This window comes from Tachypleus tridentatus, chromosome 1, assembly GCF_004210375.1.
Source record: "Tachypleus tridentatus isolate NWPU-2018 chromosome 1, ASM421037v1, whole genome shotgun sequence".
NCBI classification, from domain to species: Eukaryota; Metazoa; Arthropoda; class Merostomata; order Xiphosura; family Limulidae; genus Tachypleus; species Tachypleus tridentatus.
Genome location: NC_134825.1, coordinates 180,214,063 through 180,358,241, shown reverse-complemented (window position 1 = coordinate 180,358,241; position 144,179 = coordinate 180,214,063). Strand labels below are relative to the sequence as shown.

At 33.1% G+C, this 144,179-nt stretch overlaps 2 protein-coding genes and 1 long non-coding RNA gene across 4 annotated transcripts; 1 reads left to right on the top strand and 2 right to left on the bottom strand.

Moving 5' to 3' along the window:
• Positions 1-24,821: 24,821 nt before the first annotated feature.
• On the bottom strand, positions 24,822-57,744 carry LOC143231769 (inaD-like protein). Of its 2 annotated transcripts, none has more exons than XM_076466414.1 (10): positions 57,634-57,744; positions 51,511-51,730; positions 44,609-44,712; positions 43,775-43,858; positions 42,182-42,308; positions 41,617-41,695; positions 33,422-33,452; positions 32,872-32,991; positions 31,982-32,136; positions 24,822-26,922 (listed from the first exon to the last, which is right to left on the bottom strand). In XM_076466414.1, exons 2-10 carry the CDS (start codon positions 51,656-51,658, stop codon positions 26,661-26,663), a joined length of 1,110 nt encoding a protein of 369 aa, XP_076322529.1. In that variant the 5' UTR covers positions 51,659-51,730; positions 57,634-57,744; the 3' UTR covers positions 24,822-26,660. The 2 variants fall into 2 exon arrangements, with proteins under 2 accessions (XP_076322529.1, XP_076322537.1); XM_076466422.1 differs by having other exon boundaries at positions 32,872-32,988; positions 57,634-57,743.
• LOC143231779 (uncharacterized) lies at positions 42,165-46,563 on the top strand. Its single transcript, XR_013017184.1, has 2 exons — positions 42,165-42,331; positions 45,982-46,563. It is a non-coding gene; the product is annotated as an uncharacterized LOC143231779 (long non-coding RNA).
• Positions 57,745-89,438: 31,694 nt separating the features above from the next.
• LOC143231762 (uncharacterized) lies at positions 89,439-128,044 on the bottom strand. The gene is made up of 5 exons (XM_076466406.1): positions 123,212-128,044; positions 119,003-119,128; positions 96,665-96,843; positions 90,448-90,546; positions 89,439-89,705 (listed from the first exon to the last, which is right to left on the bottom strand). Exons 1-5 carry the CDS (start codon positions 126,948-126,950, stop codon positions 89,562-89,564), a joined length of 4,287 nt encoding a protein of 1,428 aa, XP_076322521.1. The 5' UTR covers positions 126,951-128,044; the 3' UTR covers positions 89,439-89,561.
• Between the last annotated feature and the right edge of the window lie 16,135 nt (positions 128,045-144,179).

Here is a 144,179-nt window from a genome sequence, read left to right as displayed (position 1 = left end):
CTGCTATTTTTCATCTTGTAGTGTGCAATGCTACAGTACTGTAAATAAAAGGTACCTGCACCTACTACATCAATCTGCTATAGAACCTGGTGCTCATGGATCTGATATACCTGTACCTACTACATCAATCTGCTATAGGACCTGGTGATCATGGACCTGATGTACCTGTACCTACTATATCAATCTACTATAAAACCTGGTGCAAATAGACCTGATGTACCTGCACCTACTATATCAATCTGCTATAAGATCTGGTGCTTATAGACCTAATGTACCTGTACCTACTACATCAATCTGATATAAAATCTGGTGCTTATGTACCTACCACATCAATCTGCTATAAAATCTGGTGCTTATGTACCTACTACATAAATATGTTATAAGATCAGATGTTCATGGATGTGATGACCTGTACCTACTCCATCAATCTACTATAAGACCTGGTGCTTATAGACCTGATGTACCTGCACTTACTTCAACAATATGATATAATACTTGGTGCAAAATGACCTGAAGTACTTGTACCTACTGTATATATTCCAACATAGACTTCCGATACAGTTTCATCAGACTCTGATGAAATTAATACAAATGTGTATTGTGATGGCATTACTGAATCAATACCAACGTTTATTGTGATGGTGTTACTGAATCAATACAAATACTAGAAGTTGTAATCTATGAAACAAGTGAGTGGTGATTGTAAATTGGTTCTTCCAAAAGAAATCTGTAAGGTGTTCTCCTTCACAATGGTAATACATATCTGTTCCTACTGCTCATTAGGATCTCATGAAGGGAACTCACAACGGTAATACATATCTGTTCCTACTGCTCATTAGGATCTCATGAAGGGAACTCACAACGGTAATACATATCTGTTCCTACTGCTCATTAGGATCTCATGAAGGGAACTCACAATGGTAATACATATCTGTTCCTACTGCTCATTAGGATCTCATGAAGGGAACTCACAATGGTAATACATATCTGTTCCTACTGCTCATTAGGATCTCATGAAGGGAACTCACAATGGTAATACATATCTGTTCCTACTGCTCATTAGGATCTCATGAAGGGAACTCACAATGGTAATACATATCTGTTCCTACTGCTCATTAGGATCTCATGAAGGGAACATACAATGGTAATACATATCTGTTCCTACTGCTCATTAGGATCTCATGAAGGGAACATACAATGGTAATACATATCTGTTCCTACTGCTCATTAGGATCTCCTGAAGGGAACATACAATGGTAATACATATCTGTTCCTACTGCTCATTAGGATCTCCTGAAGGGAACATACAATGGTAATACATATCTGTTCCTACTGCTCATTAGGATCTCCTGAAGGGAACATACAATGGTAATACATATCTGTTCCTACTGCTCATTAGGATCTCCTGAAGGGAACATACAATGGTAATACATATCTGTTCCTACTGCTCATTAGGATCTCCTGAAGGGAACATACAATGGTAATACATATCTGTTCCTACTGCTCATTAGGATCTCCTGAAGGGAACATACAATGGTAATACATATCTGTTCCTACTGCTCATAAGGATCTCCTGAAGGGAACATACAATGGTGATACATCTCTGTTCCTACTGCTCATTAGGATCTCCTGAAGGGAACATACAATGGTGATACATCTCTGTTCCTACTGCTCATTAGGATCTCCTGAAGGGAACATACAATGGTAATACATATCTGTTCCTACTGCTCATTAGGATCTCCTGAAGGGAACATACAATGGTAATACATATCTATTCTTACTGCTCATTAGGATCTCATGAAGGGAACTCACAATGGTAATACATATCTGTTCCTACTGCTCATTAGGATCTCATGAAGGGAACTCACAGTGGTAATACATATCTGTTCCTACTGCTCATTAGGTTCTCATGAAGGAACTCACAGTGGTAATACATATCTGTTCCTACTGCTCATTAGGATCTCATGAAGGGAACTCACAATGGTAATACATACCTGTTCCTTCTGCTCATTAGGATCTCATGAAGGGAACTCACAATGGTAATACGTATCTGTTCCTACTGCTCATTAGGATCTCATGAAGGGAACATACAATGGTAATACATATCTGTTCCTACTGCTCATTAGGATCTCCTGAAGGGAACATACAATGGTAATACATATCTGTTCCTACTGCTCATTAGGATCTCCTGAAGGGAACATACAATGGTAATACATATCTGTTCCTACTGCTCATTAGGATCTCCTGAAGGGAACATGCAATGGTAATACATATCTGTTCCTACTGCTCATTAGGATCTCCTGAAGGGAACATGCAATGGTAATACATATCTGTTCCTACTGCTCATTAGGATCTCCTGAAGGGAACATACAATGGTGATACATATCTGTTCCTACTGCTCATTAGGATCTCCTGAAGGGAACATACAATGGTGATACATATCTGTTCCTACTGCTCATTAGGATCTCATGAAGGGAACTCACAATGGTAATACATATCTGTTCCTACTGCTCATTAGGATCTCCTGAAGGGAACTCACAATGGTAATACATATCTGTTCCTACTGCTCATTAGGATCTCATGAAGGGAACATACAATGATAATACATATCTGTTCCTACTGCCCATTAGGATCTCCTGAAGGGAACTCACAATGGTAATACATATCTGTTCCTACTGCTCATTAGGATCTCATGAAGGGAACATACAAGAATCTAGAACTTTTTAATAAAGTGAAATTTAAAGAACATTGTTGGCTACTTTGTGGAGACTAAAGTCCTTTGTATGTTAATTAAGTTAACAATCTGGTTATACACACTTTCCATGTTTTTGTGTGAATAGACCACCAGAACACTAAATCAACACTAGATAAGAAGCAGTGGCCATGCAAAGTCAGCCTGATTTGAGGATCAAACGACATTGAATTTGAGAGTTTGGTTGACACAAAGAAAGGCATATTACTTCCACTTCACATAAAACAGTTTGTTGAGGCCTTAGACAAAGATGGCAACTGTTTCAAGTATCTGTGAGTAATGTCTAGCTCTTTCAGAAGTGAAGCTTAAGAGATTTTTGTTGGGCATCATATTGGTAAAATTGACTTTGGATGAACAGTTCAAAAGGACAGGTTGAGAAAGAAGCATGTTATTGTCTTTAAAGATGTTATTGTTAGAAAACAACAAGGACCCAAATTATGATAATATTGTGAATAACATTCTTGATAAGTTTAGAGTTTGGTCATAATATGAGCTTCAAGGTTAATTTCTTGGACTCGCACATTGACTATTTCAGTGACATCAGTGAAGAACAAGGGGAAAGGTTTTATAAGACATCAGGAAGTGAAGAAGAGGTATTATAATGAAGGTGGAACATCAGCACGATGACAAGTTATTATAATGAAGGTGAAACATCAGCACGATGACAAGTTATTATAATGAAGGTGAAACATCAGCACGATGACAAGTTATTATAATGAAGGTGAAACATCAGCACGATGACAAGTTATTATAATGAAGGTGGAACATCAGCACGATGACAAGTTATTATAATGAAGGTGGAACATCAGCACGATGACAAGTTATTATAATGAAGGTGAAACATCAGCACGATGACAAGTTATTATAATGAAGGTGGAACATCAGCCCGATGACAAGTTATTATAATGAAGGTGGAACATCAGCCCGATGACAAGTTATTATAATGAAGGTGGAACATCAGCACGATGACAAGTTATTATAATGAAGGTGGAACATCAGCCCGATGACAAGTTATTATAATGAAGGTGGAACATCAGCACGATGACAAGTTATTATAATGAAGGTGGAACATCAGCACGATGACAAGTTATTATAATGAAGGTGAAACATCAGCACGATGACAAGTTATTATAATGAAGGTGGAACATCAGCACGATGACAAGTTATTATAATGAAGGTGGAACATCAGCACGATGACAAGTTACTGCTGGTCATTGAAACGAGATGGTCCAGAGACAATACACAAAAGAAAGATGACAACATGTAGTTTTGAAACTAAAAGTTGTAGACTTCACGAAAAAAAGCACAAAAAATGTGAATAAATATTTGTTAGACATTAATGTTCTTCAGTTTGTTTCTTAACAAATGTAATTATAAATAAATGTTAATTGTGGTAAACAAAATAATAATTTGATCCATATACGTTTTTCTTCACTATTTGTAAAAAAATTAATATTATTTATGAAATCTGTATAACTTAATTATGGAAAGTTTATTATGACAACTAAAACAACTTTTATGAAGTTTAGATTTGCAGGTCTTGGGATCTTCATATAATTACACTCAGCACAGAATTAAGTCAAATTATAAATATAAATAACAATATTGTTTTTACCTGTAAAGATAATGTGGTCTGTTAGTTGTGATGATTGAAATTGGCACATCAAACCCATTCCTGTTTTTAAGCCACAAACAATTAACTGTTAGTAAAGAAATCTTGCAAGTTCAGAAAATAATTACCACAATTTTAATGTATAACAAAACTATGTTAACATTTTTCAAATGTGAAAATAATTTTCGGTACATACTCAAAGTTATTACCTCACATTACTGCCATGAAGATGTCTGTGCATGCCACTATAACATAATCATTCTCGACCAAAAGAAAAGTAATACATCTTCCATCACATGGTAATTCCCATGACCACCAGCAAAGGCTCATTTATGATGAGACAAAATAAATACATCAGAATTGGGATGTTGTGCTGAATGTCATGTAACTATCTGTAATTCATTTTCAGTTAAGGAAAAGGCTAGCTTTAGGAATGTTTATTTACCTTGCTGCACAACCAAAAAAACTAGAATTTCAAATTAAAGGTGGACATGGGTCCCTTTCTGAAAACATTGCATGAGAAAGGGAAAACTCGTGAGGCATTTCATCTATTAGAAGAGAGGTTAGTGGTACATCAATTGGTGGGGGAGAACTGTTCACCACAGTGAATGTTGTTGGTGCTAAAGTATTGTACAGGTGCTCAACCAATAATTTTCATCAGCTAAGCAGGATAAGGTGATAGAAGAACATCTTGCTGGCTTAACTACTGGAAATGTTTTATTCATAATGAAGTTTGGTAGCCTATATTACACTTTCAGGTTACACCCAAGTGTCACTTCCCATCAAGGTGTGGGTACACCCCGTTTCACACCAGTGAGATTACACCAATTCAGTGCAGAATTCTTCATGCTGACTTCTTCAGCATTTTGGACTGAGAAAATAAGGATCCTCAACTACAATAAAACACCAGAGAATCAAACAGGAACTTTCTCAACATGAGGTCTTAAACTAATAGACTAAGGACAGCAAGCACAAGCCAGGTGAGAAGGCAGGATTACCTGAGGCTGTCATTTTCTCTTGTGAAGTGCTGCCTGGAAGAAAACAAAATGTATACACATACACTGCCAAAACGGTCATGCAGAAATCCCTACTGAGTAGTGTGGTAGGAGCAAGGACAGATGGGGATTGACACTTTCTATACTTCCCCTCCCCTTAAAAGTAGAAATACTTACTCCATGTGAGGCACCACCAGCCATTTGATGTGTAGCACTGTCTCTGGTTTGTAGCACTGCTGGATCCTACATACACATAGGATCTTTATAAAAGAAGCAACAACAACAATAATACTAGAGAATGTAAGTAATTGGATACAAATTGCCCACGTTCCTACAAGATCTCATTCAGATGTCAATGACAGGAGGCAAAAGAAGCCACTAATGTGACATTACCTAATAAAGTTCAGGGCTATATGAGAAGAGTTGGATAACATGAAGCTACCTTAAGAAGACACAGAAGATATGTACTGGAGAGATCAAATAAAGAAGGAAGAGAAACTGGAGAAAAACAACTGATCACCAAGGCAGCTCGTACTTTGGGGAGAAAGGAGTGGTCTGACAGTAAAAACAACTTATGTCTGTGATAAAGTGAGAATTACCTTACAATAAAACAAATTTACTGAAACACAAGATGTTAGAGATAATTCAGTGGGAAGGATGTGGTTCAAGTGAGAAAGTCAGTCCAACACCAGATTCAAAGCTCTCAGATCATGACAGGCATATAAACAGATGTAGTGGTTGTGGGCCCCAAAAAAAGGAAATTGATAGCTAGAAAGCAGTGGAGTTGTCCAAATTGATCAACACAAGATGACCAGGTAGATGAGGCTGAAAATGATGGCAAGTTAAATAAGTAGCCAACAGTTCTAAAACATTGATGTGAAAGGACTGCATCTCAGGAGATCATACCTTACAAGGGGCATAGTTGTCAAGAACTCTCCCATCCCACCTTAAAAGAGGCATTAGTGAACAAATGCAAGTCCAGTTGAGAGGTAGTAAGAGGATGCCAAGTGTTGTGTGGGAACAGCAAGCCAACCTGACAGTGAAGAACTGGAGGAAGAGATAATATGGAATATCTGTACATATTGAATTGATCAACCAGGTTCCACATATGGACAAATGTGAGAAGAACAAGGGAAATTAGTAATGTGAGTGTCTCCAAAAGTGATGGAACTTTTTGTGCAATAAGAGTAGGAGTTATTACAACTTTAGTAACCAGAAGCTTTATCTCACAAAGACCTAAAAAGAGATATCGGAGCCTACCTTACACAAAAGATGAAAAACGACTCCCAGATGAACCAGATACTGAGAATATGTAAAGACAGACTTGGGGGAAATTGAAAGACAAGCCAAAAAAAAGATATCTTCTAAAGGAAGATGGAGGTCACCACCATGCAAGCTCTTTGTAACAGAGCAAAAAGAAACCAGTTATCCATATATGAGTGTAAATGGATACCTAAGAAATGCATCTGTCATAAGAATTCTCTCAATACCTGACTGAAACATGCAGGACAATCAATGGTTTACAGGAAGGGAAGAGCCTAGAACTAAAAAAAAATTGAACTGTCATGGACAAACTGGAGAAAGATTCAAACAAACAGATAAATTGGGATATTCAGAAAATATATGAAACATCCACTTTAGTGATCCACAACTCACCTCATGTTGTGAAAACCATCTTTAATCAAGGAACAAGAAGAAATTGGTTGAAGGATCAGAGATCTCTGACCCAGCTTCAAGTTTCACTCTTCTTGAGAATAATGAAAGTAAAAACTCTGAAAATGGTTGATTACCTATTGAGTAAAGGTTCATATTCTGTGTAGAATACATAGCATCTTTTTTATGTGCCACACAGATGCATGGGATCTGGAAAGGGAGGAGATTGAGTGCAAAAAATCAGGGACATTCATAAGAAAACACCTTGTGACACAATGGTTGTCTGGAAAGAGAGTCTACAGGTTCACAAACAAGGAATGTCCATGAGAAAACATGTTGTGATACAATGGTTGTCTGAGAAGGGAGTCTCCAGGTTCACAAACAAGGAATGTTTATGAGAAAACACCTTGTGACACAATGATTGTCTGGGAAGGAAGTATACAGGTTCACAAACAAGGAGATTTAAGCTCACACTGGACCAAAGCTGAGAGTGAACTCAAAAAGCAAGTCATTTCTGTGATCCACAACAGCCGGCCTTCTGATAAGGATGAGAAATAGAATGGTGCAACTCTGTGATACTCTTGAAGGCAAAAAACATTGTTTGGGTTCCCTGAATTAAGAAAGTTTACGAGTGAAAGCAATCAGAGGAGAGTGTTGATTGGTAACCTCAGTTCAAGTTTCTAAAGACCTCATCATGAAGTATCTAGGCAGAGGTTCCAATGTAATATTTAGGCAGGTGAACACCCAAAACTAAAGCATTTCCCATTTATTACTGGAACTATCCAGAAAGAAGTTTAATACAAGTCATATCTCAGCCATGGTCGGCAGACTTCGGGGTTTTGTAACGTTCATTTTCCCAGGCAATACAATCAGGAAGACCAAAACGTTTCAAAGGGGAAACAAAACTCGGACCAGGCCGTCTATCATGCCCACCCATGATGACTTTAATTCCACCAACGTCATACAGTCATACACCACCGCATCCAACAAGAAAAATCTTCAACCAATTATGCTGGCCCTCCAGTCAACTGTACGACACTTAAACCAGTCACTCGCTCCTTCCTCCAAAGCCCTTCTTACAGCGATGACGTAGACATATCTAAGCTTGCCACAGACCAACAGCCTCTCTTCAGTAAACCTTATGAGTTCCACCGCACCAGTCGACTATCCCATGGCAATCCTATCCTATGTCAATATCATTCATGACTTTCTTTCCTTTTTATGTTAACATGATACAAAACATTTTCATTCTGTTCATTATTTCAACACTCGTCAGGTAGTCCTTTCAGCACATAATCAGCGAATGTGGATCTTCTCGGACACTGCCACTTCCACCACACCTGCCCCTAATGGTACAGCGTTATGTCTTTGGACTTGCAAAGCTAAAAACCGGGTTTAGATACTCGTAGTGGGCAGAGCACAGATAACCCATTGTGTAGCTTTGTGCCTAATTCAAAACAACAACAATCCACTACATCTAAATCTTGGCATTAGATAACCCATTGTGTAGCTTTGTGCCTAATTCAAAACAACAACAATCCATTACATCTAAATCTTGGCATTAGATAACCCATTGTGTAACTTTGTGCCTAATTCAAAACAACAACAATCCACTACATCTAAATCTTGGCATTAGATAACCCATTGTGTAGCTTTGTGCCTAATTCAAAACAACAACAATCCATTACATCTAAATCTTGGCATTAGATAACCCATTGTGTCGCTTTGTGCCTAATTCAAAACAACAACAATCCACTACATCTAAATCTTGGCATTAGATAACCCATTGTGTAGCTTTGTGCCTAATTCAAAACAACAACAATCCCCTACATCTAAATCTTGGCATTAGATAACCCATTGTGTAGCTTTGTGCCTAATTCAAAACAACAACAATCCACTACATCTAAATCTTGGCATTAGATAACCCATTGTGTAGCTTTGTGCCTAATTCAAAACAACAACAATCCACTACATCTAAATCTTGGCATTAGATAACCCATTGTGTAGCTTTGTGCCTAATTCAAAACAACAACAATCCATTGCATCTAAATCTGGCATTAGATAACCCATCGTGTGGCTTTATGCCTAATTCAAAACAACAACAATCCACTACATCTAAATCTTGGCATTAGATAACCCATTGTGTAGCTTTGTGCCTAATTCAAAACAACAACAATCCACTACATCTAAATCTTAGCATTAGATAACCCATTGTGTAGCTTTGTGCCTAATTCAAAACAACAACAATCCATTGCATCTAAATCTGGCATTAGATAACCCATCGTGTAGCTTTATGCCTAATTCAAAACAACAACAATCCACTACATCTAAATCTTGGCATTAGATAACCCATTGTGTAGCTTTGTGCCTAATTCAAAACAACAACAATCCACTACATCTAAATCTGGCATTAGATAACCCATTGTGTAGCTTTGTGCCTAATTTAAAACAACAACAAACACCACACCAACATTATTTATAAAATACAATGTGATAACTGCCACGACTTCTATATTGGAGAAATAAGTAGAAAAATGGAAACCAGATTCAAAGAACATAAAAAGTCACCTTCACACGTTTTCGAACACTGCAAGTCAAATAAACACAACATAACCATAGAAAACACTCAAATACTAAATAAAGAAACAAACATAAACAAACGCAAAATTAAAGAAGCCTTACATGTACAACAACTTAAATCCAAAATAAACCAATACAAAGGAACACCTTTATACCTATATTAATAAATATAATCAAACATCTAAGCACGCCCTCTACATTCCTACACTCAATTACACAACCGCCTTCAAACATGTGGTCATGTACCGGTCAGTAACCTTTTCTTTCTTTGTGAACCTGACGATGACCGAAGAAGGTCGAAACGTTGTTCGCTCCTCTATTAGTGCCTTCTCTACTCATACCAACCGTTTTTAAATATATAATTTTCTCTACAAGTGGGTTTTCTCGTCATTACGGCTGTATGCTTGATTTTATGTATCTGTTAGCAATGGGTGTGGCTGAAATAGCCGAACCCACTAATTAAAAGGGGTGTCCACATACTTTTGGCCATGTAATGTATATATATAGATATGTGTGTGTGGCTTAGCTTCTTTTGAATTTCGTGCAAAGTTACTCGAGGGCTATCTGTGTTAGCTGTCCCTAATTTAGCAGTGTAAGACAAGAGGGAAGGCAGCTAGTCATCACCACCCACCACCAACTCTTGGACTACTTTTTTACCCACAAATAGTGGGATTGACCGTCACATTATAATGCTCCCACTGCAGGTGAGCATGTTTGGTGTGACGGGGGTTCGAACTCCCGACCCATGGATTACGACTCGAACGCCTTATCCCACCTGGCCATGCCGGCCCAGGCTAGATCTGAAGGGGACGTGAAAAATGACAAAATATTCGAAGAAGTAGAAAATAATTTACTGAAGTAACGTTTATAACAATGTTTTCAACCTGCTTAAAATAGTGTAATGGTCACTGTGTTGAAACCTAGGTTAAATCAGGAACGAAAGTCGTGTAAGGTCAACATGGTTTACACGAAACTACATAGAGGTCATTACTTAGGTGAACAAAAACATTAACACTGTGCGTATATTTCGCTGTAAGAATTCAGCCAATGAGAAGACGGATGAATACCACATATGTGAAATCTTACAATTATAGTACCAGAAAGAAGGTGTCAGTATTATGTGTATGTGCAGTAATGCACAGATCGTTTATGTACTAGAGCAAAACGGTGTAGTACATAACGGAAGTTTAATTTTCACTTTTCATTATCACCACCAGGCGTCCTGTGAAAACACCATTCATAACAAGAGAGAAAAAGACTAATTTTTAATAAAGAAATATGCGATTGAAAAGTGACTTAGTTCTGATTGTGATGTCTAGAGAGAATGTTAATAAATATTACCAGAGATAAAGAAACTGAAAACATTGTACTGTAGTTGGTACAATTCTGATACGAAGATAAGAGTAATACATCACAAAACTGGTTCTTTTTAAATTTTAATGGATGAGAAAAATATTATCTAAATAAACCAGGATTATAATTAAATTAATAAATCATTGGTCACTGAAGGAACTGGTATGAATTGGTGGTGCAGCGGTAAGTCTACGGATTTACGACGCTAAAATCAGGGGCTCGATTCCCCTCGGTGGACTCAGCAGATAGCTCGATGTGGCTTTGCTATGAGAAAACACACACTCCCAACAAGTAACGCAATACTAGTGTTAAGAAAAGACAGCTCAGCACAATCGGATATTTGTTCCATGTTTTTCTCCTTAATGTGGAACCAATTTAAGTTATGTTTATAAGGGAGTTAAGAAATTAGAAAAAAAAAAATAATTGAAAGATGTAAGTCTACAGAATACTCCAGCGGGAAGTGCGTTGAACCATTCAGCTACGACCTTGTTTCTGAACTGAGTGATAGGAGGTCAGAGTTCATGACACTTAAAACATGGTTAATACCTAAACTTTACTGGAGAGTTCTTCAACTCTTTCAAGTTATTTATAGTTTTGTTTACTCAGCCATTAGTCAGTATAGAGACATATGTGTTATAAATATACACACCCTGGGTGAAACCTTGCACATGTTTCTACCAGCCAGGAGAAAGCGACGTTAACGCACGTTATCACATTGCATGAGTTTCATAAGAACAAAACCGTTTATAATATCGAAAACCAGCTACGAACTGTGCTTACTTGTTTGTAAGAAATCTACAGACATTCCTCTTTTGCTCTCTGTCTGTAAATAAACACTATTAAACAAAAAATATATTTTTTGGAGTAAAATACAAACGAACAATGAACAGTGATGTATGTTTCGTTAATAATACGAGTGTTACACGCACCCAGTTTACATATGTAACACCTAAACGAAAAATAGAGTGAGCACAGATCTTCGTAACTTTCACAAAGTCGGTAACACAAGCATTAAAGTTGTATTAATATGAGCTTCATATCTTACTGTACGTCCTCAGTACGGAAACTGTTGTATTAACGTGAGCTTCATATCTTACTGTACGTCCTAAGTACGGAAACTGTTGTATTAATATGAGCTTCATATCGTACTGTACGTCCTCAGTACGGAAACTGTTGTATTAATATGAACTTCATATCATACTGTACGTCCTAAGTACGGAAACTGTTGTATTAATATGAACTTCATATCGTACTGTACGTCCTCAGTACGAAAACTGTTGTATTAATATGAGCTTCATATCGTACTGTACGTCCTCAGTACGGAAACTGTTGTATTAATATGAACTTCATATCGTACTGTACGCCCCAAGTACGGAAACTGTGTATTAATATGAACTTCATATCGTACTGTACGTCCTCAGTACGGAAACTGTTGTATTAATATGAACTTCATATCATACTGTACGTCCTCAGTACGGAAACTGTTGTATTAACGTGAGCTTCATATCGTACTGTACGTCCTAAGTACGGAAACTGTTGTATTAATATGAACTTCATATCGTACTGTAGTTCTAAGTACGGAAATTGCTGTATTAATATGAGCTTCATATCGTACTGTAGTTCCAAGTACGGAAACTGTTGTATTAATATGAACTTCATATCGTACTGTACGTCCTCAGTACGGAAACTGTTGTATTAATATGAGCTTCATATCGTACTGTACGTCCTCAGTACGGAAACTGTTGTATTAATATGAACTTCATATCGTACTGTACGTACTAAGTACGGAAACTGTTGTATTAATATGAGCTTCATATCGTACTGTAGTCTTAAGTACGGAAACTGTTGTATTAATATGAGCTTCATATCGTACTGTATGTCCTAAGTACAGAAACTGTTGTATTAATATGAACTTCATATCATACTGTACGTCCTCAGTACGGAAACTGTTGTATTAATATGAGCTTCATATGGTACTGTAGTCCTAAGTACGGAAACTGTTGTATTAATATGAGCTTCATATCGTACTGTACGTCTTAAGTACGGAAACTGTTGTATTAATATGAGCTTCATATCGTACTGTACGTCCTCAACGGAAAGTTGTATTAATATGAGCTTCATATCGTACTGTAGTACTCAGTACGGAAACTGTTGTATTAGTATGAGCTTCATATCGTACTGTACGTCCTCAGTACGGAAACTGTTGTATTAATATGAGCTTTATATCATACTGTACGTCCTAAGTACGGAAACTGTTGTATTAATATGAGCTTCATATCATACTGTACGTCCTAAGTACGGAAACTGTTGTATTAATATGAGCTTCATATCGTACTGTACGCCCTAAGTACGGAAACTGTTGTATTAATATGAGTTTCATATCGTACTGTACGTCATCAGTACGGAAACTGTTGTATTAATATGAGCTTCATATCGTACTGTACGTCCTCAGTACGGAAACTGTTGTATTAATATGAGCTTTATATCATACTGTACGTCCTAAGTACGGAAACTGTTGTATTAATATGAGCTTCATATCATACTGTACGTCCTAAGTACGGAAACTGTTGTATTAATATGAGCTTCATATCGTACTGTACGCCCTAAGTACGGAAACTGTTGTATTAATATGAGTTTCATATCGTACTGTACGTCATCAGTACGGAAACTGTTGTATTAATATGAGCTTCATATCGTACTGTACGTTCTCAGTACGGAAACTGTTGTATTAATATGAACTTCATGTCGTACTGTAGTTTTAAGTACGGAAACTGTTGTATTAATATGAACTTCATATCATACTGTACGTCCTAAGTACGGAAACTGTTGTATTAATATGAGCTTCATATCGTACTGTACGTCTTAAGTACGGAAACTGTTGTATTAATATGAACTTCATATCGTACTGTACGTCCTAAGTACGGAAACTGTTGTATTAATATGAACTTTTGATCATATCCGGCCACCTACTTGGATTAAAAATAGAAAATAAACATGTAATATACACAACTAATTAAAATACTTTCTTATGTTCTTATTTACAAAGATTATAATGTGTTGCTTCATCAGATTAACACCTTTATTGCTAACAACATTTTTGGCTGTCATCCCAACAATATCTCACAATGTTCGGTCACGTTTGCAAATTTAGGTTAGTATTAAATCCATGTAATAAACTCTCAATGCATACAAGTAGTTACTAACTTCAACTTCAGGAATTACTTTAATGTTATTTAAACTTTCTAGGAAAGTGAAGAGAGTGTGCGAATGGAAGTTACTTTCCTCACATACAAAGTACTTTAGGATTGGCTATTCCGTAGTTGTTTCCATCGTGGAATAACAGCTTGCGATCAGTTATGAATAAATAAGAACAATGACCTTTGTCGAATGGAAACATAACAGAAGCCACAGTCAGAGAAGTCGAGAATTACAGGTTAAGCCCAAAGGGATAAACATGACCATCCAATGACAAAGGGCGTACTATGGAAATTAAGACACGGCAACAGATCTGTCCAATAGGAGCAGACGTTTTACGTGATTCTGTGTCATAGTTAAGAATCATGAAAAAACAAAAATTGCAAATGGTTCCATTTATCGGTATATATCTGTGGTAAAATTATGAATAAGGAAAAGTTAACAAAGTGCAATCTAAAGAGACAAGATAGATATTTAATTAATTACCACGTCTGGGAATTACATGAGTTTGTAATTACAATGAACAAATAACGTGACGTAGCGTATTAACACATAACCAGACGAAAATAATGAAAAGAAACAAATACGTAAATAAATAAACGAAAAATATACTTCGAAAATAAACAAGACCTTCACACTTGGAATGTGTAAAGTTAAACATAGAACAACGAGACCTTAACACTTGGAATGTGTAAAGTTAAACATAGAACAACGAGACCTTAACACTTGGAATGTGTAAAGTTAAACATTGAACCACAGGACCTTAGCACTTGGAATGTGTAAAGTTAAACATAGAACAACGAGACCTTAACAATTGGAATGTGTAAAGTTAAACATAGAACAACGAGTCCTTAACACTTGGAATGTGTAAAGTTAAAGATTCAACCACAAGACCTTAACACTTGGAATGTGTAAAGTTAAACATAGAACAACGAGACCTTAACACTTGGAATGTGTAAAGTTAAACATTGAACCACAGGACCTTAACACTTGGAATGTGGAAAGTTAAACATAGAACAACGAGACCTTAACACTTGGAATGTGTAAAGTTAAACATTCAACCACAAGACCTTAACACTTGGAATGTGTAAAGTTAAACATAGAACAACGAGACCTTAACACTTGGAATGTGTAAAATTAAATATAGAACAACAAGACCTTAACACTTGGAATGTGTAAAGTTAAACATAGAACAACGAGACCTTAACACTTGGAATGTGTAAAGTTAAACATTCAACCACAAGACCTTAACACTTGGAATGTGTAAAGTTAAACATTCAACCACAAGACCTTAACACTTGGAATGTGTAAAGTTAAACATAGAACAACGAGACCTTAACACTTGGAATGTGTAAAGTTAAACATAGAACAACGAGACCTTAACACTTGGAATGTGTAAAGTTAAACATAGAACAACGAGACCTTAACACTTGGAATGTGTAAAGTTAAACATAGAACAACAAGACCTTAACACTGGGAATGTGTAAAGTTAAACATTGAACCACAGGACCTTAGCACTTGGAATGTGTAAAGTTAAACATAGAACAACGAGACCTTAGCACTTGGAATGTGTAAAGTTAAACATAGAACCACAGGACCTTAACACTTGGAATGTGTAAAGTTAAACATAGAACAACGAGACCTTAACACTTGGAATGTGTAAAGTTAAACATTCAACCACAAGACCTTAACACTTGGAATGTGTAAAGTTAAACATTCAACCACAAGACCTTAACACTTGGAATGTGTAAAGTTAAACATAGAACAACGAGACCTTAACACTTGGAATGTGTAAAGTTAAACATAGAACAACGAGACTTTAACACTTGGAATGTGTAAAGTTAAACATAGAACAACGAGACCTTAACACTTGGAATGTGTAAAGTTAAACATAGAACAACGAGACCTTAACACTTGGAATGTGTAAAGTTAAACATAGAACAACGAGACCTTAATACTTGGAATGTGTAAAGTTAAACATTCAACCACGAGACCTTAACACTTGGAATGTGTAAAGTTAAACATAGAACAACGAGACCTTAACACTTGGAATGTGTAAAGTTAAACATAGAACAACGAGACCTTAACACTTGGAATGTGTAAAGTTAAACATAGAACAACAAGACCTTAACACTTGGAATTTGTAAAGTTAAACATATAACCACTGGACCTTAACACTTGGAATGTGTAAAGTTAAACATAGAACAACGAGACCTTAACACTTGGAATGTGTAAAGTTAAACATAGAACAACAAGACCTTAACACTTGAATGTGTAAAGTTAAACATAGAACAACGAGACCTTAACACTTGGAATGTGTAAAGTTAAATATAGAACAACGAGACCTTAACACTTGGAATGTGTAAAGTTAAACATTCAACCACAAGACCTTAACACTTGGAATGTGTAAAGTTAAACATTCAACCACAAGACCTTAACACTTGGAATGTGTAAAGTTAAACATAGAACAACGAGACCTTAACACTTGGAATGTGTAAAGTTAAACATTCAACCACAAGACCTTAACACTTGGAATGTGTAAACTTAAACATTCAACCACAAGACCTTAACACTTGGAATGTGTAAAGTTAAACATAGAACAACGAGACCTTAACACTTGGAATGTGTAAAGTTAAACATAGAACAACGAGACCTTAACACTTGGAATGTGTAAAGTTAAACATAGAACAACGAGACCTTAACACTTGGAATGTGTAAAGTTAAACATAGAACAACGAGACCTTAACACTTGGAATGTGTAAAGTTAAACATAGAACAACGAGACCTTAACACTTGGAATGTGTAAAGTTAAACATAGAACAACCAGACCTTAACACTTGGAATGTGTAAAGTTAAACATAGAACCACAGGACCTTAACACTTGGAATGTGTAAAGTTAAACATAGAACAACGAGACCTTAACACTTGGAATGTGTAAAGTTAAACATTCAACCACAAGACCTTAACACTTGGAATGTGTAAAGTTAAACATAGAACAACGAGACCTTAACACTTGGAATGTGTAAAGTTAAACATAGAACAACGAGACCTTAACACTTGGAATGTGTAAAGTTAAACATAGAACAACGAGACCTTAACACTTGGAATGTGTAAAGTTAAACATAGAACAACAAGACCTTAACACTGGGAATGTGTAAAGTTAAACATTGAACCACAGGACCTTAGCACTTGGAATGTGTAAAGTTAAACATAGAACAACGAGACCTTAGCACTTGGAATGTGTAAAGTTAAACATAGAACCACAGGACCTTAACACTTGGAATGTGTAAAGTTAAACATAGAACAACGAGACCTTAACACTTGGAATGTGTAAAGTTAAACATTCAACCACAAGACCTTAACACTTGGAATGTGTAAAGTTAAACATTCAACCACAAGACCTTAACACTTGGAATGTGTAAAGTTAACCATAGAACAACGAGACCTTAACACTTGGAATGTGTAAAGTTAAACATAGAACAACGAGACTTTAACACTTGGAATGTGTAAAGTTAAACATAGAACAACGAGACCTTAACACTTGGAATGTGTAAAGTTAAACATAGAACAACGAGACCTTAACACTTGGAATGTGTAAAGTTAAACATAGAACAACGAGACCTTAATACTTGGAATGTGTAAAGTTAAACATTCAACCACAAGACCTTAACACTTGGAATGTGTAAAGTTAAACATAGAACAACGAGACCTTAACACTTGGAATGTGTAAAGTTAAACATAGAACAACGAGACCTTAACACTTGAAATGTGTAAAGTTAAACATAGAACAACAAGACCTTAACACTTGGAATTTGTAAAGTTAAACATATAACCACTGGACCTTAACACTTGGAATGTGTAAAGTTAAACATAGAACAACGAGACCTTAACACTTGGAATGTGTAAAGTTAAACATAGAACAACAAGACCTTAACACTTGAATGTGTAAAGTTAAACATAGAACAACGAGACCTTAACACTTGGAATGTGTAAAGTTAAACATAGAACAACGAGACCTTAACACTTGGAATGTGTAAACTTAAACATTCAACCACAAGACCTTAACACTTGGAATGTGTAAAGTTAAACATTCAACCACAAGACCTTAACACTTGGAATGTGTAAAGTTAAACATAGAACAACGAGACCTTAACACTTGGAATGTGTAAAGTTAAACATTCAACCACAAGACCTTAACACTTGGAATGTGTAAAGTTAAACATAGAACAACGAGACCTTAACACTTGGAATGTGTAAAGTTAAACATAGAACAACGAGACCTTAACACTTGGAATGTGTAAAGTTAAACATAGAACAACGAGACCTTAACACTTGGAATGTGTAAAGTTAAACATAGAACAACGAGACCTTAACACTTGGAATGTGTAAAGTTAAACATTCAACCACAAGACCTAACACTTGGAATGTGTAAAGTTAAACATTCAACCACAAGACCTTAACACTTGGAATGTGTAAAGTTAAACATAGAACCACAGGACCTTAACACTTGGAATGTGTAAAGTTAAACATTCAACCACAAGACCTTAACACTTGGAATGTGTAAAGTTAAACATAGAACAACGAGACCTTAACACTTGGAATGTGTAAAGTTAAACATAGAACAACGAGACCTTAACACTTGGAATGTGTAAAGTTAAACATAGAACAACGAGACCTTAACACTTGGAATGTGTAAGTTAAACATAGAACAACGAGACCTTAACACTTGGAATGTGTAAAGTTAAACATTCAACCACAAGACCTTAACACTTGGAATGTGTAAAGTTAAACATTCAACCACAAGACCTTAACACTTGGAATGTGTAAAGTTAAACATAGAACCACAGGACCTTAACACTTGGAATGTGTAAAGTTAAACATAGAACAACGAGACCTTAACACTTGGAATGTGTAAAGTTAAACATAGAACAACAAGACCTTAACACTTGGAATGTGTAAAGTTAAACATAGAACAACGAGACCTTAACACTTGGAATGTGTAAAGTTAAACATAGAACAACGAGACCTTAACACTTGGAATGTGTAAAGTTAAACATAGAACAACGAGACCTTAACACTTGGAATGTGTAAAGTTAAACATTCAACCACAAGACCTTAACACTTGGAATGTGTAAAGTTAAACATTCAACCACAAGACCTTAACACTTGGAATGTGTAAAGTTAAACATAGAACCACAGGACCTTAACACTTGGAATGTGTAAAGTTAAACATAGAACAACGAGACCTTAACACTTGGAATGTGTAAAGTTAAACATAGAACAACAAGACCTTAACACTTGGAATGTGTAAAGTTAAACATTGAACCACAGGACCTTAGCACTTGGAATGTGTAAAGTTAAACATAGAACAACGAGACCTTAACACTTGGAATGTGTAAAGTTAAACATAGAACAACAAGACCTTAACACTTGAATGTGTAAAGTTAAACATAGAACAACGAGACCTTAACACTTGGAATGTGTAAAGTTAAACATAGAACAACGAGACCTTAACACTTGGAATGTGTAAACTTAAACATTCAACCACAAGACCTTAACACTTGGAATGTGTAAAGTTAAACATTCAACCACAAGACCTTAACACTTGGAATGTGTAAAGTTAAACATAGAACAACGAGACCTTAACACTTGGAATGTGTAAAGTTAAACATTCAACCACAAGACCTTAACACTTGGAATGTGTAAAGTTAAACATAGAACAACGAGACCTTAACACTTGGAATGTGTAAAGTTAAACATAGAACAACGAGACCTTAACACTTGGAATGTGTAAAGTTAAACATAGAACAACGAGACCTTAACACTTGGAATGTGTAAAGTTAAACATAGAACAACGAGACCTTAACACTTGGAATGTGTAAAGTTAAACATTCAACCACAAGACCTTAACACTTGGAATGTGTAAAGTTAAACATTCAACCACAAGACCTTAACACTTGGAATGTGTAAAGTTAAACATAGAACCACAGGACCTTAACACTTGGAATGTGTAAAGTTAAACATTCAACCACAAGACCTTAACACTTGGAATGTGTAAAGTTAAACATAGAACAACGAGACCTTAACACTTGGAATGTGTAAAGTTAAACATAGAACAACGAGACCTTAACACTTGGAATGTGTAAAGTTAAACATAGAACAACAAGACCTTAACACTTGGAATGTGTAAAGTTAAACATTGAACCACAGGACCTTAGCACTTGGAATGTGTAAAGTTAAACATAGAACAACGAGACCTTAACACTTGGAATGTGTAAAGTTAAACATAGAACAACGAGACCTTAACACTTGGAATGTGTAAAGTTAAACATAGAACAACGAGACCTTAACACTTGGAATGTGTAAAGTTAAACATAGAACAACGAGACCTTAACACTTGGAATGTGTAAAGTTAAACATAGAACAACGAGACCTTAACACTTGGAATGTGTAAAGTTAAACATAGAACCACAGGACCTTAACACTTGGAATGTGTAAAGTTAAACATTCAACCACAAGACCTTAACACTTGGAATGTGTAAGTTAAACATAGAACAACGAGACCTTAACACTTGGAATGTGTAAAGTTAAACATAGAACAACAAGACCTTAACACTTGGAATGTGTAAAGTTAAACATTGAACCACAGGACCTTAGCACTTGGAATGTGTAAAGTTAAACATAGAACAACGAGACCTTAACACTTGGAATGTGTAAAGTTAAACATAGAACAACGAGACCTTAACACTTGGAATGTGTAAAGTTAAACATAGAACAACGAGACCTTAACACTTGGAATGTGTAAAGTTAAACATAGAACAACGAGACCTTAACACTTGGAATGTGTAAAGTTAAACATAGAACAACGAGACCTTAACACTTGGAATGTGTAAAGTTAAACATAGAACAACGAGACCTTAACATTTGGAATGTGTACGTAGAACAATATAAACATCTTTACGTAAGTAGCCAATAAATACAGTCAAACTTATAAGTTTATAGTTATCAGCCACTGTAAGACTGTATAGCACTGTTCAGATTAAACGGTTTTATTCAAACTTGAATCCTTGTAATTGACAGAAATTCAACATTTAGTTGTAAATAAAAGCTATTATTGGAAATATTTGGCTACTTGTATAGTGAGTTATGTATCCATCCATATCTTGTTTCAGTATTTTTTATTGTTGCCATCCATATGTTATACTTACATTCAGTATTTTTTAGTGTTGCCATCCATATGTTATACTTACATTCAGTATTTTTAATGTTGCCATCCATATATTATACTTACATTCAGTATTTTTAATGTTGCCATCCATATGTTATACTTACATTCAGTATTATTTAGTGTTGCCATCCATATGTTATACTTACATTCAGTATTTTTTAGTGTTGCCATCCATATGTTATACTTACATTCAGTATTTTTAATGTTGCCATCCATATGTTATACTTACATTCAGTATTTTTTAGTGTTGCCATCCATATGTTATACTTACATTCAGTATTTTTAATGTTGCCATCCATATGTTATACTTACATTCAGTATTTTTTAGTGTTGCCATCCATATGTTATACTTACATTCAGTATTTTTAATGTAGCCATCCATAAGTTATACTTACATTCAGTATTTTTTTGTGTTGCCATCCTATGTTATACTTACATTTTTTATTACTTGTTTTTCCTCATTTTGTTAAACAATTTCATTTAAGTAGGTCGATAACTTGTGTGGTATAAATATTACCAAGTTCAGTCGACTTAACGATAACTTTTCTTCATTAATAACGTTATATAAATGGTACGTTTATTGGTAGGTATAACTTCCTTTAACTACAAAACTCCTAAACTAAGATATTTTAAAACTTGCTTGTAGAAAATCTTTGCTAATCTATTCAGTTGGTCAGGTAATTCACGGGTCGCGGGTTCGAATCCCCGTTAGACCAAACATGCCCGCCCTTTTAGTCGTGGAGGCGTTATTATGTGACTGTCAATCACACTATTCGTCAGTAAAAGAGTAGCCCAAGAGTTGGCGGTGGGTGATGATGACTAGCTGCCTTCCCTCTAGTCTTACACAGCTAAATGAGGGACGTCTAGCGCAGATAGCCCTCGTGCAGCTTTGCGCGAAATTCAATACAAACAAATAAACATTTGATCAGTAACATAATGAACGTATAACTCTCAGTAGTTAACTCACTAACCAACATTCACTGGGTTTGGCGTTTACTTGAAACCTAGTTTTGTATGTAAATATCTGAACCTTCAAAATTCTATGGAGGTCTTAACTTGCACAGAATATCTAGAATACGTCAGTATGACGTCATGATAGCTTCCCTTTTGCAGAAAAAAACATTTAAATGTAAATATTAAGAATATTGTTCACAAAACACCTTCTGGAAACTGAATCACAGCCGTGCGGACATATAAACAGTTAAGAAACAATTATTGTTATGGCGTACCTTGTGTTTTACACAATATTTACAAATATGTATATACATACATAACGAATGGTTTACTTAAAACAGGTATTACATAAGAAGTGTTCAGTTCTTAAACTGATCCTCTCGGTAGACTCAGCAGATAGCCTAATGTGGCTTTGGTATAAGAAAACACACACACACAGTTCTTAATACGATGAAGCTAGACCTCGAGATATACAATTTCACTGTCGTCACCCGGACTTCTTTCGCAAGAACATCTGATGAATATTTTTATTTTCGAGAAAAATTGTACCAGATTCGATGAAGCCTTTTATTTCTAAGAAATATTTTATGTACCAGCCGGTTCTACTTTTGAAGTAATAAAGAAAACAGCTAACCATCACCCCCACACTTCAAGTTACTCTTTTGTTGTGACATTATAACACTGGTACAGCGGTGTGTTTTCGGATTCACGACCCTAGAAACTGGCTTTCGATACCTGTGGAGGGCAGAGCACAGATAGCCTATTTATGCTTAAATCTAAAAATAGAAACAAACGTTATAACGTCTTCCCTCCCTCGCGGCTAAAAGAGCGAGCGTATTTCGTTGACGAGTGGAACGTCCTTACCATTAGCTCATTCTCTTGTCAAGTGAGTTTGAAATTGATTAAGGGTTTTAAACTCTGTAAGGTTTTCTTTATTACTAGTGATTAAAAGAAACTCGAGAAGAAAGAATTCGCAAAATATGTACACTGATACGATTAGAGGAGGCTATTTGTCTCCAAAGAGCGCTATTTACAGGCCTAAGTGGAACAGAGAGCCAATAAACGTCAAACATCTTTAGTCTAGGTGGCACAGAGAGCCAATAAACGTCAAACATCGTTAGCCTAAATGGCACAGAGAGCCAATGAACGCCAAACATCATTAGTCCAGGTGGCACAGAGAGCCAATAAACGTCCAACATCATTAGCCTAAGTGGCGCAGAGAGCCAATAAACGCCAAACATCATTAGTCTAAGTGACACAGAGAGCCAATAAACGTCAAACATCATTAGTCGGCCTGGCATGGCCGAGCGCGTAAGGCGTGCGACTCGTAATCCGAGGGTCGCGGGTTCGCGCCCGCGTCGCGCTAAACATGCTCGCCCTCCCAGCCGTGGAGGTGTATAATGTGTGATCAATCCCACTATTCGTTGGTAAAAGAGTAGCCCAAGAGTTGGCGGTGGGTGGTGATGACTAGTTACCTTCCCTCTAGTCTTACACTAGGGACGGCTAGCACAGATAGCCCTCGAGTAGCTTTGTGCGAAATTCCAAAACAAACAAACAAATCATTAGTCTAGGTGGCACAGAGAGCCAATAAACGTCCAACATCATTAGCCTAAGTGGCGCAGAGAGCCAATAAACGCCAAACATCATTAGTCTAGGTGGCACAGAGAGCCAATAAACGTCCAACATCATTAGCCTAAGTGGCGCAGAGAGCCAATAAACGCCAAACATCATTAGTCTAGGTGGCGCAGAGAGACAATAAACGTCAAACATCATTAGCCTAAGTGGCGCAGAGAGCCAATAAACGCCAAACATCATTAGTCTAGGTGGCACAGAGAGCCAATAAACGTCCAACATCATTAGCCTAAGTGGCGCAGAGAGCCAATAAACGCCAAACATCATTAGTCTAGGTGGCGCAGAGAGACAATAAACGTCAAACATCATTAGCCTAAGTGGAGCAGAGAGACAATAAACGTCAAACGTCATTAGCCTAAGTGGCACAGAGAGCCAATAAGTGCTAAACATCATTAGTCTAAGTGACACAGAGAGACAATAAACGTCAAACATCATTAGTCTAAGTGACACAGAGAGCCAATAAACGTCAAACATCATTAGTCTAAGTGGCACAGAGAGACAATAAACGTCAAACATCATTAGCTTAAGCTTTGAGATGTATGTATGTTTTCTTATAGTAAAACCACAAGAGGCTATCTACTATGTCTACCGAGGGGAATCGAACCTCTGATTTTAGCGTTATAAATCCGAAGATTTACCGTTGTTCCAGAGGTGGACGACCTGAAGATGACCTAAGAAGATCTAAACATTGTTCTGTACTTTATTTTTTATACAAGTGTTAATACCCATACCAACCGCGTTGAGGTACATTTTTACTTCAAGTGGGTTTCTCGCCATCACGAACTGTTAAGTTTGTTTGTTTGTCGTGTTGTTCCAGAAAAGGGTGGTTGTGGAATAAAATTTGTAGATGATAAAACCAAAGACAAGTTTTGGTTGAGAACCGTAAAGAACATTTATTCATTTTTGAATCTTGGTTTCTAAGAAAATGTTTCATTTGTGTCTCCTTTTTGGCAAAATGAATGAACGAGGGAACACTGCGCATGATCGACAGAGATGTTCACTGTTACGTCATCTTAGTTCCCATAGATCGTTATTGTAAGTAGTGGAACGAGAAAGAGATTTGCAGACATGAAGGCATGTTATCACAGTTATTATGTACCCTGGATTTTAACAATAAAACACAAAATTAACTGTTAACTATTTAACATTCATATAACCAGACTGATGATTAGAAACTTGAAAGATCACTGTCATAAAGTATAATTAAATATACAGGAAGTAATAAACGTTAAATATACAGGGAGTAATAAACATTCAAGATTGTTAAATATACAGGAAGTAATAAACATTCAAGATTGTTAAAAATGTACACTTTAATAATCAAAGCTACGAATAGGGTAAATATTTATTTTATATTTTCACTATTATAACTATTCTATTCATTAACCGTACGAGTGAAATGTAAAACATATACAAATTGCTAATTCAAGGAAAACTTCTAAGACAGATATTACATTCAGAAAGACTCCTCATTTCAAACATTATACTTAAAATATATCGATAGAATATGTGGATAGTTGATATAAATATCAAATTAAACGACATACTATAACTATACTGTAAGAGATAAATCTATACATAACATACTATAAGTATACTGTAAGAGACAAATCTATACATAACATACTATAACTATACTGTAAGAGATAAATCTATACATAACATACTATAACTATACTGTAAGAGATAAATCTATACATAACATACTATAACTATACTGTAAGAGATAAATCTATACATAACATACTATAACTATACTGTAAGAGATAAATCTATACATAACATACATGTAAGTTAAAGCAGAAAATGAGAATACTACGGTAACTAATGTAATATCGAGCTGCTGGGATACAGTTTTCCTACACAGTAAATTTGTTGACATTAAGAGGTAGCGATTTAAAACTATCCATTATAACAACTGTATATAGCTATCTATAGTTGAGTATATCAATATAACTTGTGTTATATCAAAAGTACGGTACTTGTTATAAATATAGTGTGTAAAGATATACCGAGAGTTATACATAGACAGTATTATAACCACCCTCGAGAGTAAACTTCCTGCTTGGATCATTTACTGTAGTCACCGCTCTGAGGAAGTTCATAAAAAGATATTGTGAACCTTCGGATGGTTTTACAATATAAAACAACGCCAAGTGACTCCGGAAGTTTACATAATACAAGAATAGATATCTTTGTAAGCTAGAGCTTGTTCATGTAGTTATCACAATGTTTACAAGAGAAATATAATTCATATTTCACGTTTAGTTATCACAATATTTCAAATTAAATTAGATATAAAACTGGTTTTATGGTAATGGCAGATTTCCACATATATAAGTCTAGCAATATACTATTTTAATGATTAATAAAAAAAACAGTGTATTAAGAAATGTATCGAGTAGTTAAACATGCAGAGAAAATGTTCATACAATTTGGAAATTACAGCAGTTGTTTTGAATAGCTTACAAATCTAAATTATTTGTACCTATATGAAAGATAATGATATTCAGGACAACAAAGTTTAGTGACTACTTTATGTGTAATAAGAATAGACTTCAGTATTGCTAATGAGGTATGTTTTGGAAGGGTTTATAGATGGGTAGAAACCATTTGGCACATATCGTTTGGCACTCTTTAACCAGCTGTCTGTATCGTATGAACTCTTTTTAAATCACCATAAATATGCTACTACGATGTGTAGCTTTAAAAACTCGTGACTTTGATACTGGGGAGAAGGGGACAATCTGCCCCATTGTCAACAAGCTCCTCTGATTCGTGGAAATCACTTTGTTGGAAATTAAATATATTCAACTTGTTGTCGTTTGTGCTCCGACTGTTTTCTGCAACAATGCTAAGTCTCGCCCGCCTGGCAAGCGTATTAGGACTGGTTTCTCTCGACGGACCCGCAGAGATGGACACACAGTTAGGGAATCCCAATGTGGTGGTTTGATGACCCACAGGGAGGCTGGAATAGAAATTTGTTAACGTGATATAAAAGAAGAATTAGGATACATAAAAATAAACCGATTTAATTAGAACACTTATTATGCAGCACGAATAAAAAAACAGAACAACACATAACATAAAATAACACTGTTGGTCCATATTAACACATACAACAGCACTTGAGATCCATATCATACATATAATAACAGAGTTGGTCCATAATAACATATATATAACAGCACTTTAGGCCCATAACGCACATAGAATAACACTGTGGGTCCATAATAACATATATATAACAGCACTTGAGGTCCATAACACACATAGAATAACACTGTGGACCCATAATAACACACATACTGCAAATACTTGAGGTCCATAACACACATAGAATAACACTGTGGATCCATAATAACACACATACTGCAAATACTTGAGGTCCATAACACACATAGAATAACACTGTGGACCCATAATAACACACATACTGCAAATACTTGAGGTCTATAACACACATAGAATAACACTGTGGATCCATAATAACACACATACTGCAAATACTTGAGGTCTATAACACATAGAATAACACTGTGGATCCATAATAACACACACACGACAGCACTTGAGGTCATAGAATATAGAGAATAACACTGTGGACCCATAATAACACACATACTGCAAATACTTGAGGCCCATAACGCACATAGAATAACAATGTGGACCCATAATAACACACATACTGCAAATACTTGAAGTCTATAACACACATAGAATAACACTGTGGATCCATAATAACACACATACTGCAAATACTTGAGGTCTATAACACACATAGAATAACACTGTGGATCCATAATAACATATATACAACAGCACTTGAGGCCCATAACGCACATAGAATAACACTGTGGATCCATAATAACATATATACAACAGCACTTGAGGCCCATAACGCACATAGAATAACACTGTGGGTCCATAATAACATATATACAACAGCACTTGAGGCCCATAACGCACATAGAATAACACTGTGGATCCATAATAACATATATACAACAGCACTTGAGGCCCATAACACACATAGAATAACACTGTGGACCCATAATAACACACATACTGCAAATACTTGAGGCCCATAACACACATAGAATAACACTGTGGACCCATAATAACACACATACTGCAAATACTTGAGGCCCATAACACACATAGAATAACACTGTGGACCCATAATAACACACATACTGCAAATACTTGAGGTCCATAACACACATAGAATAACACTGTGGATCCATAATAACACACATACTGCAAATACTTGAGGTCTATAACACATAGAATAACACTGTGGATCCATAAACACACACACGACAGCACTTGAGGTCATAGAATATAGAGAATAACACTGTGGACCCATAATAACACACATACTGCAAATACTTGAGGCCCATAACGCACATAGAATAACAATGTGGACCCATAATAACACACATACTGCAAATACTTGAAGTCTATAACACACATAGAATAACACTGTGGATCCATAATAACACACATACTGCAAATACTTGAGGTCTATAACACACATAGAATAACACTGTGGATCCATAATAACACACACACTACAGCACTTGAGGTCCATAACACACACAGAATAACACTGTAAGTCCATAAAACACATAGTAAAGCATTAGGAGTCTACAATAGCTCAGAGAGTAACACTAGAAACAGCAGCACTGAGAACTTGTTTGTTTGTTTGTTTTTGAATTTCGCACAAAGCTACTCGAGGGCTATCTGTGCTAGCCGTCCCTAATTTAGTAGTGTAAGACTAGAGGGAAGGCAGCTAGTCATCACCACCCACCGTTCACTCTTGGGCTACTCTTTTACCAACGAATAGTAAGATTGACCGTAACATTATAACGCCCCCACGGCTGAAAGGGCGAGCATGTTTGGCGCGACGGGGATGCGAACCCGCGACCCTCGGATTACGAGTCGCACGCCTTAACGCGCTTGACCATGCCGGGCCCACTGAGAACTTTTACAAATATTCTCACACAAACATTGATATTGAATAAATGTTTCCAAGATTAAAAGCAGAGATCTCAAACTTTGACAACTAAGTTCCTATGTAATTCATGACAACAGAGATCTCAAACTTTGACAACTAAGTTCCTATGTAATTCATGATGACAGAGATCTCAAACTTTGACAACTAAGTTCTTATGTAATTCATAATGGCAGAGATCTCAACCGTTGACAACTAAGTTCCTATGTAATTCATGATGGCAGAGATCTCAAACTTTGACAACTAAGTTCCTATGTAATTCATGATGACGAGAAATCCACTTGAAATAAAAATGTATTCTGGTACTGATATTAAAACTATAATAAAAATGTATTCTCCAGACGGCTGGTACTGATATTAAAACTATAATAAAAATGTATTCTGGTATTGATATTAAAATTATAATAAAAATGTATTCTGGTATTGATATTAAAACTATAATAAAAATGTATTCTCCAGACGGTTGGTACTGATATTAAAATTATAATAAAAATGTATTCTGGTATTGATATTAAAACTATAATAAAAATGTATTCTCAAGACAGCTGGTACTGATATTAAAACTATAATAAAAATGTATTCTCTAGACGGCTGGTACTGATATTAAAACTATAATAAAAATATATTCTCCAGACTGGTATTGATATTAAAACTATAATAAAAATGTTTTCTCAAGACGGTTGGTACTGATATTAAAACTATAATAAAATGTATTCTCCAGACGGCTGGTACTGAAATTAAAACTATAATAAAATGTATTCTCCAGACAGCTGGTACTGATATTAAAATTATAATAAAAATGTATTCTACAGACGGCTGGTACTGATATTAAAACTATAATAAAAATGTATTCTCAAGACAGCTGGTACTGAAATTAAAACTATAATAAAAATGTTTTCTCAAGACGGCTGGTACTGATATTAAAACTATAATAAAAATGTATTCTCCAGACGGCTGGTACTGAAATTAAAACTATAATAAAAATGTATTCTCCAGACGGCTGGTACTGATATTAAAATTATAATAAAAATGTATTCTACAGACGGCTGGTACTGATATTAAAACTATAATAAAAATGTATTCTCAAGACAGCTGGTACTGAAATTAAAACTATAATAAAAATGTATTCTCCAGATGGCTGGTACTGATATTAAAACTATAATAAAAATGTATTCTCAAGACTGCTGGTACTGATATTAAAACTATAATAAAAATGTATTCTCAAGACGGCTGGTACTGATATTAAAATTATAATAAAAATTTATTCTCAAGACAGCTGGTACTGAAATTAAAACTATAATAAAAATGTATTCTCCAGACGGCTGGTATTGATATTAAAACTATAATAAAAATGTATTCTCCAGATGGCTGGTACTGATATTAAAACTATAATAAAAATGTATTCTCCAGACGGCTGGTACTGATATTAAAACTATAATAAAAATGTATTCTCCAGACGGCTGGTACTGATATTAAAATTATAATAAAAATGTATTTTCCAGACGGCTGGTACTGATATTAAAACTATAATAAAAATGTATTCTCAAGACAGCTGGTACTGATATTAAAACTATAATAAAATGTATTCTCAAGACGGCTGGTGCTGATATTAAAATTATAATAAAATGTATTCTCCAGACGGCTGGTGCTGATATTAAAACTATAATAAAAATGTATTCTCCAAACGGCTGGTGCTGATATTAAAACTATAATAAAAATGTATTCTCAAGACGGCTGGTATTGATATTAAAACTATAATAAAAATGTATTCTCAAGACGGCTGGTGCTGATATTAAAACTATAATAAAAATGTATTCTCAAGACGGCTGGTTCTGATATTAAAATTATAATAAAAATAAAATAGAGAGAAACATTTCGACTTTCTTAGGCTAACCAAGAGAGTTTGCAACTGACCTTTGGCGGGCACGGCTTACACTCTCGTCCGTAAGACGTGTGTGGCAACGGTGAGTTGCAAATTCTCTTTGTTAACTCCAAGATGACCTAAGAAGGTCAAAATGTTGTTCTTCACTTTATTTTAATTAAAGTTTTAATATCAGTACCAGCTTCTTGAGAATACAATGGCCTGTGTAGTTCTGTTGTTCTGTCACTTTTGATGTTTAACCATCTGATACAGGGCCAAATTATACAGAAATATGTATCTGTATTGTCCTGTCACTTCTGACGTTTAACCATCTGATACCGGGCCTAATTATACAGAAATATGTATCTGTCACTTCTGACGTTTAACCATCTGATACCGGGCCTAATTATACAGAAATATGTATCTGTCACTTCTGACGTTTAACCATCTGATACAGGGCCAAATTATACAGAAATATGTATCTGTCACTTCTGACGTTTAACCATCTGATACCGGGCCTAATTATACAGAAATATGTATCTGTATTGTTATGTCACTTCTGACGTTTAACCATCTGATACAGGGCCAAATTAAACAGAAATATGTATCTGTATTGTTCTGTCACTTCTGTCGTTTAACCATCTGATACCGGGCCAAATTATACAGAAATATGTATCTGTAGTTTTCTCTTGCTTTGAGGGTGAAATTCTAAGAGTTTCGTTAACACCATGTTTTGATATGTTTGTTGCTGTAGATCGAGGGTTGTTATTTCAAGGGTTAATTTGATGTGATAGGACTTTCAAGATTGTTTTTTACAATTGTGCTTGAAAGTGGACATACTGATGTAAACAAAAATCTACATCTATGTCTATCCTGTTTATCCCTGCTCACTCTCTCAGCCATTTGAAAGTAAATATCACTGTTACAAGAATAGCTCAAGAGTTGGAAGTGGTGATTGGTTGACTTTCCTCTTGGGTCTAGTCCACCACTACTGAATTACTGGTAGTTTTGCACGAAAGTCCAACTAAACCAAATGTTTCCTGTTTATTCAATTACTCCTTCAGTAATTGGGATCAGATACGTAATCCGAATTCTTGTTGAACAAATTCAATCTCTAAATGACCCTTATTATGTAAAGTATTTACCAACCTGGGTCGCTGGACCTGAAGCTTTTCTTTGGTAGCATCTGAATAAGCTGACCAGGTGGAGGTCCTGTTTCGGAGTTTGGTTCGGGCCCACTCTTGGATAGCTGCAGTAAGTGTAGGTACTCGACCTAACAGAAGGACAATGGCTCCTTCTATAATCTGTAAAGAGCAGTAAGGAATTTATTAGTGACGAGAAAAACAACGTTGATTTTCACAGAGTAGATAAAGAACTGTTTCTAGCTTTAGGTTGGAGTCTCAAGGAGCTGTTGGGAAACAGTTTCTAGCTTTAGGTTGGAGTCTCACTGAGCTGTTGGGAAACTGTTTCTTACTTTAGGTTGGAGTCTCACGGAGCTGTTGGAAGACTGTTTCTAACTTTAAGTTGGAGTCTCACTGAGTTGTTGGAAGACTGTTTCTAACTTTAGGTTGGAGTCTCACGGAGCTGTTGGGAAACTGTTTCTAACTTTAGGTTGGAGTCTCACTGAGCTGTTGGGAAACTGTTTCTAACTTTAAGTTGGAGTCTCACTGAGCTGTTGGGAAACTGTTTCTTACTTTAAGTTGGAGTCTCACGGAGCTGTTGGGAAACTGTTTCTTACTTTAAGTTAGAGTCTCACGGAGATGTTGGGAAACTGTTTCTAACTTTAAGTTGGAGTTTCACGGAGCTGTTGGGAAACTGTTTCTAACTTTAGGTTGGAGTCGCACGGAGCTGTTGGGAAACTGTTTCTTACTTTAAGTTGGAGTCTCACGGAACTGTTGGGAAACTGTTTATAACTTTAGACGGGGTGTCATAGAGAAAAGAAAACAGTGGTCAGCACGGGCATCAAAAGAAGTGAGTTTGGAAGAAGTATATTTCATCCAGTCATTAACATTTGGTTTATTGATGGAACGTGTGATTACCTTTAACATCTCGGACACGTCCTTCTGGTTGCTTTCTCTAACGTTATGACCATTGACCTCCAGGATCTGGTCTCCCTGGAGAATTCTGCGGCCGTGATGAGCTGCAATGCTACCTGGCTGCTGGGGGCAAATTATTTTCCAATAAGATACATTATACGAGATATTAGAGTTTTATGCTCTCTAACCAATATCTTCAACACTATAATAAATTTTAAATAAATTTGATTGTTTCTCAAAACATACAAACAAGAAATGACAAATATCTTATGTTTCATTCAGTAAAGTACTGTGGGGTAAGAATAACTCGGAATATATCTACTTGGGGGAGATCTGATCACTGGTCAAGCATTAACTATACAGAAATATCATATATGCTCCAATAAAAAATATGAGACAACAACAGCACGTGATATTACGTGTAGACTTGAAGCATCGAGAAGACCTCTTAGCTGGGTACTGCGTGACACAAGTAGATTTAATTACATCATATAAAGGTCAAATGTGGTTATAATGTATTCAGTTTAAGAAATATAAGTAACGTAATACTTACCACATAGGTAATAAACACACCTCGTCCATTACTGAAAAACAAGAATAATTAACAAAAGTTATGTAACATCGAGATTTCTGGTTCTAGAACCGCTGATAACCATATAACATTATGTTAACACATATTTTAATAGCATGATCACAAAATACAAGCGCCACACTCACACTTCCAACATGAACGTCATAACAGATCACGTAGCGGTTCTCACCTGCAAGCTTTAGGGCAAGACGAAACCTCAAATTAAATAAAAAGGATGCTAGTATTTAGTAGGAATGGCAAAAAAAAAACAACACGTTACATATAATGAAATTAAAGTTTCAGCCTTCGTTAAAGACAGAAGACATATTACCTTTAATATAAGTTAATGTTTATATAAAGTAAACATTGCATGAGCAATGTTTTACATAAACTACTATTCAAATAAATTATACATCAGACAAGTAATGGTTATGGTAATTTTGTGCTCAAATTACCTACACAGTAGATAAGTGATATTTCAGGTAAGCTAGTATTTGAATTACCTACACAGTAGATAAGTGATGTTTCAGGTAAGCTAGTATTTGAATTACCTACACAGTAGATAAGTGATGTTTCAGGTAAGCTAGTATTTGAATTACCTACACAGTAGATAAGTGATGTTTCAGGTAAGCTAGTATTTGAATTACCTACACAGTAGATAAGTGATGTTTCAGGTAAGCTAGTATTTGAATTACCTACACAGTAGATAAGTGATGTTTCAGGTAAGCTAGTATTTGAATTACCTACACAGTAGATAAGTGATGTTTCAGGTAAGCTAGTATTTGAATTACCTACACAGTAGATAACTGATGTTTCAGGTAAACTAGTATTTGAATTACCTACACAGTAGATAAGTGATGTTTCAGGTAAACTAGTATTTGAATTACCTACACAGTAGATAAGTGATGTTTCAGGTAAGCTAGTATTTAAATTACCTACATATTAGATAACTGATGTTTCAGGTAAGCTACTATTTAATTTACCTAGGCATTGGATAAGTGATATGTAAGGTAAGCTAGTATTTAACTTACCTAGAGAATGAATAACTGATATGTAAGGTACGCTAGTATTTAAATTACCTAGATAAGTTGTATGTAAGGTAAGTTACTGTTTATACGATCAAAATATATCATTTTCGAATAACATGAAATCTATTGGTCCATCTAGGCTGTTCCATTCTGTAAACTAATTTAAAAAACAAAGAAATCTAAAAGTCACCTCTCATGATATATGTACTTATCACACTTAAACTCATTCAAATTGACTGTCTTTACAACACTTGAAGGCAACCCATTTCAAAGATCAACCACCCTGCTAGGAAATAAAACTTTTTCAGCTGAAAATGACTCCTACCCTGTCAAAATGTATATTTGTGTGCCCAAGTGTTACTATTGCCACTATGAAAATGAAAAAAAAAGCATCATCACTTTCAGTTCCATTAACAATCTTAAACACTTTAATCAGATCTACCCTCTTTTTTCAAGAGAAAATAAAAAGACCTCCATTAACTCTTCTTTTTTTAAAAGTAAACAGTTTAAGATACCTCAACCTCTCCTTATATAATAACCCCTACATTCTAGTAACCATTCTCTGAACAATTCAATGTCTTTCCTAAGGTAAGGAGCCCAAAACTGAACACAATATTACAAATATAGCCTAACCTGTGCAATAAAATTATAACCTATTTAGACTTGTATTCAATATATCTGTAGATACAATCTAATATCCTATTTGCTATACCACTAGTAACAACACGCTGTTTAGATGGCTTTAGACACTAATCAACAATTACACCCTTTCCTTCATAAGACTGTTAGGGTTATCCCTATCCAAATTATACTTATAATTCAAACTATGATAACTCACATGCATTATCTTACATTTATTATAATTAAAACCAATCAACCATTTATTTACCCAACTCACTAAATTATCTAAACCCTTTTGTAAATTAGCAGCATCTTCTTCACAACTAGCAACATCCAATACCTTAATATCATCCGTAAACATTACGTTGTCCAGTCCAAGACCTTAATATCATCTGTAAACATTACGTTGTCCAGTCCAAGACCTTAATATCATCTGTAAACATTACGTTGTCCAGTTCAAGACCTTAATATCATCTGTAAACATTACATTGTCCAGAAATAAATGTTTTTGTTGAACTGCAAAATTTAGAAAAGTATAAACCATTGTTGTAAAACATGTAATAATCAAAGTAAACACACTTTTGTCAACGTGTAACGTTTATTTCCCTGCTGTATAAATCAGAGTTTATATGGTTAAATAAACTCCCTGAAAGCTTCTTCTGCAGCTGCCTGGTTTTTAAAGTTTGTTGTTCAAAAAGTTGTCAAAGTGCTTAGAAATAAAAATGTATAGGGAAAGGTCTGGGGAATAAGGTTGATGAGGCAGAACCTCGATTCCCAATTCTTGAAATGTCATCTTTGATGGGTCTTATAACGCCGATTTTGTTGATCATCTTCAGTCAGCTCATGTGGAACCCATTTATCCAACTTTTTCCTCTTTCCAATCACACTCAGGTGATTGGCAATGCTTGATTTGCTTGTGCCTAGCTTTTCTACAAGCTCATGTACTGTTATGCTAGAGTCTGTCTCAGCTGCTTTCCTTAATGTGTTTTCATCTAAGGATGGCTTCCTTCCAAGACCTTCGTGGTCTTCAAGACTTTCATCTCCATGTCGAAAATTTTGGAACCAACGCTAAAGTTTATTTTCAGTAACAGATCCATGGCTGAATTTCTGGTTGATGTTCCGTGTAGTTTCGGTAGCTTTTCGTCCAAGTTTAAAGTCGTAAAGGAAAATCAGACACAAGTTCTTCTTGTTCATGCTGTTTTGGGATTACAAAACTTACCCTGAGTAGAGTTGAAACAGCAGACAATTTAGACACCTTGTTAGCGACAATTGTTGGATTAAACTTACTCAATATTCAGCTCCTATATGTCAGCGTTAGAATTCTGACATTTATTTCTGGACAATCTAATATAAGTAACTTATTGACTATTCCTTCATAAGACTGAGTCCTGAGGTACCTCCTCCATTGGTGACTTTAATCCAGTTTGATTGAACTCCATTTTTAACAACCCTCTGCTTTCTTCCATCCAGTCACTCTTCTATCCAATTACCTAAGTTATCCCCCACTCCTATAGAGATTTGAAAATATATGTACACCAAGTCTACACACTTACCATCATATAAATAAGCAGCAAACTTCACAAGGAATACCAAAAGATTTTTAAGGCAATACTTTCCCTTAGTGGAACCATGTTCACTATCAAAAATAAAATAAAATATATAAACTTTATTAAATGACTTTGTAACTAATTTTTAACAGACTTTCCAAAATGTTTTCCTATCCTTAACCTCCTTCAAAACCTTTGGAGAAATATTATCTTTTTTTTAAACCAGCTCAAAATTAATGGATTCATCTTGTTTGATCTTGTTTTCATCTATCAACTGTTCAAGACGTGGAATACTATTTCAATTTTCATTAGTAAAAACTTAAGAGAAGGCCGACATGGCCAGGTGGTTAAGGCACAAGGGTTCGAAACCCCGTCACACCAAATAGCTCGCCCTTTCAGCCGTGGGAGCGTTATAATGTGGTGGTCAATCCCACTGGTAAAAAGAGTAGTAAATTGAGTGGAATGTCAGGAGATTTAGAAGATTTTATAAAATCAAGAAAGTTAGTAAAACAGGAAATTAAAACCTTATTGTTGGCTGAAAATTTAAACATTGACCAATTAACAGTGGGTGATGATGACCAGCTGCCTTTTCTCTAGACTTACACTGCTAAATTAGGGATGGCTAGTCCAAATAGCCCTCGTGTAGCTTTGCACGAAATTCAAAACGAACGAATTTAAGAAAAATCAAAATATAATGATCCAGCCATCTCATAATTATTAGATATATGCCCTCCTTTACCATTCCTCAAGAGTCCTGCCCCAGTTCTAACATTTTGTTTACCCTTAATGAATTTAAAGAAAACCATATCGTTAATGTTTAAATTTTCAGCCAACCTATTCTCATAAGGTTTTATGTCCTGTTTTACCAAATTCATTGATTTTATACAATATTCTAAGTCTCCAAACATTTCAGTCAGTTTAAATATTTTAAATTTATGATGTTTTTCTTTAATTTTATCTGTTATACTTTTGTGTGAGCCAACCTGATTTTTTTTACTTCCAACTGCCCTTTTCTTTCTATAAATAATATGTTTCACATGAATATTTAAAAACATTCCACATCTGATCAGTGTCTCCAAACAACTCAGCTGCTCAATTCACAACAAATAATTCTTGTTGCATCAGATTCAAAGTTTGTAACCAAAATATCATTATTTCTTATCTCTATATGCATTAAAACATCGAACCTAGTGGAACAAGGATCACTTGCATCCAAATGTTCCTCAATTTCTACTCTTTCAATCATTTCTATATTTGAAGTTAAAATGAACCTAAAATAACATTGTCTCTAGTGGGTTCCTTGACTAATTTGTAAATAAAACCATCTTAAACAGTTCCAAAAACCCTTTTCTCTCTCATGGTTTGACTCTAGTATTTCCCAGTCTCTATATCTGAAATTAAAATCACCCATAATTGTGACTTCACTAAGTGCTGAAATCTGAATATCAGTGTAAAGTTTCTCACTACTTTCATCAATGTCATTTGTTAGTCTGTAACAAAATACCACTGAAAACTTCATTTGGTAGTCTGTAACAAAATACCACTGAAAACCTTTTCCCTTTACATCCCCCCGTCACGCCAAACATGCTCGCCCTTTCAACCGTGTGGTCTTTATAATGTGACGGTCAGTCCCATTATTTGTTGGCAAAAGAGTAACCCAAGAGGTGGTGGTGGGTGGTGATGACTAGCTGCCTTCCCTCTAGTTTTACACTACTAAATCAGGATGGCTAGCGCGGATATCCTTCGAGTAGCTTGCGAATTTCAAACCAAACCCTTCATATCCACTAAATTTCAAACCAAACCCTTCATATCCACTAAATTTCAAACCAAACCCTTTATATCCACTAAATTTCAAACCAAACCCTTTATATCCACTAAATTTCAAACCAAACCCTTTATATCCACTAAATTCCAAACCAAACCCTTTATATCCACTAAATTTCAAACCAAACCCTTCATATCCACTAAATTCCAAACCAAACCCTTTATATCCACTAAATTTCAAACCAAACCCTTCAACATCCACTAAATTCCAAACCACACCCTTTATATCCACTAAATTCCAAACCAAACCCTTTATATCCACTAAATTCCAAACCAAACCCTTTATATCCACTAAATTTCAAACCAAACCCTTCATATCCACTAAATTTCAAACCAAACCCTTCATATCCACTAAATTCCAAACCAAACCCTTTATATCCACTAAATTCCAAACCAAACTTTTGATATCCACTAAATTTCAAAACTAAACCTTTCATATCCACTAAATTTCAAACTAAACCCTTCATATCCACTAAATTCCAAACTAAACTCCTTTATATCCACTAAATTCCAAACCAAACTTTTATATCCACTAAATTTCAAACCAAACCCTTTATATCACTTAAATTCCAAAACCAAACCCTTTATATCACTGGAATTTCAAACTAAACCCTTCATATCCACTAAATTCCAAACCAAACCCTTTATATCCACTAAATTCCAAACCAAACTTTTTATATCCACTAAATTTCAAACCAAACCCTTCATATCCACTAAATTTCAAACCAAACCAGCTATATCCACTAAATTCCTGAACCAAACCCTTTATATCCACTAAATTTCAAACCAAACCCTTCATATCCACTAAATTCCAAACCAAACCCTTTATATCCACTAAATTCCAAACCAAACCCTTCATATCCACTAAATTTCAAACCAAACTTTTTATATCCACTAAATTTCAAACCAAACCCTTCATATCCACTAAATTTCAAACCAAACCCTTTATATCCGCTAAATTTCAAACCAAACCCTTTATATCCACTAAATTCCAAACTAAACCCTTCATATCCACTAAATTCCAAACTAAACCCTTTATATCCACTAAATTTCAAACTAAACCTTTCATATCCACTAAATTCCAAACTAAACCCCTTTATATCCACTAAATTTCAAAACTAAACCCTTTATATCCACTAAATTCCAAACCAAACCCTTTATATCCACTAAATTTCAAACCAAACCCTTCATATCCACTAAATTCCAAACCAAACCCTTTATATCCACTAAATTTCAAACCAAACCCTTTATATCCACTAAATTTCAAACCAAACCCTTTATATCCACTAAATTTCAAACCAAACCCTTTATATCCACTAGTGGAAACTCAAATTAATTCAATCTCGTTATTTTCTTCAATATCTTCAACAGGACGTAACTCATATAAAGCCTCTTCTTAATATTCTATCTTATTAATCATTCTGTGACCCTGTTATTCCCATCACATCTCCTTTCCTACTAATGCTCTAAAGTCATCTCTTTTATTTCTTATACATGTACCATTACTATAGTAACAATTAAGCCTATCCTTATATCTACTTCCTTTATAGGGTTTTTATTAATTTTCTATGACGTCTTTACTCATTAAATGTGTTAAACTTTTTTTCTATATTTTATTCTTTCTGCATTCTTTGCCCTCACCACTGACCGTGTAGTTCTCGCTTCAACTTCCTTCAGAGCTGGGTTAATAGCCTTAGTACAATCCATACTCTATTTAAACACAAACAACCCATTCCATATTTTTTTCCACTACACCGATCTCACAAGTCCAACAACTCTATGCGCTCATCTTTACTTACTAACTTAAACCTAACATTTAACCACGGTGATCTACTTCATCCCTGAAGTATACTAACTTAAACCTAACATTTAACCACGGTGATCTACTTCATCCCTGAAGTATACTAACTTAAACCTAACATTTAACCATGGTGATCTACTTCATTCCTGAAGTATACTAACTTAAACCTAACATTTAACCATGGTGATCTACTTCATTCCTGAAGTATACTAACTTAAACCTAACATTTAACCATGGTGATCTACTTCATCCCTGAAGTATACTAACTTAAACCTAACGTTTAACTATGGTAATCTACTTCATCCCTGAAGTATACTAACTTAAACTTAACGTTTAATCATGGTGATCTACTTAATCCCTGAAGTATACTAACTTAAACCTAACATTTATCTATGGTGATCTACTTCATCCCTGAAGTAAACTAACTTAAACCTAACATTTATCTATGGTGATCTACTTCATCCCTGAAGTAAACTAACTTAAACCTAACATTTAACGATGGTGATCTACTTCATCCCTGAAGTATACTAACTTAAACCTAACATTTATCTATGGTGATCTACTTCATCCCTGAAGTATACTAACTTAAACCTAACATTTAACCATGGTGATCTACTTCATCCCTGAAGTTAATTCTGGACAGTATTTCTGACAAAACTAAGATATGGCCTTTTTCTTTAAACGCTTTTATTAACCCTTTGTATTGTAATGACGAGAATCAATGTGGAGTTACTGTGTCTGTAGTAGTGAGAAGCAATGTGTAGCCATAGTGTTAATCTGATGGTAAAGAAGTGAGACAATATAGAAGCTTGAATATTGTTCAGGCTGGTGTAAGTGCTGAACTGCTGTTAAAGTTGCAGTTAGAGAAGTAAGACAGGAAAAGCGCTTAGCTGCTTTTATATTAGTGAGAGAGAGAGAGTGCTTGTTTGTTTTGTATTGGTGAGACAGAAGAAGTACTTCGTTGGTGTTAGGGAAATAAGACAGACGTGCTTGGTTGCTTTTAAAGACGTGAGATAGGAGAAGTGCTGGGAATTGTTTATGGAATGTTAAAATACGACTTGGAAAAGCTACAAGACTTGTATCACGGTTGTAGGTAAACAACATTTCAAGCGCCAGGTTTATTTTTAGATAAACCATTAAAGAGTAAAAAAATAGTCCATTATTTCTTCAAATGTAGAAAGTGGGAATCTTTGGGAATTTTGAAGAAGAAATAATTCTTGTTTCTGGATATAGAAAGTCCCACATATCTTTTCAACGTGTACTTTTAACTGCTCATGGCAGTTAAAACAGTTAAAGAAAGACATATACACTAATCTAGATTCACTTTATACGGTGATAAATGGTGTATAAACTCACACTCTTTGCATCACGCTGAGGCCTAATCGTTCCGTGATGCTAGATTTTCGGAGTTCAACAGTGATGAATTTGGTAGCTTCTGAAGAAGAAAGACGGGAGAGAATTTTAGTTAAGTGTTATATTATTAAAACACACGTGTTATTATTTCACTTGTAAAAGAATCAACTTTGGCCAACTATAAATGGACTGTTTTAGATGTCAATCTGAACTTACGTTATTCAATTATCATTACAGAAAAAAATTATAATTTTAAATCGATGGAGTAATAAATGTATAATTATGCTTAGTATATGAGGCCTCTTTTCATTTTATTTTAAACACAAAAAACGTAAAAAACTAATTCCAGACCACGAGAATACTCACAGGCATTTATTTGTCTTATACAACCTTGATAGCTAATTTTTAAGGTGTGAAAGTAAAACGTTATATTTTCCTTTTCTGTCTTATTGTATTCGACATATTTAACTAATGGTTCCTTCCTTCATACTTACACAGTAGTATAATTGTTATAAGAGTATATTAGATGTACTTCATTTTATTTTGTACAGTTCATTTCCAGACCTACTTTCTCTTGATGTGAAAAGTTTTTGTGGGTTTTCCCTGAGGACCAACAATCTGACGGGAGAGGGCGCTTCTCTCAAAGAACGCAAGGTTTCAGTGGTTGGTTGATCCCGCAAGGGAATCTCGTTTACCTGTATAGATGAAGCACGAGATGGTAACGTGATTCAGATATTTACACTATTTATTGATTTTTAAAACCACAATGTTGTGATTCGCATATTTACACTATTTATTGATTTTCCCTGACGTCACTTCTTATAATGTCTAGAAACTCAGCTACACTATTGTGAAGTTGTATTCAGTGTATGTTAATAGGGTTTAAAGTAGATATAAAAATCCAAGATCTCACGTTTAAACTCAAACTAAAGTAAATATATGCTTATATGTTAATAGTGTATCAGGTTTATTTTGAACTTTGTAAAACTCAACAGAAGTACTTGTTTTTAATGTTTTTAAAAGGATTGTACATTTCGATTTTCATTTTAAGTTGCAAAAACCAAAAACCCCAAGATTTCTGACAGGTTAAAATCTTATATTATAAACTTCACAAAATCAGTAGAGCTTGCATTGACGTGAAAGTTTTTTTTATATTAAAAGTTTTAAAAATAAGTATTAAGTAATCTATTTTAAGATTTTTTGTAATTGTTTGAACAAAGTAGAAAAAGATATAGCAATGGCTGCCACAAAAAGCTAATCTGAAAAACGAAACGTACCATGAAAATCAAAAAACAAGTAACACAGAGACACAAGGATATATAGAAGTTAACTTCAAAATCGAAGTAACGCATGCTGTAAATAAACGGGAGGTAATATGCAAACTAAGTAATATATGCTTCGTCTGTGCAACTAAACCACACTGTCACAAAGAAAGGGTTGATTTGTAAAACTAAACCACACTGTCGCAAAGAAAGGGTTGATTTGTAAAACTAAACAACACTGTCGCAAAGAAAGGGTTGATTTGTAAAACTAAACCACACTGTCACAAAGAAAGGGTTGATTTGTAAAACTAATCCACACTGTCACAAAGAAAGGGTTGATTTGTAAAACTAATCCACACTGTCACAAAAAAAGGGTTGATTTGTAACACTAATCCACACTGTCACAAAGAAAGGGTTGATTTGTAAAACTAAACCACACTGTCACAAAGAAAGGGTTGATTTGTAAAACTAAACCACACTGTCACAAAGAGAGTTATAATTTGTAAAACTAAATTTCATTGTGTCACAAAGAGAGGTTTATTCTGTAAAAGTAAATTAAGCTGCGTCACTAGATAAGATAAATGATGTTTCTAGTTCCTCAACATCATGTGTAAAAAATAACTACAGTAAATCCATTAGTGATATGACCAAAACATGATAGAAATAAGTGGTTATTAATTTCCTTTTAAGTATTTATGTTTTAAAATATTGTTTTCGATATCGGAGTGTGTTTTCTTTCAAATATACTGTATTATATTCATATTATAAAATAAACCTAATGACTAGATATGTTTATTTTTTGTTTAGGTTATATATGTTGAATTTCAAATGATAGATATTAGTGGTCACGTGCAAGCGTAATGTCATCAGTGAAATGGATATGTAATTACATAACCCACCGCTAGGAGAAGGTCCCCTGCTTTTAATCGTCCATCTTTGTAGGCTGCTCCTCCATGGTGGATTTTAGTTACACATACTACTTCCTGAAAAATATCATATATCAAATATCAGTATCCTGAAAAATATCGATGAGTGTTTGTTTTAAATATGAACTAAAAACAACAGCCACTTTCTGCATTATGTATCACTTATCACGCTACTAAGTTTATTTAGTATGCCATCGTTAAGCGATCATTAGTACAGTTTCACTCGCTAGATGTCGCTATTAATAAAAATATAATATATTGTATGTTTTATTATAGCGAAGCCACATTGGGCTATCTGTTTAGTCCATCGACGGGAACCAAGTCCCTGATTTTAGCGTTCTAAATCCGTAGACTTACCGCTGTACTAGCGGAGGACAATATAAAATATAAATTTTAATAAAAGTTTTAATACACATACCAGCCATCTTGAGATACATTTTTACTTCAAGTGGGTTTCTCGTCATTACGAGATGTCGCTATTGTTAAATATTCAAAACGTCATGAAATAGGCGTTTCCCAGCTTTGTGATTTTACCCCAGTTAACTAAGTTGAAAGTCACCGATATTTGTTATTACCGTGTTCTGTTGTTTATAGTATTATGTATATTATATCCAAATAGTTACTACTATATGTCACCTTTAATACGTATCCATCAATACCATAAATACTGTAACCAGCATTTGGATATTTTATTATACTGGAATGTATATAGCGGTAGGCATCACCATTGTTTTCTGCTCATCATCCTCTAACCATTATAATTATATTCAAATTTTCACCGCTAGGTGTCACCAATATACTACTCACCAGATAAGTGTCGCTCCCACCAGCTACACTGATTCCCAGCTCGTTCTTGTCTTTCTTCAGGACTATTGTCGTCTCCACGAAGTCTTGAATGTTGCTTAGTGGTCCTATACAGGAATAAATAAATAAATAAATAATTAGCACTTCATCTAATTAGTCATGAAAAGATAGCTTCAGCTTTTAATTAATACAGCTAGTAGGCTTTTAATACAACCTAGCAGCACATCTGATGAAAGTTTAACAAAGTTAATTATATAGAGTTAACTCAAACTTTTTCTAAGTTCATTGTATTTTTTGTTTAGATATGTTTTAAATAAATTCATACGCATTTATTCTTATTGTAGCTTTCATTGTATTTTGAAACTTTGTGTTGTAAATAAATAAGACTAAATTAGTAAAACAATAAAAATAATGAGTAATAATTAAAATCACTCACCAGTTTGGAGTGTTTCAGATGTGTCTCAGAACGACTGGTATGGGGATCAAAACTTTTATATATAATTAAAATCACTCACCAGTTTGGAGTGTTTCAGATGTGTCTCAGAACGACTGGTATGGGGATCAAAACTTTCATATATAATTAATATCACTCACCAGTTTGGAGTGTTTTAGATGTGTCTCAGAACGACTGGTATGGGGATCAAAACTTTTATATATAATTAAAATCACTCACCAGTTTGGAGTGTTTCAGATGTGTCTCAGAACGACTGGTATGGGGATCAAAACTTTCATATATAATTAATATCACTCACCAGTTTGGAGTGTTTTAGATGTGTCTCAGAACGACTGGTATGGGGATCAAAACTTTTATATATAATTAAAATCACTCACCAGTTTGGAGTGTTTCAGATGTGTCTCAGAACGACCGGTATGGGGATCAAAACTTTTATATATAATTAAAATCACTCACCAGTTTGGAGTGATGTGTCTCAGAACGACCGGTATGGGGATCAAAACTTTTATATATAATTAAAATCACTCACCAGTTTGGAGTGTTTCAGATGTGTCTCAGAACGACCGGTATGGGGATCAAAACTTTTATATATAATTAAAATCACTCACCAGTTTGGAGTGTTTCAGATGTGTCTCAGAACAACCGGTATGGGGATCAAAACTTTTATATATAATTAAAATCACTCACCAGTTTGGAGTGTTTCAGATGTGTCTCAGAACGACTGGTATGGATATCAAAACTTTTATATAAATAAAGCAGAGAACAACTTCTTAATAAGTAATACTAATACTACTTAACAAGTAATACTAATACTATTTAATAAGTAATACTAATACTACTTAATAAGTAATATTAATACTACTTAATAAGTAATACTAATACTACAAATATCATAAGTAAATAATTCATAATATTTTCTAAGGACATGAAGAAACTAAGAAAACTGTGGAAAGAAAGCTGAAAGTACAAAGGAGGACAAAGTTCGTGAAGAGAACGAAAGGGAACACATGTAGTTGGAAAATAAGAAGAGGAAGCTGAATCAGTTGGTTCAGTATACTTGGAAACGAAGATAAAAATAGTATTTGTTTGATGAAACCTTTAGTTATAATGTGTAGTACACCTATAACATACTGTTGATAACTTAACATGTATAGAACAAATGGAAAGAATAACTTAAACACAAACTTTACCAGTTTCGTAACTCTTCAGTCGATGTTAAACACTCACACTTACATGAACTTAACCGTTACAACTTTATGAAGTGTAACTAATGTAACCAGTTTCATAACTCTGCAGTCGATGTTAAAAACTTGTAGGATGAACTCAACCGTTCAATAATTATTCAACTGTGTGAGTTCAACGTATGTAATAGTAACATAGGAATGTTGAGTTGAAATTAATATGTGTTTAACAACGTTTCGCCATTAAGTCTGTACAGTTTGTTGAAACGGAGCATTTTTCCTGCTTTGTTTTGATAAATGTTATTTTCTGCTGTAATTTTACCATTTACCCTTGTTACGTGTTTTGATTTTTTTCGGAAGAGTCTTCGATTTATTATGCTATGTAGTAATATATTAATATGTGCTAATTTTATGTTATTTGTCAGCAAGATTAATATTCACAATTTTCTTTTTTTTTAAACACAAATATATGTTTATATAAAAACATGAAACAATACAATTTATTTTAATTGTTATTACTAATAGTTATTACAAATGATGATTTATATACAATAGTTTTATAAACTTATGGAGAACACTGAGTTTTTTATCTAGTATGGAACTAAATATTTTATCGATTATCCAGGTCCACGACGAGCAACAAATTAATTCTGAGTTGATACTGTCACACATCTTGTTTAGGCTAGCTAGCTTGTTTGGCCTCACACTGATTAAAGCTCACTTTTTACCGAAGATATTTGTACAAATAATAACGTTTGAAGTAATTCACTCATGTTGAACGGCTTATAATGTTCGAAATCTATAAATATTCTTGGTGCAAATCTGTAGTTTTCCGATTAGTAGACGATAATTACAATTGTAGCTTCCTAGGCCTATAACACAGTGGCTATAGCTGACGTATAAAAATACCCTGTCTCTCGGCGCGTCGGTTTTTATATACCAATCACGAGAGTTTCTAGAATTTTCAAAAATGATCTCGTGCGTTTTGGTGGACAAATATTGTTGATATTTACAATCAGAAACGTTCTAAAAATTTCGAGAACAGGAGGACTGACGCAATGCATAATGAAAAATATACGACACATGCAAAGAAGAAAATTATATAGAAATAATCGTAGACACTAAACTATATGTACAACAGTAAACCTGTTATATCCTGCAACATCGAATTACCAGAAAAGTATTTATTAATAGCATGGAAGTTCATTAGCAACCACGACACTGCATTCTTCCTCCATCTATATATTTTTGTCAGTTACAGCAGGTAATATATTGTATGGAACATAGTGATTAAACAACTGTAACGCTATTCGTAAACGTGCCCCATTCTTTCTAACTTCAATAGCAAGTGAAAACAAATCGACACGGAGATATGCTTGTTTCTTCAGATTGTGTGGCAAATTACACAGTTAGATAGTGAAGAAGCTATACAGTTAGAAATGTAAACAATTTAGTTCCACAGTTCTGTTTCCTAGCGACGGAAAATGTGTACGAAGTTCTTTGTCTTGTTAGATTTGTTTGTATCTCGAACAGAAACTAGTGTTTGACTCTACTTGTCACAGCGAGTTTTCACGTCAATAAATCGTATTGAACAGCTAGTATTCCCTTGTTAAAGAAGGTTGTTGAATCATATATAACGCCGGGTTACATCTAAAGACAATGGATTGGTTATTCATTACATAAATATTCAAATTCCAGTTTTAAACGAGTAAGATAGATGTATATATAATCAGGTTACGTTTAAATAGAAGGTTTATTTTTATAGGCAAAGATCTTAACTGAAACATACAGAGTTAATACATTAACTATCTATCAACTAAGCTAACCACATATCTCATACTTAAACCACTAGTATTACATTAACTAGTTACTAACATTCCACTTACCACATAACTCATACTTAAACCACTAGGATTACAACATTAACTAGTTAGTGACATTCCACTTATCACATAACTCATTCTTAAACCACTAGGATTACAACATTAACTAGTTAGTGACATTCCACTTATCACATAACTCATTCTTAAACCACTAGGATTACATTAATTAGTTACTAACATTCCACTTATCACATAACTCATTCTTAAACCACTGGGATTACATTAACTAGTTACTAACATTCCACTTACCACATAACTCATACTTAAACCACTAGGATTACAACATTAACTAGTTACTAACATTTAACTTATCACATAACTCATTCTTAAACCACTAGGATTACAACATTAACTAGTTAGTGACATTCCACTTACCACATAACTCATTCTTAAACCACTAGGATTACAACATTAACTAGTTAGTGACATTCCACTTACCAGATAACTCATTCTTAAACCACTAGGATTACAACATTAACTACTTAGTAACATTCCACTTACCACATAACTCACACTTAAACCACTAGGATTACAACATTAACTAGTTAGTGACATTCCACTTACCACATAACTCACACTTAAACCACTAGGATTACAACGTTAACTAGTTACTAACCTTCCACTCACCACATAACTCATTCTTAAACCACTAGGATTACAACATTAACTAGTTAGTAACATTCCACTTACCACATAACTCATTCTTAAACAACTAGGATTACAACATTAACTAGTTAGTGACATTCCACTTATCACATAACTCATTCTTAAACCACAAGGATTACAACATTAACTAGTTAGTGACATTCCACTTACCACATAACTCATTCTTAAACCACTATGATTAGAATATTAACTGGTTAGTAACATTCCACTTACCACATAATTCATTCTTAAACCACTAGGATTACAACGTTAACTAGTTAGTAACTTTCGACTTACCACCTAACTTATTCTTAAACCTACAGAGTTCTTGGAGCTGACAAGTGTTAGAACACTTTATTATTGTTATAGTCCAAGTGTCAGAATGATCTTAACTAGTGTAAAAGAACATTCTTGGTGTTATATACTGATTTGTCAGAACGATCTCCACTTGTGGTAGAATACTTTTAGTGTTACATACCGAGTTCTCGTAACGATCTCCACTTGTGTTAGAACACTTTTATTGTTACATACCGAGTTCTCGTGACGATCTCCACTTGTGTTAGAACACTTTTAGTGTTACATACCGAGTTCTCGTAACGATCTCCACTTGTGTTAGAACACTTTTAGTGTTACATACCGAGTTCTCGTGACGATCTCCACTTGTGTTAGAACACTTTTAGTGTTACATACCGAGTTCTAGTAACGATCTCCATTTGTGTTAGAACACTTTTAGTGTTACATACCGAGTTCCTGTAACGATCTCCACTTGTGTTAGAACACTTTTAGTGTTACATACCGAGTTCTCGTAACGATCTCCACTTGTGTTAGAACACTTTTAGTGTTACATACCGAGTTCTCGTAACGATCTTTACTTGGGTTAGAGTATTGGAAAAATATCTAAAAATTATATTTATTTGTTATTAAACTTTGTATAAATGTAGAGAAAGAAGGCGCCAACTGGAAATTGTTCATGTACTGATGAATAGAACGAGTATTGGTGGAAGAACTTATATCTTATGTTTGTTTATTTAAAGAGATAAATTTGACCACAGTGAGGTCATTCTAATATTAGTTTCTCTTTAAAATCAGGTACGTACTAAAATGTTGAGGTAACGAGTTTAAAGTTTCTGTTATAGTTATAAAACCACATATTTCCTTGGTGGCTTGGCAGTCAATATGGGAGCTTATAATTCTGGAATCAGATTTTATTACAATGGTAAAACCGAATGTTTAGGGTTACAACAGAGACGTGTTTATAGCTGATAATGGAGAGAACAATGAACTATCACGTAAACTAATTAACCCCCAAATTACAGATTCTTAAAGATAACACTCACAAATATTCATGCCCTAACCAGCTTGTGGGTTTCAAATTTTTAAACAGTGTGTGAGTTACAAACACATAAATGTAAAAGAATCATCAGTAATGTATGAAATTAATCTCATTAACTAGTGCTACCTTATTTTAAAAAGTTTCATTAGTAATTTAATTAATATTATTAATTACTGTTAACGTATTTTACAGTTTCATTAATTATGTAATTATTATTACTATTAATGTATTTCACAATGTTTCATCAGGAATATAATTAATATTACTAATTACTGCTGATATATTTCACAAAGTTTCATCAATTATATAATTAATTTTAATAATTATTGGTAACCTATTTTACGAAGTTTCATTAATAGTATAATTAATTACTGCTAATAATTTAACCTTATTAGCTGCTTAAAACCTGTTTCAAATCTTCATCAATAACATAATTAAATCTTATAAATTGCTGCTAATTTATGTTATAAAGGTTCACTGCTGATATAATTAATAATACTTATTGCTTTTAACATATTTTATTCAGAAAATGAGTGATTGCACTTACTGGTTCGTGCTTTACAGAAAAACAAACCTAACACTCATCCATACATTGATTTCACTGCTAATGAAGTACATGAAAAATAAATCATATATTTAAGAAATCTAAATGTGGGCCGTCTAGATGTGGAACAGTTAAATTTAAATGTAGGCAGTCTAGTTGTGGAACAGTTAAATTTAAATGTAGGCAGTCTAGATGTGGAACAGTTAAATCTAAATGTAGGCAGTCTAGATGTGGAACAGTTAAATTTAAATGTAGGCAGTCTAGATGTGGAACAGCTAAGTCTAAATTTGGGCAGTTTAGATGTGGAACAGTTAAATTTAAATGTAGGCAGTCTAGATGTGGAACAGTTAAATTTAAATGTAGGCAGTCTAGATGTGGAACAGCTAAGTCTAAATGTGGGCAGTTTAGATGTGGAACAGTTAAATTTAAATGTAGGCAGTCTAGATGTGGAACAGCTAAATCTAAATGTGGGCAGTTTAGATGTGGAACAGTTAAATCTAAATGTAGGCAGTCTAGATGTGGAACAGCTAAATCTAAATGTGGGCAGTTTAGATGTGGAACAGTTAAATCTAAATGTGGGCAGTTTAGATGTGGAACAGTTAAATCTAAATGTAGGCAGTCTAGATGTGGAATAGTTAAATCTAAATGTAGGCAGTCTAGAAACAGTATAGAAAAAGAATGGGCGATAAGGAACACAGAGTAATAGAAGAATATTGTCCTTAATAGAATAAGAGATAACTAATTATTATTGTTTTGAATTGGTTTCGGCAATGTTTAACAAGTGGGATTTAATCTCTTCGTTTAACAAGCAATGATGTGTTGCCAAAGTAGAAAAATAACTGAAACTGCCGATTCTGCAACTTACCACATATTGGCATTAAGATGGAGGCATGGCAGGGTGACAAGCGATTATCGGATGCCACTGTTTCGTCAGGGAGAACAACCATTTCGAAAGCATCATGTTTGATTTTAGGACACATAAATTTGTTGTCTTTGCTCCCAATGGTATCCATTCTTTTTTCCGAGGCGTCGTTTGATGATCAGTCATCAACAAATTGTCCAGTAATCGACATAATACTTTCAATCTGTAATCAGAATGTGTCCAAGGAAACAATCCTTAAAACCAATAGCAAACTAAATGTTCCCAAGGAAACACTCCTTAAAACCAATAGCAAACTAAATGTGTCCAAGGAAACAATCCTTAAAACCAATAGCAAACTAAATGTGCCCAAGGAAACAATCCTTAAACCAATAACAAACTATGTGATTTTATTTATTAACTTGGGTGCGTTTTGTAAGGTTGAATGCTACTCAAATAGCTTTTACTGCAGAGAATATTTTGGTGGAACTGGAAGAATCCAAACCCGGATGTCCAGTTCCGAAATTCAAAGTACCACCACCTAATTAAATATCTTCCTGTTATTAAACCATGTATTTATCAACACAATCAAGAGTGAATAATGACCTCTCATCTAAGGAATAAATACAATTTGTTAATCAAACCTTTTAATTTTTAGTACAAAGTACAAATTTCATACAATTGACTCATGATATTATCCGTTATCATTTTTACACAACTGCGACTACAATTCCTTAGTTTTCAATAAACGGTTGTATTGACATTATTATTATATTATTCTCTTTCAATGATACCTTACTGCATGTCAACATTAGCTACCACATTCTTTCTCAACAATGTGTTGGTTAATGTTCACTTTATTACGTTATACTATTCTCCCAACAATACTTTCATTCGTGTCTAGACTGTACATCATTGGTACTTACTTTATGAACAAGGTCTAGACTGTACATCATTGATACTTACTTTATGAACAAGGCCTAGACTGTACATCATTGATACTTACTTTATGAACAAGGTCTAGACTGTACATCATTGATACCTGTTTTATGAACAAGGTCTAGGCTGTACATCATTGATACTTATTTTATGAACAAGGCCTAGACTGTACATCATTGATACTTATTTTATGAAGAAGGTCTAGGCTGTACATCATTGATACTTACTTTATAAACAAGGTCTAGGCTGTACATCATTGATACTTACTTTATAAACAAGGTCTAGCTGTATATCATTGATACTTACTTTATGAACAAGGTCTAGACTGTACATCATTGATACTTATTTTATGAACAAGGTCTAGGCTGTACATCATTGATACTTACTTTATGAACAAGGTCTAAACTGTACATCATTGATACCTGTTTTATGAACAAGGTCTAGGCTGTGCACATCTCTAGTTTATCGCTGCTGGATTAGGGACAGCCATCACGGATAACCATCACGCAGCTTTGCGTAAACTTTAAAATAAACTAAATCTTTCGCAGTCTTACCAACTGATGTTTTACTCACAAATGTAAACATTCCTGTCCAAGTGTGTGCTTAGTCTGATGTTGATCTCTATTGAAACCTTTGTCGTTTTCCAGGTACAAAGAAAGTAATACTATATTCTCTGTCTTATTCGGTTGTCAAACAAGAAGAAAAACGTTTCATGATAATATTAATTTTCTACTTGTTTATTTATTTTTATCAAAATTGACGACACGTCCGTTAAAGAAGGTTCTTGGATCTTAGTTTCGTTAGGTTTTGAGATTGCAGTTGGTTGAAGTATTTGACAATTTTATTTAAAGATGTATATTGTACTTGTTTGATTCATTTTGATGCTCATATCATGTTCTAATAAACTTAATATTCTGCACTCGCCCGAGGTGGTCTATTGTTGGAGATCTCTTAAACACTGCAACTTGCAAACGGCATTGTTAGGGTATGCTGTAATTCATTATTTTTTATTTACATATTTATAAGTAAGTGACAAAGAGAATTTCGGTAGTATTTTCACTTTATTATCCAACTACAGACCGTAACGGCTTTGTCTTCACTTGAGACCGTCCCGACATCGTAACAATTTTATCTATCCAGTCGTTTAATACGATGAACATGGTCTGTGAGTCACAGTCTAGTGTTTAGAGATGAAGACGTTTTCACCTTTTAATTAATTTGTGAGTTCGCTGACACTAAATCCAAGTACATTACCCAAATATATTAAAAATTGTTTTTAGTAAATTATTGAGATATGTTATATAATGTTAGTATGGTTTTAAAGTCACTGCGACAAAATCCAGTTTTAGGTTTAATTAATTTGTGTGACGACAGTAGAAACAGGATAAAACCGTAACCGAATGTTAACTTAGAACAATCAATTATTATTATCTTTCAAAATTAATGAACAAATTGTTTGTTGTTATGCGCAGGGAACCAAAATACACCACTAGTGCTGTGCTTAGTAAGAATACCGAAATTGGTTTTTAGTCTTATAATAAAAACACTTCTGACTGACCTGTTAGCCGCTAGGTGGCTACAGTATTTGTGCGAAATAACATGTATTTCCAAAGTTAAATAAATAATCTAAATCAATAAAAGAACCATTTGCGAGCATTGTTTAAAAAGTATAATACAATGTTAAATTGTCTCATCTATAAATTGTACAAAATAACGTCAGATCAGACTTGACCACGTAGATAAATATTGTATTCTTCAAACCCCTAACGATTACAGTTAGAAAATCTCACTCGTAGCCACATTAAGCATTCCTCACTACGCTCGATGGGTCCTCTTAAACCATGTTCGATGTTGGATGTCCTCAACAGTGGACTTATTTATTTTCGATTAAAAAGGAAAACAGACAAGACATGTTCAGCAAAGTACAGTAACCTTTCTATATAAATCTTATCGAACAGTGACATTAGTATCTTCATATTACAGACTGTACAGCAGTCTTTATATATAAATCTTACGTAACAGTGACTTTAGTATCTTCATATTACAGACTGTACAACAATCTTTCTGTATAAATCTTACGGAACAGTGACTTTAGTATCTTTATATTACAGACTTGCAGTAGCCTTTCTATATAAATCTTATAGAACAATGGCTTTAGTATCTTTATATTATAGACTGTACAGCAACCTTTCTATATAAATCTTTCAGAAAAATGACTAATATCTTTATGTTACAGAATGTACAGCAACCTTTCTATATAAATCTTATAGAAAAGTGACTTTAATATCTTTATATTACAGAATGTACAGCAATTTTTCTATATAAATCTTATAGAACAGTGAAATTAGTATTTTTATATTATAGACTGTACAATAACTTTTCTATATAAATCTCACAGAACAGTGGCTTTAGTATCTTTATATTATAGATTATAGAGCAATCTTTTTGTATAAATATTATAGAACAGTGACATTAGTATGTTTATATTACAGACTATACAGCAGTATTTATGTATAAATCTTACGGAACAGCGGCTTTAGTATCTTTATATTATAGACTACAATAACTTTTCTATATAAATCTTACAGAACAGTGGCTTTAGTTCAGTGGAATTTCTAACTCGGGTTTAGAGTGCCTCACGATATAACAAACATGTACACCTATAGGAACAGCTTACGTATAATTGATTTCTCAATAACAATTTTGTTCCTACAGTCTGCAAGTTTGTAGACTTACAAAAATTGAGGTTGATATGTTCCGTTTTGTCGTTTGCTTTAAACCAAACACCTCCAAGTTCATATGACTTATTCCCAGTTGTTGTAAATTCATCAATATTCGTTTGGTCAAGTGAACCTGTGAGCCATCCTGGCTCTTTGTTAGTCTTACTAAACCTGTAAAGATTTTATTCGATAAACTACAAATTAATTGTCACCAGGTCTTCCCTCCCTGTTGGAGTAGGGAGAGATAAAGAAAATTCTCTAGCGAATCGCTTTAAATCGCTAGGCTTATCTGCTACTCTGCCTCACATTAAACTCTACGTTGTTTTAGGTTTATCTATTCGGTTTCGTCAACGATAGGTGTACATTAACTAGATAGTAGCGTACTTAATTAACTCGATATATCAGTTATGTGTTTCATTTTGACACCTCCCAGTTGCTTTGTGAGATTTAAAGTAATGACACCTAGTGCAGCTTGAATAAACCACTTAAATCATAACTCGAAGCAGATAAACCAAGCGGTTGGAAGTTACGTGAAGGATAGTTCGTTCATTGAAACTTTAAATAGACGTGGTAGCCACTTTGGGAACTTCAACAGAATTCGGCTGACCTTTCAATGAAATTACACGACGACGTTTCGATCTATTTATAAAAGCCAAAACTTCATTTCCGTTTCTTTCAACAGGAAGTTACATCGCAGTAAAATTAGGAAACCCACGGATCGTTTAACAAGAGTATTCATCACATCCGGTAAAACCTGCGGATCACGACAAGACCACGCTCGCGCAAGTAGAAAACAATGTGATCTCACTCACTGGGCACGATCTTCCATCCTCAGAAACCGGGTTTCGATACGTGGTGGCCAGAGTATTGTGTGGCTTTGCGTTAGAAACAAAGGATCTTTACGAGGACAGATTACAGTTGAAAAGGTTTTGTTGAATGGTAAACACAAGTATATAAGTACAGATAAATAATAAAACAGAATATATTACTGTTGTGTACTTGTACGTCAGTGTTGCAGTGATAAAACATTATAATATATTACTGTTATGTACTTGTACGTCATTGTTACAGTAATAAAACATTATAATATATTACTGTTATGTACTTGTACGTCATTGTTACAATAATAAAACATTATAATATATTACTGTTATGTACTTGTACGTCATTGTTACAGTAATAAAACATTATAATATATTACTGTTGTGTACTTGTACGTCATTGTTACAGTAATAAAACATTATAATATATTACTGTTATGTACTTGTACGTCATTGTTACATTAATAAAACATTATAATATATTACTGTTGTGTACTTGTACGTCATTGTTACAGTAATAAAACATTATAATATATTACTGTTATGTACTTGTACGTCATTGTTACAGTAATAAAACATTATAATATATTACTGTTATGTACTTGTACGTCATTGTTACAATAATAAAACATTATAATATATTATTGTTGTGTACTTGTACGTCAGTGTTGCAGTGATAAAACATTATAATATATTACTGTTATGTACTTGTACGTCATTGTTACAGTAATAAAACATTATAATATATTACTGTTATGTACTTGTACGTCATTGTTACAATAATAAAACATTATAATATATTACTGTTATGTACTTGTACGTCATTGTTACATTAATAAAACATTATAATATATTACTGTTGTGTACTTGTACGTCATTGTTACAGTAATAAAACATTATAATATATTACTGTTACGTACTTGTACGTCATTGTAACAGTAATAAAACATTATAATATATTACTGTTATGTACTTGTACGTCATTGTTACAATAATAAAACATTATAATATATTACTGTTATGTACTTGTACGTCAATGTTACAGTAATAAAACATTATAATATATTACTGTTGTGTACTTGGACGTCATTGTCAGAGTAATAAAACATTATAATATATTACTGTTATGTCCTTGAAAGTTATGCTTTTTTACATAGCTGTAACAATAATAAAACATTACAATGTATTATGCTTATATATTTGTACGTCATTTTTACAATAATAAAACTATACAATGGATTACCTTTATATACGTGTACGTCATTATTACAACAATAAAACATTACAATGTATTATGTTTATAGAATTGTATGTCTTTGTTACATTGTGGCAACATTGTAATGACTAATTTTCACATATGTGTTCGTCATCGTTGCATTATGAAAACCTTGTAACAGTTTACGCTGCACATCAGTGTAAACCTTAATGTTAAATACATTTACCTTTACAAGCCCTCCCTATTCTAACACAATCTTACAATATAACGTGTTCACATTCGTTTTTTCTTGGATGAATTTTGTTTGTTAACAAATAGAAAAGAATAAACATTGTAAGCGTTCGAATAACTTTTAGACATATGAAAATTGTATAATGTCATTGTAAGGACACTAGAAACAAAAAAACTAACAAGAGAGATTTTTTCTACTTACCAGTTTGTATCCGATAATTATCACTTTTGTCGCGTCAATAAAATTACTAGGACTGGAGAGAAACTTCGAATCTTACTACTTCACTTATGTACATGTGAAAAGTGTGACCAGTTTTGCACGCGACGTTGGTGATCAATAAAAACCTTATCACTAGAGGGCGTATGATACACGTAAAGAACTGGTACTATTTCACCTGCGAATACCTGTAACAACATGTATCAAACATTTTAAGAAGAGAAGACACTGGGATTGAAAGTTCTGTTAAGACACATAACCTTACAGAGCTTTAATATTACAAGAAGAAATATTTCTCTACTTATTTAGGAATAGTTCTCCCTCCAAATAAAGGTAGCTTTTTTTCACGTATAGCAAAACACAAACTCACAATTATCTACATAAATAAAATAGAAATATTTCCCTCTGTTCATTTTGTTCACTTGTTTACAACTCTTGTAAATCGTCCTGACATATTAACGTTATTAACCGTGTATTCCACAGTTTTATTTAACGATTCCAGACAGTATGTTATTAACCGTGTATTCCACATTTTTATTTAACGATTCCAGAGAGTATGTTATTAACTGTGTATTCCACAGTTTTATTTGACGATTCCAAACAGTATGTTATTAACTGTGTATTCCACAGTTTTATTTAACGATTCCAGACGTAGTATGTTATTAACTGTGTATTCCACAGTTTTATTTAACGATTCCAGACAGTATGTTATTAACTGTGTATTCCACAGTTTTATTTAACGATTCCAAACAGTATGTTATTAACTGTATTCCACAGTTTTATTTAACGATTTCAGACGTAGTATGTTATTAACTGTGTATTCCACAGTTTTATTTAACGATTTCAGACAGTATGTTATTAACTGTGTATTCCACAGTTTTATTAAACGATTCCAGACGTAGTATGTTATTAACTGTGTATTCCACAGTTTTATTTAACGATTCCAGACGTAGTATGTTATTAACTGTGTATTCCACAGTTTTATTTAACGATTCCTGACAGTATGTTATTAACTGTGTATTCCACAGTTTTATTTAACGATTCCTGACATACTAATGTTATTAACTGTGTATTCCACAGTTTTATTTAACGATTCCAGACGTAGTATGTTATTAACTGTGTATTCCACAGTTTTATTTAACGATTCCTGACAGTATGTTATTAACTGTGTATTCCACAGTTTTATTTAACGATTCCTGACATACTAATGTTATTAACTGTGTATTCCACAGTTTTATTTAACGATTCCTGACATACTAATATTATTAACTGTGTATTCCACAGTTTTATTTAACGATTCCTGACATACTAATGTTATTAACTGTGTATTCCACAGTTTAATTTAACGATTCCTGACATTCTAATGTTATTAACTGTGTATTCCACAGCTTTATTTAACGATTCCTGACATACTAATGTTATTAACTGTGTATTCCACAGTTTTATTTAACGATTCCTGACATTCTAATGTTATTAACTGTGTATTCCACAGCTTTATTTAACGATTACAGACAGTATGTTATTAAATGTATTCCACAGTTTTATTTAACGATTCCTGACATACCAATGTTATTAACTGTGTATTCCACAGTATACAGTAGTGTGTAATCAGTAGAAACTAAAAATACATCATATAAGTGACGTAATAATCAGTGATGACCCACTTGTAGAGAAATATGTATGCAAAAACGGCTCGTTTGGGTTGAGCAAATATTTTACGTTGAAGAGCGAACAACGTTTCGACCTTCTTCGGTCATCGTCAGGTTCACAAAGAAAGAAAGAGGTAACTGACGGGAAGCTGACCACATGTTTGGAAGGGGTTGTGTAACTGAGTGTCGGAATGTAGAGGGCGGTGTTAGATGTTTGAATATATAATTTTATTTTATTATATTTAATACAGGTATAAAGGCGTTCCTTTATATTGGTTTATTTTGGGTTTAAGTTGTTGTATAAGTAAGGCTTCTTTAATTTTGCGTTTGTTTCTTTATTTATATATATAAAAGACTCTTAACGTTCAAATTTGTACTGTTGTGACATCAGTAAAACGTGGGCATTCCACACACATTACTATGTACTCTGTAGGTCAAGTCAAGACACACTGATGGGCATTCCACACACATTACTATGCACTCTGTAGGTCATGTCAAGACACACTGATGGGCATTCCACATACATTACTATGTACTCTGTAGGTCAAGTCAAGACACACTGATGGGCATTCCACACACATTACCATGTACTCTGTAGGTCATGTCAAGACACACTGATGGGCATTCCACACACATTACTATGTACTCTGTAGGTCAAGTCAAGACACACTGATGGGCATTCCACACACATTACTATGTACTCTGTAGGTCAAGTCAAGACACACTGATGGGCATTCCACACACATTACTATGTACTCTGTAGGTCAAGTCAAGACACACTGATGGGCATTCCACACACATTACTATGTACTCTGTAGGTCAAGTCAAGACACACTGATGGGCATTCCACACACATTACTATGTACTCTGTAGGTCAAGTCAAAACACACTGATGGGCATTCCACACACATTACTATGTACTCTGTAGGTTACAACAAGACACACTGATGGGCATTCCACACACATTACTATGTACTCTGTAGGTCAAGTCAAGACACACTGATGGGCATTCCACACACATTACTATGTACTCTGTAGGTCAAGTCAAGACACACTGATGGGCATTCCACATACATTACTATGTACTCAGTAGGTTACAACAAGACACACTGATGGGCATTCCACACACATTACTATGTACTCAGTAGGTTACAACAAGACACACTGATGGGCATTCCACACACATTACTATGTACTCTGTAGGTCAAGTCAAGACACACTGATGGGCATTCCACACACATTACTATGTACTCTGTAGGTCAAGTCAAGACACACTGATGGGCATTCCACACACATTACTATGTACTCTGTAGGTCAAGTCAAGACACACTGATGGGCATTCCACACACATTACTATGTACTCTGTAGGTCAAGTCAAGACACACTGATGGGCATTCCACACACATTACTATGTACTCTGTAGGTCAAGTCAAGACACACTGATGGGCATTCCACACACATTACTATGTACTCTGTAGGTCAAGTCAAAACACACTGATGGGCATTCCACACACATTACTATGTACTCTGTAGGTTACAACAAGACACACTGATGGGCATTCCACACACATTACTATGTACTCTGTAGGTCAAGTCAAGACACACTGATGGGCATTCCACACACATTACTATGTACTCTGTAGGTCAAGTCAAGACACACTGATGGGCATTCCACATACATTACTATGTACTCAGTAGGTTACAACAAGACACACTGATGGGCATTCCACACACATTACTATGTACTCTGTAGGTCAAGTCAAGGCACACTGATGGGCATTCCACACACATTACTATGTACTCTGTAGGTCAAGTCAAGACACACTGATGGGCATTCCACACACATTACTATGTACTCTGTAGGTCAAGTCAAGACACACTGATGGGCATTCCACACACATTACTATGTAATCTGTAGGTCAAGTCAAGACACACTGATGGGCATTCCACACACATTACTATGTACTCTGTAGGTCAAGTCAAGACACACTGATGGGCATTCCACACACATTACTATGTACTCTGTAGGTCAAGTCAAGACACACTGATGGGCATTCCCCACACATTACTATGTACTCTGTAGGTCAAGTCAAGACACACTGATGGGTATTCCACACACATTACTATGTAGTCTGTAGGTCAAGTCAAGACACACTGATGGGCATTCCACACACATTACTATCTACTCTGTAGGTCAAGTCAAGACACACTGATGGGCATTCCACACACATTACTATGTACTCTGTAGGTCAAGTCAAGACACACTGATGGGCATTCCACACACATTACTATGTACTCTGTAGGTCAAGTCAAGACACACTGATGGGCATTCCACACACATTACTATGTACTCTGTAGGTCAAGTCAAAACACACTGATGGGCATTCCACACACATTACTATGTACTCTGTAGGTCAAGTCAAGACACACTGATGGGCATTCCACACACATTACTATGTACTCTGTAGGTCAAGTCAAGACACACTGACTTCAAAATCAAGAAATAAAAACATTTCTTACTCAAAACTTTTGTTTTATTAGTCCTGAAGCAGAACACTTTGACCCGTGTATTGTTCAAAATAGATATAGGGTCTCCAGAAGTGTTCTGCTGACGACGAACACAAGATATTTGTATGAAGTTTTAGTTGACCAGAACTCAGACTTTAACAACGAACTTATATACTGTAATAGTAGTGCTAATAAAGTCAATTTTGTGAAATTATTTTATTGGGCGAAACCACTTACGAGAATTAAAAGACAATAATCAGTTGTTAGTGAAACTAATTTGTAGATAAATAATAATTATTTGAAACATGTTAACCCTCATACACACGGTGGGGGTCAAAAATGGGCCCACTTGTGTTTAAGTTGTTATAGAAATATCAAAGGTGTGACTTTCGGGCCTAAAAATGTACCTAATTTAATCTATACTAATAACATACTATACTAATACGTTTAACATGTATTTTATGCAAATGGGGTATTACACCCCTTGTCTAATGTCGAAATTCACGTTTTCCACATTGGGGGTTATTTTTGAACCCCGTTTAAAAAACTCAATTACATGTCTGGTAAACAATCAATTAATATATTGATATGAAATTTTGTGTTCTAGAACATTCTAGAACACTCTATAAATGTTCTCGAGTATTCTAGAATATTATTATCCACGTTGCATAGAGAGCCCTCAATCGATGATGAATCAGGAAAACCTGAAATAATATCATACTATAACTCCACCAAAGGAGGAGTCGATACACTAGACCAAATAATTAGATTCTTTTCCACAAAAAGAAAGACCAGAAGGTGGCCAATGGCACTATTTTATAACATTCTTGATGCTGCCGCATACAATGCTTACCTTCTCTATAGCCAGCGCCATCCAGAATTCGCATCAAAGTACCAAAAAAGAGCAAGACGTGAATTTCTGAAGTTGCTTACTGATGAATTACTGCCTGAAGAAGGTACAAATGAGGTGATCCCTCCAAAAAGACAAAAAGTTACTGAAGAGAACGTTAGGAAATGGTGTCAAATATGCACACGTGATTCAAGGAAAAACACTTCTTCAAAGTGTATCAAATGTAGTAAAATGGCTTGCAATGACCATAAAGTTACCCAGAGTGTATGCATAAATTGTATAGAATAAATATTTTGTCCAAATATATACTTTGCTTATGTGAAAATAAATTTTTAAAATATTTTTGGTGGGGGTCAAAAATGACCCCCAGTGTGGGCAACGTAATTTTTTTGAGTGTGTGTACTAGGGTTAAACGTTGACAAAATACTGCATAAAGAGTTTAGCCTCACATGCTAAGCCTAACTAATAGAGTATCTGAAAGAAATTTCTAGAAGGATAGTGTTAGACTAAAACAAGGTATAAACTAGAGGGTTTTTTTATGTTTCTTCATTAACTGAAGTGGTAACACTGCTATTTAGATTCTTTAGCTACCATGACGACCCAGAAGAACTTTTATTTATCGAAATTTCTAGAAGGATAGTGTTAGACTAAAACAAGGTATAAACTAGCGGTTTTTTATGTTTCTTCATTAACTGAAGTGGTAACACTGCTATTTAGATTCTTTAGCTACCATGACGACCCAGAAGAACTTTTATTTATCGGTGATAAAAAGAGTGAAGATTATTTATTGGCTCTTTTTTATTTAATCACCAGTGCAGGATCTAAAGAGAAATTGTCTTAATTTTCCTGGTAATAATGTCACCAGAGCGATTTAGTTAAGGAACGTTTCGTTTGTAAGTAAAAACACAATAAAGACGTATGGTGTTTTAATAAGTAGAACTGGACTTGTTAACTTTCTTAAAAAATCACGAGTTTATTACTTATCTAAACAGAAAGGAAATAACACATTGTGCTGATGAATGTGACTGGTGGCTTTTCTTTGTTGTTTATCTGAGCCGAAGACAAGATTTACTTCTCTGTGCCTTAATTAGATCTGGCTGAAAGTGTGTAACATTAGCCTGTTTTTGTCTCTCAGTCAGATGTAACACGTAGAAACTACAATACGGTTATCTAGGTGGCTACTAATTTCTTCATCGAATTCCACGATATGGTGACGAACATATAATGCTGCTATGTCTACTCAACCCTATGTGTAACATACTAAACTCTCTGTATAATGTCGTCAATTCTGTGTATGTCCACTCAACCCTATATGTAACATACTAAACTCTCTGTATAATGTCAATTCTGTGTATGTCTACTCAACCTTATGTTCAACATACTAAACTTTCTGTATAATGTCAATTCTGTGTATGTCCACTCAACCTTATGTGTAACATACTAAACTCTCTGTATAATGTCGTCAATTCTGTGTATGTCTACTCAACCTTATATGTAACATACTAAACTCTCTGTATAATGTCGTCAATTCTGTGTATGTCTACTCAACCTTATATGTAACATACTAAACTCTCTGTATAATGTCGTCAATTCTGTGTATGTCTACTCAACCTTATATGTAACATACTAAACTCTCTGTATAATGTCAACATTGTGTATGTCTACTCAACCCTATATGTAACATACTAAACTCTCTGTATAATGTCAATTCTGTGTATGTCTACTCTACCTTATGTGTAACATACTAAACTCTCTGTATAATGTCGTCAATTCTGTGTATGTCCACTCAACCCTATATGTAACCCTGTATAATGTCAATTCTGTGTATGTCTACTCAACCTTATGTGCAACATACTAAACTCTCTGTATAATGTCAACTCTGTGTATGTCTACTCAACCTTATATGTAACATACTAAACTCTCTGTATAATGTCAATTCTGTGTATGTCTACTCAACCTTATGTGCAACATACTAAAGTCTCTGTATAATGTCAATTCTGTGTATGTCTACTCAACCTTATGTGCAACATACTAAACTCTCTGTATAAAGTCAACTCTGTGTATGTCTACTCAACCTTATGTGCAACATACTAAACTCTCTGTATAATGTCAATTCTGTGTATGTCTACTCAACCTTATGTGAAACATACTAAAGTCTCTGTATAATGTCAATTCTGTGTATGCCCACTCAACTCTATGTGTAATATACCCAACCCTCTCCATAATGTTGTAACTCCTCAGTATGTCTACTCAACCCTATGTAACATACTAAACTCTCTGTATAATGATGCCAATCCTCAGTATGTCTACTCAACCCTATGTGTGAGATATACCCAACCTTCTCTATAATGTTGTCAATCCTTCAGGTGTGTGCTCAACCCCATGAATAACGTATACATCTATGTGACTTAATTAATGTATGTTTTCAATGAAGCATTTAGTTCGTGAAAACGTATTCAACTCCATGTTTTAATATATGTTTTGACGGCAAATTTAGGTTTATTTATTACAGACGCTTCAGGCTAAAATAATTGAGTAAACGTTTGAAGTAACTGAAATTGTTCTTGATGACTGACAAAGTATCCAAGTGGAAACAGAACAGAAATGTAATTACTCTCCTTGAGTAAGTCCAATAACATTGAAGATTAGATTTTCCTTGGATCACAACTCTCAAGACTTTACTCTCTAAAGACTCTGATTTATCTTTTAAAAGTAAAAATGGTCTAACATGTAAATATCATAATTATCACCTAAAAATTATAATGATTTAAAATCAAAGATAGCAATGATTTAAAGTATAAAGATAATAAAGGTTTAATATCTATTGTTAATAATGATTTAATGTATAAAGATAAAAAAGACTTAATATGTATTGCCAATAACCATGTAACGTATAAAGATAATAATAATTTAACGTTGCAAGATATTAATGATTTAATATCTATTTGTAATAATGATTTAACGTATAATGACAATAATGATTTAATATATATTGGTAATAACCATGTATCGTATAATAATCATAAAGATTTATTATCTATTGTTAATAATGATTTAACGCATAAAAATAATAATGATTTAATATCTATTGATAATAATGTTTTAACGTATAGTTTGTTTGTTTTCGAATTTCGCACAAAGCTACTCGAGGGCTATCTGTGCTAGCCGTCCCTAATTTAGTAGTGTAAGACTAGAGGGAAGGCAGCTAGTCATCACTACCCACCGCCAACTCTTGGGCTATTCTTTTACCAACGAATAGTGAGATTGACCGTCACATTATAACGCCCCCACGGTTGGAAGGGCGAGCATGTTTGGCACGATTCGGGCGCGAACCCGCGACCCTCAGATTACGAAGCGCACGCCTCAACGCGCTAGGCCATGCCGGGCCATTTAACGTATAAAGGTAGTAATGATTTAATATCTATTGGTATTATATCTATAACCATGTAAAGTATAAAAATAATATTGATTTAATATCTATTGGTAATAACCATGTAAAGTATAAAAATAATATTGATTTAATATCTATTGGTAATAACCATGTAAAGTATAAAAATAATAATGATTTAATATCTATTGGTAATAACCATGTAAAGTATAAAAATAATAATGATTTAATATCTATTGGTAATAACCATGTAAAGTATAAAAATAATAATGATTTAATATCTATTGGTAATAACCATGTAAAGTATAAAAATAATAATGATTTAATATTTATTGGTAATAACCATGTAAAGTATAAAAATAATAATGATTTAATATCTATTGGTAATAACCATGTAAAGTATAAAAATAATAATGATTTAATATCTATTGGTTATAACCATGTAAAGTATAAAAATAATGATGATTTAATATCTATTGGTTATAACCATGCAAAGTATAAAAATAATAATGATTTAATATCTATTGGTTATAACCATGTAAAGTATAAAAATAATATTGATTTAATATCTATTGGTAATAACCATGTAAAGTATAAAAATAATAATGATATAATATCTATTGGTAATAACCATGTAAAGTATAAAAATAATAATGATTTAATATCTATTGGTAATAACCATGTAAAGTATAAAAATAATAATGATTTAATATTTATTGGTAATAACCATGTAAAGTATAAAAATAATATTGATTTAATATCTATTGGTAATAACCATGTAAAGTATAAAAATAATAATGATTTAATATCTATTGGTTATAACCATGTAAAGTGTAAAAATAATAATGATTTAATATCTATTGGTTATAACCATGTAAAGTATAAAAATAATAATGATTTAATATATATTGGTTATAACCATGTAAAGTATAAAAATAATAATGATTTAATATCTATTGGTAATAACCATGTAACGTATAAAGATAATAATTATTTAATATATATTGGTTATAACCATGCAAAGTATAAAAATAATAATGATTTAATATATATTGGTTATAACCACGTAAAGTATAAAAATAATAATGATTTAATATCTATTGGTAATAACCATGTAAAGCATAAAAATAATAATGATTTAATATCTATTGGTTATAACCATGTAAAGTATAAAAATAATAATGATTTAATATCTATTAGTTATAACCATGTAAAGTATAAAATAATAATGATTTAATATCTATTGGTAATAACCATGTAACGTATAAAGATAATAATTATTTAATATATATTGGTTATAACCATGTAAAGTATAAAAATAATAATGATTTAATATCTATTGGTTATAACCATGTAAAGTATAAAAATAATAATGATTTAATATCTATTGGTAATAACCATGTAACGTATAAAGATAATAATTATTTAATATATATTGGTTATAACCATGTAAAGTATAAAAATAATAATGATTTAATATCTATTGGTTATAACCATGTAAAGTATAAAAATAATAATGATTTAATATATATTGGTTATAACCATGTAAAGTATAAAAATAATAATGATTTAATATCTATTGGTAATAACCATGTAACGTATAAAGATAATAATTATTTAATATATATTGGTTATAACCATGTAAAGTATAAAAATAATAATGATTTAATATCTATTGGTTATAACCATGTAAAGTATAAAAATAATAATGATTTAATATATATTGGTTATAACCATGTAAAGTATAAAAATAATAATGATTTAATATCTATTGGTAATAACCATGTAACGTATAAAGATAATAATTATTTAATATATATTGGTTATAACCATGCAAAGTATAAAAATAATAATGATTTAATATATATTGGTTATAACCACGTAAAGTATAAAAATAATAATGATTTAATATCTATTGGTAATAACCATGTAAAGCATAAAAATAATAATGATTTAATATCTATTGGTTATAACCATGTAAAGTATAAAAATAATAATGATTTAATATCTATTAGTTATAACCATGTAAAGTATAAAAATAATAATGATTTAATATCTATTGGTAATAACCATGTAACGTATAAAGATAATAATTATTTAATATATATTGGTTATAACCATGTAAAGTATAAAAATAATAATGATTTAATATCTATTGGTTATAACCATGTAAAGTATAAAAATAATAATGATTTAATATATATTGGTTATAACCATGTAAAGTATAAAAATAATAATGATTTAATATCTATTGGTAATAACCATGTAACGTATAAAGATAATAATTATTTAATATATATTGGTTATAACCATGTATAGTATAAAAATAATAAGGATTTAATATATATTGGTTATAACCATGTAAAGTATAAAAATAATAAAGATTTAATATCTATTGGTAATAACCATGTAACGTATAAAGATAATAATTATTTAATATCTATTGGTAATAACCATTTAACGTATAAAGATAATAATTATTTAATATCTATTGGTAATAATGATTTGAAGTATAAAGACAATTATGATTTGAAGATGATTATAATTGAAAATAAAGTATGATAATAATCACTTACTGTTTAAAGATAACGATTTATCTTTTAAAGGCAATAATAGTCTAACATGTGAATATAATAGTTATTTAACATCTAAACATAATAATGATTTAACATTAAGGATAATAAAATCAAAACTTTATTTTATATCTTGTATAATTGTCACTAGAAAATCAAAAACAGACAAAATATGCACCTCGTGGAAAACATTCTTCCTTCCAGCACGTGCAAGTTTCGAAGTAGACAGGCTTAGTTCATGAGTGTTTATGGTATATTAAGGGTGACGTATTCGAGGGTTGAGAGAATCTTGAATCTTACTGGTTGTCGCTCGGGACGAGTTTAATTACTAATTAGTGTTAAATTTCGCTAAGTACTGGTTCTATAACCCGTTCAGAAGTGTCTCAATATCAGATGAAGAACCATGAAAGCTTGTTCAGTTATATGAAATAATGAACCATCAAGCAGTAGTTATAGCTCCAAAGGAACAAGCGAGTAACAGAAGTACATCCATTTATATGGTGTCAAATTCCATGTCTTTAAAAGCTACATTTTGGAGTAACTACCTTTTATGCTTGCTTTGTACCAGCGATAGGAAAACTAGAACTTGTATCCAGTATGTAATTAGAAAATATTACTTTACTATTTTGATCATAAACGACACACTGTATTCTTCATAAAGCACACACACTCTCTATATTCGACGTACATTTTAAGCAGCAACTCTTTCATTGTTGTTGTAATATTTGGTCATCTCACCTCACTGTTACAGGTAACTTGGAATGATAGTACGTTTTACAAACAAAACAATGCTCTTAAGATAAAAACACGAAAATATAGAACACAAAAATAATATGATAATATTAAACTTGAAGAAATTCAATTCATGTCTACTTTCATAACAAAAACCTTAAAAATACACACACAGATCTATTCTCAGAGCACAAATTATTTAAAAAAAACATAAAAATATTTAGAGCACAAAACTGGAAAGCACATGACCTGAAAAACCAGAAAAAAGATATGCTCTCAGAATAGAATGTCTGAAAAAGAGACCACTAAAAATTACAATACAGAAGTACCTATAGAACACAAAACATAAAATTAAAACATAAAAATATTCATAGGACATAAAACATAAAAGTATTTATAGAACGAAAAACCTAAAAACATAAAACATACAAGTACTCATAGGACATAAAAGCTAAAAAAGTAAAACATAGAAGTTCTTAGAGAACATAAAACATAAAAAATAAAACATATAATTTGTGTAGTAACATAAAACATAAAAAATAAAACATATAATTTGTGTAGTAACATAAAACATAAAAAATAAAACATATAATTTGTGTAGTAACATAAAACATTCACATTATGTATCAGTGTAAAATATTCAGTGTATATACATATAATACCATTAATATAAAACATTCAAACTGTATATAGATATAATAGTATTTATGTATTAATATAAAACATTCAAACTGTATATACATATACTAGTATTTATGTATTAATATAAAACATTCAAACTGTATATACATATAATAGTATTTATGCATTAATATAAACACATTCAAACTGTATATACATGTAATAGTATTTATGCATTAATATAAACACATTCAAACTGTATATACATGTAATAGTATTTATGTATTAATATAAAACATTCAAACTGTATATACATATAATACTATGTATGTATTAATATAAAACATTCAAACTGTATATACATATAATACTATTTATGCATTAATATAAACACATTCAAACCTTACAAATTCAATAGTTTTATAGGCCAATCTAAAGGATTTCAAATTCCAAATAAACGTTTCGCCTTCTTCATATCAACTAACAGTAACACTGTATATCGAAACGGAAAATATGCACTAAATCTATAAAACAGACCACCATAATACGATGTTTAAAGTTTCATCTTAAAACACAATTAACGAAGAGCTAAAAACACCAATTGTACTTTAAAAGAGACGATTATAATTTGAGGTTTAGAATTCACCTTAAAGTTAAATAATTACGGTTGGCGGACTCAGCGTTTATTATAGTTTAAAAAAAGGCTTAGGTACACATGAGATAGCAGCTACGGAAGACATTGACAATGTGATGTCCTCAGATCTGAACTCTCCACGATAAAGATATCCAATGTTGATTTCCTCACGGGTCAAGAAGCATATCCTCGTCTTGACGTCCATTTTGTTTTCTACTAAAACAGAGACTCGATGTCAAGGATGTGTTAAACACGCTACCAGTGTGTAGTTATGTTTATTACTAGTGTTTCTAACTTAAACCTAATGTTGTAAAATGAAAATATTATCAAAAACAACATACTATATCCGATTCTTCTTTGAATAATGAAATTATTATTTTTGTGAAACTTGTCCATAGGATAAGTATATACTCATTATTTGTTTGTTTTTGAATTTCACGCAAAGCTACATGAGGGCTGTCTGCGCTAACCGTCCCTAATTCAGCAGTGTAAGACCAGAGGGAAAGCAGCTAGTCATCACCACCCACCGCCAACTCTTGGGGTACTCTTTTACCAATGAATAGGGGGATTGACCGTCACATTATAACGCCCCCACGGCTCAAAGGGCGAGCATGTTTTGTGTAACGGAGATTCGAACCCGCGATCCTTAGATTACGAGTTGAGCGCCTTAACACCTGGTCATGCTGGTTTGTTTGTTTTGTCCTGGCCAGAAGAATGAACATTAGTGCACGCTAATGAGTTGAACGTTAAGGTCATGTAGTGAAGCCTCTATTAATATCATAATAATTATTAATATAATCTGTCATGAAAGAACGTCGAAGTAACTTCATTAACTGGTGAGATTACGATCAGCCAAGTGAATGACCGTACAGTGAAGTTTTTCTGTCTACAGGTGAGATTATGATCAGCTAAGTGAACGACCGTACAGTGAAGTTTTTCTGTCTACAGGTGAGATTATGATCAGCCAAGTGAACGACCGTACAGTGAAGGTTCTCTGTTCACAGGTGAGATTATGATCAGCTAAGTGAACGACCGTACAGTGAAGTTTTTCTGTCTACAGGTGAGATTATGATCAGCTAAGTGAACGACCGTACAGTGAAGTTTTTCTGTCCACAGGTAACTGATGTTAACATTTTTTTGTAATGGACTATAAGGTGCAGGAAGGAATCTGTCACCAAGCTGAACAACATCTTTGTTACATGATCTGCAACACGTACATAGTTTTGTACAAAACGAAAGGAAAGTTCAGTATTTCAATGTAATCGTTTTGTTTTAAGGTTTAGAACAAGCTAATGGGGAAAAATAGCTGTTAGACTCACTGTTATTCCAGACTTAAAAGTAGTGTTTGAAAACGTAAGGTTACTAGTCATTCAGATTAGGAGATTAAAATATCAATCGTACAAGTTCACTTGGATTAGGAGATTAAGAGATCAGTACTGCCTATATTTAATATTTACGAGAGCTACGCATGGGGTCCTCCCAGAACTGGCTGTAAGAAATGAAGAACGTTAGACGTGAAACATTATTGATATTTCTATAACTTCATATAACACGTTTATACAGAACCATCTGCTCGTAAATATAACTTTATTTCAGATTGTAGCTCGCAAGTAGGTGACAAATTTAGCCTACCGGTAGAGTGTCGTGCGGTCACAACAACCTGAAGAACACGCTGTGTGCTATTAACACGTGTGATAGTTTAGCAGTTTCCCGTCTTCTCCATCTTGGATATCGGTAATCTAAACTGTAACATATTTTCAGGGGAAGTGCGCTACTGGACCCTTAGTTCACATGCCAAATAGCAAGGTAATCCATTAAGAAATACACAAGGTATAACATCTCCTAAGTTTTTTTGTTGTTTTTTTTTGCACCAAAGGTATGAGATTTTATTTGATATAAAAACAAACTTAACTTCTATGGATTATTTTAAAATTTCATACACTGATAGACTTTTTAAATCTACAATTAGGTTTCATATCTAGTGTAAATATGAAGCACATGTACAAAGTTATTCAACAAAATCCGTTCAGTTATGACCTCACACTAACTGTCTGTCTAACATTTTATTAGAGTTGTTGCTGTTGTTTTTGAATTAAGCATAAACCTACACAATGGGCTATCTGTGCTCTTCCCACTACGGGTATCGAAAACCGGTTTTAGCGTTGTAAGTTCTCAGACATACCACTGAGCCACTGGGGGCTTTATTAGACTTCATCTAAGAGTAAAAGTTTTAATTTTTTTATTCGGATTAAAACAGCAGGGTGAAAGAAAGTAGATTAGCGATTTCTAGCTCAAGTTTTGTAATGAATCATATTGGTGGATGGTTATTATTCATTACTGCTTGTAACCTTTTAAGCATAAATATACTAGGTTTAATGAAATTTTCCTAACTACTTTGCATTTATCGTCACTTGATATTAGCTGAAGTAATTATAGTAAAAAATGATTATTTTAATACGACTGCACCAATTGTATGGGGATGATGACAAGAAACAGTTAATATAGATTCCAATGCGTTACTATAAAGAAAGTTACTAATACAGTATACTTTCTTTTAGGTATCATTATCATCCAATTGCAGCCTAGCTAACTAATGAATGGACATTTCCTGAACAATTCTCATCAGTGCCATGAGTATAACTACAAGTTTTACCACAAATTTATAATTCAAGTCGCTTTTTCACCACATTGTTTCACACTTACAATAGTTTTGATTATACATAATAAGAGTTGTATCTCTGGTCTTGTTTGAATCCAGCTTCACTACTTCACTCTTCCAACTTCAGCCATGGACCCTAGATTTATGTTTTCGATGTTTTAGCAGTTACAGTAAATGAAAAATCATTCTTATATGATGATGACGCCCCTTCATTGCGAAATAATATTTTTTTCTGGTAACTAGTACTAAGAAAAAAGCATTGTTGAAAGACGAAATTTATGTGTTTCTGTAGAGAAAGCTGTCTGTGCTGTCGAATAGTATGTAGTAAGAGTATATTACTGAAAGATAAACCTTATCTGTTTCTGTACAGGAAGTTGTCTGTACAAGTAACTAGTAATCAGTTAAAAGACATTGTTGAAAGATACAGTGTATCTGTTTTAGTACTGAAAGCTCTCTGTACTTGTGACAAGTATTCAGCAAGAAGATATTGTTGTATGGTATAATTTATATGTTTCCATAGGAAAGCTGTCTGTGATGGTAACTAGTATGTAGTAACTAGCTATTGTTGTATGGTATAAAATATCTGTCTCTGGACGCTATGCTGTCTGTATTGGTGAATAGTATTAAGTAAGAATATATTGTTGTATGATATACAGTGGTACCTCGGTTCTCAAACTTCATCCGTTCTAGATGGCTGTACGAAAACCGAATCAATTTTTTCCTATAAGAAATACTGTAAATTAAATTAATCTGTTATAGACCTCCAAAAATTACGCATTATGAAACATTTTAAGTAAAAATATTAATTATTTATACCTGTATAATAATACTTACATGCATAAACTCAACCACAAAAACTATAAACACAATAAAAAAGAATAAATGAAAATTATGACTATTATTTAGTAAAAATATATTATTGTTTGATACAATTTATCTGTTTGTATGCAGGAAGATATATCTAAGTGTGACAAGTATTCAGTAAGAAGACGTTGTGTGATGTAATTTATCTGTTTCTGTACAGTTAACTGTCTTCACTGGATACTAGTGTTCAGTAAGAAGACATTGTTCAATGATATAATAGATTTGTTTCTGTTCTGGAGGCTGACTGTACTTGTGACACGTATTTGGTAAGAAGACAATGCTGAGTGATACAATTTTTCTGTTTCTGTACTCGTGACTAGGTTTCAGTAAGAAGACATTATTGTATGATATACTTTATCTGTTTCAGTAGAGGAAGCTGTCTGTATTGGTGACTGGTATTCAGGAAGAACATATTGTTGAACGATATAATTTATCTGTTTCTGTACAGGAAGCTGTCTTTTTTTGGTAACTAGTATTCAACATGAAAACATTGTTATACCTTTTCTCTCATTTCTTTGAAGAGAACGACAATTAACAGCATTGTTTGATATTTATCATAAATGTGTATTTTGCTAACATCAGTTTAATGTTGTTGTTTACACAATTAATTTGTTAGTAAACCCACCTTTAAATGTCGAGAAATCTGGACTATTGGTATGAGACAAGAACATGCAAAAGTGACGGAATATGTTACTACTGTATCACTTGAACTGTAAAGTTACTAATCTGTCTCCTGCACTACGATTTGTCACAAGATTTTTAGGCATGAGTGATAGTTGTACGTATTTTTTCATAACATCTACGCTTTCGCTTCTTACCTATCAGTGACCTCTTTCGGATTGTTTACACCACACGAGCCAAGTTGTCAATTTTATTACGTGAAAGAGACGCTATAGAAAGTTCCGATGTGATAACACCGTTTTGTAGATAATATTGTAGATAATTTACGAACTTAAAGATCTATTTTTTCACTTATTACCAAACCTACGACCTCTTCCATTATAACGATCTGACTGATATAATCTTTCAATAGTAAGAAAGTGGTGTAACAATATGTCATGCGAATTCATTAATGAAACTAGTGATTAGATATTTTTTCACATTATAGAATATTAACAGAAGTCTTCAGTTAATGCTTACCACGTTAAACGATTTCTTGTCTATTAACTTAAAGTAAATACTTTAAACTATTTGCATTAAAGCAACTAGATTAAAATCTCGCTGACCCGAAACTTTTAGCGACAGTCGTTTGGTTTGGCTTTATCATAGCGCCATCTAGTATTCAAAGTGCATTAGATTTAATATGATTTAAATTAATTGTAAATCTGTTCTTTATAATTCACTTACCAGAATGTTACTGTTAAAGTCACCCGAGCTAGGTAATTTTTAAACATGGTAAATAAAACTGACTACATCTTTTTAAATAATTTGTTACTTATTTCTCTTGAGTATTTAAATTAACTAGCGGCAAAAGTTTGACTTAGTGATGTTTCTTTTACCCATCAAGTCAACTGGAATAAATCAAATTATTTAAGCTAAGCCTCGCTCTGAGGAAATAATCTTACAGGTAACATATGCATTTTGAGTTGTAAGACTCAACCACTTATTTAAGAAGAGCTTCGAAAAATGAAAACAAGAAAAGAGAAAATAAAAATAAAAAACGTTTTTAGCATTTAACAAGGAAAATGTGAACACTATGAAATTAACCTAAATACTAGCTCGTCAAAAGTTTAAGATATGCAAACGCTTATATCGGCCATATCAAAGCGAATGTTTGTAGTTATTCGCAATGACGGTCGTGCAACTCACTACTGAGACCTCTTGTTGGGCATTTCCTACCCTGTTTAGGACTTCATTTTGGTATGGTCTTAAACTTTTGACCAGCTAGTATTTAGGTTAATTTCATAGTGTTCACATTTTCCCTATTAAATGCTAAAAATGTTTTTTTTATTTTTATTTTCCCTTTTCTTATTTTCATCTTTCGAAGCTCTACTCAAATAAGTGGTTGAGTCTAGCAACGCAAAATGCATATTTTTTCTTTATGTTCATTGGCCTTAAGATTTTGGCCAGCAGTGTATATAATACATCTTTATATATACGGTACATCTATATATATATGTTACATCTGTAGATATATGTTACCTATTTATATATATGTGACATCTGTAGATATATTGTACATCTTTATAAATGTTATATCTGTAGATATATTGTACATCTTTATAAATGTTATATATATATATATGTTACATCTGTAGGTATATGGTACATCTATATATATATGGTACATATTTATATGTATGTTACATCTGTAGATATATTGTACATCTTTATATGTATGTTACATTTGCAGATATATGTTCCATCTGTGGATATGTTGTACCTTTTTATATATATGTTACATTAATAGGTATATTGTACATCTTTATATATATATGTTACATCAATAGATATATTGTACATCTTTATATATATGTCACATCTATAGATATATGTTACCTATTTATATGCATGTTACATCTGTAGATATATGGTACATATTTATATGTATGTTAGATCTATAGATATATTGTACATCTTTATATATGTGACATCTGTAGATATATGGTACATATTTATATATATGTTATGTCTCTAGATATGTGTTACATCTGTAGGTGAAGATGGAACTGGTGAATAATTATTAACGTGATCACATAAAACTGGATAAATACATTGATATGAGTCAAGAATATATTTGTTTCTTAATTGTCAGGTGGTAAGTTATAGAAGAGAAATATTTGCTGGTTAGGGGTACTTATAAGATTACAGAAAACATGTCCATAAGGCGGTGGGAGTCAAATTACCCCCACTTCAGAAAAACCATACGCTCTCAGAGGGGGATTGAAGAAAAGGAGAAAAAGAAGAGTGGGAGAAAAGGAAAGAAAACATGGAAGGAATATTGGATCGAATAGAAAGAAAACATGGAAGGAATATGGATCGGATAGAAAGAAAACATGGAAGGAATATTGGATCGGATAGAAAGAAAACATGGAAGGAATATTGGATCGGATAGAAAGAAAACATGGAAGGAATATTGGATCGGATAGAATGAAAACATGGAAGGAATATTGGATTGGATAGAAAGAAAACATGGAAGGAATATGGATCGGATAGAAAGAAAACATGGAAGGAATATTGGATCGATAGAAAGAAAAACATGGAAGGAATATTAGATCGGATAGAAAGAAAACATGGAAGGAATATTGATCTGATAGAAAGAAAAGAATATGGAAGGAATATTGGATCGGATAGAATGAAAACATGGAAGGAATATTGGATTGGATAGAAAGAAAACATGGAAGGAATATGGATCGGATAGAAAGAAAACATGGAAGGAATATTGGATCGGATAGAAAGAAAACATGGAAGGAATATTGGATCGGATAGAAAGAAAACATGGAAGGAATATTGGATCGGATAGAAAGAAAACATGGAAGGAATATTGGATCGAATAGAAAGAAAACATGGAAGGAATATTGGATCGAATAGAAAGAAAACATGGAAGGAATATTGGATCGAATAGAAAGAAAACATGGAAGGAATATTCGATCGGATAGAATGAAAACATGGAAGGAATATTGGATCAGATAGAATGAAAACATGGAAGGAATATTGGATCAGATAGAAAGAAAACAATCAATCCATATTTTTTCCATGTTTTCTTCATATTCATCAATATTTTCGATTTTCCTATTCTCCATTTTATCATATTCTTCCATGTTTTTTTCCTCCCACTGTTTTCCAAAGAAAACATGGAAGGAATATTGATCGATAGAAAGAAAACATGGAAGGAATATTGGATCGATAGAAAGAAAACATGGAAGGAATATGGATCGGATAGAAAGAAAACATGGAAGGAATATGGATCGGATAGAAAGAAAACATGGAAGGAATATTGGATCAGATAGAAAGAAACATGGAAGGAATATTGATCGGATAGAAAGAAAACATGGAAGGAATATTGGATCGATAGAATGAAAACATGGAAGGAATATTGATTGATAGAAAGAAAACATGAAGGAATATGGATCGGATAGAAAGAAAACATGGAAGGAATATTGATCGATAGAAAGAAAACATGGAAGGAATATTGATTGATAGAAAGAAAAAACATGGAAGGAATATTGATCGATAGAAAGAAAACATGGAAGAATATTCGATCAAAAGAAAGAAAACATGGAAGAATATTGATCGATAGAATGAAAACATGGAAGGAATATTGGATCGGATAGAAAGAAATCATGGAAGGAATATTGGATCAGATAGAAAGAAATCATAGAAGGAATATTGATCAGATAGAATGAAAACATGGAAGGAATATTGATTGATATAGAAAGAAAAACATGGAAGGAATATAGATCAGATAGAAAGAAAAACATGGAAGGAATATTGGATCGATAGAAAGAAAACATGGAAGGAATTTGGATTGATAGAAAGAAAACATGGAAGGAATATTGATCAGATAGAAAGAAAACATGGAAGGAATATTCGATCGAAAAGAAAGAAAACATGGAAGGAATATTGATCGATAGAATGAAAACATGGAAGAATATTGGATCGGATAGAAAAAATCATGGAAGAATATTGATCAGATAGAAAGAAATCATGGAAGGAATATTGGATCGAATAGAAAGAAAACATGGAAGGAATATTGGATCGGATAGAAAGAAAACATGGAAGGAATATTCGATCGGATAGAATGAAAACATGGAAGGAATATTGGATCAGATAGAATGAAAACATGGAAGGAATATTGGATCAGATAGAAAGAAAACAATCCAATCCAATATTCCTTCCATGTTTTCTTTCTATCAGATCCATATTACTTCCATGTTTTCTTTCCTTTTCTCCCACTGTTTTCTCCAAAGAAAACATGGAAGGAATATTGGATCGGATAGAAAGAAAACATGGAAGGAATATGGATCGCATAGAAAGAAAACATGGAAGGAATATGGATCGGATAGAAAAAAACCATGGAAGGAATATTGGATCGGATAGAAAGAAAACATGGAAAGAATATGGATCGGATAGAAAGACAGAGAAATCACAGTAAGAATATTAAGTTTAAAATTTGACTTTTGTTCACTCATTTCTTTACACAATTGACCACTGGATCGAGCAAGATGATGCACTCACCAGTGTAATTCTGTATCTTTTTTTTTTCTTTCACGCTCGTTATGGTTGAATAATGAATATGTAGAATTCCTTTTCTAAACAGAATAAAAGTTTCTTTTTTGATAATTAATATTTATCTGGTGAGAAAGTTGTTTTATGAGAAAAATACTTTTTTTAAATTTTCGCATTTTAATTGGATAATAAAAAGTTGTTTTGAATTAACCACAAAGCTACACAATGGGCTATCTGTACTCTGCCCACCACGGTTATGAAAACCCACTTTTTAGCGTTTTAAGTCCACAGAAATACCGCTGAGCAACTAGGGGGCGTTGTAAAAAGTATTCTTAACTCTATTATTAAATGTTTATTTTGATCTAAAATATATTTATGTATTTATATTTTGTGAATAATTTAATAATATTTAGAATATTAATCTCTGGTCATCATTTGTGTGTGTGTGTGTTTTCTTATAGCAAAGCCATATCAGGTTATCTGCTGAGTCTACCAAAGGTAATCGAAGCCCTGATTTTAGCGTTGTTAATTTGTAGACTTACCGCTGTACATCTTTTGCGTACTTTACGCCATTTTTTTTTGCATATTTTTGCCTGACCTGAGTATTGAATACTGATTTATTTTTTAAGACTACACTACTACCCATTACACTACAACCAACCATTATTACACTACTATCTTTACTATTACATTATCGTACTACACTACCTTACTACACTATCTTACTACACTACTACCTTACTACACTACTATCTTACTACACTACTACCTTACTACACTACTATCTTACTACACTATCTTACTACACTACTATCTAACTACACTACTATCTTACTACACTACTATCGTACTAAATTAATTCACCTTGCTGCACTACTATCTTACCTTACTACACAACTAATCTTTACTTACTAATAACTACCTTACTACGCTACTACCTTACTTCGCTGCACTACAACCTTACTACACTAGCTACCTTACTACACTACTATCTTTACTACATACTATCGTACTACATAGTACACTACTATCTTTACTACATCATTTATCTTTGACTACTTACACTACAATACTTTACTACACTACTATCTTATATTACTACTTTACTACTGCTTACTACACTACTATATCGCACTACACTACTACCTTACTTACACTACTTTCATATGTACTACACATTACCACACTACAACATTACTACGCTACTATTGTTTACTACTACACTATCATCGCATCTACACTCATTACCTTACTACTACTATCGTACTTACACACTACTACCTTTACTACACTACTACCTTACTACACTAATTTACCTTACACTACTACCTTGACTACACTACTATATCTTATCTACACTACTTTATCTTTGACTACATTACTACCTTACTTACACTACAACCTTACTACACTATCTTTCATACACTACTATATCTTACTACACTACTACTTTACTACACTACTACCTTACTACACTCATATCTTACTACATACACTACTACCTTACTACACTACAACCCATTTTCACTATGCTAACCTTACTACACTATTCTTTATCTTACTTTTTACATTTCACTTATCTTACTACACTACTACCTTACTACACTACTTTATCTTACTACTACACTCATTATTTTACTACATACTTACTTACTATATCTTACTACACTACAACCTTACTACACTATATCTTACTACACTACTATCTTTACATACATCATTTCATATTTACTACATTATTACCTTACTACCTACTACACTACTATCTTACTACACTACTACCTTACTACACTACTTTATCTGTTACTACACTACTATCTTACTACACTACTTCTTACCTTACTACACTACTATCTATCTTACTACTACTACTTTACTATTACTACTATTACTATACTACACTACTATCTTACTACACTACTACCTTACTACACTACTATCTTACTACACTACAACCTTACTACACTACAACCTTACTACACTACAACCTTACTACACTACTATCTTACTACACTACTACCTTACTACACTACTATCTTACTACACTACTACCTTACTACACTACTATCTTACTACACTACAACCTTACTACACTATCTTACTACACTAGTATCTTACTACACTACTACCTTACTACACTACAACCTTACTACACTATCTTACTACACTACTACCTTACTACACTACTACCTTACTACACTACTCATTTTCAGTTCAATGATTTTTCTCCCCATTTTTGAACTAATTAGTTTTTACCTTTTCCTGTTCTAAGTCTTTTTCGTAATAAGTACAAAGATGCTGGGAAAAGACACGCACGCGATTGTCACAAAGTCATATGCCAAAATTGTTACAAAGTCATGGACAATGACTATAGAAACAGAAATATACAAAGACCCCACAGTGATATATTGAAGACCGGTAGAAGTTCAAAGTTTTCCGCTATACCAAAAGAAGATATCAAATTATTTTGTTCTAGTCTATCTACATCATCATTTGTGATGGAAATCAAAATAATGAAGAGTCAGTAGAAAGAAGTATAGACTGGTTGAAATTCTCAAGAAATCAGTTTGACTGACTCAGTTTTGACAAAAGTCGAAAGCACTGTTTCAAAAGAGGCACACGATTTTCAGGAAGAAACTCTTTTGGAAAAGGTGGAACCTCTCAGAGTAAATTGTGATTCGTCCAGTAACGATTCAGGTGATCAAAATGAAACTATTCAGAAAGATCAGTCGGCAGAAAAAGTTAGTAGTTCATAACCACATCGGGTTATCTACAGGATTCGCCGACCATTTCACGCTAAGTGGTATATAAAATTCCCTTGGGTATCTTATCATTAAGATTTTGATTCTACAGCTTGTTACCCTTGTGAAAAATTTGCTCCAAAATATTATAAGACATTCACATTTGTTAGAGATTGCTAAAACACGCTAAAAGTGTAAGCCATCAAAATTCAATGATAGCATGGATCCGTTTAAAAGCAACAGAAATTCGCCAGAGCTCTGTACTAGTTCAAGCCAAAAAACAAAGGGAAAATAAAGTACAACTGAGCAGACTTTATCTTTCAGAAGTGATAGAAACAAAACATTGCCATCAGGGGTGACCATGAAGAAAGTCTTAATGTATGTGATTCTTATGATGTAAATTTTCTTCAACTTCTACACCTGCAGAATAAGAATCTTCCATGGTTTAAGGAAAAGTTCACAAAGCTTGTTGGTCGACATAAACAATGGTTGAGTTGGGAAAATTAAAAACTGATGAAGTAAAATCCAGTGTTCCGTCATTGCAGATGAAACCATGGATGCCAGTCATGACGAGCAACTTTTTCTCTACGTTTGAGAAAGTGTCATTAAAGAAAAGTGTTTAGGTTTGGTGAAGCCAACAAAAGATAAATTGATTACAGGAACCACAGGGTCTCGACCTTTCTTTGATAGTTGGCCAAGAATACGACGACACCAGTAACATGAAGGGTGAACATGTTGGGCTTTAAAGTCTAATCAAAACTGTGTCCCCCAAATCACTTTATGTCCATTTGTTTTGGTCACTTGCCTAATCTTGTCATTCAAAACACTAAAGATCACAGAGGATCACACAAGGAACAATACAATCATTTTGTACACAAGGAACAATACAATCATTTTGTTCTTTTGTCGAGGGAAGTTTCAAGCGCTACCAACTTTTTAAGGAAATTCAAAAAGTCACTGAGAGAAAGTCATTGAGTCTCAGAGTGAGGCCTAATGGTCCTTAAGACATGCCGTAGCGGCGGAATTGAAGAAATGCATTGAAGCTAGAATTATCTCCTTAAAATTGTTTCAAACGATACCAGCACTTCGGCCACGGGTAAAGACCTTTTCGTTTCAATCTGTAGCTTAGAATTCATCTTCACTCTTCTAATCCTGGAAAAAAATGTAAGTGAAACTTTGTTTTTTTTTTTCAACTTACCTTTAATCAGAAAAATGGATGTCTTTTTGGTGAGAAAATCTGCTGATGCAACAGTCAACAACCTTAAATCACCAGAGACAAATGAAAAGTTTTCGAAGCCACAAATTTGATGAGAGACATAAAAGAAATAATTACTGAAGAGCAAGATATTAGTTTCAAAGGACTGACCACTCCTCGCCGCCGAATACTGACAGAACGTGCCTTAGAACTGTATATGCATCTGCTACTGGAAATTTTGATTGTCCAACTCTTATACAACAGACACCATCTTCTTTCTCACTGTTCAAATTTTAAAGAGCAAATTCAATCTCGTTTCGACGAAGAGTGATCAAAATATTTTTGTGTCATGACGTAACGGTTTGAACACCAAACACGCCATTTCAGCCGTGGGGTCGTTATAATGAGTGTAAATCCTCATAACGTAACGGTTTGAACACCAAACATGCCCTTTCAGCCGTGGGAGCGTTATAATGAGTGTAAATCCTCATAACGTAACGGTTTGAACACCAAACACGCACTTTCAGCCGTGGGGGCGTTATAATGAGTGTAAATCCTCATAACGTAACGGTTTGAACACCAAACACGCACTTTCAGCCGTGGGGGCGTTATAATGAGTGTAAATCCTCATAACGTAACGGTTTGAACACCAAACATGCCCTTTCAGCCGTGGGGGCGTTATAATGAGTGTAAATCCTCATAACGTAACGGTTTGAACACCAAACACGCCCTTTCAGCCGTGGGGGCGTTATAATGAGTGTAAATCCTCATAACGTAACGGTTTGAACACCAAACACGCCCTTTCAGCCGTGGGGGCGTTATAATGAGTGTAAATCCTCATAAAGTAACGGTTTGAACACCAAACATACCCTTTCAGCCATGGGGTCGTTATAATGAGTGTAAATCCTCATAACGTAACGGTTTGAACACCAAACATGCCCTCTCAGCCGTGGGGGCGTTATAATGAGTGTAAATCCTCATAACGTAACGGTTTGAACACCAAACATGCCCTTTCAGCCGTGGGGGCGTTACAATGAGTGTAAATCCTCATGACGTAACGGTTTGAACACCAAACACGCCCTCTCAGCCGTGGGGGCGTTATAATGAGTGTAAATCCTCATAATGTAACGGTCTGAACACCAAACTTGCCCTTTCAGCCGTGGGGTCGTTATAATGAGTGTAAATCCTCATGACGTAACGGTTTGAACACCAAATATGCCCTTTCAGCCGTGGGGTCGTTATAATGAGTGTAAATCCCACTGTTTGTTGGTAAGAATCGCCCATGAGTTGACGGTGGGCGGTGATGACTAGCTGCCTTCCCTCTAGTCTTACCCTGCTAAATTAGGGACGACTAGCGCAGATAGCTCTCGTGTAGCTTTACACGAAATTCAAAACAAACCAGACCATAATGTAACCATGATGATGTCTCGTTACTTTGTGACTTTCATGAACTGAATAAGAATCAGTTATCTTCAAGAAGAAAGATTCTGGTTGGTCTTCTGGATCATGAAAAACAAATTCCCATTTGTCTTCAGGATATAATTTGTCAAAATGTATTTCTGAGAATGGCATTTCTCAACTCTTTCCATCTTATTATTAGTTGGAAATATTCAACACTGTTCCAGCCACATCCTGTTCTGTTGAAAGATCATTCTCGAATCAAAACTTACGTTCTATAATTGGATAAGAAAGACTGTCTCATATCGCCATTTTGGTAGTGAACGGGAATGCACAAATTTTGTGATAAAGAACAAAATGGAAGAGATAATCAGTGCTTTCGCTCATCAGAAGAATCATGAACACTTATTGCATCCCGCGCTGGTACAGCGGTAAGTCTAGGGATTTACAACCCTAAAATCAGGGGTTCGATTCTTCTCGGTAGACTCAGTAGACATCCCGCTCTAGTTTTGCTATAAGGAAACATACACACAAACACTTATTGCTTATTTCAATTGTATTGGGTCTTTATGTTACATGCGTTAGAAAAATAAAAACACTAGTTGCAATGAAACATTTGTTTACGGTTTTTGATCCTTACAATCAGATATATGTTCTTACTTTTTCGGAGTAATCAGAGTACTGAAAATTCATGTTTCATTTTTCTAATTCTAAATAATAAAGACATGATGTTACTTTTTCGGAGGGGTCAAGGTACTGACCTCCAGTTGGGAAATCTGCCCTGCGGGCGTGATATGAAATGCATATTTGTTAATAATTTTTATTGTATAAAATTTAACTGAGAAATGTCGGATAGTTTATTGTATAAAATTTAACTGAGAAATGTCAGGTAGTTTATTGTATAAAACTAGGCTTAGGAAGCGAGAGTGTATAAATTAGATTAAAAATTGTTTGAAGGACGTCTAATTCAATAATTTAAGATTATTCTCGACCTCAAGTTCGTGTTATCTGTTGCGAATTATTTTCTACCTCAAACTAAATTTTTGAAATTAACAGTTTCGAAGTTTATTCTTAATCTAATCTAACATTAAAGAATTTCAAGATTTCTGGAGTCGCAACTTAAAACATAAGAGAAAGCTGCGTCTCTTTTTTTTTTGTCATAGCTTCTTTATTAAAGTGTATCTCACAGAACTTGTGAAGTAAGTATTGTTAAAAACGCTAATCATAGAGTTACCGTGTTAGTGACTATGGCTAGGCCTCATATCAACCCGGGCCCGGCATGGCCAAGCGTGTTAAGGCGTGCGACTCGTAATCTGAGGGTCGCGGATTCGCATCTCCGTCGCGCCAAACATGCTCGCCCTTTCAGCCGTGGGGGCGTTATAATGTGACAGTCAATCCCACTATTCGTTGGTAAAAGAGTAGCCTAAGAGTTGGCGCTGGGTGGTGATGACTAGCTGCCTTCCCTCTAGTCTTACACTACTAAATTAGGGACGGCTAGCACAGATAGCCCTCGAGTAGCTTTGTGCGAAATTCAAAACAAACAATCATATCAAACTATTAAAATTAATTTATTAAACACTATGCAATTCTACCAGTAGTGACATTTTAATATATGTATTATATTTCGTATACAGTCGTAGTCTGTTTTTTTTTATTCTATGACATACTTAAACAGTAATTTACCTGTAGTGTGTTTCGTACAGATATTACGATTCAGCTCAGGAAATGATTACATAGTAATCACTTGAGTGTTTCATTTTAAACTAGAGGCTTAATCACTTAACTAAAGAGCTTGAATTTAAAAGTCAAAGTTTGTATTAACAAGGATCCATTCTGAGTTTTCCTAGCTTACACGACACGATATGAATTGATGAGTGCCTATCTTTCAGCTAGGACTCGTTGGTTAACAAACTATTGTAATTACTAACCCTAACAGTTATTTTAATTAGCTTTGAAATAAGAATTGATAAGGCTGCATATTTATGAGGAAGGCGGTTTTCTATACTCATCTCAGTACTGTATTAGCTATATAACCATGAAACAGTAAACGTACAGTTAATAACGGCTTTTATTTAGTATATTCATAAGTACAACAAACATATTTATGCACCAATCACACACCTGCTCTATATTATGTACAGTATAGCGGCTTGCTGCTTACGTATTCAGTGCATATAGTTTTAGTAACTGTTACGAACGGGTAATACGAAACTGAAAAATACTGCTTTATTCTAGAGTCAATTAAGTGTTTGAAACGTTTACGATTGATGTTAAAGGATTATAGAGGGTTCAGTAAAGCCATCTTCTTTTATATATTTTACTTATTTGATGTCTCTTCACTTAAACAAATATCACAAAACTGAAATCAGAATTTGCACGAAATATTAAAAATAACCGTTAGACTGCGCTATACAAAAAAAAAAGTGACCGTGCTACATTCTAGTGAGTTGGAGAATATTCCAACAAAATATTAAAATATGAACATAACATTAAACTATGTTGTTTTCAGAACAAAGTACATCTTAAAAAATGTTAAACTATGTTTTTTCAGAAGAAAGTACATACATGTCCGCACAAAATACATACGTTTTTAACCAAATGTTAAACTACGTTGTCTTCAGAACAACGCACATGTTCGAACAAAATGTCAAACTATGTTCTTTTCAGAACAAAGTACATGCCCGAATAAAATGTTAAACTATGTTCTTTTCAGAACAAAGTACATGCCCGAACAAAATGTTAAACTATGTTCTTTTCAGAACAAAGTACATGTTCGAACAAAATGTTAAACTATGTTATTTTCAGAACAAAGTACATGCCCGAACAAAATGTTAAACTATGTTCTTTTCAGAACAAAGTACATGCTCGAACAAAATGTTAAACTATGTTCTTTTCAGAACAAAGTACATGTTCGAACAAAATGTTAAACCATGTTATTTTCAGAACAAAGTACATGCCCGAACAAAATGTTAAACTATGTTCTTTTCAGAACAAAGTACATGTTCGGACAAAATGTTAAACTATGTTCTTTTCAGAACAAAGTACATGTTCGAACAAAATGTTAAACTATGTTATTTTCAGAACAAAGTACATGTTCGGACAAACTGTTAAACTATGTTCTTTTCAGAACAAAGTACATGTTCGGACAAAATGTTAAACTATGTTCTTTTCAGAACAAAGTACATGTTCGAACAAAATGTTAAACTATGTTATTTTCAGAACAAAGTACATGTTCGGACAAAATGTTAAACTATTCTTTTCAAAACAAAGTACATGTTCGAACAAAATGTTAATCTATGTTATTTTCAGAACAAAGTGCATGCCCGAATAAAATGTTAAACTATGTTCTTTTCAGAACAAAGTACATGTTCGGACAAAATGTTAAACTATGTTCTTTTCAGAACAAAGTATATGCCCGAACAAAATGTTAAACTATGTTCTTTTCAGAACAAAGTACATGTTCGGACAAAATGTTAAACTATGTTCTTTTCAGAACAAAGTACATGTTCGGACAAACTGTTAAACTATGTTCTTTTCAGAACAAAGTACATGTTCGGACAAAATGTTAAACTATATTTTTGCTCTGTACAGAAGGTTTTTAAATTCCCACATGTTTCATGTTAACTGGACTGTTGTAATATATATATATAATCTTAAAACAATTTTAGACTAATAAAACTACGTAACTGTTTATTACTGTAAAACAGTATTATTATTTTTTCCTTATTTGTGAGTTATTGAGTAAAGAAACCCTAACACAACTTTATGGACTGTTGATACAACTAGTCCTTAATACAACTTTATGGACTGTTGATACAAGTCCTTAACACAACTTTATGGACTGTTGATACAACTAGTCCTTAATACAACTTTATGGGCTGTTGATACAACTAGTCCTTAATACAACTTTATGGACTGTTGATAAACTTATCTTAACACAACTTTATGGACTGTTGATAAACTTATCTTAATACAACTTTATGGATTGTTGATAAACTTGTGTTAGTACTTAATGGACTGTTGATACAACTAGTCCTTAATACAACTTTATGGATTGTTGATAAACTTGTGTTAGTATTTAATGGACTGTTGATACAACTAGTCCTTAATACAACTTTATGGATTGTTGATAAACTTGTGTTAGTACTTAATGGACTGTTGATACAACTAGTCCTTAATACAACTTTATGGATTGTTGATAAACTTGTGTTAGTACTTAATGGACTGTTGATACAACTAGTCCTTAATACAACTTTATGGATTGTTGATAAACGTGTGTTAGTACTTAATGGACTGTTGATACAACTAGTCCTTAATACAACTTTATGGATTATTTAGAAACTAGTCTTTAATAAAAAGTTATGGACTGTTTTAAAACTAGTCCTTATTATAACTTTATGGACTAACGTTACAAAACCGTGCAGCAAGTCTTTCCTGGAGAAGAAACATTGAAGTAAAATGATATTATAAATGTATTACTACTTCACAAAAGTTAGAAACAGCCATTTTAAATCTGAACGAAACTTCTGGAAACTCGGGTCGTTATTTTCAACGATTTCATCAGTTTTATTTTACACCTGTTTTTATTTTGTAACAGTTTCCGGAACTCCTGATTTTTGGTTTATGTGATATTTCGCGGACATTCTTGGTGTTACTCTATAAAAATATCGTGCCACATTACACCATCTTTTATGAGTGGTCCGACACCCTGGTTGCTGTATTTCATCACGTGTGAGCCTCAGTGAAATGTATTTGACTGATTATTCTTAATTAATTTGTTAAAAATATAAATGAAAACGTGTTCGCATTCTATTTTTAGCAAAAATATACGAAAATATAAAAGTACCAGAGGTCAGTAATGTTTTGTATAAGCAGTAGTTGAAATAACTAACAACTTAGTTCTTTAATTAAGGTCAGGTGAACCGGAATGAACTACATGGCACTGATGAAGTGGACATCTCTCAAGGTTGACCCCAGAGCTGATTGTTCTTCGTTTCTCGTGAGGGTCACTTGAATCTTTTTCTTCATGAGCTCTTCACGTAGTGCCTTCACGTCCATCTCGGCTTGCATTCTCAACTGTAACAACACGTTACATTGTCAACTATATATAGTGAAGTCAGCTATGATCACAACTAAGGCCTAAAATATTTCTTATTGGCTGTAATTATGTATCATGGTGCACTTACCAAATTGTTCTAAGTGGCATGGTGCACTTACCAAAATGTTCTAAGTGGCATGGTGCACATACCAAAATGTTCTAAGTAGCATGGTTCGCTTTCCAAAATGTTCTACTTGGCATGGTTCACTTACCAAAATATTCTAAGTTCCATAGTTACATTCAAAACTGTTCTAATTGATATGATGCACTTTATAAACAGTTCTAATTGGGATGGTACACATTCCAAACTGTTCTAAGTGACATGGTATACTTCTCAAAGTGTTCTAAATAATATCTTGTATTTTCCGAACTGTTTTAAGCAGGAGGGTGTACTTTCGAAACTTTTCCTAGAGACATTATGTACTTTCAAAATGACACAAATCAAACATATATTTTCTGTTTAACTAAAAATGGCAAAGCAGTTAGCTGAGTAATTGCATCTAAAATCATACCTTAATTAGCCCTAAATCAGTTTTAATTGTAACACTATTTTATTAAATTCTAAAATAAAACCACCAAAGAAACTATCAAGTTTGATTTTGAATTTGAAGAAAACTGTAATTAGCAGAAGTTTAAAATAAATATTTGTTCATTTCAAAATTGTATTCAGTTTTATTCAACTAGGTGTCGTTGTTCTAAAAGGATTTTAACAGTGCCTACTTTGGCTTCGGCGGATAACCTCATCCGGGTAGATTCGAGGCGACCTCTCAGATCTTGGATTTCTTGAAGCAAACGTGCAATAACGATCTTTAAACTAAGCTAGAAAAATAATTAAATTTGTTGAATAATTATGTGGCAAAAGAGAAATTATAATTTGAACACGTCATTTGTTATAACTTAAAATCTAAGTACAGTGATATCGAGTTAACATCTCTAACTCGTTACAGAATTCTTGAAAATCCTTCAATGAAATATGTAGGGCATGTTTATCTCCGAACTAGAAAGAGTGTATTACCATAGCCCCTAATCTGTGAAATCTACTGCTAAGGAAAAGGCTCTGGCTGTACTAACGAATGAGGCATAAAAATGATGTTGTTAAAAAGGTCTTAGAAGAAGAAAAAGTGTTGCCTGGAGTTCGTGATAACTTAGAAGAAGAAGTGTTGCCTGGAGATCGTGATAACTTAGAAGAAGTGTTGCCTGGAGTTCGTGATAACTTAGAAGAAGAAGTGTTGCCTGGAGATCGTGATAACTTAGAAGAAGTGTTGCCTGGAGATCGTGATAACTTAGAAGAAGAAGTGTTGCCTGGAGATCGTGATAACTTAGAAGAAGTGTTGCCTGGAGATCGTGATAACTTAGAAGAAGAAGTGTTGCCTGGAGATCGTGATAACTTAGAAGAAGAAGTGTTGTCTGGAGATCGTGATAACTTAGAAGAAGAAGTGTTGCCTGGAGATCGTGATAACTTAGAAGAAGTGTTGCCTGGAGATCGTGATAACTTAGAAGAAGAAGTGTTGTCTGGAGATCGTGATAACTTAGAAGAAGTGTTGCCTGGAGATCGTGATAACTTAGAAGAAGAAGTGTTGCCTGGAGATCGTGATAACTTAGAAGAAGAAGTGTTGCCTGGAGATCGTGATAACTTAGAAGAAGTGTTGCCTGGAGATCGTGATAACTTAGAAGAAGTGTTGCCTGGAGATCGTGATAACTTAGAAGAAGTGTTGCCTGGAGATCGTGATAACTTAGAAGAAGCGTTGCCTGGAGATCGTGATAACTTAGAAGAAGAAGTGTTGCCTGGAGATCGTGATAACTTAGAAGAAGAAGTGTTGTCTGGAGATCGTGATAACTTAGAAGAAGTGTTGCCTGGAGATCGTGATAACTTAGAAGAAGAAGTGTTGTCTGGAGATCGTGATAACTTAGAAGAAGTGTTGCCTGGAGATCGTGATAACTTAGAAGAAGAAGTGTTGCCTGGAGATCGTGATAACTTAGAAGAAGTGTTGCCTGGAGATCGTGATAACTTAGAAGAAGTGTTGCCTGGAGATCGTGATAACTTAGAAGAAGAAGTGTTGCCTGGAGATCGTGATAACTTAGAAGAAGAAGTGTTGCCTGGAGATCGTGATAACTTAGAAGAAGAAGTGTTGTCTGGAGATCGTGATAACTTAGAAGAAGTGTTGCCTGGAGATCGTGATAACTTAGAAGAAGAAGTGTTGTCTGGAGATCGTGATAACTTAGAAGAAGTGTTGCCTGGAGATCGTGATAACTTAGAAGAAGAAGTGTTGCCTGGAGATCGTGATAACTTAGAAGAAGTGTTGCCTGGAGATCGTGATAACTTAGAAGAAGAAGTGTTGCCTGGAGATCGTGATAACTTAGAAGAAGAAGTGTTGTCTGGAGATCGTGATAACTTAGAAGAAGTGTTGCCTGGAGATCGTGATAACTTAGAAGAAGAAGTGTTGCCTGGAGATCGTGATAACTTAGAAGAAGTGTTGCCTGGAGATCGTGATAACTTAGAAGAAGTGTTGCCTGGAGATCGTGATAACTTAGAAGAAGTGTTGCCTGGAGATCGTGATAACTTAGAAGAAGAAGTGTTGTCTGGAGATCGTGATAACTTAGAAGAAGTGTTGCCTGGAGATCGTGATAACTTAGAAGAAGAAGTGTTGCCTGGAGATCGTGATAACTTAGAAGAAGAAGTGTTGCCTGGAGATCGTGATAACTTAGAAGAAGTGTTGCCTGGAGATCGTGATAACTTAGAAGAAGTGTTGCCTGGAGATCGTGATAACTTAGAAGAAGCGTTGCCTGGAGATCGTGATAACTTAGAAGAAGTGTTGCCTGGAGATCGTGATAACTTAGAAGAAGCGTTGCCTGGAGATCGTGATAACTTAGAAGAAGTGTTGCCTGGAGATCGTGATAACTTAGAAGAAGAAGTGTTGCCTGGAGATCGTGATATTTCTTTTCCATTAGATAATTTAGTTTCCAGTTTCATGATTTTACAAATTGTTGCCACCTTGTAGCAGCCTTAAAAAATTAAAGGAATATATATCACACTTGATGGCTTTGGTGTAAGTAACGACCCTAGGAGCATTAGATAATTGTATTTATCACCGCTTGGAGGCTTTGGTGTTAGTAACAAATAAAAGCATTAAATAATTGTATTTATTACTGCTTGGCGGTTTTGGTGTTAGTAGCAAACAAGAGCATTAAATAATTGTATTCATTACCGCTTGGTGGCTTTGGTGTTAGTAATAAACAAGAGCATTAAATAATTATATTTATCACCACTTGGTGACTTTGGTGTTAGTAGAAAGAAAGAGCGTTAGACAATTAGAATTGTGATCATATGGCGGCTCTGGATATTACTGAAGTGTTACGAATCAAGTATTGTGGGATTAAAACACAGCACACAGCTGACCTTTTGTGTTAAAAACAGCTCTCCTAAAGAAGTGTTTGCTATTTCTGTTCGCAGATCTCCACTAAACGATTAAAATAAAAAAGATATTTTTATTGTAATCGCTTATTCCACCTCAACTTGAGAAGTTATTTTATGTTACTTGTCAAATAAAACGTCCAGTGTTCGCCACTTACAAGTTCAAAGTTATCACAATACTAGTAAAGGCGCTTAGCAAAGCTGGACTTAAACTGTTGTGCTTGTTTCTTTGTTTGTTTTTTAATTTCGCGCAAGCTACTCTAGGGCTATCTGTGCTAGCCGTCTCTAATATAGCAGTGTAAGACTAGAAGGAAGGCAGCTGATCAGCACAGACCACCGTCAACCCTTGGGCTACTCTTTTACCAACGAATAATGGGATTGACCGTGACATTAACGCCCCCACGGCTGAAAGAGCGAGCATGTTTGATGCGACGGGGATTCGAACCCGCGACCCTCAGGTTATGAGTCGAATGTGTTAACATACCTGGCCATGCCGGGCTATAAAAGAGACTAACAATATAAACTATAATTTAGTGCTGGGCACGGTAAAGAGTTCTAACATTTTGAGCCATATCGCAAAAACCTTCGTCGAATGAAAAGATATCCATGTTTTATGTCACTTTCAAATATTTTACCTCAAACGTTTCATTCAACTTAGCCCTCATTGATAGTACTAAGGTAGTAGAGAAAAAGGTTAGCCCACTTTGATGGTACTAGGGTGGTAAAATTGTTAGCCTTTTTTGATGGTACTAAGGTGGTAAAATGGTTAGCATTCTTTGATGGTACTAAGGTGGTAAAATGGTTAGCATTCTTTGATGGTACTAAGGTGGTAAAATGGTTAGCCTTCTTTGATGGTACTAAGGTGGTAAAATGGTTATAGCCTTTTTTGATGGTACTAAGATGGTAAAATGGTTAGCATTCTTTGATGGTACTAAGGTGGTAAAATGGTTAGCCTTCTTTGATGGTACTAAGGTGGTAAAATTGTTAGCCTTCTTTGATGGTACTAAGGTGGTAAAATGGTTAGCCTTTTTTGATGGTACTAAGGTGATAAAATGGTTAGCCTTTTTTGATGGTACTAAGGTGGTAAAAGGGTAGCCTTTTTTATGGTACTAAGGTGGTAAAATGGTTAGCCTTTTTTGATGGTACTAAGGTGATAAAATGGTAATCCTTGTTTGATGGTAGTAAAGTGGTAAAACTGCTGCCAAACTTAGAGTGCTCATTAATTACTTCTATGTTCATATGTCCTTTAGTGAATAATTGTTATAGAGATAGGTTTGAGAAACGCTTCATATTAACAAATGACAACAGACACTTTAAATATAATCCCCATGCTACTTTAGGCTACATAACCACATTAGGGTTTCTACATTCATACTGCTTTAGGCTACATAACCACATTAGGGTTTCTACATTCATACTACTTTACACTACATCACCACATTAGGGTTTCTACATTCATACTGCTTTAGGCTACATAACCACATTAGGATTTCTACATTCATACTGCTTTAGGCTACATCACCACATTAGGGTTTCTACATTCATACTGCTTTAGGCTACATAACCACATTAGGGTTTCTACATTCATACTACTTTAGGCTACATCACCACATTAGCTTTTGAACATTCATACTACTTTACGCTACATCACCACATTAGGGTTTCTACATTCATACTACTTTAGGCTACATAACCACATTAGGGTTTCTACATTCATACTGCTTTAGGCTACATAACCACATTAGGGTTTCTACATTCATACTACTTTACGCTACATCACCACATTAGGGTTTCTACATTCATACTGCTTTAGGCTACATAACCACATTAGGGTTTCTACATTCATACTGCTTTAGGCTACATAACCACATTAGGGTTTCTACATTCATACTGCTTTAGGCTACATAACCACATTAGGGTTTCTACATTCATACTACTTTAGGCTACATCACCCCATTAGCTTTTGAACATTCATACTACTTTAGGCTACATCACCACATTAAGGTTTTTACATTCATACTGCTTTAGGCTACATAACCACATTAGGGTTTCTACATTCATACTACTTTAGGCTACATAACAAAATTAGGTTTTCCACATTCATACTACTTTAGGCTACATAACCACATTAGGGTTTCTACATTCATACTACTTTACGCTACATCACCACATTAGGGTTTCTACATTCATACTGCTTTAGGCTACATAACCACATTAGGGTTTCTACATTCATACTGCTTTAGGCTACATAACCACATTAGGGTTTCTACATTCATACTGCTTTAGGCTACATAACCACATTAGGGTTTCTACATTCATACTACTTTAGGCTACATAACAAGATTAGGTTTTCCACATTCATACTACTTTAGGCTACATAACCACATTAGGGTTTCTACATTCATACTACTTTACGCTACATCACCACATTAGGGTTTCTACATTCATACTGCTTTAGGCTACATAACCACATTAGGGTTTCTACATTCATACTGCTTTAGGCTACATAACCACATTAGGATTTCTACATTCATACTGCTTTAGGCTACATCACCACATTAGGGTTTCTACATTGATACTGCTTTAGGCTACATAACCACATTAGGGTTTCTACATTCATACTACTTTAGGCTACATCACCACATTAGCTTTTGAACATTCATACTACTTTACGCTACATCACCACATTAGGGTTTCTACATTCATACTATTTTAGGCTACATAACCACATTAGGGTTTCTACATTCATACTGCTTTAGGCTACATAACCACATTAGGGTTTCTACATTCATACTGCTTTAGGCTACATAACCACATTAGGGTTTCTACATTCATACTGCTTTAGGCTACATCACCACATTAGGGTTTCTACATTCATACTACTTTAGGCTACATCACCCCATTAGCTTTTGAACATTCATACTACTTTAGGCTACATCACCACATTAGGGTTTTTACATTCATACTGCTTTAGGCTACATAACCACATTAGGGTTTCTACATTCATACTACTTTAGGCTACATAACAAGATTAGGTTTTCCACATTCATACTACTTTAGGCTACATAACCACATTAGGGTTTCTACATTCATACTACTTTACGCTACATCACCACATTAGGGTTTCTACATTCATACTGCTTTAGGCTACATAACCACATTAGGGTTTCTACATTCATACTGCTTTAGGCTACATAACCACATTAGGGTTTCTACATTCATACTGCTTTAGGCTACATAACCACATTAGGGTTTCTACATTCATACTACTTTAGGCTACATAACAAGATTAGGTTTTCCACATTCATACTACTTTAGGCTACATAACCACATTAGGGTTTCTACATTCATACTACTTTACGCTACATCACCACATTAGGGTTTCTACATTCATACTACTTTACGCTACATCACCACATTAGGGTTTCTACATTCATACTGCTTTAGGCTACATAACCACATTAGGTTTTCCACATTCATACTACTTTGGGCTACATAACCACATTAGGTTTTCTACATTCATACCTTGTTGGACGGTTGTTCGGTTCTACTGTTGAAAACATCTAGTTCGAGTCCATCCTCTAACTTAATCAACAATTCTCTATGAAGTTTTTCCAGGTCATCACGAAGCCTGCCGCTTTCTTCTTCAAGCACAGGAGTCTTTTTCCTTGTCTCCAAGAATCGTTTCCTCCAGACATCTCGAACTGAAATAAGAATGGACTTCTGTCACAATGGTCTCTATCAGAAGACTTCGATTATTTTGAAACAAAATAACAAGAATAGTGTTAAATTTACGTACAGGTGAGGTTAATATACGGAGGAACAACACAGAAGGTAAAATAAATGAGTCAGAAAACTAGGCAAAAGAAAAATTAGGCAACAAACAACGGTGCCACTTATCAGAAGAAAACAGACAACGGTGCCACTTATCACAAGTAAACAGACAACGGTGCCACTTGTCAGAAGTAAACAGACAACGGTGCCACTTCGAGTCTTCCATCAAGTGAAGGACAGCAAAAAGAAACATTGAGTAACTCTATCTGTCTACAAGGACAGGCTATAAAAATATTAACAAAATGTTATTTTTAGACAGGTTAGAATAATTAGGTTGAAGAAGTTATAGAAACATTTTAAAGGAGTCTACATATCACTATATATATGTACAATATGTGTCAGGTTTTGTATTCAGTAGTCACATATTGCGTAGAGAGTAACATGTTAAGGTTAAGTGTGGCGTTATATGAGTGTTACCCCTGAAAGTGTTTAGTCACTGGTCTAAGATAATATAGTGAGGATGGTAGGTACATTCAAAACAAGCCAAATCTTCTCTAGTCTTACATTGCAAAATTAGGGACGGCTATTACAGATATCTCGTGTGTAGCTTTGCGCGAAACAGCTAGTCATCACCACCCACCGCCAATTTTTGGGCTACTCATTTACCGACGAATAGTGGGATTGACAGTTACATTATAACGCTCACACGGCTGAAAAGGCAAGCATGTTTGGTGTGACGGAGATTCGAACCTGAGATCCTCGGATTACGAGCTGACTGCCTTAACCACCAGGCCCTGCCGTGGCCTTTAGGGAAAGGACATTATGTGCAATATTAACTAGAACGTAAATACTCATACGATATTTTGTTTGTTTTGTCTCAAGTTCTCCGAGGACTATCTGTGCTAGTCATCTTTAACACACAATAAATTGTTTTTTAAATTTCTCTTTAACGTGAATTCCTAACAACATTCTGGACACGTGCGAACGAGGAAGCGCGCGAAGCTGTATGAAAAGTATACAAACGATTGATACAGTTCACTAAAGTGTTTGTTTGTTCTAAAACACAAACTGTACAATGGTGCTGTGTCGTCCGCGGGTATTGAAACCTTGATTTTAGCTCACAAGTCAAATCAAATGAGAACATCTAAACACTCCTCTATTATATAAAACTTTAACCTTGATATGACAGACGGCAGGATTCAAGTGTGGATATATTTGTTTTGTCGTACATAATACAACCTAACACTCGCACATAATACAATCTAACACTCGCACATAATACAACCTAACACTCGCACATAATACAATCTAACACTCGTACATAATACAATCTAACACTCGCACATAATACAATCTAACACTCGCACATAATACAACCTCATTTGAAGTTTCTACGTAATAAAGTGTAAAGAAACAACTGTTTTGTCAGCTAAAGGTTGTATACTTAGTTAACCCTAAAAGGATGAGATTATAATACTTAATATTTGTCAGTTAAAGGTTGTATACTTAGTTAACCCTAAAAGGATGAGATTATAATACTTAATATTTATCAGTTAAAGGTTGTATACTTAGTTAACCCTAAAAGGATGAGATTATAATAATTAATATTTATATGTTAAGAAAAATGTTACCTTTAGTGAGACTTCAGTGTACTTCTTATTGACACAGATTACGCTGTTGGACAAACTTATTGTCCGGAGATACAAATCAGCCTTTGGTCAGTGAATCACGTGACAAAAGGTAAAATGAACGGCGTAAGAAACTACCCCCTTGAGCCACGTTACATTTGACGTGGAAGTAAAATGTCTAAAGTTTTAAATAGATCCTAATTGGTGTATATTTATGACCTTATATGTAAAAATAGAACATAATGAGTAATTATAATAAAGGATTTCCTATAGAACTTAAGAACTTGAAAATGAACACAGGAATATACAGATAATTAACAGTTTAACGTGTAAGTTGTGGAATCACACTGTATTATATGATTACCAGTAGTTAGTGTGACACACGGTAAAAGAAGATACGTGGCCTGACATTAGGTTTTCTACATTTATACTACTTTAGGCTACATAGCCACATAAGGGTTTCTACATTCATACTACTTTAGGCTACATAGCCACATTAGGGTTTCTACATTCATACTACTTTAGGCTACACAGCTACATTAGGGTTTCTACATTCATACTACTTTAGGCTACACAACCACATTAGGGTTTCTACATTCATACTACTTTAGGCTACATAACCACATCAGGGTTTCTACATTCATACTACTTTAGGCTACATAGCCACATCAGGGTTTCTACATTCATACTACTTTAGGCTACATAACCACATTCGGGTTTCTACATTCATACTACTTTAGGCTACATAACCACATTAGGTTTTCCACATTCATACTACTTTAGGTTACATAACCACATTAGCTTTTGTACATTCATACTACTTTAGGCTACATAACCACATTAGGGTTTCTACATTCATACTACTTTAGGCTACATAACCACATTAGGGTTTCTACATTCATACTACTTTAGGCTACATAACCACATCAGGGTTTATACATTCATACTACTTTAGGCTACATAACAAGATTAGGTTTTCCACATTCATACTACTTTAGGTTACATAACAACATTAGCTTTTGTACATTCATACTACTTTAGGCTACATAACCACATCAGGGTTTATACATTCATACTACTTTAGGCTACATAACAAGATTAGGTTTTCCACATTCATACTACTTTAGGCTACATAACCACATTAGGGAGACACGTGGCCTGACATGGCCACGTGGTTAGGGAGCTTCACTCGCAATCAGAGGGTTGAGAGTTCGAATCCCTGTTCCACAAACATGCGCTCTCAGCTGTGGGGGCGTCATATTGTATCCAGCAATCCCATTATACATTGGTAAAAGAGTAGCCCAAGAGTTGGCGGTGAGTGGTGATGACTAGTTCTTCTCATTGCTACATAAGGACAGCCAGCGCTGATAGTCCTCGTGTAGCTTTGGGCAAAATTTAAAACATACCAAAAGAAAGTATGTACGTTCTGAATGTTTAATAACCAAAACAAAGTATGTGCGTTCTGAATGTTTAATAACCAAAAGAAAGTATGTGCGTTCTGAATGTTTAATAACCAAAACAAAGTATGTGCGTTCTGAATGTTTAATAACCAAAACAAAGTATGTACGTTTTGAATGTTTAATAAACAAAACAAAGTATGTGCGTTCTAAATGTTTAATAACCAAAACAAAGTACGTACGTTCTCAATGTTTAATAACCAAAACAAAGTATGTACGTCTTGAATGTTTAATAACCAAAACAAAATATGTACGTTCTGAATGTTTAATAACCAAAACAGAGTATGTACGTTCTGAATGTTTAATAACCAAAACAAAGTATGTACGTTCTCTATGTTTAATAACCAAAACAAAGTATGTACGTTCTGAATGTTTAATAACCAAAACAAAGTATGTGCGTTCTGAATGTGTAATAACCAAAACAGAGTATTATGTTCTGAATGTTTAATAACCAAAACAAAGTATGTACGTTCTGAATGTTTAATAACTAAAACAGAGTATGTACGTTCTGAATGTTTAATAACCAAAACAGAGTATGTACGTTCTCAATGTTTAATAACCAAAACAAAGTATGTACGTTCTGAATGTTTAATAACCAAAACAAAGTATGTACGTTCTGAATGTTTAATAACCAAAACAAAGTATGTACGTTCTGAATGTTTAATAACCAAAACAAGGTATGTACGTTCTCAATGTTTAATAACCAAAACACAGTATTACGTTCTGAATGTTTAATAACCAAAACACAGTATTACGTTCTGAATGTTTAATAACCAAAATAGAGTATGTACGTTCTCAATGTTTAATAACCAAAACAGAGTATGTACGTTCTGAATGTTTAATAACCAAAACAAAGTATGTACGTTCTGAATGTTTAATAACCAAAACAGAGTATGTACGTTCTGAATGTTTAATAACCAAAAAAGAGTATGTACGTTCTGAATGTTTAATAACGAAAACAGAGTATGTGCGTTCTGAATGTTTAATAACCAAAACAAAGTATGTGCGTTCTGAATGTTTAATAACCAAAACAAAGTATGTACGTTCTGAATGTTTAATAACCAAAACAAAGTATGTGCGTTCTGAATGTTTAATAACCAAAACAAAGTACGTACGTTCTCAATGTTTAATAACCAAAACAAAGTATGTACGTTCTCAATGTTTAATAACCAAAACAAAATATGTACGTTCTGAATGTTTAATAACCAAAACAGAGTATGTACGTTCTCAATGTTTAATAACCAAAACAAAGTATGTACGTTTTGAATGTTTAATAACCAAAACAAAGTATGTACGTTCTGAATGTTTAATAACCAAAACAGAGTATGTACGTTCTGAATGTTTAATAACCAAAACAGAGTATGTACGTTCTGAATGTTTAATAACCAAAACAGAGTATGTACGTTCTGAATGTTTAATAACCAAAACAGAGTATGTACGTTCTGAATGTTTAATAACCAAAACAGAGTATGTACGTTCTGAATGTTTAATAACCAAAACAAAGTATGTACGTTCTGAATGTTTAATAACCAAAACAGAGTATGTACGTTCTCAATGTTTAATAACCAAAACAGAGTATGTACGTTCTCAATGTTTAATAACCAAAACAAAGTATGTACGTTCTGAATGTTTAATAACCAAAACAAGGTATGTACGTTCTGAATGTTTAATAACCAAAACACAGTATTACGTTCTGAATGTTTAATAACCAAAACACAGTATTACGTTCTGAATGTTTAATAACCAAAACAAAGTATGTACGTTCTGAATGTTTAATAACCAAAACAGAGTATGTACGTTCTGAATGTTTAATAACCAAAACAGAGTATGTACGTTCTGAATGTTTAATAACCAAAACAAAGTATGTACGTTCTGAATGTTTAATAACTAAAACAGAGTATGTACGTTCTGAATGTTTAATAACCAAAACAGAGTATGTACGTTCTCAATGTTTAATAACCAAAACAAAGTATGTACGTTCTGAATGTTTAATAACCAAAACAAAGTATGTACGTTCTGAATGTTTAATAACCAAAACAAAGTATGTACGTTCTGAATGTTTAATAACCAAAACAAGGTATGTACGTTCTCAATGTTTAATAACCAAAACACAGTATTACGTTCTGAATGTTTAATAACCAAAACACAGTATTACGTTCTGAATGTTTAATAACCAAAATAGAGTATGTACGTTCTCAATGTTTAATAACCAAAACAGAGTATGTACGTTCTGAATGTTTAATAACCAAAACAAAGTATGTACGTTCTGAATGTTTAATAACCAAAACAGAGTATGTACGTTCTGAATGTTTAATAACCAAAACAGAGTATGTACGTTCTGAATGTTTAATAACCAAAACAAAGTATGTACGTTCTGAATGTTTAATAACCAAAACAGAGTATGTACGTTCTGAATGTTTAATAACCAAAACAGAGTATGTACGTTCTGAATGTTTAATAACGAAAACAAAGTATGTACGTTCTGAATGTTTAATAACCAAAACAAAGTATGTACGTTCTGAATGTTTAATAACCAAAACAAAGTATGTACGTTCTGAATGTTTAATAACCAAAACACAGTATTACGTTCTGAATGTTTAATAACCAAAACACAGTATTACGTTCTGAATGTTTAATAACCAAAACAAAGTAGGTACGTTCTGAATGTTTAATAACTAAAACAGAGTATGTACGTTCTGAATGTTTAATAACCAAAACAGAGTATGTACGTTCTCAATGTTTAATAACCAAAACAAAGTATGTGCGTCTTGAATGTTTAATAACCAAAACAAAATATGTACGTTCTGAATGTTTAATAACCAAAACAGAGTATGTACGTTCTGAATGTTTAATAACCAAAACAAAGTATGTACGTTCTGAATGTTTAATAACCAAAACAGAGTATGTACGTTCTGAATGTTTAATAACCAAAACAGAGTATGTACGTTCTGAATGTTTAATAACCAAAACAGAGTATGTACGTTCTGAATGTTTAATAACCAAAACAGAGTATGTACGTTCTGAATGTTTAATAACCAAAACAAAGTATGTACGTTCTGAATGTTTAATAACCAAAACAGAGTATGTACGTTCTCAATGTTTAATAACCAAAACAGAGTATGTACGTTCTCAATGTTTAATAACCAAAACAAAGTATGTACGTTCTGAATGTTTAATAACCAAAACAAGGTATGTACGTTCTGAATGTTTAATAACCAAAACACAGTATTACGTTCTGAATGTTTAATAACCAAAACACAGTATTACGTTCTGAATGTTTAATAACCAAAACAAAGTATGTACGTTCTGAATGTTTAATAACTAAAACAGAGTATGTACGTTCTGAATGTTTAATAACCAAAACAGAGTATGTACGTTCTGAATGTTTAATAACCAAAACAAAGTATGTACGTTCTGAATGTTTAATAACTAAAACAGAGTATGTACGTTCTGAATGTTTAATAACCAAAACAGAGTATGTACGTTCTCAATGTTTAATAACCAAAACAAAGTATGTACGTTCTGAATGTTTAATAACCAAAACAAAGTATGTACGTTCTGAATGTTTAATAACCAAAACAAAGTATGTACGTTCTGAATGTTTAATAACCAAAACAAGGTATGTACGTTCTCAATGTTTAATAACCAAAACACAGTATTACGTTCTGAATGTTTAATAACCAAAACACAGTATTACGTTCTGAATGTTTAATAACCAAAATAGAGTATGTACGTTCTCAATGTTTAATAACCAAAACAGAGTATGTACGTTCTGAATGTTTAATAACCAAAACAAAGTATGTACGTTCTGAATGTTTAATAACCAAAACAGAGTATGTACGTTCTGAATGTTTAATAACCAAAACAGAGTATGTACGTTCTGAATGTTTAATAACCAAAACAAAGTATGTACGTTCTGAATGTTTAATAACCAAAACAGAGTATGTACGTTCTGAATGTTTAATAACCAAAACAGAGTATGTACGTTCTGAATGTTTAATAACGAAAACAAAGTATGTACGTTCTGAATGTTTAATAACCAAAACAAAGTATGTACGTTCTGAATGTTTAATAACCAAAACAAAGTATGTACGTTCTGAATGTTTAATAACCAAAACACAGTATTACGTTCTGAATGTTTAATAACCAAAACACAGTATTACGTTCTGAATGTTTAATAACCAAAACAAAGTAGGTACGTTCTGAATGTTTAATAACTAAAACAGAGTATGTACGTTCTGAATGTTTAATAACCAAAACAGAGTATGTACGTTCTCAATGTTTAATAACCAAAACAAAGTATGTGCGTCTTGAATGTTTAATAACCAAAACAAAATATGTACGTTCTGAATGTTTAATAACCAAAACAGAGTATGTACGTTCTGAATGTTTAATAACCAAAACAAAGTATGTACGTTCTCTATGTTTAATAACCAAAACAAAGTATGTACGTTCTGAATGTTTAATAACCAAAACAAAGTATGTGCGTTCTGAATGTGTAATAACCAAAACAGAGTATTATGTTCTGAATGTTTAATAACCAAAACAAAGTATGTACGTTCTGAATGTTTAATAACTAAAACAGAGTATGTACGTTCTGAATGTTTAATAACCAAAACAGAGTATGTACGTTCTGAATGTTTAATAACCAAAACAAAGTATGTACGTTCTGAATGTTTAATAACCAAAACAAAGTATGTACGTTCTGAATGTTTAATAACCAAAACAAAGTATGTACGTTCTGAATGTTTAATAACCAAAACAAGGTATGTACGTTCTGAATGTTTAATAACCAAAACACAGTATTACGTTCTGAATGTTTAATAACCAAAACACAGTATTACGTTCTGAATGTTTAATAACCAAAATAGAGTATGTACGTTCTCAATGTTTAATAACCAAAACAGAGTATGTACGTTCTGAATGTTTAATAACCAAAACAAAGTATGTACGTTCTGAATGTTTAATAACCAAAACAGAGTATGTACGTTCTGAATGTTTAATAACGAAAACAGAGTATGTACGTTCTGAATGTTTAATAACGAAAACAAAATATGTACGTTCTAAATGTATAATAACCAAAACAAAGTATGTGCGTTCTGAATGTTTAATAACCAAAACAAAGTATGTGCGTTCTGAATGTTTAATAACCAAAACAAAGTATGTACGTTCTGAATGTTTAATAACCAAAACAAAGTATGTGCGTTCTGAATGTTTAATAACCAAAACAGAGTACGTACGTTCTCAATGTTTAATAACCAAAACAAAGTATGTACGTTCTCAATGTTTAATAACCAAAACAAAATATGTACGTTCTGAATGTTTAAAACGAAAACAGAGTATGTACGTTCTCAATGTTTAATAACCAAAACAAAGTATGTACGTTTTGAATGTTTAATAACCAAAACAAAGTATGTACGTTCTGAATGTTTAATAACCAAAACAGAGTATGTACGTTCTCAATGTTTAATAACCAAAACAGAGTATGTACGTTCTGAATGTTTAATAACCAAAACAGAGTATGTACGTTCTGAATGTTTAATAACCAAAACAGAGTATGTACGTTCTGAATGTTTAATAACCAAAACAGAGTATGTACGTTCTGAATGTTTAATAACCAAAACAAAGTATGTACGTTCTGAATGTTTAATAACCAAAACAGAGTATGTACGTTCTCAATGTTTAATAACCAAAACAGAGTATGTACGTTCTCAATGTTTAATAACCAAAACAAAGTATGTACGTTCTGAATGTTTAATAACCAAAACAAGGTATGTACGTTCTGAATGTTTAATAACCAAAACACAGTATTACGTTCTGAATGTTTAATAACCAAAACACAGTATTACGTTCTGAATGTTTAATAACCAAAACAAAGTATGTACGTTCTGAATGTTTAATAACTAAAACAGAGTATGTACGTTCTGAATGTTTAATAACCAAAACAGAGTATGTACGTTCTCAATGTTTAATAACCAAAACAAAGTATGTGCGTCTTGAATGTTTAATAACCAAAACAAAATATGTACGTTCTGAATGTTTAATAACCAAAACAGAGTATGTACGTTCTGAATGTTTAATAACCAAAACAGAGTATGTACGTTCTCAATGTTTAATAACCAAAACAAAGTATGTGCGTCTTGAATGTTTAATAACCAAAACAAAATATGTACGTTCTGAATGTTTAATAACCAAAACAGAGTATGTACGTTCTGAATGTTTAATAACCAAAACAAAGTATGTACGTTCTGAATGTTTAATAACCAAAACAGAGTATGTACGTTCTGAATGTTTAATAACCAAAACAGAGTATGTACGTTCTGAATGTTTAATAACCAAAACAGAGTATGTACGTTCTGAATGTTTAATAACCAAAACAGAGTATGTACGTTCTGAATGTTTAATAACCAAAACAAAGTATGTACGTTCTGAATGTTTAATAACCAAAACAGAGTATGTACGTTCTCAATGTTTAATAACCAAAACAGAGTATGTACGTTCTCAATGTTTAATAACCAAAACAAAGTATGTACGTTCTGAATGTTTAATAACCAAAACAAGGTATGTACGTTCTGAATGTTTAATAACCAAAACACAGTATTACGTTCTGAATGTTTAATAACCAAAACACAGTATTACGTTCTGAATGTTTAATAACCAAAACAAAGTATGTACGTTCTGAATGTTTAATAACTAAAACAGAGTATGTACGTTCTGAATGTTTAATAACCAAAACAGAGTATGTACGTTCTGAATGTTTAATAACCAAAACAAAGTATGTACGTTCTGAATGTTTAATAACTAAAACAGAGTATGTACGTTCTGAATGTTTAATAACCAAAACAGAGTATGTACGTTCTCAATGTTTAATAACCAAAACAAAGTATGTACGTTCTGAATGTTTAATAACCAAAACAAAGTATGTACGTTCTGAATGTTTAATAACCAAAACAAAGTATGTACGTTCTGAATGTTTAATAACCAAAACAAGGTATGTACGTTCTCAATGTTTAATAACCAAAACACAGTATTACGTTCTGAATGTTTAATAACCAAAACACAGTATTACGTTCTGAATGTTTAATAACCAAAATAGAGTATGTACGTTCTCAATGTTTAATAACCAAAACAGAGTATGTACGTTCTGAATGTTTAATAACCAAAACAAAGTATGTACGTTCTGAATGTTTAATAACCAAAACAGAGTATGTACGTTCTGAATGTTTAATAACCAAAACAGAGTATGTACGTTCTGAATGTTTAATAACCAAAACAAAGTATGTACGTTCTGAATGTTTAATAACCAAAACAGAGTATGTACGTTCTGAATGTTTAATAACCAAAACAGAGTATGTACGTTCTGAATGTTTAATAACGAAAACAAAGTATGTACGTTCTGAATGTTTAATAACCAAAACAAAGTATGTACGTTCTGAATGTTTAATAACCAAAACAAAGTATGTACGTTCTGAATGTTTAATAACCAAAACACAGTATTACGTTCTGAATGTTTAATAACCAAAACACAGTATTACGTTCTGAATGTTTAATAACCAAAACAAAGTAGGTACGTTCTGAATGTTTAATAACTAAAACAGAGTATGTACGTTCTGAATGTTTAATAACCAAAACAGAGTATGTACGTTCTCAATGTTTAATAACCAAAACAAAGTATGTGCGTCTTGAATGTTTAATAACCAAAACAAAATATGTACGTTCTGAATGTTTAATAACCAAAACAGAGTATGTACGTTCTGAATGTTTAATAACCAAAACAAAGTATGTACGTTCTCTATGTTTAATAACCAAAACAAAGTATGTACGTTCTGAATGTTTAATAACCAAAACAAAGTATGTGCGTTCTGAATGTGTAATAACCAAAACAGAGTATTATGTTCTGAATGTTTAATAACCAAAACAAAGTATGTACGTTCTGAATGTTTAATAACTAAAACAGAGTATGTACGTTCTGAATGTTTAATAACCAAAACAGAGTATGTACGTTCTGAATGTTTAATAACCAAAACAAAGTATGTACGTTCTGAATGTTTAATAACCAAAACAAAGTATGTACGTTCTGAATGTTTAATAACCAAAACAAAGTATGTACGTTCTGAATGTTTAATAACCAAAACAAGGTATGTACGTTCTGAATGTTTAATAACCAAAACACAGTATTACGTTCTGAATGTTTAATAACCAAAACACAGTATTACGTTCTGAATGTTTAATAACCAAAATAGAGTATGTACGTTCTCAATGTTTAATAACCAAAACAGAGTATGTACGTTCTGAATGTTTAATAACCAAAACAAAGTATGTACGTTCTGAATGTTTAATAACCAAAACAGAGTATGTACGTTCTGAATGTTTAATAACGAAAACAGAGTATGTACGTTCTGAATGTTTAATAACGAAAACAAAATATGTACGTTCTAAATGTATAATAACCAAAACAAAGTATGTGCGTTCTGAATGTTTAATAACCAAAACAAAGTATGTGCGTTCTGAATGTTTAATAACCAAAACAAAGTATGTACGTTCTGAATGTTTAATAACCAAAACAAAGTATGTACGTTCTGAATGTTTAATAACCAAAACAGAGTACGTACGTTCTCAATGTTTAATAACCAAAACAAAGTATGTACGTTCTCAATGTTTAATAACCAAAACAAAATATGTACGTTCTGAATGTTTAAAACGAAAACAGAGTATGTACGTTCTCAATGTTTAATAACCAAAACAAAGTATGTACGTTTTGAATGTTTAATAACCAAAACAAAGTATGTACGTTCTGAATGTTTAATAACCAAAACAGAGTATGTACGTTCTCAATGTTTAATAACCAAAACAGAGTATGTACGTTCTGAATGTTTAATAACCAAAACAGAGTATGTACGTTCTGAATGTTTAATAACCAAAACAGAGTATGTACGTTCTGAATGTTTAATAACCAAAACAGAGTATGTACGTTCTGAATGTTTAATAACCAAAACAAAGTATGTACGTTCTGAATGTTTAATAACCAAAACAGAGTATGTACGTTCTCAATGTTTAATAACCAAAACAGAGTATGTACGTTCTCAATGTTTAATAACCAAAACAAAGTATGTACGTTCTGAATGTTTAATAACCAAAACAAGGTATGTACGTTCTGAATGTTTAATAACCAAAACACAGTATTACGTTCTGAATGTTTAATAACCAAAACACAGTATTACGTTCTGAATGTTTAATAACCAAAACAAAGTATGTACGTTCTGAATGTTTAATAACTAAAACAGAGTATGTACGTTCTGAATGTTTAATAACCAAAACAGAGTATGTACGTTCTCAATGTTTAATAACCAAAACAAAGTATGTGCGTCTTGAATGTTTAATAACCAAAACAAAATATGTACGTTCTGAATGTTTAATAACCAAAACAGAGTATGTACGTTCTGAATGTTTAATAACCAAAACAAAGTATGTACGTTCTCTATGTTTAATAACCAAAACAAAGTATGTACGTTCTGAATGTTTAATAACCAAAACAAAGTATGTGCGTTCTGAATGTGTAATAACCAAAACAGAGTATTATGTTCTGAATGTTTAATAACCAAAACAAAGTATGTACGTTCTGAATGTTTAATAACTAAAACAGAGTATGTACGTTCTGAATGTTTAATAACCAAAACAGAGTATGTACGTTCTCAATGTTTAATAACCAAAACAAAGTATGTACGTTCTGAATGTTTAATAACCAAAACAAAGTATGTACGTTCTGAATGTTTAATAACCAAAACAAAGTATGTACGTTCTGAATGTTTAATAACCAAAACAAGGTATGTACGTTCTCAATGTTTAATAACCAAAACACAGTATTACGTTCTGAATGTTTAATAACCAAAACACAGTATTACGTTCTGAATGTTTAATAACCAAAATAGAGTATGTACGTTCTCAATGTTTAATAACCAAAACAGAGTATGTACGTTCTGAATGTTTAATAACCAAAACAAAGTATGTACGTTCTGAATGTTTAATAACCAAAACAGAGTATGTACGTTCTGAATGTTTAATAACCAAAACAGAGTATGTACGTTCTGAATGTTTAATAACCAAAACAAAGTATGTACGTTCTGAATGTTTAATAACCAAAACAGAGTATGTACGTTCTGAATGTTTAATAACCAAAACAGAGTATGTACGTTCTGAATGTTTAATAACGAAAACAAAGTATGTACGTTCTGAATGTTTAATAACCAAAACAAAGTATGTACGTTCTGAATGTTTAATAACCAAAACAAGGTATGTACGTTCTGAATGTTTAATAACCAAAACACAGTATTACGTTCTGAATGTTTAATAACCAAAACACAGTATTACGTTCTGAATGTTTAATAACCAAAACAAAGTATGTACGTTCTGAATGTTTAATAACTAAAACAGAGTATGTACGTTCTGAATGTTTAATAACCAAAACAGAGTATGTACGTTCTCAATGTTTAATAACCAAAACAAAGTATGTGCGTCTTGAATGTTTAATAACCAAAACAAAATATGTACGTTCTGAATGTTTAATAACCAAAACAGAGTATGTACGTTCTGAATGTTTAATAACCAAAACAAAGTATGTACGTTCTCTATGTTTAATAACCAAAACAAAGTATGTACGTTCTGAATGTTTAATAACCAAAACAAAGTATGTGCGTTCTGAATGTGTAATAACCAAAACAGAGTATTATGTTCTGAATGTTTAATAACCAAAACAAAGTATGTACGTTCTGAATGTTTAATAACTAAAACAGAGTATGTACGTTCTGAATGTTTAATAACCAAAACAGAGTATGTACGTTCTCAATGTTTAATAACCAAAACAAAGTATGTACGTTCTGAATGTTTAATAACCAAAACAAAGTATGTACGTTCTGAATGTTTAATAACGAAAACAAAGTATGTACGTTCTGAATGTTTAATAACCAAAACACAGTATTACGTTCTGAATGTTTAATAACCAAAACACAGTATTACGTTCTGAATGTTTAATAACCAAAACACAGTATTACGTTCTGAATGTTTAATAACCAAAATAGAGTATGTACGTTCTCAATGTTTAATAACCAAAACAGAGTATGTACGTTCTGAATGTTTAATAACCAAAACAAAGTATGTACGTTCTGAATGTTTAATAACGAAAACAGAGTATGTACGTTCAGAATGTTTAATAACGAAAACAAAATATGTACGTTCTAAATGTATAATAACCAAAACAAAGTATGTGCGTTCTGAATGTTTAATAACCAAAACAAAGTATGTACGTTCTGAATGTTTAATAACCAAAACAAAGTATGTACGTTCTGAATGTTTAATAACCAAAACAAAGTATGTGCGTTCTGAATGTTTAATAACCAAAACAAAGTACGTACGTTCTCAATGTTTAATAACCAAAACAAAGTATGTACGTTCTCAATGTTTAATAACCAAAACAAAATATGTACGTTCTGAATGTTTAATAACGAAAACAGAGTATGTACGTTCTCAATGTTTAATAACCAAAACAAAGTATGTACGTTTTGAATGTTTAATAACCAAAACAAAGTATGTACGTTCTGAATGTTTAATAACCAAAACAGAGTATGTACGTTCTGAATGTTTAATAACCAAAACAGAGTATGTACGTTCTGAATGTTTAATAACCAAAACAGAGTATGTACGTTCTGAATGTTTAATAACCAAAACAGAGTATGTACGTTCTGAATGTTTAATAACCAAAACAGAGTATGTACGTTCTGAATGTTTAATAACCAAAAGAAAGTATGTACGTTCTGAATGTTTAATAACCAAAACAGAGTATGTACGTTCTCAATGTTTAATAACCAAAACAGAGTATGTACGTTCTCAATGTTTAATAACCAAAACAAAGTATGTACGTTCTGAATGTTTAATAACCAAAACAAGGTATGTACGTTCTGAATGTTTAATAACCAAAACAAGGTATGTACGTTCTGAATGTTTAATAACCAAAACACAGTATTACGTTCTGAATGTTTAATAACCAAAACAAAGTATGTACGTTCTGAATGTTTAATAACTAAAACAGAGTATGTACGTTCTGAATGTTTAATAACCAAAACAGAGTATGTACGTTCTCAATGTTTAATAACCAAAACAAAGTATGTACGTTTTGAATGTTTAATAACCAAAACAAAGTATGTACGTTCTGAATGTTTAATAACCAAAACAAGGAATGTACGTTCTGAATGTTTAATAACCAAAACACAGTATGTACGTTCTGAATGTTTAATAACCAAAACACAGTATTACGTTCTGAATGTTTAATAACCAAAACACGGTATTACGTTCTGAATGTTTAATAACCAAAACAGAGTATGAACGTTCTGAATGTTTAATAACTAAAACAGAGTATGTACGTTCTGAATGTTTAATAACCAAAACAAGGTATGTACGTTCTCAATGTTTAATAACCAAAACACAGTATTACGTTCTGAATGTTTAATAACCAAAACACAGTATTACGTTCTGAATGTTTAATAACCAAAATAGAGTATGTACGTTCTCAATGTTTAATAACCAAAACAGAGTATGTACGTTCTGAATGTTTAATAACCAAAACAAAGTATGTACGTTCTGAATGTTTAATAACCAAAACAAAGTATGTGCGTTCTGAATGTTTAATAACCAAAACAAAGTACGTACGTTCTCAATGTTTAATAACCAAAACAAAGTATGTACGTTCTCAATGTTTAATAACCAAAACAGAGTATGTACGTTCTCAATGTTTAATAACCAAAACAAAGTATGTACGTTTTGAATGTTTAATAACCAAAACAAAGTATGTACGTTCTGAATGTTTAATAACCAAAAGAGAGTATGTACGTTCTGAATGTTTAATAACCAAAACAGAGTATGTACGTTCTGAATGTTTAATAACCAAAACAGAGTATGTACGTTCTGAATGTTTAATAACCAAAACAGAGTATGTACGTTCTGAATGTTTAATAACCAAAACAAAGTATGTACGTTCTGAATGTTTAATAACCAAAACAGAGTATGTACGTTCTCAATGTTTAATAACCAAAACAGAGTATGTACGTTCTCAATGTTTAATAACCAAAACAAAGTATGTACGTTCTGAATGTTTAATAACCAAAACAAGGTATGTACGTTCTGAATGTTTAATAACCAAAACACAGTATTACGTTCTGAATGTTTAATAACCAAAACACGGTATTACGTTCTGAATGTTTAATAACCAAAACAGAGTATGAACGTTCTGAATGTTTAATAACTAAAACAGAGTATGTACGTTCTGAATGTTTAATAACCAAAACAAGGTATGTACGTTCTCAATGTTTAATAACCAAAACACAGTATTACGTTCTGAATGTTTAATAACCAAAACACAGTATTACGTTCTGAATGTTTAATAACCAAAACAGAGTATGTACGTTCTCAATGTTTAATAACCAAAACAGAGTATGTACGTTCTGAATGTTTAATAACCAAAACAAAGTATGTACGTTCTGAATGTTTAATAACCAAAACAAAGTATGTGCGTTCTGAATGTTTAATAACCAAAACAAAGTATGTACGTTCTCAATGTTTAATAACCAAAACAAAGTATGTACGTTCTCAATGTTTAATAACCAAAACAGAGTATGTACGTTCTCAATGTTTAATAACCAAAACAAAGTATGTACGTTCTGAATGTTTAATAACCAAAACAAGGTATGTACGTTCTGAATGTTTAATAACCAAAACACAGTATTACGTTCTGAATGTTTAATAACCAAAACACAGTATTACGTTCTGAATGTTTAATAACCAAAACACAGTATTACGTTCTGAATGTTTAATAACCAAAACAAAGTATGTACGTTCTGAATGTTTAATAACTAAAACAGAGTATGTACGTTCTGAATGTTTAATAACCAAAACAGAGTATGTACGTTCTCAATGTTTAATAACCAAAACAAAGTATGTACGTTTTGAATGTTTAATAACCAAAACAAAGTATGTACGTTCTGAATGTTTAATAACCAAAACAAGGTATGTACGTTCTGAATGTTTAATAACCAAAACACAGTATGTACGTTCTGAATGTTTAATAACCAAAACACAGTATTACGTTCTGAATGTTTAATAACCAAAACACGGTATTACGTTCTGAATGTTTAATAACCAAAACAGAGTATGAACGTTCTGAATGTTTAATAACTAAAACAGAGTATGTACGTTCTGAATGTTTAATAACCAAAACAAGGTATGTACGTTCTCAATGTTTAATAACCAAAACACAGTATTACGTTCTGAATGTTTAATAACCAAAACACAGTATTACGTTCTGAATGTTTAATAACCAAAATAGAGTATGTACGTTCTCAATGTTTAATAACCAAAACAGAGTATGTACGTTCTCAATGTTTAATAACCAAAACAAAGTATGTACGTTTTGAATGTTTAATAACCAAAACAAAGTATGTACGTTCTGAATGTTTAATAACCAAAACAGAGTATGTACGTTCTGAATGTTTAATAACCAAAACAGAGTATGTACGTTCTGAATGTTTAATAACCAAAACAGAGTATGTACGTTCTGAATGTTTAATAACCAAAACAGAGTATGTACGTTCTGAATGTTTAATAACCAAAACAGAGTATGTACGTTCTGAATGTTTAATAACCAAAACAGAGTATGTACGTTCTGAATGTTTAATAACCAAAACAGAGTATGTACGTTCTGAATGTTTAATAACCAAAACAGAGTATGTACGTTCTGAATGTTTAATAACCAAAACAGAGTATGTACGTTCTCAATGTTTAATAACCAAAACAAAGTATGTACGTTCTGAATGTTTAATAACCAAAACAAGGTATGTACGTTCTGAATGTTTAATAACCAAAACACAGTATTACGTTCTGAATGTTTAATAACCAAAACACAGTATTACGTTCTGAATGTTTAATAACCAAAACAAAGTATGTACGTTTTGAATGTTTAATAACTAAAACAGAGTATGTACGTTCTGAATGTTTAATAACCAAAACAGAGTATGTACGTTCTCAATGTTTAATAACCAAAACAAAGTATGTACGTTTTGAATGTTTAATAACCAAAACAAAGTATGTACGTTCTGAATGTTTAATAACCAAAACAAGGTATGTACGTTCTGAATGTTTAATAACCAAAACACAGTATGTACGTTCTGAATGTTTAATAACCAAAACACAGTATTACGTTCTGAATGTTTAATAACCAAAACACGGTATTACGTTCTGAATGTTTAATAACCAAAACAGAGTATGAACGTTCTGAATGTTTAATAACTAAAACAGAGTATGTACGTTCTGAATGTTTAATAACCAAAACAAGGTATGTACGTTCTCAATGTTTAATAACCAAAACACAGTATTACGTTCTGAATGTTTAATAACCAAAACACAGTATTACGTTCTGAATGTTTAATAACCAAAATAGAGTATGTACGTTCTCAATGTTTAATAACCAAAACAGAGTATGTACGTTCTGAATGTTTAATAACCAAAACAAAGTATGTACGTTCTGAATGTTTAATAACCAAAACAAAGTATGTGCGTTCTGAATGTTTAATAACCAAAACAAAGTACGTACGTTCTCAATGTTTAATAACCAAAACAAAGTATGTACGTTCTCAATGTTTAATAACCAAAACAGAGTATGTACGTTCTCAATGTTTAATAACCAAAACAAAGTATGTACGTTTTGAATGTTTAATAACCAAAACAAAGTATGTACGTTCTGAATGTTTAATAACCAAAACAGAGTATGTACGTTCTGAATGTTTAATAACCAAAACAGAGTATGTACGTTCTGAATGTTTAATAACCAAAACAGAGTATGTACGTTCTGAATGTTTAATAACCAAAACACAGTATTACGTTCTGAATGTTTAATAACCAAAGCACAGTATTACGTTCTGAATGTTTAATAACCAAAATAGAGTATGTACGTTCTCAATGTTTAATAACCAAAACAGAGTATGTACGTTCTGATTGTTTAATAACCAAAACAAAGTATGTACGTTCTGAATGTTTAATAACCAAAACAAAGTATGTGCGTTCTGAATGTTTAATAACCAAAACAAAGTACGTACGTTCTCAATGTTTAATAACCAAAACAAAGTATGTACGTTCTCAATGTTTAATAACCAAAACAGAGTATGTACGTTCTCAATGTTTAAAAACCAAAACAAAGTATGTACGTTCTGAATGTTTAATAACCAAAACAAGGTATGTACGTTCTGAATGTTTAATAACCAAAACACAGTATTACGTTCTGAATGTTTAATAACCAAAACACAGTATTACGTTCTGAATGTTTAATAACCAAAACAAAGTATGTACGTTCTGAATGTTTAATAACCAAAACAGAGTATGTACGTTCTGAATGTTTAATAACCAAAACAGAGTATGTACGTTCTCAATGTTTAATAACCAAAACAAAGTATGTACGTTCTGAATGTTTAATAACCAAAACAAAGTATGTACGTTCTGAATGTTTAATAACCAAAACAAGGTATGTACGTTCTGAATGTTTAATAACCAAAACACAGTATGTACGTTCTGAATGTTTAATAACCAAAACACAGTATTACGTTCTGAATGTTTAATAACCAAAACACGGTATTACGTTCTGAATGTTTAATAACCAAAACAGAGTATGAACGTTCTGAATGTTTAATAACTAAAACAGAGTATGTACGTTCTGAATGTTTAATAACCAAAACAAGGTATGTACGTTCTCAATGTTTAATAACCAAAACACAGTATTACGTTCTGAATGTTTAATAACCAAAACACAGTATTACGTTCTGAATGTTTAATAACCAAAATAGAGTATGTACGTTCTCAATGTTTAATAACCAAAACAGAGTATGTACGTTCTGAATGTTTAATAACCAAAACAAAGTATGTACGTTCTGAATGTTTAATAACCAAAACAAAGTATGTGCGTTCTGAATGTTTAATAACCAAAACAAAGTATGTACGTTCTCAATGTTTAATAACCAAAACAAAGTATGTACGTTCTCAATGTTTTATAACCAAAACAGAGTATGTACGTTCTCAATGTTTAATAACCAAAACAAAGTATGTACGTTTTGAATGATTAATAACCAAAACAAAGTATGTACGTTCTGAATGTTTAATAACCAAAACAGAGTATGTACGTTCTGAATGTTTAATAACCAAAACAGAGTATGTACGTTCTGAATGTTTAATAACCAAAACAGAGTATGTACGTTCTGAATGTTTAATAACCAAAACAGAGTATGTACGTTCTGAATGTTTAATAACCAAAACAGAGTATGTACGTTCTGAATGTTTAATAACCAAAACAAAGTATGTACGTTCTGAATGTTTAATAACTAAAACAGAGTATGTACGTTCTGAATGTTTAATAACCAAAACAGAGTATGTACGTTCTCAATGTTTAATAACCAAAACAAAGTATGTACGTTTTGAATGTTTAATAACCAAAACAAAGTATGTACGTTCTGAATGTTTAATAACCAAAACAAGGTATGTACGTTCTGAATGTTTAATAACCAAAACACAGTATGTACGTTCTGAATGTTTAATAACCAAAACACAGTATTACGTTCTGAATGTTTAATAACCAAAACACGGTATTACGTTCTGAATGTTTAATAACCAAAACAGAGTATGAACGTTCTGAATGTTTAATAACTAAAACAGAGTATGTACGTTCTGAATGTTTAATAACCAAAACAGAGTATGTACGTTCTAAATGTTTAATAACCAAAACAAAGTATGTACGTTTTGGATGTTTAATAACCAAAACAAAGTATGTAAGTTCTGAATGTTTAATAACCAAAACAAAGTATGTACGTTCTGAATGTGTAATAGCCAAAACAAAGTATGTACGTTCTGAATGTTTAATTTCATATGAAAAGGTATCCTTTTCAGGTCTGTGTATGCGTGTAAATAGCTACATCTATATAAATTGGGACAGGTCAGCATCCACTGGTTTCAACACATTCAAGATATTCAAGAAACTATTCATCTCTCTGGTAGTATATGCTGGAACTAAAAGTCCCCAGGAGCACATATTGGAACTATTATCCCTATTAACACACATAAAACAATCTATCCACAGTGGCATATTTTAGAAGAATCTGTCCTTTAGGCACTGTGTTCAACTGTTTGCTTATTACGTCACAGGTTGTGCGACCAATATTGTCTTCCCCTCTTCCCTCTTGGCCTCCATCTTACAGATAACCACTGACACTGTCACAGCTAAAGAGCTCTTGGCAATTACCTCAGTTGGTGGACTGCAGATTGGAGTCCCGTCTCTTATTAATTTTCATTTCTTGAGAAAACTGAAAGACGTGTCACTGTTCAAAATGCATCAGAATCACAAAGTGGGAATGATGACATCACTCACGTGAAACATTACGTCAAGAAGACTAAACTAATTACATAATGATATATGTAATTATGGGAGATTATAATACTATCGTTTTATCAGGAATAAACACATTAACAGATTGATATTACCTTGATCTTATGTTATAATATTGTTGTTTTATCAGGAATAAACACAAACAGATTGATATTACCTTGATCTTAGGTTGTAATATTGTTGTTTTATCAGCAATAAACATATTAACAGATTGATATTACCTTGATCTTAGGTTATAATATTGTTGTTTTATCAGGAATAAACACATTAACAGATTGATATTACCTTGATCTTAGGTTATAATATTGTTGTTTTATCAGGAATAAACACATTAATAGATTGATAGTACCTTCATCTTAGGTTATAATATTGTTGTTTTATCAGGAATGAACACATTAACAGATTGATATTACCTTGATCTTAGGTTATAAATTGTTGTTTTATCAGGAATAAACACATTAACAAATTGATATTACCTTGATCTTAGGTTATAATATTGTTGTTTTATCAGGAATAAACACAAACAGATTAATATTACCTTGATCCTTCTTCTGGTTAGCTTGGTATTGGAGCTGTTTAATTCTCTTCAAGAGCGCGTGCCGCCTGACGTCAAGCTTACGTCTCTGTACTCTGTTCTCTTCTAACAAAAGGGTTAGCTGTTCTCCTAGAATCACAGGAGATCGAGACCTTATAACAACTAATTATATGCGTAACACCGTAAAGTGTTTGAGTTTCACTTTTAAACATAAAAGTAAATATCAAATTTATGTTTCTGACTATTTGCTGTGGATAATTTTTACTGTTATAATATGCATTAGAAGTATTGGAACTTACGTATTTGTTGGAGGGATCTGGGGTAGTAATGATCTTACGTGCCGTGACAGAGACATAACAAATAGAGAAAAGTATAAATATTTTGCGTCTTGTAAATTTGAGGGTACGTTATAAATACAACACACTTGAAAAATTGTAGACTCATTTATGGCCAGTAAAATGTATCAGTAAGAGAGATTCATCCTTTCGTATCAAACATGAAGTGATACAAGTAAGTTCACATTTTACGTCACCGTGGTGCAGTTAGCGTCATATTTAAACGTGGCCTACAACTGTCTGTGTGTAATTGTTCTTCAGATATATTAACATTACGAAAATAAATACGTATCATAGTGTGTAAAAACCAAGTAGTATCAACAGTTGTTTATATAACGAAAATAATCAACAGTTGTTTATATAACTAGTAGTATCAATAGTGGTTTGTATATCTCGTAGTATCAACTGTTGTTTGTATAACTAGTAGTGTCAACAGTTGTATACATAACTAGTAGTGTCAACAGTTGTATACATAACTAGTAGTGTCAACAGTTGTATATATAACTAGTAGTATCAATAGTGGTTTGTATATCTCGTAGTATCAACTGTTGTTTGTATAACTAGTAGTGTCAACAGTTGTATATATAACTAGTAGTGTCAACAGTGGTTTGTATATCTCCTAGTATCAACTGTTGTTTGTATAACTAGTAGTGTCAACAGTTGTATATATAACTAGTAGTATCAATTGTGGTTTGTATATCTCGTAGTATCAACTGTTGTTTGTATAACTAGTAGTGTCAACAGTTGTATACATAACTAGTAGTGTCAACAGTTGTATATATAACTAGTAGTATCAATAGTGGTTTGTATATCTCGTAGTATCAACTGTTGTTTGTATAACTAGTAGTGTCAACAGTTGTATATATAACTAGTAGTATCAATTGTGGTTTGTATATCTCGTAGTATCAACTGTTGTTTGTATAACTAGTAGTGTCAACAGTTGTATACATAACTAGTAGTGTCAACAGTTGTATAAATAACTAGTAGTGTCAACAGTGGTTTGTATATCTCGTAGTATCAACTGTTGTTTGTATAACTAGTAGTGTCAACAGTTGTATATATAACTAGTAGTATCAATTGTGGTTTGTATATCTCGTAGTATCAACTGTTGTTTGTATAACTAGTAGTGTCAACAGTTGTATATATAACTAGTAGTGTCAACAGTGGTTTGTATATCTCGTAGTATCAACTGTTGTTTGTATAACTAGTAGTGTCAACAGTTGTATATATAACTAGTAGTGTCAACAGTAGTTTGTATATCTCGTAGTATCAACTGTTGTTTGTATAACTAGTAGTGTCAACAGTTGTATATATAGCTAGTAATGTCAACAGTGGTTTGTATATCTCGTAGTATCAACTGTTGTTTGTATCTAGTAGTGTCAACAGATGTATATATAACTAGTAGTGTCAACAGTGGTTTGTATATCTCGTAGTATCAACTGTTATTTGTATAACTAGTAGTGTCAACAGTTGTATACATAACTAGTAGTGTCAACAGTTGTATACATAACTAGTAGTGTCAACGTTTCGACCTTCTTCGGTCATCGTAAGGTTCACAAAAAAAAGAGGTTACTGACCGGTAGCTAACCTCGTGTTTGAAGGCGTTGTGTTATTGAGTGTAGGAATGTAGAGGGCGTGCTTTATTTTGGGTTTGAGTTGTTGTATAAGTAAGGCTTCTTTAATTTTTGCGTTTATTTATGTTTGTTTCTTTATTTAGTATTTGAGTGTTTTCTATGAACCGAGACCATCAACTGGCATGCTGCATTAAACCAGAGATTTACGGACTTATACAACGAAACATAAACCAAATCAATACTAAAAACGACAGTGACAAAAAGATCTGCCACAACAAAAAACAAGAGAAACTAAGATGCAAACAACAGAAAAGACTCCAAAACAACAAACCGTTGACTAACCTCATAATTAACAGATCCGACCGACAATTAAACACAGACGAGATACATCTACTTAACAAAGGACTCAACTTTGCAATAGCACCTAGGTACATTTCAACCATAGAAATCAAAACATGTTTAGAAGATCTAGCCAGGAGACTTGTGATACTTTCTACAGAAAACAACCAACAGGAAGAAGACAACTTAGACGATTATATTGACATTCAACAGCCAAACTTCCTAGACAAAAATTACTAGTTAATATTTTCCAGAAACAGTTAAAAACAACATCTTAAACGATTTTATCAAAGAATTTTCTCACAAAACCATCAACATAATTTCACAAAACAGAAAGCTGAAAAATAACCTTACAAAAAGAGAAATTAATTTCATTGAAAACCTAAAACAAGACAAAAACATAAAAATTCTGAAAGCAGATAAAGGTAACGCTATAGTCAAAATAAACACGAATGAATACATCCAAAAAATGAAGAACATCCTAACAGACACGAACAAATTTAAACCAATACACACAAATATTGAGTTTCCAGTCTGGTCTAGAATTGAATATTTTATCCACAATCAAAGTCCACGACGAAAAATTAGGTCTAGCATGACCAGGTGGTTAAGGCACTCGACTCTTAATCCGAGGATCGCGGTTTTGAATCCCCGTCGCACGAAACATGCTCGCCCTTTCAGCCGTGGGGTCGTTATAATGTGACGGTCAATCCCACTATTCGTTTGTAAAAGTGTAGCCCAAGAGTCGGCTGTGGGTGGTGATGATTAGCTGCAATCCCTTTAGTTTTACACTGCTAAATTAGGGACGGCTAGCGCAGATAGCTCGAGTAGCTTTGCGCGAAATTCAAAACAAACAAACGACCAATAATGTCCACATATGAATCGTTTAATTACAATTATATCATTTCTTAACCGCAAAATTACAAGAACCGATAGACAACTTAAAACAGGAATCCACCGAAAAATCACACATACTGGACTATACATTCCTTGGGACTCAGCACATGAAACAAAATAAAAACTCAACATACTAAAAAAAGCAAATAAACACAGCCATACAACTATGTTCACCAGATAACATTAACGACGAATTAGACAAAATAAAACAATACTTCATCAACATCAATAAGTTTCCTCCACAAACCGTAGAAAACATTATACACACACACCTAGACAGAAAGCAAAATCAACCAATTAAAGTAAATATATCTCACGAATCAAAAAATCACGAAACCATATACTGCTGCATACCATATATTCCTGACATCAGAAGAAAAATAACCAATATTTTGCAAAAACTAGTAACAAAATATGACATTCCAGTTAATACCAAATTTATTCAAAAACCAGGCACAAAACTGAGATCTATACTATGTAAAAACTACACTGACAAACACCATACCAACATTATTTATAAAATACAATGTGATAACTGCCACGACTTCTATATTGGAGAAACAAGTAGTAAAATGAAAACCAGATTCAAAGAACATAAAAAGCCACTTTCACACGTTTTCGAACACTGCAAAGCAAATAAACACAACATAACCATAGAAAACACTCAAATACTAAATAAAGAAAGAAACATAAACAAACGCAAAATTAAAGAAGCCTTTATACCTATATTAATAAATGTATCCAACATCTAAGCTCGCCCTCTATATTCCTACACACAATAACACAACCGCCTTCAAACATGTGGTCATGTACCGGTCAGTAACCTTTTCTTTCTTTGTGAACCTGACGATGACCGAAGAAGGTAGAAACGTTGTTCGCTCCTCTATTAGTGCCTCTCCTAACCATACTAACCGTTGTTAAGTGTATTAGTATCAACAGTTGTTTATATAACTAGTAGTATCAATAGTCGAAGCAAATTCACAACGAGTATTATAATAATAAAACGATGTAATAAGAAACACACATCCCTACAACATAAGACAACTGTCTAGTTTGAAGACACTTACTAGATCTGTGTGACTCTTCGTCTTCTAATGATAAGGTGGAAGTTGTCTGGTAAACTCTTTTGGTTCCCTCCATTTTGTTTTTTTCCGTCGTGTCAAGTCTAGCCAGGCCCTGCCCATCTGATCGAGATCTTCTCAGTCTGAAATTTCCAGTAGCCTCCTTCCTTCTAGTTATTCCCCAACCAGATCCCGGTTCCTGAATCCTACCTCGTTTTGATCCAACAGAACGATCATAAATATATTCCCACCTTCCTCTTGTTCTCGAAATATCACCAGTTTCTTGTGGCTTTCCACGCTGCGTCTGTGAAAGTTTCTCAAAATAAGAGTTCCTTCCACGTTTTGTCTTCCTATTTTTGTTGTCCCATCCTTTATTATGTCCATCTGCTGTCCAACCAAGCCTTTCTCCTGGACTATCATCAATTCTAGAAATATTTCCTTTGGACGAACCATGTTGCTTATTTATTTCAGGTTGTCGTAGATTAGGGTCCAAATTGACAATATTTTTAAGAGTACGTTTAGACTTACTCTGGATTCCGTTTAACATTTCATGACTAATGCCTGCTTCTTTTTTCTTGCGTCTTCTTTCGACTTCCAAATCATGATGCTTGACGTCTTTATTGGATGGAATATTTTCTCCAAATAATCCTCCTTGTTTGCTGTCTTTAGGTACATCTCCAAACGTATTTCCACTTTTTACTGTGTAAATAAATTCGGCTTCTGTTCCCGCAGTTCCAAATCTATTTTGTAAAGGACCTTCCTGTTTTGATGTTACATCCACGTTCTTAAGAGCATGTTTATTTGTGTCTATTGTATCTTCTGTGTCATCACTATTCACATACCCACTTAATGTTTTTATAGTTTCTGATCCATCACCAAATAACTGTTCTCCTCTTTCTCTTGTAGTTTCTGATCCATCACCAAATAACTGTTCTCCTGTTTCTCTTGTAGTTTCTGATCCATCACCAAATAACTGTTCTCCTGTTTCTCTTGTAGTTTCTGATCCATCACCAAATAACTGTTCTCCTGTTTCTCTTGTAGTTTCTGATCCATCACCAAATAACTGTTCTCCTGTTTCTCTTGTAGTTTCTGATCCATCACCAAATAACTGTTCTCCTCTTTCTCTTGTAGTTTCTGATCCATCACCAAATAACTGTTCTCCTGTTTCTCTTGTAGTTTCTGATCCATCACCAAATAACTGTTCTCCTGTTTCTCTTGTAGTTTCTGATCCATCACCAAATAACTGTTCTCCTCTTTCTCTTGTAGTTTCTGATCCATCACCAAATAACTGTTCTCCTGTTTCTCTTGTAGTTTCTGATCCATCACCAAATAACTGTTCTCCTGTTTCTCTTGTAGTTTCTGATCCATCCCCAAATAACTGTTCTCCTGTTTCTCTTGTAGTTTCTGATCCATCACCAAATAATTGTTCTCCTTTTTCTCTTGTAGTTTCTGATCCATTACCAAATAACTGTTCTCCTGTTTCTCTTGTAGTGTCTGATCCATCACCAAATAACTGTTCTCCTGTTTCTTTTGTAGTTTCTGATCCATTACCATGTAATTGTTCTTCTGTTTCTCTTGTAGTTTCTGATCCACCACCAAATAACTGTTCTCCTGTTTCTGTTGTAGTTTCTGATCCAGTACCAAATAACTGTTCTCCTTCTACTCTTATATCTTCAGATCCACCACCAAATAACTGTTCTCCTGTTCCTCTTGTAGTTTCTGATCCAGTACCAAATAACTCTTCTCCTGTTTCTTTTGTAGTGTCTGATCCATCACCAAATAACTTTTCTCCTTCTAACCTTTTAGTTTCTGATCCATCACCATATAACTGTTCTCCTCCTACTCTTGTAGTGTCTGATCCATCACCAAATAACTGTTCTTCTGTTTCTCTTGTAGTTTCTGATCCATTACCAAGTAACTGTTCTCCTGTTTCTCTTGTAGTGTCTGATCCATCACCAAATAACTGTTCTCCTGTTTCTTTTGTAGATTCTACTCCATCACCAAATAACTGTTCTCCTTCTACTCTTGTAGTTTCTGATCCATTACCAAGTAACTGTTCTCCTGTTTCTCTTGTAGTTTCTGATCCATTACCAAATAACTGTTCTCCTTCTACTCTTATAGTTTCTGATCCATTACCAAATAACTGTTCTTCTGTTTCTCTTGTAGTTGCTGATCCATTACCAAATAACTGTTCTTCCGTTTCTCTTGTAGTTGCTGATCCATTACCAAATAATTGTTCTCCTTCTACCCTTTTAGTTTCTGATCCATCACCAAATAACTGTTCTTCTGTTTCTCTTGGGGTTTGTGATGCAACACCAAATAACTGTTGTACTTCTACTCTTGTAGAGTCTGATCCATTACCAAATAACTCTCCTCCTGTTTCTCTTGTAGTTTCTGATCCATCAACAAATAACTGTTCTCCTGTTTCTCTTGTAGTTTCTGATTCATTACCAAGTATCTGTTCTCCTGTTTCTCTTGTAGTTTGTGACGTATCACCTAATAACTGCTCTCCTTCTGCTCTTTTAGTTTCTGATCCATCACCAAATAACTGTTCTCCTGTTTCTTTTGTAGTTTCTTCTCCATTACCAAATAACTGTTCTCCTTCTACTCTTGTAGTTTGTGATGTATCACCTAATAACTGCTCTCCTTCTGCTCTTTTAGTTTCTGATCCATCACCAAATAATTGTTCTTTTGTTTCTCCTGTAGTTGCTGATCCATCATGAAATACTTTTTCTCCAGTAGTTTCTGATCCATCATCAAATACTTGTTCTCCTGATTCTCTTGTAGTTTCTGATCCATCCCCAAATAACTTTTCTCCTTCTACCCTTTTAGTTTCTAATCCATCACCAAATAACTGTTCTCCTGTTTCTCTTGTAGTTTCTGATGAATCAGCAAATAATTGTTCTTCTGTTTCTCTAGTGGTTGCTGATCCACCACGAAATATCATTTCTCCTGTTTCTCTTGTAGTTTCTGATCCATCACCAAATAACTGTTCTCCTTCTACTCTTATAGCTTCAGATCCATCACCGAATAACTGTTCTCCTGTTTCTCTTGTAGTTTCTGATCCATTACCAAATAACTGTTCTCCTTCTACTCCAATAGCTTCAGATCCATCACCAAATAACTGTTCTCCTTCTACTCTTGAAGTATGTGATCCATCACCTAATAATTGCTCTCCTTCTACTCTTTTAGTTTCTGATCCATTACCAAATAATTGTTCTTCTGTTTCTCTTGTAGTGTTTGATCCATCACCAAATAACTGTTCTCCTGTTTCTTTTGTAGTTTCTGATCCATTACCAAGTAACTGTTCTCCAGTTGCTCCTGTAGTGTCTGATCCATCACCAAATAACTGTTCTCCTGTTTCTTTTGTAGTTTCTTCTCCATTACCAAATAACTGTTCTCCTTCTATTCTTGTAGTTTGTGATGTATCATCTAATAAGTGCTCTCCGTCTGCTCTTTTAGTTTCTGATCCATCACCAAATAATTGTTCTTCTGTTTCTCTTGTAGTTGCTGATCCATCATGAAATAACTTTTCTCCTGTAGTTTCTGATCCATCACCAAATACTTGTTCTCCTGATTCTCTTGTAGTTTCTGATCCATCACCAAATAACTTTTCTCCTTCTACCATTTTAGTTTCTAATCCATCACCAAATAACTGTTCTCTTGTTTTTGTTGTAGTTGCTGATCCATCACCAAATAACTGTTCTCTTGTTTTTGTTGTAGTTGCTGATCCACCACGAAACATCTTTTCTCCTGTTTCTCTTGTAGTTTCTGATCCATCACCAAATAACTGTTCTCCTTCTACTCTTATAGCTTCAGATCCATCACCGAATAACTGTTCTCTTGTTTCTCTTGCAATTTTTGATCCATCACCAAATAACTTTTCTCCTGTTTCTCTTGTAGTTTCTGATCCATTACCAAATAACTGTTCTCCTGTTTCTCTTATAGCTTCAGATCCATCACCAAATACTTGTTCTCCTGTTTCTTTTGTAGTTTTTTCTCCATTACCAAATAACTGTTCTCCTTCTACTCTTGTAGTTTGTGATGTATCACTTAATAACTGCTCTCCTTCTGCTCTTTTAGTTTCTGATCCATCACTAAATAATTGTTCTCCTTTTACTCTTGAAGTTTGTGATCCATCACCAAATAACTCTTCTCCTGTTTCTCTTGTAGTTTCTGATCCATTACCAAGTAACTGTTCTCCTGTTTCTCTTGTAGTTTCTTCTCCATTACCAAATAACTGTTTTCCTTCTACTCCTATAGCTTCAGATCCATCACCAAATAACTGCTCTCCTTCTGCTCTTTTAGTTTCTGATCCATCACCAAATAATTGTTCTTCTGTTTCTCTTGTAGTTGCTGATCCATCATGAAATAACTTTTCTCCTGTAGTTTCTGATCCATCACTAAATACTTGTTCTCCTGATTCTCTTGTAGTTTCTGATCCATCACCAAATAACTTTTCTCCTTCTACCCATTTAGTTTCTAATCCATCACCAAATAACTGTTCTCCTGTTTCTCTTGTAGTTTCTGATGCATCAGCAAATAATTGTTCTTCTGTTTCTCTTGTAGTTGCTGATCCACCACGAAATATCTTTTCTCCTGTTTCTCTTGTAGTTTCTGATCCATCACTAAATAACTGTTCTCCTTCTACTCTTATAGCTTCAGATCCATCACCAAATAACTGTTCTCCTTCTACTCCAATAGCTTCAGATCCATCACCAAATAACTGTTCTCCTTTTACTCTTGTTGTTTGTGATCCATCACCTAATAACTGTTCTCCTGTTTCTCTTGTAGTTTCTGATCCATCACCAAATAACTGTTCTCCTTCTACTCTTGTAGTTTATGATCCATCACCTAATAATTGCTCTCCTTCTACTCTCGTAGAGTCTGATCCATCCCCAAATAACTGTTCTCCTGTTTCTCTTGTAGTTTCTGATCCATCACCAAATAATTGTTCTCCTTTTTCTCTTGTAGTTTCTGATCCATTACCAAATAACTGTTCTCCTGTTTCTCTTGTAGTTTCTGATCCATCACCAAATAACTGTTCTCCTTCTACTCTTGTAGTTTGTGATCCATCACCTAATAATTGCTCTCCTTCTACTCTCGTAGAGTCTGATCCATCACCAAATAACTGTTCTCCTGTTTCTGTTGTAGTTTCTGATTTCTCGTCAAAACCACTTTCTTTTGCTTCGTTTCCAATAGCTAATCCATCAGTAAGTCCATTTTCTTCTTTTGTCTTTTTTCTAATGTCTGGACTATCACCAAATTCATCTTCTGATACATAACCACGTCTACCTTCTATCCCTGTCCCAAAATCTGATCTCTCACCAACACCACCTTCTTTTGAAATTTCAGAGTTACTGGCCATTTCACGTGCTTGTCCATCTTTTATAGTTGTTGGTACATCACCATATCCAACTCCAGTTTCTCTTACATTTTCTGATAAATCTGTAAAGAATCGCTCTTCAATTTTTCCACTATCTAGTTTATCATCAAAGCCACCATTTTCTTCTTCTTTTCTAATATCTGGATCATCAATGAATCCACTTTCTTCTATTCTGCTTATCCTTTCTGTTTTGTAACTAAATATATTTTCGTCTGCTTCCTTTGCAAATTCTGATTTATCTCCAAATCCACGTCCTTCTGCTTCGCTTGTAACATCAACCTCACCTTTCTTAGTTCTTTTTACGTGTCCTAATTCATTATCCAAACCACTTTGTTCCTCTGTCATCACAACTCCAGATCCAGTTTCTCGTGTTTCTGTATCATGATGCTTTAAAATCTCATCGTTTTCTCCAATACTTGACTTATTTCCTTCTGTTATGTTATCTGTTCCCACACTGTCTGTCTGTGTTGTTGTTTCACCAAGTTCCTTCACACACACTTCAATTCTTATTCGACCTCGTTTATTTTCTTCAGGGTATTTTCCAGGACTAGTCTTTAAGTTTTCGTTTCCAGGAGCACTTAGAGCCACTTCTGATTCTTGCTTCTCATCATCACGATGGTGATATAATCCTGAGATATCATTTTCAACCAATTTTTCAGTCACATAATGTACTTCTTTTGGCACCTCTTCACTGTTGCTTGTAAGCTTCCTACTTCTTGTTTCAGTTCTCTTTTCTCGGGTCACGGTTTGCTTTATAGCATAGCCATTAGATCCTTTCTCCTTGACTGACCAAGTAATATCACTTTCCACATCTGTAATCTTTGGGTTTGGTTCTGTGGGAGTACTGTTATGGCTTGCTTCATCTTTTGTACCATCCTCAGTTAGGTCATAAGGTATTCCTTCTGAGTTATTATTCTCAATCCATTCTTCGTGATACTCGGTCACAAAGGTCATCGATCCGTCAGGTTCGTTGTTTCTGTCATTTGGTTCCTCATCAGCAGTACTTGAAACTTTCTTACTTCTCTCGGTTACTGTTTTTGTAACAATGTAACTATCTTTATATCCATCTTCCTCTGATGTCAGATTGCGCTCTTGAACCAAATCTGCTCCATTCTCTACTTCTGGGTCATTTTCTTTACCTTCTATAAACTTAACCATTTCGCGAATGTCATCATTAGACATATTTCTTCCATCGGAATCAAGAAGTTTAATACTAGTTTTTTCAATAACAAACTTATCATTTGTGTTTCCAGAAGACGATCCTCTGGCACTGTCCACAATAGATTGTTCTTTAACAGACTTGTCTAAACTGCTACTCTGGGCCAGTCTTTTCTGTTTTCGGTTCTTACGTTTCTCACTACTTTTTACTCGTTGTCTGTTCGGTGAAGAACCTTCTACTATTTCTTTCTTGTTAGTTTCATCACATTCAGATATTTCTTTTATTGGTTGTGTTCCACTGTTTCTAAGGTTTTGGTTTGTAGATTGAGACTTCAGATCGACATTTTCCTTTCTATTAGAAGAAAGTCCATGGTGTTTACCCCTTATTTCAGTTCGTTTCTCTCTTTTATCCAATCTTGTTTTGCCTTTCATATCTTCTACATCGCTGTATTCTCCTCGGTTCCGGTATTCAAAATGGCGTCCTTTACTGTTCAAGATGTCTCGTTCTTCCGTTTCTTCGTCTTTTACTCTTGAAACCAAAATAAATAAATACATTTATTTTAAAATATTTTGATGTTACTCCAATCTTTGAATCCAAGAGAAGAAAATTAAAATCAAAGAGAATATTATGTGATACATGAAGACGAATTCGGTTACTAAATAGATGTATATCTGGTTATTATAAAGCTATATATCTGGTATTTAAATAGGAATATATCTGATTCTTAAATATTATATATTTTGCTATTAAATATATATATATGTAGTTATTAAATAAATATATATCTGGTTATTAAATAGATATATACTTGGTTATTAAATAGATATATACTTGGTTATTAAATATATATAGATATATCGTTATGAAATAGATATATCTAGCTATTAAATACATGCGTATTTGGTTATTAAATACATATATACTTGGTTATTAAATATATATATAATTCGTTATGAAATAGATATATATCTGGCTAGTAAATACATATATATACTTACAACGGACTTTGTTGTACATAAACAGATAGTATTATATCTAGCTAGTAAATACATATATATACTTACAACGGACTTTGTTGTACATAAACAGATAGTATTATATCTAGCTAGTAAATACATATATATACTTACAACGGACTTTGTTGTACATAAACAGATAGTATTATATCTGGCTAGTAAATACATATATATACTTACAACGGACTTTGTTGTACATAAACAGATAGTATTATATCTGGCTAGTAAATACATATATATACTTTTACAACGGACTTTGTTGTACATAAACAGATAGTATTATATCTGGCTAGTAAATACATATATATACTTACAACGGACTTTGTTGTACATAAACAGATAGTATTATATCTGGCTAGTAAATACATATATATACTTACAACGGACTTTGTTGTACATAAACAGATAGATATATATCTAGCTAGTAAATACATATATATACTTACAACGGACTTTGTTGTACATAAACAGATAGTATTCTATCTGGCTAGTAAATACATATATATACTTACAACGGACTTTGTTGTACATAAACAGATAAATAAACAGATAGTATTATATCTGGCTAGTAAATACATATATATACTTACAACGGACTTTGTTGTACATAAACAGATAGTATTATATCTGGCTAGTAAATACATATATATACTTACAACGGACTTTGTTTATTTCCTTTAATTTCCTCTGAACCGTGACGAAAATCTGAAGTACTTCTCGTACCACCTATTACACGCCTGGTTCTCCGTTTCGAGGCTTTCCATTCCATATCAGAACAGGCTATATCTTCAGTAGCGAAATTTGTATGTTGTTCAGTTTTCAACGATGTGATAGTGTTCGAATGAATAGAACTATTACAGTCTACTGAGTATAAACATACATACAGTTACAGTTCTAGAACTATTACAGTCTACTGAGTATAAACATACATACAGTTACAGTTCTAGAACTATTACAGTTTACTGAGTATAAACATACATACAGTTACAGTTCTAGAACTATTACAGTCTACTGAGTATAAACATACATACAGTTACAGTTCTAGAACTATTACAGTCTACTGAGTATAAACATACATACAGTTACAGTTCTAGAACTATTACAGTCTACTGAGTATAAACATACATACAGTTACAGTTCTAGAACTATTACAGTCCACTGAGTATAAACATACATACAGTTACAGTTCTAGAACTATTACAGTCTACTGAGTATAAACATACATACAGTTCGAGTTCTAGAACTATTACAGTCTACTGAGTATAAACATACATACAGTTCGAGTTCTAGAACTATTACAGTCTACCGAGTATAAACATACATACAGTTACAGTTCTAGAACTATTAAAACAACCCAGTATAAAGTTACATACAGTTTTAGTTGTGGAACAGTTACAATCTACAAAGTATGAAGATAAATATAATTAATTATAGTTGTGGAACAATTACAGTCTACCAAGTATAAAGACAGATACATTTATAGTTACAGTCTACTAAGTAAGAAGCTACATACAACTATGGTTCAAGAAGTAATACAGTATACTGAGTATAAACCTACACACAGTTATAGTTCTAGAAGTATTACAGTCTACTTAGTATAAAGCTACATACACTTATAGTTCTAGAAGTATTACAGTCTACTGAGTATAAACATACATACAGTTACAGTTCTAGAACTATTACAGTCTACTGAGTATAAACATACATACAGTTACAGTTCTAGAACTATTACAGTTTACTGAGTATAAACATACATACAGTTACAGTTCTAGAACTATTACAGTCTGCTGAGTATAAACATACATACAGTTACAGTTCTAGAACTATTACAGTCTACTGAGTATAAACATACATACAGTTACAGTTCTAGAACTATTACAGTCTACTGAGTATAAACATACATACAGTTACAGTTCTAGAACTATTACAGTCTGCTGAGTATAAACATACATACAGTTACAGTTCTAGAACTATTACAGTTTACTGAGTATAAACATACATACACTTACAGTTCTAGAACTATTACAAACAACCCAGTATAAAGTTACATACAGTTATAGTTGTGGAACAGTTACAATCTACAAAGTATGAAGATAAATATAATTATAGTTGTGGAACAATTACAGTCTACCAAGTATAAAGACAGATACATTTATAGTTACAGTCTACTAAGTAAGAAGCTACATACAATTATGGTTGTTGAACAATTACAGTCTACTAAGTGAGAAGCTACATACAACTATGGTTGTTGAACAATTAGAGCCTACTGAGTATAAACCTACATACATTTATAGTTCAAGAAGTAATACAGTATACTTAGTATAAAGCTACATACAGTTATAGTTCTAGAAGTATTACAGTCTACTTAGTATAAAGCTACATACAGTTATAGTTCTAAAAGTATTACAGTCTACTTAGTATAAAGCTACATACAGTTATAGTTCTAGAAGTATTACAGTCTACTTAGTATAAAGCTACATGCAGTTATAGTTCTAGAAGTATTACAGTCTACTTAGTATAAACCTACATACATTTATAGTTCTACAAGTATTACAGTCTACTTAGTATAAACCTACATACATTTATAGTTCAAGAAGTAATACAGTATACTTAGTATAAAGCTACATACAGTTATAGTTCTAGAAGTATTACAGCCTACTTAGTATAAAGCTACATACAGTTATAGTTCTAGAAGTATTACAGTATACTTAGTATAAAGCTACATACAGTTATAGTTCTAGAAGTATTACAGTCTACTTAGTATAAAGCTACATACAGTTATGGTTCTTGAACAATTACAGCTCTACTTAGTATAAAACTACATACAGTTATAGTTCTAGAAGTATTACAGTCTACTTAGTATAAAACTACATACAGTTATAGTTCTAGAAGTATCACAGTCTACTTAGTATAAAGCTACATACAGTTATAGTTCTAGAAGTATTATAGTCTACTTAGTATAAAGCTACATACAGTTATAGTACTAGAAGTATTACAGTCTACTTAGTATAAAGCTACATACAGTTATAGTTCTAGAAGTATTACAGTCTACTTAGTATAAAGCTACATACAGTTATAGTTCTAGAAGTATTACAGTCTACTTAGTATAAAGCTACATGCAGTTGTAGTTCTAGAAGTATTACAGTCTACTTAGTATAAAGCCACATACAGTTATAGTTCTAGAAGTATTACAGTCTACTTAGTATAAAGCTACATACAGTTATAGTTCTAGAAGTATTACAGTCTACTTAGTATAAAGCTACATACAGTTATAGTTCTAGAAGTATTACAGTCTACTTAGTATAAAGCTACATACAGTTATAGTTCTAGAAGTATTACAGTCTACTTAGTATAAAGCTACATACAGTTATAGTTCTAGAAGTATTACAGTCTACTTAGTATAAAGCTACATACAGTTATAGTTCTAGAAGTATTACAGTCTACTTAGTATAAAGCTACATACAGTTATAGTTCTAGAAGTATTACAGTCTACTTAGTATAAAGCTACATACAGTTATAGTTCTAGAAGTATTACAGTCTACTTAGTATAAAGCTACATACAGTTATAGTTCTAGAAGTATTACAGTCTACTTAGTGTAATCATACATACAGTTATAGTTCCAGAAGTATTACAGTCTACTTAGTATAAAGCTACATACAGTTATAGTTCTAGAAGTATTACAGTCTACTTAGTATAAAACTACATACGTTTATAGTTCAAGAAGTATTACAGTCTACTTAGTATAAAGCTACATACAGTTATAGTTCTAGAAGTATTACAGTCTACTTAGTATAAAGTTACATACAGTTAGAGTTCTAGAAGTATCACAGTCTACTTAGTATAAAGCTGCATACAGTTATAGTTCTAGAAGTATTACAGTCTACTTAGTATAAAGCTACATACAGTTATAGTTCTAGAAGTATTACAGTCTACTTAGTATAAAGCTACATACAGTTATAGTTCTAGAAGTAATACAGTCTACTTAGTATAAAGCTACATACAGTTATAGTTCTAGAAGTATTACAGTCTACTTAGTATAAAGCTACATACAGTTATAGTTCTAGAAGTATTACACTCTACTTAGTATAAAGCTACATAGAGTTATAGTTCTAGAAGTAATACAGTCTACTTAGTACAAAGCTACATACAGTTATAGTTCTAGAAGTAATACAGTCTACTTAGTATAAAACTACATACAGTTGTTGTTACACACCTGTACTTCTGTGACTTTTATTGTGTGTTTTATCTTCTCCACTTTCTTCTTCTGGTGAACAGTTAGGGTTACCAATGTAACTTCCTTCTTTCAAGTAGATCTCAGGTTCAGAAACCTTCAAAGGTCAAAATTCCATCCATAAAGGTATATATAAGGTATATAAAAGGTATATATAAGAAAGCGATTTCAATCTCTATTTCATTTGTTCATTACTGCTACTTTAACTAGTTCGTTGTTATAAAACCTTTAACTGTTTTCAACTAGCGATCTAAACAATCTATTAATATTAAGAAAGTAATGTTATCGTTTATTGTTGTTTCCAGATACCATTACCAGCGATTCAGATTTGAAGCGACCAATCGAAATCGACAATAAATCTTCTCGCATAGCTATCAGAACGACTGCAATATGGGCAGTTTGACTTCAACTTCTGAGAGAACAATCGATGCCAAAAAACACGAAAGGGAAAAAAAATTAAAACTCAATTTGAGTAAAAAGCGAAGAACATCGATTAGAGTCACTATGACGCAACAGCTTACCCTGTATTATACCGATAAAACCAGGAGATATGACAACAGCTTATCCTGTATTATACTGATAAAACCAGGAGACATGACAACAGCTTACCCTGTATTATACCGATAAAACCAGGAGATATGACAACAGCTTATCCTGTATTATACCGATAAAACCAGGAGATATGACAACAGCTTATCCTGTATTATACCGATAAAACCAGGAGATATGACAACAGCTTACCCTGTATTATACCGATAAAACCAGGAGATATGACAACAGCTACCCTGTATTATACCGATAAAACCAGGCGATATGACAACAGCTTACCCTGTATTATACCGATAAAACCAGGAGATATGAGAACAGCTTACCCTGTATTATACCGATAAAACCAGGCGATATGAGTTATAGAACTACAAACAAAAGAACCTCTGGTTCTGATGAAAACCAGGAGATATGAGTTACAGAACTATAAACAGAAGAACCTCTGATTCTGATAAAAACAAGAGACATGAGTTATAAACAACTATATGGTTTTATACAGGATATTAAACCTGTACTGACAATGGTTTCACATAGGATCTTAAACCTATAGCAACTGTGGTTTTATACAGGATCTTAAACCTATAGCAACTGTGGTTTTATACAGGATCTTAAACCTATAGCAACTGTGGTTTTATACAGGATATTAAACCTATAGCAACTGTGGTTTTATACAGGATTTTAAACCTATAGCAACTGTGGTTTTATACAGAATATTAAACCTATAGCAACTGTGGTTTTATACAGAATATTAAACCTATACCAACAATAGTTTCGTACAGAATATTAAACCTATAACAACAATGGTTTCGTACAGAATATTAAACCTATACCAACAATGGTTTCGTACAGAATATTAAAGCTATACCAACAATGGTTTCGTACAGAATATTAAACCTATACCAACAATGGTTTCGTACAGAATATTAAACCTATACCAACAATGGTTTCGTACAGAATATTAAACCTATACCAACAATGGTTTCGTACAGAATATTAAACCTATAACAACAATGGTTTCGTACAGAATATTAAACCTATACCAACAATGGTATCGTACAGAATATTAAACCTATAACAACAATGGTTTCGTACAGAATATTAAACCTATACCAACAATGGTTTCGTACAGAATATTAAACCTATACCAACAATGGTTTCGTACAGAATATTAAACCTATAACAACAATGGTTTCGTACAGAATATTAAACCTATACCAACAATGGTTTCGTACAGAATATTAAACCTATACCAACAATGGTTTCGTACAGAATATTAAACCTATACCAACAATGGTTTCGTACAGAATATTAAACCTATACCAACAATGGTTTCGTACAGAATATTAAACGTATACTAACAATGGTTTCGTATAGAATATTAAACCTATACCAACAATGGTTTCGTACAGAATATTAAACCTATACCAACAATGGTTTTGTACAGAATATTAAACCTATACCAACATTCTGAATATAGCTGAACAACTATATTTACACACTGCGAACTATTTTACTACAGAGAGACTTCATTTGTAAGTTGTTTTTTTTTAGTTTATTTTACTTTAGTTTTGTCAACCGAGCCTCATGTGTTATTAAAATGTGCTTCAAATGTTCCAGTTTTGTCTTTGTACTTAATATGAGCTCATTACTATAGTTATTAAGGGCTGATATAAGACTGTAAAATTCTGTGAGTTACTGGACCAGGCCGAATACGTTAGGAAAATTACGTCTATGATTATCAGAGATATCTCTACAGTTAAATTTAACTATGACCCCTTACACATTCATATATCCAGTAATACCAAAATGTCTTAGTTTCATGACATTAATATACCCAGTAATACCAAAATGTCTTAGTTTCATGACATTCATATACCCAGTAATACCAAAATGTCTTAGTTTCATGACATTCATATACTCAGGAATACCAAAATGTCTTAGTTTCATGACATTCATATACTCAGGAATACGAAAATGCTTTAGTTACATGACCTTGAGATGTCACTTGTTAGTTTTGTAAAGAACCAATACTTTTCTTTCATATGTTACTTCAAATGTCATCTGTTACATAGAAGGCTAAGGTTCATGTTCCTGAGTTTTGCTAACTATTACACAACAGGTTAACGTTTATGTTACTGACTTTTGTAAGCTGTCACACAGAAAACCAGAGAGAAAAACACAACAAATAATAAATAACAAACAATTAAAGAAATATATATATATATAAAATAAAACTTACTACTGGTGGCATATAATATTTGGCTTTCAAATCTTTTTCTTGCTGAGGAGTTACCTGGAAGAACAGACAAGTAAAATTATTTTACTAAAAAAAACTTTTTTACCGTATAGGAATTAGTACTGAGACACAAGTGTATTGGTATAAAACATGCAAGAAGACTGGTAGTTAACACTAGGGGTTTGAAACAATAATTCATCAGAAAAATATTTCTTAAAAAATACATCTTTTCTAATTCTTGTTATATAATCGAATATACATTCAACGTTTCATACGGTTGATTTATCAAAGATAATAACAGAATAATACAAACAATGCTTTTATTGAACAAATGAATTATTTTACAACATATAAATATAATTATATATAAATATAACAATAGTTTTACTAAACACTGTTGACACTAACAATATAGGACCTATATCATAAAAATAGTTTCACTGAACAATAACAAATCTACTTATAAAACAACACTAACCTGTGTGAAATTCCGTCCGACACTTCTTAAGAAAACGTAATTTTCAGGAACAACGTCGAAGCCTAATTGACTACTAATAATCTTCCTTAAGTCGGTGAGTCGAGCTGATGCTAACACTCTGTCATAACAGATAGTATAGAAATCATCACACATTCAACATCTGAGTATGATGCTTTTTATGTTAGGAAAACTTGCATCATTAGAATAGATTTATAACAGAATAAATTCTACTATTTAATGGTATAGTGAAAGCATTTTACTCTCTGTAGCTGTCCTGGTTCTATGGGCACTTATAATAACTAATAAAAATAACTTGACTAGGTTCTACATCCAATGATGTTTCACTGCTATTGGTACACTGGTGATTTGTTCCTTACTGAACAGGTTCTACATCCAAAGATGTTTCACTGCTATTGGTACACTGGTGATTTGTTCATTACTGAACAGGTTCTACATCTAAAGATGTTTCTCTGTTATTGGTACACTGGTGATTTGTTCCTTACTGAACAGGTCCTACATCTAAAGATGTTTCACTGTTATTGGTACATTGGTTATTTGTTCCTTACTGGACATGTTCTACATCTAAAGTTGTTTCTCTGTTATTGGTACACTGGTGATTTGTTCATTACTGAACAGCTTCTACATGTAAAGTTGATTCACTGTTATTGGTACACTGATGATTTGTTTATTACTGAACATGTTCTACATCTAAAGTTGATTCACTGTTATTGGTACACTGGTGATTTGTTTATTACTGAACAGGTTTTACATCTAAAGTTGTTTCTCTGTTATTGGTACACTGATGATTTGTTTATTACTGAACATGTTCTACATCTAAAGTAGTTTCTAAAGATGTTACTCTGATACTGGTACACTAGTTTTGTTCATTAACTGGACATACTACTTATGTATTATTCTGTTACATAAAATAATATACCACTAGTTTCCCAGTAACCCACATACCTTATGTATTACTGTTACATAAAATAATATACCACTAGTTTCCCAGTAACCCACATACCTTATGTATTACTGTTACATAAAGTAATATACCACTAGTTTCCCAGTAACTGACCACATACCTGTTACATGATGTATTACTGTTACATACTGTTACTTAAAATAATATACCACTAGTTTCCCAGTAACCCACATACCTTATATGTATTACTGTTACATAAAATGTTACTTAAAATAATATACCACTAGTTTCCCAGTTTCTTTGTATTAGTTAACTATACCACTAGTTTCCCAGTATACCTTATGTATTACTGTTACATAAAATAATATACCACTAGTTTCCCAGTAACTCACATACCTTATGTATTACTGTTACATAAAATAATATACCACTAGTTTCCCAGTAACTCACATACCTTATGTATTACTGTTACATAAAATAATATACCACTAGTTTCCCAGTAACCCACATACCTTATGTATTACTGTTACATAAAATAATATACCACTAGTTTCCCAGTAACTCACATACCTTATGTATTACTGTTACATAAAATAATATACCACTAGTTTCCCAGTAACCCTTATGTATTACTGTTACATAAAATAATATACCACTAGTTCCCAGTAACCCACATGTATTACTGTTACATAAAATAATATACCACTAGTTTCCCAGTAACCCACATACATATTACTTATGTATTACTGTTACATAAAATAATATACCACTAGTTTCCCAGTAACCCACATACCTTATGTATTACTGTTACATAAAATAATATACCACTAGTTTCCCAGTAACCCACATACCTTATGTATTACTGCATACATAAAATAATATACCACTAGTTTCCCAGTAACCCACATACCTTATGTATTACTGTTACATAAAATAATATACCACTAGTTTCCCAGTAACCCACATACCTTATGTATTACTGTTACATAAAATAATATACCACTAGTTTCCCAGTAACTCACATACCTTATGTATTACTGTTACATAAAATAATATACCACTAGTTTCCCAGTAACCCACATACCTTATGTATTACTGTTACATAAAATAATATACCACTAGTTTCCCAGTAACCCACATACCTTATGTATTACTGTTACATAAAATAATATACCACTAGTTTCCCAGTAACTCACATACCTTATGTATTACTGTTACATAAAATAATATACCACTAGTTTCCCAGTAACCCACATACCTTATGTATTACTGTTACATAAAATAATATACCACTAGTTTCCCAGTAACCCACATACCTTATGTATTACTGTTACATAAAATAATATACCACTAGTTTCCCAGTAACTCACATACCTTATGTATTACTGTTACATAAAATAATATACCACTAGTTTCCCAGTAACCCACATACCTTATGTATTACTGTTACATAAAATAATATACCACTAGTTTCCCAGTAACTCACATACTGTTACTTATGTATTACTGTTACATAAAATAATATACCACTAGTTTCCCAGTAACCCACATACCTTATGTATTACTGTTACATAAAATAATATACCACTAGTTTCCCAGTAACCCACATACCTTATGTATTACTGTTACATAAAATAATATACCACTAGTTTCCCAGTAACCCACATACCTTATGTATTACTGTTACATAAAATAATATACCACTAGTTTCCCAGTAACCCACATACCTTATGTATTACTGTTACATAAAATAATATACCACTAGTTTCCCAGTAACCCACATACCTTATGTATTACTGTTACATAAAATAATATACCACTAGTTTCCCAGTAACCCACATACCTTATGTATTACTGTTACATAAAATAATATACCACTAGTTTCCCAGTAACTCACATACCTTATGTATTACTGTTACATAAAATAATATACCACTAGTTTCCCAGTAACCCACATACCTTATGTATTACTGTTACATAAAATAATATACCACTAGTTTCCCAGTAACCCACATACCTTATGTATTACTGTTACATAAAATAATATACCACTAGTTTCCCAGTAACCCACATACCTTATGTATTACTGTTACATAAAATAATATACCACTAGTTTCCCAGTAACTCACATACCTTATGTATTACTGTTACATAAAATAATATACCACTAGTTTCCCAGTAACCCACATACCTTATGTATTACTGTTACATAAAATAATATACCACTAGTTTCCCAGTAACCCACATACCTTATGTATTACTGTTACTAAAACTAATATACCACTAGTTTCCCAGTAACCCACATACCTTATGTATTACTGTTACATAAAATAATATACCACTAGTTTCCCAGTAACCCACATACCTTATGTATTACTGTTACATAAAATAATATACCACTAGTTTCCCAGTAACCCACATACCTTATGTATTACTGTTACATAAAATAATATACCACTAGTTTCCCAGTAACCCACATACCTTATGTATTACTGTTACATAAAATAATATACCACTAGTTTCCCAGTAACCCACATACCTTATGTATTACTGTTACATAAAATAATATACCACTAGTTTCCCAGTAACTCACATACCTTATGTATTACTGTTACATAAAATAATATACCACTAGTTTCCCAGTAACCCACATACCTTATGTATTACTGTTACATAAAATAATATACCACTAGTTTCCCAGTAACCCACATACCTTATGTATTACTGTTACATAAAATAATATACCACTAGTTTCCCAGTAACCCACATACCTTATGTATTACTGTTACATAAAATAATATACCACTAGTTTCCCAGTAACCCACATACCTTATGTATTACTGTTACATAAAATAATATACCACTAGTTTCCCAGTAACCCACATACCTTATGTATTACTGTTACATAAAATAATATACCACTAGTTTCCCAGTAACCCACATACCTTATGTATTACTGTTACATAAAATAATATACCACTAGTTTCCCAGTAACCCACATACCTTATGTATTACTGTTACATAAAATAATATACCACTAGTTTCCCAGTAACCCACATACCTTATGTATTACTGTTACATAAAATAATATACCACTAGTTTCCCAGTAACTCACATACCTTATGTATTACTGTTACATAAAATAATATACCACTAGTTTCCCAGTAACCCACATACCTTATGTATTACTGTTACATAAAATAATATACCACTAGTTTCCCAGTAACCCACATACCTTATGTATTACTGTTACATAAAATAATATACCACTAGTTTCCCAGTAACTACCTTACATAAAATAATATACCACTAGTTTCCCAGTAACCCACATACCTTATGTATTACTGTTACATAAAATAATATACCACTAGTTTCCCAGTAACCCACATACCTTATGTATTACTGTTACATAAAATAATATACCACTAGTTTCCCAGTAACTCACATACCTTATGTATTACTGTTACATAAAATAATATACCACTAGTTTCCCAGTAACCCACATACCTTATGTATTACTGTTACATAAAATAATATACCACTAGTTTCCCAGTAACCCACATTATGTATTACCTTATGTATTACTGTTACATAAAATAATATACCACTAGTTTCCCAGTAACCCACATACCTTATGTATTACTGTTACATAAAATAATATACCACTAGTTTCCCAGTAACCCACATACCTTATGTATTACTGTTACATAAAATAATATACCACTAGTTTCCCAGTAACCCACATACCTTATGTATTACTGTTACATAAAATAATATACCACTAGTTTCCCAGTAACCCACATACCTTATGTATTACTGTTACATAAAATAATATACCACTAGTTTCCCAGTAACTCACATACCTTATGTATTACTGTTACATAAAATAATATACCACTAGTTTCCCAGTAACCCACATACCTTATGTATTACTGTTACATAAAATAATATACCACTAGTTTCCCAGTAACTCACATACCTTATGTATTACTGTTACATAAAATAATATACCACTAGTTTCCCAGTAACCCACATACCTTATGTATTACTGTTACATAAAATAATATACCACTAGTTTCCCAGTAACCCACATACCTTATGTATTACTGTTACATAAAATAATATACCACTAGTTTCCCAGTAACCCACATACCTTATGTATTACTGTTACATAAAATAATATACCACTAGTTTCCCAGTAACCCACATACCTTATGTATTACTGTTACATAAAATAATATACCACTAGTTTCCCAGTAACCCACATACCTTATGTATTACTGTTACATAAAATAATATACCACTAGTTTCCCAGTAACCCACATACCTTATGTATTACTGTTACATAAAATAATATACCACTAGTTTCCCAGTAACCATACCTATGTATTACTGTTACATAAAATAATATACCACTAGTTTCCCAGTAACCCACATACCTTATGTATTACTGTTACATAAAATAATATACCACTAGTTTCCCAGTAACCCACATACCTTATGTATTACTGTTACATAAAATAATATACCACTAGTTTCCCAGTAACTCACATACCTTATGTATTACTGTTACATAAAATAATATACCACTAGTTTCCCAGTAACCCACATACCTTATGTATTACTGTTACATAAAATAATATACCACTAGTTTCCCAGTAACCCACATACCTTATGTATTACTGTTACATAAAATAATATACCACTAGTTTCCCAGTAACCCACATACCTTATGTATTACTGTTACATAAAATAATATACCACTAGTTTCCCAGTAACCCACATACCTTATGTATTACTGTTACATAAAATAATATACCACTAGTTTCCCAGTAACCCACATACCTTATGTATTACTGTTACATAAAATAATATACCACTAGTTTCCCAGTAACCCACATACCTTATGTATTACTGTTACATAAAATAATATACCACTAGTTTCCCAGTAACCCACATACCTTATGTATTACTGTTACATAAAATAATATACCACTAG

Bases quoted from the DNA above. Each gene is read 5' to 3' on its own strand.
- LOC143231769 (XM_076466414.1), bottom strand. From the start codon at position 51,658: ATGGATACCATTGGGAGCAAAGACAACAAATTTATGTGTCCTAAAATC. The intron at 44,713-51,510 runs GTAAGTTGCAGA...ATTCCTGTATAG, and splicing joins CATCTTAATGCCAATATGTG to GACCACTAAGCAACATTCAA. The intron at 43,859-44,608 runs GTGAGTAGTATA...GATATTTTTCAG, and splicing joins GTGGGAGCGACACTTATCTG to GAAGTAGTATGTGTAACTAA.
- LOC143231762 (XM_076466406.1), bottom strand. From the start codon at position 126,950: ATGTTTCGTGGTGGATCAGCAACTACAACAAAAACAAGAGAACAGTTA. The intron at 119,129-123,211 runs GTAAGTGTCTTC...CTGTGATTCTAG, and splicing joins CGAAGAGTCACACAGATCTA to GAGAACAGCTAACCCTTTTG. The intron at 90,547-96,664 runs GTATGAATGTAG...TTATTTTTCTAG, and splicing joins CCGAACAACCGTCCAACAAG to CTTAGTTTAAAGATCGTTAT.